Source organism: Orussus abietinus, unplaced genomic scaffold (assembly GCF_000612105.2).
Source record: "Orussus abietinus isolate OABI.00-Male unplaced genomic scaffold, Oabi_2.0 scaffold17, whole genome shotgun sequence".
In the NCBI taxonomy this organism is placed as follows: domain Eukaryota; kingdom Metazoa; phylum Arthropoda; class Insecta; order Hymenoptera; family Orussidae; genus Orussus; species Orussus abietinus.
Window position 1 is genome coordinate 772,427 of NW_019395988.1, and position 140,205 is coordinate 912,631.

At 56.3% G+C, this 140,205-nt stretch overlaps 4 protein-coding genes across 8 annotated transcripts; all 4 read right to left on the bottom strand.

Annotated features, from left to right (window-relative positions):
- Nucleotides 1–9,983: 9,983 nt before the first annotated feature.
- On the bottom strand, nucleotides 9,984–35,529 carry LOC105702447 (homeobox protein prospero). 4 transcript variants are annotated; one of them, XM_012430029.1, is made up of 5 exons: nucleotides 32,862–35,529; nucleotides 31,184–31,654; nucleotides 28,611–28,765; nucleotides 13,991–14,135; nucleotides 9,984–13,400 (listed from the first exon to the last, which is right to left on the bottom strand). In XM_012430029.1, the coding sequence occupies exons 1-5, from the start codon at nucleotides 35,487–35,489 to the stop codon at nucleotides 13,221–13,223; spliced, it is 3,579 nt and encodes a 1,192-aa protein (XP_012285452.1). In that variant the 5' UTR covers nucleotides 35,490–35,529; the 3' UTR covers nucleotides 9,984–13,220. The 4 variants fall into 4 exon arrangements, with proteins under 4 accessions (XP_012285452.1, XP_012285451.1, XP_012285450.1 ...); XM_012430028.1 differs by having other exon boundaries at nucleotides 13,976–14,135; XM_012430027.1 differs by having other exon boundaries at nucleotides 31,184–31,675.
- A 688-nt stretch (nucleotides 35,530–36,217) lies between these two features.
- LOC105702342 lies at nucleotides 36,218–102,988 on the bottom strand. Its single transcript, XM_012429841.1, has 5 exons — nucleotides 102,956–102,988; nucleotides 95,580–95,793; nucleotides 83,666–83,725; nucleotides 69,056–69,093; nucleotides 36,218–36,696 (listed from the first exon to the last, which is right to left on the bottom strand). The coding sequence occupies exons 1-5, from the start codon at nucleotides 102,986–102,988 to the stop codon at nucleotides 36,499–36,501; spliced, it is 543 nt and encodes a 180-aa protein (XP_012285264.1). The 3' UTR covers nucleotides 36,218–36,498.
- An 8,806-nt stretch (nucleotides 102,989–111,794) lies between these two features.
- On the bottom strand, nucleotides 111,795–115,782 carry LOC105702457 (omega-conotoxin-like protein 1). Of its 2 annotated transcripts, none has more exons than XM_012430045.2 (3): nucleotides 115,642–115,782; nucleotides 114,336–114,459; nucleotides 111,795–112,256 (listed from the first exon to the last, which is right to left on the bottom strand). In XM_012430045.2, the coding sequence occupies exons 2-3, from the start codon at nucleotides 114,435–114,437 to the stop codon at nucleotides 112,122–112,124; spliced, it is 237 nt and encodes a 78-aa protein (XP_012285468.1). In that variant the 5' UTR covers nucleotides 114,438–114,459; nucleotides 115,642–115,782; the 3' UTR covers nucleotides 111,795–112,121. The 2 variants fall into 2 exon arrangements, with proteins under 2 accessions (XP_012285468.1, XP_012285467.1); XM_012430044.1 differs by lacking the exon at nucleotides 111,795–112,256 and adding an exon at nucleotides 112,829–113,563.
- A 12,623-nt stretch (nucleotides 115,783–128,405) lies between these two features.
- Nucleotides 128,406–129,896, bottom strand: LOC105702344 (pancreatic triacylglycerol lipase-like). Its single transcript, XM_012429842.1, has 4 exons — nucleotides 129,848–129,896; nucleotides 129,222–129,632; nucleotides 128,910–129,152; nucleotides 128,406–128,821 (listed from the first exon to the last, which is right to left on the bottom strand). The coding sequence occupies exons 1-4, from the start codon at nucleotides 129,894–129,896 to the stop codon at nucleotides 128,406–128,408; spliced, it is 1,119 nt and encodes a 372-aa protein (XP_012285265.1).
- Nucleotides 129,897–140,205: the final 10,309 nt, after the last annotated feature.

Below are 140,205 nucleotides of genomic sequence, written 5' to 3' on the forward strand. Positions count from 1 at the left end.
TCTCTTCTTCGGGATATTTCCGACCCGGAGATCGCGGCGGGCGAATCCTGCCGGTTCCTGCGGGCGCGAAAACGCGCGTTATCGGTGGGACGTTCCAGCGGCGACTCCGCGCGCTGCGACCTCCGGCCGTGGGTAAAAAACGCGTGGAGTCTGCACGAGCGCGTGTGTGTGTGGCGTGTGTTCGTGTGCGGGTTTCCGAGGGTGGGTTCGGGGGTGGGGGTGGGTGGGTTCGAGAATTTCGTCGGAGAGGAAAATATTGCTGGCTAGAGATTGGAAGAACGCGAGAGGCGACGGCGCGTCCCCCAGGAGGCCCGGGGGGCCCCCCTTGGGACGCGCGGCGTCTCCGCAACCGCGCTTCGCGTTCTGCGGCGACTTCCTCCTCGTCTCTCTCGGTTTCGTTCTCACTATCGGATAATACTGCTTTCCCCTGTCGCCTTCACTCGTGGCACGAGCCTTCTCTCCTGTGACGTCCGTCGCGGCGCCCCGGGCCCGACGGACCTCGCGACGCCCGCGCCTCGCACCTTTCGTGTCAACGAGTCAACAGTTGCGATAAAATAGATAAAATAAATCGCGGCGCGCGGGCGTCGCGACGCCCTCCTTGGGGCGGCCACGCGGCGGGGGTTCCGCTGTCGCAATAACCATCAATTATTATCAACTATCGAAGACGGCGAGCTGGGAGCGCGGCTTGCGTCGCGGGATTTACGAAATAATGGCCGCTGGCTAACGAGAAGAAACTTAAACTCGACAATCGAGGGGAGTTCACTCGAGAAAAGTCGAGTCGAGAGACGCCTCCGCACCGCGGTCTCCTGCGGCGATCCGGTACGTTCGACTCTAGGAGTCCCTTGCGCCCTGCATCTCCCGATTCCCCTAGGAGGCTCCGGATTCCCGATCGCGGTCTCTCGACCTCGACGCTACCGAGCTCGCTCGTCGACAAAACAGAGGCAGAGGGTCGGGAGAAATGATCCTTGACCTTCCGGGTGGGGCGGCTTTTTCGGGGGCGGCAGTCGGCGGGGGCCTCGCGCGTGGCGCCGTCCACCGGGGGTCGGCACCGTCCGAGAGCGAGTCGCGCGAACGAACACCCATGGGAGCGACCGAAACGGGCCTCACGGGGTTACCCTGATATGTATGACGGGCCCAAAGGGCCCGGATGCCCCGGCCTCGTCCCCGGGGTCGCCCCCAGGGGGTAGTCTTTGGAAACTGAAAACCGGTCGGTCCCAAAAGTCCTGAACTAGGTGCAAATGGCGTCGGACCTCCTGACGCGACGGGGATGCTACGTATGCATTGCGGCGAGTCCACTCGAAACCAAGGCTGAGTCCCGAAAACGGGGACCGAGGTGGAGGCTCCCTCCGCGAAGGGCCCGCGCGATTTCCGCCCTCCGGAACGCGGCTCCGAATTTGCGGCCAGTGACCGCTGGTCGTCGCGTCGGTGGACGTTCCCGACGTTTGTAGGGTTTCGTTCGATTCGCGGGCGTCGCGACGTCGGGCCCAGGTCGTCGGTCGACCGGGGTCCGGGTAGTCGCGATCGGGGGGCGGGAGGGGCGGGTTTCCGGGTTTCTGGGTAGATCACAAGGGGTGCTCGACGGGCAGCATAGAGTTCCAAACGCTCCGTGGTCTACAGACATCCATTAAACAGATCAATCAACTATGTCGTCGTAATACGTACCGCTAGGATAGTTTCATAGTCTCGTAAGTTTATATCAATAATATAATTAAGTATCGTTAATGCTGCGTGTCCGTTTTCTCCATTAATCCCTTCGTAATCGTAATCGCGCTATAATTAAAAGTCGTTAGTATCTAGCGTATAAATGATGGGTAAGAAACGACCACTTGGTGAGGAGAGTCGGGTCCCCGCGGGTCCGCCGGAAGTCGGTCCCGTCATCCGGACGACACGACACCGACCGGGACCGGCGCGGATCCGTTTCGCCCAGTGGATGGTTTGTTAGCCGCCATGTACCGGTCGCTTTGTGTTTATGTATCACTATCGTTAATCGTAATCGTTATCGTTAATGTATAATTAATCGTTAAGTTTATAATCCAATTAGCGCTATGACTTTATCGTTAGATATTATTGTTAGGTAGCTTAAAGTTTATTAGGTTCCTCTTTTTCTCGCTCGTCCTTTTGCTCCCTGTCTCATTCTCTCTCTCGCGCACTCTTTCTCTCTTTCTCTCTTTCGTTCTCTCCCTCTCTCGGTCTCCCTTTCGCACGCTCTGTCTCACATTTTCTCACGAATAACGCGTCCTATAAACGGATTGGAAGCAAACCTTGCGGGAGGGGGTCGGGGAGTTTCGGGGAGCGGGCGGGGGGATCGACGGAGTCATGCCTCGTTTCCGTACCCGCGGAATCAATGCGGAATAAACCGTCTCCGAGACGTTCCGCGTCGGTCCGCGCGCATGGAAACGAGCCATAGGGGGACGCTCCGCGCGGAAACCGCGGGAGTCCCGAAAAACCGTCGCGGGGGATCGCGAGAAATCGAGATGTCCTCCGGGAACCGCGGCCTTGACGTTGACCCAGGTCGGGGACGCGATCTCGACGTTGACCCAGGTCAGGACGCGGTCCTCGCGGCTTCTCCGGCCTTTCCCTTCTCCTTCCCCCCTGCTTTCTCTCTCTCTCTCTCTCACTCTCTCTATCTCCGTCTCTGCTTCGATCTTGTCGCGATCTATCCTTGATCGGTCAGCCCGAGGTTCGCGTCAACGTCTATCGTTGGCTCATCCCTCCGTGTAGCGTCTCTCCTCCGTCTCGTCGAGTCGGCTCTGCCCATGAGAACCAGCGGCCGTTTCTCGCCGTACTGGGTCCAATCTCATCTCCTAGCTTCTTTTCGTACACGTGCACGCACACTCTCTCCATTTCTCTCTCTCTCTCGCTTCCTTTCTCTCCCTCCCTTTCTCTCGTAATTCTCCCTCGCGGAGGTTCCCACCTCCGGGCGGGCCGCGCCTCCGGCCTGGGCCCCGATTCTCGAGGTTCATCCGGATATCTTTTCCGCATAGATTCCCATGGAAAATTTCCCGTCTTTTGATAAGTCGCTTCGTTGGTCTGCGTATGAAAGTCCTAGACGAGATTGCCAATTTTGCGGGCGAATGTTGATTCAATGTGAACTCGAGAATTGGATCTCGGGATCCTGGAAATTTGGGTCCTTCTTTCATCGCTGCGGGAGGTCCTGGCCGGGTCGCGGGGTCCCCGGAGACTGGGCCGCCGCGGAGGGGACGCTCACTCTTCCCTCTCGACTCACTCGGCGACTGCTTGGATGCGTGCACCTAGGGCTATGTCTAGACGTACTGCACTATTAGACTTATTGCGTAGTGTCCAACGTATTCGGGAGCGATTCGAGACTGTCGGATTAGGCTGTGAGTCGAGGACGGATGCGCGGCGAACGCGCCGTGGTTGAAGCTGCGGGGCGCGGCGAACCGCGTGCGGTCGTACCGCGCCTATATATGTGTTCGTACGGTTAAGGGAACGTATGACCGTCAACGCAAGAGGAACGCAACGAATGGTCAAGGTGGCTGTCTTCCGTACTCTCCTCCTCTCCGATGCCTTTCCATTTATTCCCGGTGGCTCTTGTTCGTCGATCTCTTACGGTGGCCGGGTCGACCCCAAAAAATCGCTATTCCTCGACAATCGATTCCGCACCCTTTGAGGGGACCGGTCGGATTCTGTGAATCCTCCTGTCGGAGATGCATCTCGAATGGTCGGGGATACGTACGAGTTCCTTTTCAAGGAACGGGTCCGAATTACTTGAGGTTTGCTTTTTAGGACGTGATGGGGAATTCGCGCATAAGGGCGGATGGCGGATAGGGAATCTGGAAATGTCCAGGTGCGATGGCTACTCTTCTGGGTACGGAACGTTTGGCGAGAAGTTTGCGAAGCTTTCGGGGCCACGAGGTCGCCGGGGTCTTCGTACGAGGTGGACGCGCTGGCCCAGACGCGCAGACCGCGGCGGGGGCGGACGCCCCCGCCCGTGTCGACGTGCAGGAAGTGTTTTTCTCGATTTTCTTCGGGTGAAAAGAGACATTTCGGCTTCATGGGGCGCTTTCCTCCGTGCTTAGCTTCTCTGGTTCGGGGCTTACGGGATGGGGTAAGGACTTTCGCGGAGGCGTCGGGACCCTGGCGTCTTCCGACCTCGAGGGCGAAGCACGGGCGCTCGTGACCTCGAGGAAGGCGCTCGGCTCCATTTTTTCTTTCTCACGGTTTCGTCTCGAATTTCCCGAAGTCGCCTTCTAGGGTCCACGATCTCCTCGCTTCCACCTCGCGACCGAATGTCGCTCGGCCAGGGTCCTCAGCGACGCCACCGCGCGGGAAAAGTATATACTAAGGCCGATTTTGGTAAGAATACGCTTTTGATCAACTTTTAATTTTAATGTAAGGCGCAAACGTGAAAACTTGTACTTTTTTCCTTGATGTGTCTTTTTGGACTCGGGCCGAAACTGTGTGCTCGTGTGTGTTCTGTGTGTAGCATCGAGTGCCGGGGTGCGTGGTCTTTCCTCTTTTTTTTCCTCTCGTGTAGGTGGATGAACATCCTCCGGTGGATTGGATCTTCCGGACCCTCGATGTCTCCTTTGTCTGTGTCTATCGCGTGTGTCCGGCTTGTGTGTCGGTGTGAACTTTTTTCCTTGAATGCCTAAAACGGAATTTCCTTTTCTGTTTTCGATATCCCTCCCTCGCTCGCTTCATGTCCTCCTCGGAGTGCCGCGAGGGTGTTCGTTCGCGACGCTCGTCCTTCCACGCGTCACCGAGGACTGGTGAAACGAAATCCTGGATGCGTATGCGCGAGTTGCTTAAATCAACGTGAAAACGCCGGAAAATACCCTTGGTAAAGGAAGCCTCTCGTTGAACGATCTAAATGCGCGACTTAAACGTCGCAATGTGTCCGAAAAAAGGCAGGTGGTGCGCTCGGCGCGTCGTCTCCGCGGCCATTTTGGTCCCCCTTGGTCGGTCGCCGGGAAAGATCAGCATAGATCGGACATGGACGAAGGTAAATCCGCGAGTCTGGAAATTTCAGTCCAATTTGAGTCGGGCTAAAGGTCCGTGTTTCGCGCCCGTGCGTATAGTTGGCGCGAAACTCTACCGAGTTCCTTAATTCGCCGACCCGTCCATGGCCGACTTCAGCGGTTCGGATCTATTGCAAAGTAATTCGGCATTACGTGCGCACCTGGTGCGCGTGTACGGTGAATTTTGGCATAAGCGATGGGGTCGCGAAAAATGCGTGGAAACTGATAATGGCGCGACAGGGGGCCAAGGTGATTGCGCGGAGACGATGCGCCTCCGCTAGAAAAGTGTCGCTCCGACAACGGTGTGCCCGATGTCGTCCAAGGTGGCCGACCGGGCGCAGAAAAACAATTCCCACAATCCTGGAAGACGTCTCCAGCCGACCGACCCGAGTCGATCGGTGGCTTCGACGATGTTCTCGACGATGCTCTCCTCGAATTCGGAGGTCTGCGCGATCTCTCGGGTCCTGGGACCGAACGCGTGGCGATCCGGCGAACTATTGTCGTTCCCGAGGGACGTCCCCGGGACGCCCTCGGGACTCGTCGACGGGAATCGGGACGCGTCGACTTTTGCTCGCCGGCAGTTTCGCGAATCGCTCGCCAAGGAACGCGTCCCTACGTCGACGCTGCGCATCCGGCGCCGTTTAACCTTTCCCTTACCTAGTTATCCTTACTTTTTACTCCTACTCCACTAGCTAAGTACAATAACCTACTGGGTGTATGCGCGTGTGTGTTTCTGGGTGGGTGTCACTGTGGGTGGTGTCCGTTGGAACGCATTTCTCTCCCTATCGTTATCATCGACTTTCCGTTGTCATTTCACCTCCGTCTCGCTCCTCTTCGAGGTCCCTCGAGGACGTTATCGGCGACCCGTTATCGCGAATTCACCTAGACGGAAGACTCGAAGGGCCGTTTGCTGAGCCTGAGAAATTTCGAACCTTCCCTCGTAAGGGAAGCATACTTCTCGCGGAATGCATTGGGTGATTATCGATTATTAATTCCGGTGCTTCTTCCCTGAGCCGGATCGACGGACCTCTCTAGACGTCGCTCTCGTTCTCCATTTTCTCAAACACGCGCTGACTCTCTCTCTCTCTCTCCCCCACACTCGTTCTCTATCTCTCACGCAGTCTCTCTCGCATCCTAAACGTGCTCATCCTCCCGAAAGTGTTGCCGAAGTGCCGTGGGTAGAAATGGACTTAACGTAATTTCCTCTCCCTTACACGCCTAAAAGGTCCTATAATATCTCTCCGCGAATCTCCTTAATTTTAATTTGACTAGTCGTCTCATTTCGCGTTTTTCGAACTTTTTCTTTTAATAATATATGCGGACCTCCCGGTAGGCAAGGAGGTCGGCTCTCTCTGTATAATTTCTTCGCCTCTCTCTTCTTCTTTTTTTTTTTCTCCCTATCGCCCGCACTCGCACACACGCACTCGCTCGCTCTCTCTATCTTTCTCTCTCTCCCTTGCACTCGTGACTTCTATCTCTTTCTTTCTCTCTCCTTGCGAATCTACGCAGCACTCCTCCATCTTCCTCGCCCTTCTTCCATTCTCTCCCTCTCTTTCTCTCTTCTAGGATGGGTTTGCGCCGTACGTTTCTCAGCCCGTGGCTCCGAACTCAGTCCGAAATCTTCGGTGTTTCGAGGTCTTCCCTCTCTCTCTCTCTTTCTCTACTTTTTTTTTTTCCATTCCCTAGATCTTGAATGACTTCTGGCGAGATCGCGAGATTTTTGGCTCGAACGCCGGTCGCATCAAGGACACTTGGCTCCTACGCTTCCGCAGCATCCACGTCGTCGATCGCCCTCTTTCTCTCTCTTCCTCTCTCTTTCCGGCACTTCTTTGGGGTCCGAGGTCTCTCTCGGTCCATGGGACGCGTGCGCTCTTCCGCTTATTTTTTTTTTCTCACCGATCCTTCCGGTCGGTTTCTTTTCAAAAGCGTTCAGGGAATCGCGGTGGATAGGTCAGGAATTCTCCGCGAAGTCGATCGTTCCGCCCTGAGATAAGAGATTAGTTGACTGAAGAAATATATATATATATTCGTACATATACACGGAGCATACCGTTACCGCGTGGATACGTTTTACGCGAATGGTAGAATTGGTAGAAAAAAAAAAGCCGCGAAAATTGAGGGAGGAGGGTTTATCGTTGCCTGAATGGTATATAATTGCAAGAAACAATTATTTCGTTTAGATGAAAAATCGTGTACCCATTTAAATAAATTTTCTTTATTCTCCCTGACATTTCTTGGGATCCATTCGATCGCGGGATTTCGTTGGATGCATATCTCCTTGAGTCAACCAAATTTTTTGTCGTTGTCTCAGTGCGCGATCGCGTGTCGGGGCTGCTGCGAAAATGTCCAAAATCCTGCCGAGTGACGACAATCAACGTCGGTGCGAGCTGTACTCCTGAAGAAGGTTGCGAAGTGGCTCCCACGAGAGAGCTGGAGTATCGACAGACTCTCCTCGTCGTCGGAAGTTTTGGGAATTTCGAGGCAAACGGCTCGAGGACAGGAGTAGTCGACTGTCCTCCGGGTATCCTGCGGTAATTTCTCTGGATTTCTCGGTCGAAATTTGCGAGTGCTGGTTGAATGTCGTCATTGGGCTCGGATTTGAGAAATCACGAAACAACGAAACTGCCGATCGATCGCGCCGAGTCCCACTCGGGCTGGTTTGTTAATTATTCCGGTAATTAATAATGGCGTAAGGACCGATGGATGACCTCCTAGTACGGAGAACTTCTTTTAGAAATTAGTCTGGGGTGCCAGTAGTTGGCCACCCGTCTTCGGATTCCTTTTTTACGCCCTTCTTCTTGTCCGCCGAAACTGTTTGCGACTGCCAGACATTTGTTTCCTAATTGTTAGGACATCGTTAGACGTCACGTGGAATTTATTTCGAGGAAGCCGATTTCGGGGCCATCGTCGATCCTTTCATGGAAGGATAATCTGGAGAGATTCCCTGCCGTCCTTGCGTCGCATTTCCCATCGAAATCGTCCGGAGTCCTCGTCCTTGCACGCATACGCACCTCCCTAGCCCCGTCTCTCTCTTTCGCGTACGATCGCGATGCTCCTGACCTCTCTAATAATCGCGAGAATCCCCTAATTTTCTCCCCACCCTTGAATTACCCCCGAAATCGAATTTACACCGGGGCGTCGCTCACCGATCAAACCACACGGCGATAATGGCAATAATCATAAGACTAACATTACTCGATAATTAATCTAGCGGTTAAACTAGGTACCGCACTCGTCCGCCGAGTGGCGCAGCGGTGCTCGAATCATTCCCCGCGCCCGTTTAAACTTACTTTAGAGTAATATTTTTTTACTTCCCTTTAAGTTTAAGCTATGCGAATAAGTAAATACGCGTAAGAAATTTCGCCTCGATTTTTCCATTACCTCCCCCGTTTATCTTCGATTCTCGCCGACGAATTAGGCTTTTTCATTTTTCCCCACTTTCGAAAAAGTTCCTCGAGGATTCTCACCGGTGATTCCTAAATTTCGACAATTTCGGTGGGCTTCGGGGTCGCCTCGCACTTTTTCATCCCTTAAGGTAGCGAGGACAGTGGCAACCCTTGCGAGGGGTGCGAAGGTAGAGGTGCAGTTGGCGAGGTGCCTCGCAATCGCGACTTCCTTCCGAGTTCCCGATCCAGTCGGCTTGGCGCAGCATCCGGCGGCGGTCCATCCGGCGATGGCCGCAATTCCGCCTGCGGACGGTTCTTTCGGCGGCGTCCATCGGCCGCGGCGAACAAAGGGTTTCCTTCGGCCGTGTTTCTCCGTTGGCGCCGATCCATCCTCCTCGCTCCTCCGCCGACGGTTCTCCAAGACCCTCTCTCTCCCTCCCAGGAGTCCCCGGGACCGGAAGTACTCATCTCGATGGACGCTCGCGAGTCCTAAGAACCGCTCTTTTGTCTCCTGTCGATAGAGTCCAGACTACTTGCTAGGAGATAAAGGGAAAACTTGGAGGTCGTTTAAAACAACTCGTGCAGGCCGTATCTTCCCCAAGGGGGGGTCGCCGATCTCTCCCAAAATGGCCGCCGTCTCTTTCGGAAAGACCCGGCAATCCAGTCGCGCCTTTCCCGTCTCTCTCGGTCGATCCGACCTCTCAAAATTTCACGTCTCGCGACGCCTGGATCGACGCGGACTTACCGGAAGGATATTGGGATTCGCGTTTCGAGGGACGTTGCGGATTAATCATGCGATCCCCAGGAGGTCGTATCCTAACCTCCGGTTAAGAGGTGCCGGCGTTGCCGAGGAGGCCCCTGCGCGTATTTTCCCATCCGGAACTTCTGGTCCCCTGGCCCCTGCGAGCCCAGGGGGCCGGAAGTCGCCATCTCGATCTCGGAGTGGAGGCGCCTGGACCAAAGCTACACCTTAGGCCAACCACGGGGAGCAAGTTTCGAGCCTCGCGCATCCTTAGGCCAAGTAGTCGCTCCGAAAACCCTTTTAATTTCCCCTCCACCGATTAACGAGACCCTCCCTCGATTTGCCCTTCGCCTCCGAGGCCACGCGGAACGCTTCCAGTCGACGACGAAATAACTTCTAATAGGAATGATTGCACTTCTCGCACCAGGTACTGAAATGCGTCTCTGGCTCAGAACTCGGAACACACGTCTTATCTATTTTTCTTTTTTGTGCATCTCAACCCGTCACCCTCCCAGCGCCCGAACTCTCAGCGATTCGCGGGGGGTCTCCTCGAGCGAATTTCCAAAAGCAGCGGCCGAATCGAGTATCGATATTCACCCTTTCTCGCCACTTGCCAGCCAGTGCTCCCAGGTGACGACGAGCGTTCTCGGGCCTGCCTCCTGGTAAACCTTCCCCGAGGAACCCTCGCCGGTCCCTCGTGCGAGCACTCGCCGAAAGTCGCAAATCCTCTCCCGCGAAGTTTCCGCAACCATCCCCCCTTCTCGCGGGAAATCGGGAAAATTGGGAAGGACTAGGAAACAGCAAACGAAAATCCGTGCAAAAAGCTCTGGGTAACGCAGAAAGAAACGGGGACGAGCGATCAAACGGAAGCTCTCACTGTCTCCATCCTTTATTGGCGTGAATAATAAATAAAATCATAATCAATAAGGTCGATCGATAATTCAATTAAAAAATACGTGACTCGTGACTAGGTTAAGACTCACCGCTTGCAAAAAGTTTGGTGTGAGTGTACGCGCGTGTGTGTGTCTCTGCGTGTGTGTAAACGTGTGTACGTGCGTGTGTACGTGTTTCCGATACTCGTAATAATGACGACGATCGTCCTAATGATCGTAATCGGAATGATAATAATGATAATAATCATAATAATCATAATAATCATACTAATAGCGGTAATTATATAATAATACAACTAAAATACAGCGAGTTCGCGGGACGCAAGAAAAGTGCGTGGGAGGGGGCGGGATCGAATCGTGCGGGGCTGGGGGGTAAGATACGCCTGGAGCTAAGTGATTGCCATGGATTAAATAATATTAACTAATCCCGAGGTGTTCTCGGGGCGCCGCGCGGTTGCGTTTCCGCCGCGTTTACGGCGGCGATGATTAAAAGTAGGCGCGACAATTGTTAGTCGTTTGGATCGTATTACGCGATGAGCGACAACGAGTGGCGAAGAATTGCGCCGAGCAAACAAACGGGGAATAAACCTCCTAGGATTTACTACCACCCGAATAGTATGTATACATACATATATACGAATTTATATATATGCGCGTGTACTTATGTATATATATATATATATAATATATGTATAGGAATATCTTAGTCGTCCGATGTGCTCTATCTACAGGGCGTTCGTCGCGGACTTGGAGAACACGTCGCCGACGTCATTTCACTTCCGGTGTCGAAACGCGCGTGTCCGTGTGTGGTCTTTTCCTCCTTCCGTGTGTGGGTGTGTGTCGGATTTCGTGTGGATGAATGAGAGTGTGCGGGGGCGGGGAGGGGGTGGAAAGTGTGTTTTTCACGGGCGTACGTTTGTCCGTCTCGCTTTCGCTCTCTCACTTTCTCTCTCTCTCTTTCGCACTCTGGCTCAATCTTTCTCCATCTGACTCTCCCCCTTTCGCTCTTTCTCTCTCTCTCTCTCTCGCTCTCGTTTACTTTTTGTCTCAAATATTTCGCCACTCTTATATTATCGCGCATCGTCGTCGTCTTTTATCCTCTTCTTTTTAATGTATAATATATATATATTTATATATAATCTACTCTATATAATACGTACCCGCGCCTAGTTACCACAACATTATTTGTTTTCTCAATACCCCCCTTATCTGCTTATCTTCACATAGGACGCCGCCAGTACCTCGTCATCTCTCTCTCTCCCTCTCTTTCCCTCCCTCTATTTTTTTTTCTTTATGTACTCTCGTCTCTGCGACTAGCCTAACCCCTTAATTATTTACCAGCTATGTATATAATCGTACATGCGTAATGCGTTCCTCGGCCCACTCTTTCTCTTTCTCTCTATCTCTCTCCCTCTCGTTATCTCGTCCTCCACCTTCTCCCTCTTTAGCGCAACGGCGCGCTTCGGTTCGCGGCCTTCGCGTTCTCGCTCCTCCTTTCCGCGCCGCGTCTTCGGAGGAAGGATCCTCCCTCTTTCCCTCTCCCTCCGACGCGGCTTATAGGAAGGTGTCTCCTTCCGAGTCCTCCCTAACACTGCGGTGACACTCCCGGTCGTGCCTTCGATACGCGTCCTTATCACCCGGGAGGGTGACTCCGTCGCCCCCTCCCGATTTCGCGTCTCCACTATAACCCCCTTTCGTATTTGGCTTAATAGCGTGCGCTGCTTCCTTTGGCGAAGAAGAAAAACAAAATAGATACTCGAATGTGTATATATATATGTATGTATATAATATATACCTATATGTGTGTGTCCACGTATGCATATATTAAAAATATCCGGGCTGAATTCGGTTCCTACTTTGGTGTCGAACTCGCGTTCCTCGAGTCGTGGTCCGCGCGGAAGCGAAACTGCGAGACTGCGAAAGAACTCCTCTCGCCTCGCACTCGACCCATGCACTCGGTATCTCTCTGTCTCGTTCACGCGATGCCAAGCGTTCCGTCTCGCTCTCACCCGGGAGTCCCGGGGAACCGAGACTCCTCCGAGAGCGGTTCAAAGTGCCTAGGGTCCTCCGGGCCTGTCGGCCCAAAGAGGATCGCAACCGACTAGGATTCTTTCTCTCTTTCTCTCTCGCTTTCTCGCTCTCTCTCACTCTCTCTCACTCTCTCTCACTCTCTCTCTAGGTCGCTCTGCCTCTGCCTTCTCGATTTCCTCTTTCGCACGTACCCGCTGGGAACCGCGGGAACCGGGTGGCCGGGAAGTCCGACTTCGGCTCGCCCGGTCGAGGAGCGGGACCGAGACGGCGGCGGTGCCCCTGGAGGCCCCTCGGTCGGGCGGTGCGGAACGGAAGGCGTCGCGATCCGTTCCGCGTCGATCGAGGTCGGCGGTCCGGAAGTCGCTTCCGGTTTTGGCGGACCGCGACTTCCGGACGCTCCGAGGACCGACTCCTGGGCGCGACTCCTGGTGGACGGAGGGTCGCCGGCCGCCCTCTCGGTCCTCCTCTCGGAACTTACGTTGAAGCAAACCTACCCTCTGTAACTTAATTATCTTAAGACGGTAACGAATCGCTGGGCGTATAACGAACGGAGAACTGGGAGCGTTGCGCGGTGCTTTGGGGGCCGGTTCCACGGTCGCTCTCCGACTACCGTCTCACCTTCTGCTCGTCTCGTCCCGGGTTCCGTTCCGTCGCGTTCCTTCTCCCGTTCCGGCTCTGTCTCTTCCCGTGCTTCTCTCTCTTTCTCTCTTTCTCTCCGACTGTCTCGGCGAACCGACGCGGTCCCTCGGTCGGCGGTCCGTCTCCCGACGTCCGGGCTGAAAGCGGTAGCGGATCCCGGCCAGCTTCCTGGCCAGGTCGCTTTCCTCCTACTCGCGCCCTGGGGGCCGGGTTCGTTGAGGACCTCGCCGGAAGCTCATCCTCCCGGCTCCCGGTAGACGGTCCTTCCGCTGGGATGCCCGGCGGTTCCTCTAAGGTCGCTCTCTTCTTCTCTCTTTTGGTCTGGTTTTACCGGTACGATATGTTACTAGGGATACCTGGTGCGTTTCCTCGACTTCCCGCTGGTCGGTCACCCTCTCCTCCTCTTGGTCTCCTCGCGAGCTGGCCGCGAGCGCAGCGGAAAGGACTCACCCTGCGGCGGAGGTTCTTTCGCGCCCCCGTGGTCCACGGCCGACGCGTCCTGGACGGCGGCCTATCAGCTGGACCACGAAGGACGACGTGGTCACGCTCACTCGAGCTGCTCCAGGAAGTTCGGACTCTTGAAGTACTCCGGCACCGGGTCGTCCAGCCTCGAGATCACCTTGTAGATCGCCTTTTTCCAGGACTGCTCCGAGTCCTTGCCTCCCTGGATCGCCTTGAAGAACTCCTTCAGCGTCTGCTCCACCACGTACCTGAAGTTGCCCGGTACCTGAGCAGGGCAAGGCTACGTTAGCGACATCCGTCACTTCCGGGGAGCGGAATTTCACATGGACGGTAGCGTTAGCGAATTAAACGACCAGGGAAGAAGTCGCCGTTACGACGTCTTCCCGGTGAACTTAACGCGGGGGTGTCCTTAACCACGGATTTTAACCGAGGATTAAGTCGATGCGATCCTCTCGTTGGCGCACTTGGGAATAAAAAACACCGGCAACCGATCATTCCAGGTGTTTGATCGATTCGGCTCGCATCGGCCACCTCCTCGGCTGTCCCGAATTAACGAAAGTGCCCGGAGGAAAAAGAGTTCACAGTCTTAACAAGACATTTCAATTGTATCGGCAAGAAAAAACCGATTACTTCTCAGGGGCAAGCAAGTCTACGACTCGGAATAATTGCAATGATTATTGTTATCGGTGCATTCCTGCTAAGAGCAAAACTGTATCGGCAGTGCCGTTAAGACTGCAAATCTCTTTTCCTCCGTGATAAGAAGGCGGCAACGTAACACTCGCGACTCGCCAAAGCAAACGAAAAAGCGAAAGCGCGTGCGGTGTTCGTGTAGTTGCGCACCTGGGGACTCCATACCTCAAGGTGGTTGTTACGGTTGTAATGAAGGTTGAGTACGCGGTAGATCTCGGAGTCGTCGCCGACCCGGAGGTCCTCAGGGTTCTTGACGCCTTCCGAGACGGCCTGCCTGGCGTACTTCTCCATCTGGATGTAGTAGAACTCCCTGAAAAAGGTAAAGAAAAGGTGAGCCCGCGTCAGTCAGCCCTAGGGGGTGCATCATTGACGCAAAGAAACCCGGCAGAGTCTCGCGCCAAATGCGCGTCCGACCGACGCGCGTTCCGCGCGCTTTGAAACGCTTTCGCCGGGAATTCTTTAGGTCGCATAAAAACTCGTCGGAGGTAAAAGAGACCCCCCTCAGAGGGGGGGGGGGACCCTCTTGGGGAAGTCGCGGCGCGGCTTGACCCCGATCGCCGTCGCGCTCTCCGCGGCGCGTTAAGGTCCTCCAATTAATTAAGGATCGTCCCGGGGGGGGTGGGGAGGGGTCGGGGGCGGTCGGAAAAATTGCCTCGCGGGGGGTAGCTCGGCCGTAAACCGGGAAAAGGTGCGACGTCGTTTGAAAGGAACGCCCTGCCCCGGTCGGACACGAGGGTAGTCGCGCGAGAGGCTCTCGCTCGGCAGAGGGGGTGGAAAGGGGAGGGAGACGAAGAGAGGGTGCGACGCCGGGGTAACGAGGCGCGGACTCGCGTATCGCCCAAGACTTCACACAAAAATCGAGGCCGCCGCCGCCGCGGCGGCCGCTGCCGCCAAGTTTACGTTGGCGTTCATTAATTAACGCGGTTAAACAAACATAAGTCGCTAATTGGCGGGTAATTAGTATAGTAATAGTGACCCAGCCCGGGGCTGGGGGGCGGAGGGTGGCGCGGAGGTCGACGCCGAGGTCGACGTCGCGATGGCGGCGGCGGGCGTCGTCGACCGATCCCCCCGAGAGGCGGCTCTCCCCCCGGCTCCTCGGGTGGAGGAACGATTCCGCGGGAAACCGCGGGTAATAAATAAAGCGTCGTTTCCGCAGCGCGAAGGAATTCGCGCGGGACGTCGCGGCGTCCTTCTGCGTCGCCGCCAACAAAGATCGGGAAGGGTTGCGGCGCGCCCCAAGACCCAGACGGCGGGCGTCTCTCTCCGGAGCGCCGATCGGGGGCCGCCGTCTCTCTCCCCTCGGTTTACACGCCGATAAATTCCCATCGAACGAGATATCCCGCGTTTCCCGGCGCTTCCTGGCTGGCCTTTCGACAATACCGTCTCCGGAGGGAGGGCGCGCCGCGGGTGGAGGACGCCGTCGCATTTTCCGTCCCGCGGACGAATAAGTCGAGCGGCGCGGATGCGCGGCTGACTTGGCGCGAGGGCACCGGGAGGAAACGGGCGGGGTAGACGACGGGCGCCGCGGCCTCCTGGCCGATCCGCGGAGGCCGCCTCGGTGGTTCTTTCGACGCGATCGAAAGCCTCCACACTCGCGCCAATTAAGACAATTTCGCGGGAGCTCTTATCGGGCGCGTGCAGTCGGGGCAGAAGGCGCGGTTGCATGCGCGCATCGGTTCGAGAGGAGCGGAGGAGGGATCGAGTGCGCCGGAGGAAGGAAGAGGAGAGAGAGAGAGAGAGAGAGATGCTCGGCCGCCGCGGCGTCGCCGATCGTCTTTCTCGCTCGCGACCCCCTCGGGCCTCCTTTTCCCCCTTCTCTCTCTCTCTCTCTCGTTTTCTCTCGAGCCCCGGTGGTGTGTCACCTGCGCCTATAATCCTTACTCAACCACCCATCAACCGCATTCAGCCCCGGTGGATCGCCGAGTATAGGCGGAATATGCCGGCGTATAGCGCGGGCCGCGAAGTGCCTAATTAAAACAGACACCCGGAGACAGAGACGGGACGAGATGTGCCGCATAATGGCGGGTAAGAGCGCCAGAGGGAGACGGGGCTAGTTCCGTCGGTGACAAAAAGCCCGAGTGCTAGAATTGCCACTCTTCGGCCGCGAAGTGCGAGGAGCGAGAGGGAGCGAGATATCGGCCGCCGAGGAGCGGTGAGAGAGAGAGAGAGGGGGAGAGGGCGCGCCACCGGTCGTTCGTTACAGTATTGTATAATTAGGATAATAATAAGCTCTTCAGGGCCGGGTCTTCTTGCGCCCCGCTGCCACGGGGCGCCGCCGCCGCCGCCGTCGACGTCGACGCGGAGCGCCGACTTCCCGCCGAGGGTGATGATTATTAGCATCTAATTACGGGGCGCTTTGCCGCGAAAATGCGGCCCGAGTGGGGCGGGGGCCCCAGAGAGGCGGGGATGAAAAAATAACGAAGGACCCTCCTGCGCGCGGAGACAATGCCTCGGGATGGGGATTCTTCTGGAGGAGACCGGAAACGGAGCTCCGGAGATGCGCGACCGCCCGGGCGGGCGAAGCGGTCGCACCGCCGAGATCGCCCCCGCGGGTGGGCGGATTTCGGCGGGGGGCGTCGAGAGGGCCTTTTCGCGGTCCGAGAAGGGGGAAGACATTAATTAAAAGGGAGAGGGCGATCTCTTGGCGACACCCTGGTCGAGGGCCGGGGGGAGGAGGAGCGAATCGAGTCCCGGTCGCGGTTTTCGATTTTTTAAGGGCTCGACCTTTTCCTCCCCGAAACGTCGTTTCTAGGGACTCTTCTGAAAGGGACTCGACTTGCACCTTGCGGCCTCCCTGGGGGGCGGAAGGAACCGTTCTCCCCTTTCTTGTATCGGAGACCGTCTCAACGGTCGCGGAGCGTCGTTGCGACGCTCGACGTCGAGGATCCCGGGACTTCTCGACCCGACGGCGGGACCCTTTCTTAAGGACCTTAAGGTCGCGATTTTCTCCCCGGATCGGGTTCACCCTTCCCGGGGGTAGGTTCACCTTTGCCCTCGGCCCCTCCCGTCAACGGCCGCGCCAAGTTACCTGACCTGCGACAATGGCGACGCGTCTCCCCCGGGAGAGACGTCGGCCCTGAAAGTCAGCCCCTCGGTTTACTCCGAGCCGGTGCCGCGCGAGATCCGTTTGAAAACCCGTAAATTGCGTAATCGCGACCGTCGAGGGTGGCGCCGAGTCTGGCAATTCCTGAAAGAAGGCTCCTCGCGGTCCGCGATCCGCGGAGATAAAGCCGCGGGGGTCGGGGCCGGGGGCAAGGCGGCTCGGAAGAACGAGCTCGGAGGAGAGATAGAGAGAGAGGGAGGGAGGTTCGGGAGCGGTGTCTCGCGCGAGGTGTGAAAGTGCGTATAACGAGGAGGCGAAGCGCGCGTGTGCGCGGGCGGATGGGTGGGCGCGTTTGCCCGGCAGGGCGTAAGCGTCCATTCAGAGGGCGCGTTCAAAAAGGTGTCGCGCGGGGTCTTGATGCCGCGCCCCGTGCACCCTTCTTAATTAGTAATTAACACTTTAACGCCATCTACACTCAGACTTGCCCGCGCCCTGGAAAATCATGTAATTAAGGTACAGGTTAACAAGTGATTACGTCGTTCTGTTTACGTCGCCGGCAATTATGACACGGCCGCGACACTTCCTCGCGAGGAGGGTCTGGATGTCCTTTATGCGTTTCGCCCCCTCCGACCCCCGTCCCCCAGGCTCACGATTCGCCGGGAAAACGCGAAGAAGCCACCGGACCCCTGGGGGGTTCACCCCTTCGGGAGGGGCCCGAGTCCCCCGGAGATGCACCTGCGTCCCAAGGTCCGATTTCTTTTCCTTCCCGGGCCCCGCAACCTTGACGTCCCCCTCGGGAGACTTTCGTTCCCTCTTGCCCCGACTCGGGCGCTGGTCTCCCCCGGGATCCGCCCCCCTCGCCGGTCCCCGCCACTTTTTTCTTCCCCAGCTCGGTGCCCTTCTCCGGTGCCCCCTCTCGACGAGCGAGTTTCTAAGCCTCGGACAATCGGCGCGATCGCGCGGCAGATGTGCCCGAACAATGGCGTCGCCAGCCCCGGCATCATAAAGCCTCGACCGAGTTCCAGAAGGGGGGGTTGGGGGGCCCCCTCGGGGGCCGAGGAGCAGCTCGCCGCACGCGCCGATCTTACAATGAGCTCCTCGTGCCCCTCGGTGCCCCGGCCCCCGGCACCTGGCCGCCTCGAGAGTCGTTTCGGCTCTCTTTCCCCGGGCGCTGTCGAAGGGGACGAGGGGAGCGGAAGGAGCCGGAGGGCGGCAGGAGGGGGGTGTGCCATCCGTCCGATCTAAGGGAAAGAGGGGTAGTTTTCAAAGCTATGGAGTAAGAGCGAGCTCCGGGATCGCGGAGGGGGCGACGGAGGGCCGGGGGCAGCTGCTTTGAGCGGTTTTACTCTTCAATGGTCCCGGCCCCCCGCCGCCCCCCCCCTTCTCCTCCGGCGTCCTTCTCCGCCGTGATTCGCGCGTCCTCTCGCGGCGCACTTCGGCATCGGCCGGGCACCGTTTTTTCCTTCTCTCTCTCGCTCGCTCCCCCCCTCCCCCTCGGGTTACTTTTTTTCATTCGATCGATTTGCCCCCCACCGCCCCCGGCCTCTCCTCCGACGCCCTCGCGAGATGCACATCTCGTGTGTGCAGCGCGGACGACGCGAGGGGGCGCGAGGGGGCGGTCGGACGGGCGCTCGGAAAAGTCCGGTCTATGTTTAAACTCTCTTTATGCACTTTGCAAGCTCCAGAGCAGGGGCAGGAGAGAGTCTATTCTCTCCGCGGAGAGCCTCCTCGCGCGGACCCCCCACGGAGCGCGACGTGCACCGCGCCGACGAGGTGCATCGGCCGGTCGAGGGTGGACCGACGAAGGGGCTCAAAGAGGAGGCCTTCTTCCCGAGATCTCGATACCTCGGAGGAGGCTGTTGCCCGCAATTACGCGAATTGCGGTAATTGCCCCCGGGGGCCGGACGGGGGGGAAATCGGGACGCGAGGACGCGACCCGCGGGGGGAAGGAGTCGCTCGCGGTTTTCCCCGCGATCCTAAGCTTGAATTTTGCACATCTGTCGCGGAGCTCTAATGCCTGCTGGGACGACAACGAGGCAGTTAAGTCCTCGCCGCATCGGCTGAGTACACACGGCGCTCCGAGAGCAAAGGAGCGAGGGAGAAGAAGCGCGAGAGAGACCCACCGACCGCTCCGGAACCCGTGAGAGGGAGAGGGAGGATCCGCGCGCGCGTGCGCGACGCACACCCACGGCGACCCACACGCTCCCGTAGGAGAAGGGTTGCCTAGGTTAGGGACTCGGAAAACATCCTTTGTCGAATACCCTACCGGGACCGCTCAGCCGCCCGGCGACTCGTTCAACCCGCTGAGAAAAAATCAATAATTCTTTGTTGTCAAGTTTACCTCCTGTCATGCCACGCTAAACCACGTTACCGCTCCGAGAGGGACGCCCGACGCGGAGATCTCGCGTCCCGTCGACGCCGATTTCCGCGATTTTCGGGAATTCCCGCAGTTTCTCGACTTTCCGCCAGACTCCCCGTCCTGCCAAAGGACCATCTCGCCTCGCCTCTCGGACACGTACACCGCTACCTCCGTACATTCTCTTTGATTTCCTTTAGTTCTATTTCTGTCCTTCCTTCGTTTACGTAATCGACCCATTGTCGTGCCCGCCGAGAAAATAAGAAAAAGTTTCCCGTTGGCGGAAAAAAATCCTGCGATCGAGGAGGTCGAAGGATGTGTCAGGAAATCCGCGGGAATCGTCGCGGCTGCCGATCCGGCCATGGGTAGGAAAAAGCGGAGAGTCGACGGGCTCGATCCCTGGTTCCCTCGGGGGAGCGACCCCTCGGGGGACGAAAATCTTGGGGGACTATTCGGGGGCCCCGACCCCCTCGACGCCTCGCGAGATCGTCCGCCGCGATCGGATCCACCGAAGGCAGTCGTTCGAGTGGGGGTAGACGGGGAGGGAGGGTGAGACGATCGGGCGCCACTGGGGCAGTAGGTTAGCCAGGGATGCTAGTCGCGACCCTCCTAGGGGTAGCGCTCGCTCGTTGGGTAACGGTAAATAGGATTTGGCAGACAACTGTCGACCGGGGTTTCGCCGGCGGGCCGACCGTAAATATTCTCCGGGATTATCTTCCACGACCCGGGGAACGGCGCTTCGATTCCCGCGGTTGGTCGGAACCATGGACGTAAGGATATACGAACGGAGGTCGATACATCCTTACGTCGATATCAGGATTTTGGCTGACCAATATGGCTGCCCTTTTCCCGTTCCCCGGTTCCCTCGTTCCTTCCTCGAGCGCCCTTCCCTCTAGCTTGGATCCTTCCTCGTGACGTATTCATATCACGTATTCTTACGTCCACGGTCGAGTCTTTCGGTCTCGAAGCTCCGAGGCCGCGGTCGGTCCGTCCGCGAGTTCCTCGCGGCCTACTTGTCGCCCGTATAGCCGGCCCGTAAGATAGCGGCCGCGACTCGGCCGCGTCGCCCGCATTACCGGGGCACTTGGAGAGAGAGAAAGAGACAGAGAAAGAGAGACTCGTGTCGCGACTTGGCATATGGGCGATTTGCATGCGTCCCCGTAACGGTGCTCGGGACACTTTAGGGGGCCCGCACGTCGGCGGGGCCTTTCCGTCGATTCCTCGTGCGACGCGCGCGTCGAAGGACCGAGCGACTCTCGAAACCGATGAACCGACTCCCGCGGACAGTTCGACGAGTTTAGAGTAGCTTAAGCAAGCGTCGAAAGAAAAAAAAAAAAAAAATCGAGACCGATCCGCGGAGCCGAAAGATCTCGGAGTGGACGCGCTCCGCTCCACCGGGAAGTCCGTGCGGCGCGGAGGACGGCGGCCTCTCCGCGGCGGCAAAGGACGGATGCAATTTGCCCGGTATCGTTTTACTGACAAAAATATCGAGTGACGTCGCACCGGGCTGGGAAAGCCGGGCTGACACCCGGTGTCCCTCTCTCCTTCTCTCTCTCGCCCTCGTCTTCCGACTCTGGGGGTCTCTCTCCGCTCCCTCGCCCCCGACTCTACCTCAACCCCCCACGCGGCGCGATCCCTGGAGTTTTCAAACGCTCTCCGCGCCGGGTTATTCCGCCGAAACCCATGGATTTTCCGCAATTTTTCCGCGAGCCTCGAGCCCCCCCCCCGTCCTATACGGCCGCCGCCGCTCGACATCGCTCTCCAATTCGTTCGTCGATTTCCCATCCCTCTTCCTCGTTCCATTTCCCTCGTTCCCACGTTTATCCTCTCCCTCTCGCTCTTGCGCCCGGCGCTCTGGCTCCTTCTCTCTCCCTCCTCGAGGTCTTCTTTATATAACCTCTCGATGACGCTTCTACCATGTAACGCGTCCGCGCTGTCAATTTCGCCCCGTCGAAGTGCCGGGGTGATTCTCGCCCCCCTGCGAGCGATAACGCCGATAACGAGCCGGAGGAAATCCGCACGGGGTGCCTTCGCCCCCTTCCCCCGAAGTCCAGGGAATTTTTATCTCGGACGTAACGAGCGTCAAGTAATTTCGGGGAAATTTTTCCCCCCCGCGATCCGTTCGACCACTTCCGCTTTCTCGCCCTTTCGGCTCCGCGGCTGGAAAAGCCTGCTAATTTCACCCCCTTTCCGGGCCGTCCGGGGGGTCCGCCGGACACGCGGGGAACATTCGGCAATTTTTCCGCGTCCCATCCTCCGCCTCGCCCCCGCCGCCGGTCCCTCGCGGGCTACGTCGCTCTTCAATTTGCTCGTCGATCTCGCGTTTTCCTCCCTCTCCCCCGTCCCCCGCCGCCCCTTCGACTACCCTCGTCCCGTCTCTCTCGTCCGCCGCCCCGCGAGCTCGCCTCCTCTCCGTCTTTTCGAGGTCCTCTTCACCTCTCGATGACACTCTTCCGCCATGTTTCCGCTTATCCCCTCGCCTCGTCTCGGCGTTCTTCAAAATTTAATCCCACCCCGCCCCACCTGCCCCCCTCGGCGATCTGTCCGGCCAGGGTGGAGGGTGCACTTTGCGCGATGCACCCCGAGCCGGTTTTCACCGAAACGGACGAGGTTTTAAGGGAAACAGAGAGGAAACGCGAGGGCGCCCCGGCGAGGGTGGACGCGCCGCCGGGAGGGACGGACGCCAAGAGACGCCGGAGGCACGGCCGCACGAGGGAGGGATTTCAAACGAAATCAATTCGGAGTCGCTGTCCGCTCGACCGGACCCCCTCCCGCCCCGGAAGGTCGGGAAACGTTGTCCGAAACAGCGGAATTTCCGATCGGAGGAAGGATGGGGGGCGAAATCGATAGGGATCGAGTCGAATCGAAGCGAACCACCTCGAGTTCCTCGTGGGACCTTACGCTCTTTCGCTTACATCTCGGCATGCATTTCCGCCGTCGATTTCCCCAACCGAAAATGATGCGCCCTCATTTACCCCCAACGATCCTACTCTAAGGGAGAGAAAAGAAAATTCATCGAACCGAAGAAACATTTCTTTAAACCCTACCTCATATTCCTTCGAATCATGAAAATATTTCTCTGGTTGGATAGGATTTTTTTTTTTCCTCGGCGTATCGATGATCGAGAACGTCCCCTCGGTCCGCCGCGAGTTCGGCCCGCGCGAGGGGTCGCGTCGGAGACATCGACACGGCGTCGCGACGCCCCTCGAAGATGGCGGCCGGCGGTCAATTCCATCGCCGGGCGGTCGCGAGACTGCGCGGTAACTTTTTTTGATAAACCGTTTTCCGGGTTTTTCGCCGGTGGACGCAAATTAAATCCCCGCGGCGGGGGTTGGGGGGTTGGGGGNGGGGGGGTGGCGGCTCACTGCAGGCCGCGCCGCCCCCGCCGAGCGCGGGGGATACAAAGCCGATTAGGGCGGGACAGAGGAACATTATCATTTCACATTTTTCGCCGAGTCGGCCGACGATCTCTTGCACCGTCCGCCCCCCCTCGCCCTCGCCCTCCCCCCGCTGCTCGCGCGCGCGCCGTCTCCGTTTCGCGGACGCGCGGCGGCGCCGCGGGGAGTGCGACGCGGCCGCGGCGGCTCGCGCGGAGATCTTCCTAGCGGGCAGAAAAATGGTGGACGTCGGCCGCGGGGGGTAGAGGATTTGCCGGGCGAGCGAGGGTGGTCGGCGGCCCGGGGAGGGGAAATAATGGATTGCATTACTGCCCGTAGTCGCGGCCTTCCCGTCCCCCGCGCGTCCCCGGTCGGCCCTCGGTCGCGCGCGCGTTTTTTATCCGACGTCGTATCCGCTTTATCTCCTCGGCGGCCGGGTCGATTTTTGACCGGCCCTCGGCGGTGGTTTATCTCCTCGCCGGACCTCCGGGTCCGTCGACCCGGTAATTTCGCCAGGGATCGGGCTCGTTAAACTCGCCCCCGGGGAGGGTGCCCCGGGAGGCCGCGGCCCCAACGGGGAGGTCCCCGATTTTCTTTTGCCCCGGAGTGTACCGTACTCGCGCTGCAAGTAGCGGCTCATAGCGCCGGATTAGCCTTGCAGTGGCGATGCTTACATCCCCTATAAAGTCCGCCACCCTCCGGCCCCTCCCTAAACCCGGCCACCCTCCCGGCCCGGCCTCCTCGCGCAACCATCTACGGTTGTTCCTCCCGCGATAGCCCCGCGGCCACCGGCATTGTCTGCCGCCCAGCCAATACCCGTCCCGTTTCCTCGTATCTTGCGCTCATTATCAAAAATTAGAAAAGGCGCCGACGCCCCCGTCCTTGTGCAACGACCCTGCCCCCCTGCCCTGCCGAGGATTGTCCGCGGCCGTTGGCCCCTGCGATGCGCGTTCTCCTCAACTTCGGGAGTTATCAACCGCGGTGCGTATCACCGAGGAAGATGGAAGTCGAGGACCTCCCCGAGTAAATCCGGACTCCTCTCGGACGCGGATAGAGGTCCCTCGCGGGGAAAGAACGCGCCCAAGACGAAGGGCAGAGGGGGTGAAGAGGGTGGCGCGGAGTCGAGGGACGGAGGGCGCCCGGGAGAGAGAGAGAGAGTGAGCCAAGCGCCACTAATTAGTGCCAAGAACGTAATTAAGTAATTTTTAATTAAGTGACTGCCGTTTACGCGCACAACCACTGCGCGGCGGCGAGGGTGAGCGGGGGGGTGGGTCGGGGGAGAGGGAGGGGGCGGACTCGCGAGGTCTACGCAGGGTGCGTCATTCGCGACCGCGACTCCGGGCGTCCTCGGCGCTTTCCTGACCTCCGCCCCCGCTGCGCGTCTTTTCTCGAGTCTCGAGTGAAGACTCGAGTCCTGCCTCTCGAGAGGGAGAGTTCTCGACCGTCCTCGAGGGCCTCGCCGGGAGAAGGCCGCGAGAGGTCGCCCTGGCCCCTTCTGGTTCCCTTAAGGTCAACCCGGTCCTCGAGCTAATTATCTCGCGACCGAGTTCCTCTCGCCCCTCGAGGAGTCCCGGGGGCCGTCGTTTACCGTCCCTCGCCGCGGATTCCCCTCGCGGGATTCTTCGAATGCGTTCCGCAGAGGACGCGGGATCCCGAGATGCGGCACCCTGATCGACGCCGGAAGATCGCGGAGGACTACCTTATGACCAGGTCGGTACTGCAAGTACCTAGTCCAAGAGTTGCCGCTCCATTGTGCCGCGCGGAGAGTTTTTAATTAAGGAGCGAATTTCTGGAGATTCGGCCAGGGGGGCCGGGGTCGCGTGGAGGGGCACTCCGTCTTTTGTGGAGATCGAGGGCCCGCGGTTCCGCGCGTCTTGGTCTCCTCGTCTTCGGGGCGGTACCGCCGCGGTCAAAGAGCGAAGTTCCTTCTTTTCATCAGGGTCCCGCCGCGGAGATGCGCGGCCGGCATCTCGTTCCGCCCCTCGGCGGCCGCGCGGCCACCTCGCGGCGGGCCGGCGGCGCCGCGGACCTCTCAAAGCTTTTGTCTCAAAGGGCTCGTTCTCGAGAGGGGGAGAGGCGCCCCTCTTTCTTTCGGCTCCCCGGCGGACAAGCCGCGTCCGAGCGACCGCGCGGAACCGCGGCGGATAATTGGCCGCGCCGTCTTCCGCGTCGGTCCCGCGACCGAGGAGCCGCTTCCGGGGCCGCCACGCGTGCGCCGCGTATCATCGGAATCCGGGGGACTGCGGAGGGAAAGCAATTACGAGGCTTCCGGTTACGACGCTTCCGGCTCCCGCGACGGAAACTCACGTGCTCGCGGAACGACGTCGAACGAGTAAGTGGCCGCGGCGGGGGGGCCGCGCTAATCTCCATTTTTAATCAGCTCCGGTTTCGGGGGATCCGCGGAGAACCGACTCTTCGACGATTCCGGATGCGGAGGAGGAAACTCGGGCGCGGTCGATCGCGGTCGATTCCGCGATCCTCGCCGTCCGAGCGGCGTCGCGACGGCTTACCTCGGGCTCGAATTTCCTCCTCGGCCCCGTCGAGCCACCTCCCCCTCGAGCTGGCAGCTTATTCCTCGCAATAAGAGAGAACCGGCACTCTCCGGCGGCATGTGTGCACACAAGGGCGGGACGCGGAGGGGCCGCTGCGGAGAGGGCCGCGGAAGGAGAGCGGGAGGCACGCGTGACGCCGGTGCGCCTCGGCGCCGCGTCGTCTAGCCTTTTCGCTAAATGGCCCTCGCCCGTCGTTACGCCGAGCACACAATCTTGTGGGATTAAAAAACACACCGCTCCAGGAGAACGCCAGCCCAGGGGTCGGGCCCGTGTGTGGAGATTGCCTCTCGGCCCGTTTGTAGTCAAGATTTCGGTAAACCGGCGCCAGCTCGCGCTCTAATTGGACGCGTTTCCTTTAGCGTCGACGACGTCGTCGCCGTCGCCGGCCCGAGGGGCCTTCGGCGTCCTCCGTCCTCGGCGCGGCTCCTCGGGACCGCTTTCGAGTCCACCCGGGCGGAACCGTCCGCAATTTTCAGGGAGTCCAAGGATTTCGGGGGAGTTCCCCCCACTCGGGATCGACGCTTTCCGTTTTTTCTATTTAACCCCCTCGGTGCCGGCCGAAGTCGTTGGGTACTTGTAAAACGGCGGTATATCGTCGTTCGGCCCCGAAGGGGTTAAGACAGGCCAGCGAGGGAATCGGCGCGGCAGGAAAAAGGGGGCGCCTCCACCCGGAAGGGCCGCGATAAGGAACGGTCTCGGGCGCGATCGTTGATAAGGGGTGCGGAAGGAAGTTTCTCTTTAGGAAATTACCGCCCTCCGAGGGGACAGGTGAGCCCTGGGCGACGAAGGAGCCGCGAGAAGCACCCTTTCGATCCGACACCCTCCCGAGGGCCGCCTCGATCGATGGAACGACGCCCTTGCGATTGTCATGACTAGGCATGAATTTTAAACGACGGGCTTGACCGTTTCCATTAACGGGGCCCTCGAAACATTCCCTCGCCACGCTTTCCACGCCGCGTTGTAATTATTCCCCAACCTCTCCGTTCTTCGAAATCCGAAATTAAGTCGGCCGGGCTCGAAATCCCGCGATCCGACATTTCGGGTGATAAGAAAGGCGCCGATAAATTCAATGACCGCGAATCAAGTTTTAGAGACGCCTGGAGGCGTCCGCGACGCCCAAGGAATCGTTTCTTTTTTTTTTTCTCTTTCGCAACGTTCCGGCATCGTTCGTCCTTTCGTGCCGGGCGTCGTCTCGCCGAAGGTCCTCGCGAGCTTCCGTGTCGCTTGCGAGTCCGCTGTCCATTATATACGACATAAAATTCCTTCCATCCCCGAGATAGGATCTCGCCGGTCCTAGTCGCGTGTCCTGGCCGTGGGATCTGATAACGAGGTAACCCCGGTCGGCGCCTCTGTCTCTTACTCGCCGCCCCCCGACATCCCCGACGAGCCCGACAGCCCCCGACGACGACCCCAATCAGCCCCCGGCGAGTTTCATCGAACGGGGGTTGTCGATATCGTCTGCGCGACCGGGGATACCGAGCCACGTAACGTACGTATAACCGAATTCATTAATTTCCTCCGTCTGACGTTGCAGCTCGCATTCGGCCCGAAATGAGACCGACTCTCCGAGGCCTTTGATCCCGCTTTGGCCGCGCCCGCTGCATTCCGGACATCCGGATCGATCGACTTTTATCGCCGCTTCCGGTCGCCGCTCGACCAGGCCTCGATCCCGTCGTTTCGCCCCCAGGAGGTAGAGGGAGCCCCAAAATTAAGGTGAGACAAAAGTGACACTTTTCTCCAATATTAAATTTCTCCATAGATATTTTATCTTAATATTTTTGCAAAAATTCAAATAACACGGGTATCGGGACCTTCCTCGCAGTCTTCGCATTTACAATGTGAAGTTAGAAACGATTGGAGGAAAGTTTCACGATTGACGCTTGAGATGCCACTTTTCCATTTTCACGAGGATGAAAAGATCCTCGACCCAGGAGGCGCCCGGGCGAAGGAACCTCTTCTTCGAGGTGGCGGGGTGGCTTCGTGACGCCCAGGCCGCCACTTATGGCGGGGGAAGGAAGGAGGGCAGGTTCTCGTGACAAAAGTACAACGGCGTACGACACGAGGCCGGCTCGGGGGTTGGAGGTACACGGGAGCGTAGAATAATGTAGCGGTGCATTTCCGCATAGGAAGCCGCGCATTAGGCTATCAGATCGAGCACGCGCGACGGACGTCCCTGACGCCCTAACGTCCCAGGAAACCCCTACGAGGAGCTTACGCGTGATTGCTCGAAAAAAGGAAACCGGGGGCCGAGGAGAGCGACTTCGAGGGCGTAATGCACCCGGGAAGTCGTTAGGTGTCCTGGCCAGGTGGGGGGCAACCTCCCCCAGCTCGCTTTTCGGTCTACATTACCCAGTTAGCTATTTCGACCTCTTTGGAAAATGTCTCTTCATATCGAGTATACGCGTCAAAAACAGCTGATTAACGTTTAACGAAGACGTTCCCCCCTCGCTCCGCATTGATCAAAAGTGAAGATGGCGAAACGCTGAGGCAATTAAAATGGTAAAACGTTAAAATGGCCCTCCGAGGTTCGTTAACGTTGTTCGACTGGTATCGATGACGTTTAACTAACGTCATTTAAGTAAGGGCGGTAGGGGAGGATGTTCGAAAAGGACGAGCAGGGTGCCTTTCGCCGCCGAGAAGTGCACGACGAGACCCGGGGTGACGCGTGGATCAAAGGGGTTGCTTTTGACCGAAGGCAAGACCGGGGGCTCTACACGGCGACGAGCGACATTAACGAACCAAACGTCCTCGCTAATTAGCTTTGTGCTCGGTCAAGGAGCCGCGGATGCATTTTCGCTGGTCGTTTTCGACCAGAAATCGACACGGAGACTAATTAGACCTCGGGTGGTGTCCTCGTAGCGAGGCAAAGACGTTCTCGAGGATTGGTCGGAGTGATCGGGCAAGGGGAAGGTATCCCGAAGTCGGAGGTCGAGGATGCATCTTTTCTGGGATGATGAGGGACGATGGATGCAGGGGATGCACCGGGGGCAGTCGGGGGCAGTCGGGGGCTCGGTGGACAAGGGTGGGCAAGAAACGTCGCGGAAGGGGTAACGAATGGCCAAAGTGTCCAGGCCACGACACGGACCTTGGTCCGCCTTGTATCTTGGATCAGCCGGCACACTCAGCCTAATTATAATCAGGCTAATGCCCGGTGGGCAGCGGGCACATCCCGGTGGCCGGCTCCTAACTAATACCTGCGGGATCGCCGAGCGTTACTTATTCCCGCTTTTCAGGGGAATAATTAAGATTCGGACACACCCATCGTGACTCTCGTCTCCTGGGCTCTGACCGTTTCCGCGTAGGGAGTGGCAGGGAGGCTCGTTCCTCGCGGAAGCCTCCTCCTCGTTTGCATAGAACCCGGGGGTGGTCGGCACCGCCTCCTGGTTCGGGGGTGGCTTCCGCCCCCGGTCGCCGGAACACGCTTCCGCGATCTCTAAAGTATGTAAACTGGACTCACCGGAAATTGGAGAACCACTTGACCAGCTGGGCGGTGTTGTTCTTGTTGAACTTAATGTCCGGGAAGTAGACCTTGAGGATCGCCGAAGACGGGTACCGCACCCAGAAGAACATCAGCTTCGCCTTCCGCAGATGCATCGGCGTCAGCGTCGACGAGTTCACCGTGGTTAAGGAAATACTTGTTTGGGGAGGAAACCTAAATCTCGATTCGAAAAAACGACCCTCTTGGTCGCCTTTTCAAGAACTGAGGTCGGGGCGGTTCCTACCGTCCATGTCGCTAAACCTCCACTTCTGGAGGAACCCGACCATCGCTGGGGTATGTCGCAATTCCCTGGATATCTCAAACTTAATCGCGTTTTCCTTCATTTGAAATTGGATTAGAAATCGTACAAAGCTGCGGGAAGTCGCAGCGCGGACGGCGGGGGCGACAGAGGGGATCCGACGTTCCCTCAGGTTGACCTACGATTGGTCGCAGTCTCAGCGGAAGCCTTATTGCCTCCTTAACGGTAATGGGATCTCACCGTGTGGTTTCAGCGTGTTCTTGGTGGGCTGATCCGCCGTCTCCACCCTAGAGTTTCCCAAGTCGGACCTCCCTGGATTCCGCCTAGCGTTGAAATCGCCGACCGCGAGGCGTCGACCGCGAATCGCGACTTCCGAAATCCCCGTAGAAAATTTTTTACCCTCGTCCCACTTATCAAAAAAATACCCGAATCATTGTTTCGGCCCTGATTCACTCTTTTAAGTCTTCATTCGGACGAAGTTCTACTTTAGGCCTACGAAGAGAGGAAATGGAAATACCTGCCATTTTTTTACCCTAAGGATCTTAAACATGCGAAAGCATATCCGATTAGTTTCCTCGCCACAAAGGGCCGCACGAGGCGTGGGACGTTTACGGTATTATCGGGCGGAGAAAATCGGAAAAATCGTGGATTTAAGCGGCAGGAAGGAGCCGAGCGAATCGGTCGTGCAGTTTCACCCCCGGGTGCATTTTTCACGTGGGACCGACGTGCACCGCGACGTAATAAAGACCCCTCTGGCTCCCTGACTCCCTCGGCCGAGCACACTCTTTTGCTCCCCTCTTGCGATCTTCTCTCGCTACGAAGCGCGAGGGCAACTAAATATTTGGCCGCATTAAGCCGTTCAACGCGATAGACAAGGGACGCGGAGAGCACCACGGCGACCTACCCCACGGAAAAGTTGCGCCATTGATTTCACATCAAAGGCCGCCAAAGAGGCCGCAAAAAAAAAATAAAGAACCAGCCGCTCGAGCCGGACCACAGGGATGCACGACCGGTGCAACGTGCTCTCATCTATGCCAGCCGATTCATCGAGGTGGATGGACCAATCTTCGTCCCTCTCCTCGAGACTCGGCCCTCGAATCGCCAGGGTTCGTCCCAGGGCGAGGAAAATCGGCGATCGATCCGTCGACCGAGAACGACTTCAGCGCGGCTTCGACGATGGGGACCGACTCGAGCGCTCCTCCATTCTAGGTGTTTCCACCCAGGTCTAGGGGCCCCGGCTTGATCGGTTATATTGAGAGCAACTATGTGGAAAAGTATGCGTGGCAATAGACCGGAGAGAGACAATCAGCTGTAATCGCGATCGAGGGTCGCGACATTGCGAGCGCCTGATAGGCTATGGGACTCGATTCGAGGCTGGGGGCTGCGAGAGAGGGGCATTCCGAAGGGGTTAATTCTGGAAGACGCGAGAAAGGGGGCTCTCGAGTTCTTCCGGCGAACACGGTAGAGTCGAATGGACGTCGCGGAAGGGCGTTTCGCCCGGTTTGGGGGGGTTAGAAATCCCGCGGACCACTGACCGAGAGGCGGAAAAGCGAGCTGGAGGAGTTCCGAAGAGAACCGGAGGAGAGAAGGCGAATGGGTGGACCCGAAGAAGAGGAGAGCGAATCTAGTCATTAAGGTCCCGGATCGCGAGATTTCTCCGCGACTGCGGCCTCTCCGCAAGTCGGAGTTACGAGGTCGCTTCGAGGCCCCGCAAAGAACTTTCGGCGGCCATTGTTGCCGGAGGAACTACTCGTAGGTGAACGGCCGGCATTAGCCTAACTCGCGGCAAACTAATCTAACATTCGTCGGCCCCCGCATCCACCGCGTCGTGTATCTCCCGTAGACTTTTTCGTCGGTCTTTCCATTCGGCGGAACAAAAAGAGGAAGGACGGCCGCGAAGTTCCGAACTCCTTCACTCTTCCGCGGAACGCTTCTCTAAGCTTCATTGTGTCTGGTCCCTGAGCTCTCTTGGTCGGCACTCGTGTCTCTTTCGACCAGGACGAGCTACCCTCGATTCCTCCGATCCACCTCGATTCTCCTATCTCCGAACTCCAGAAATACGTATTTCCGTGAAGAAGTAAACCGACTCCCACCGAGATCCCCCTCAAGGTCCGATTCTTTTACTCTCCCCCCGTGAGAAAAAATATATATCTTTGCCCGAATAATGTATAATTGCAAGAAAGAATTATCTCGCCGATAGGAGTGATATCGTTGATTTAAATGAATTTTCTTTACTCTTCTTTTCTCGGCGCCCCGGTCGGCAATTATCGGACGTAGCATTAGAAAAGGATATTGTAGGCTGGATCCCGTCGTAGGTGATGTCGGCGGAGTTGCACTCGCTGTTGCGGTCGTTGCTGTCCATCCTGAGGTGGCCGTAGTCGGGGCTGCCGTGCTGAGCCGCGGCCAGGAGCGCAGGGTGCAGCATGGAGGGTGGATGTGGCAGTGGGGGTGAGTCCCTCAGCTCGACGCTGCCCCCGGGCGGGCTGGCCGGGAGGTGGTGAGGCCCGGGAGGTGGGACCTGGCCAGGGTGTCCGGCGTGAGGGTTGAAGAAGGGCGAGTAGGGCGAGAAGACCTGGCTCTCGTGGAGGCTGGGGTTGGGTATCGCCACGCTGGTCGGCAGGGAGACCGGCAGCATCGGGGGTGGTGCGTGGTATGGTCTGGGTGGAGGTGGCGGTGGCGGGCTGTCGTTACCACCCTGGGACCCGCTGCCCTCCTGGGCCAGGATCCTGGAGACGGTCCTGGGGGTGATCCTGGTGTCCGTCACCTGGAAGCAAGGATCGTCATCCTAATCAGGACCGAGCTAGTGCCTATTCCCGTCACCGCTGGACAGGCTTCCGCGTTTGGCGCGACGACGCGTCGATCGGGAACACCCCCGGTCATCCCCCGCCAAGGGCGAGCAGGAACACCCCCCGTGGGAGCGGGAGAGAGAAACCCAAAATGCGCAAACCAGATCAGAGAAATTTGTCATGGTTTCCAATCGAGTTTTGCCCGCGAATGGAACGACGTTCCGGCTCGTTCGCCGACTAAAAGAACGTCACGCCAAAGGGAATGCGATACGAGGAGGCTTAACGAGGCATCGACGCCGCTACATCAAGGGGATATCGTTAACCCTTTCGATACGACCGACTATAGGCACCCATCATCGCGTGCTCTCTGGATCCTATGGGTAACTATAGTTTCTCATCGTAAGATGCTCGCCCTGCCGGTGAAAGTGGTCACCTAATCAAATTTTCAATTTACCTCCACAACTTTTGTCGGACTAAACTTCCAACGTTACGTCTCTCGTTACCGATTACTTTTTCTATTTTGTCTTTCTCCCCGTCATTCCGAGATAATTACGAGGGATTCTCACGGAACAGAGCAAGAGGCTATCAATTTTCATGAATTTTTTCCCATTGACTTTACGTTTCTCCAAACGAGATATAATTATCTGTCACTTCCGGCAGGGGATGTTGGCGCGCAGTGCGGCTAAGAATGTTGAAAGTAAAATATTTTCTATTTGCCCCAGCAGTCGATAAAAAAAAAATTTATAAAACGGCAAACACCTTCCTGTTAAATATGTACCGTGAGTTTCATCCTCGTTTCGAAAATGTCCCCCCTGAATTGGGTTATCATTTTTCTTTTAAATTGAAATTTGCAATTCCTCAAAATTCACAGGCAATTAGTTTATAATTTACAGGAAAGACAAGGAACTACAAATTATTTCGACCAGCTCGTAGGGTTGCCGTACATCGGAAGCGTACCGACGAAACGCACAGTCGTATCGCAAGAGTTCACGTTCCATCTTCCTCTCTCTCTATCTCCCTCGCCTGCTCCCCGGCCGTCTCTCTCCCTCCGCATTTTTCGGACTGATCGACCGGTCGGAAACGGATCTTCTCTCGGGGGCGTTCCGATCTCCCGGCCGGACATCCTGTCCAGCGTGGAACGCGCGCGCGCGCTCTCCCGGACATCTTCGGGGTGGAGGGTCTTACCTTGTGCCTCTTCTTCCTGGGAGTCATGACGAGAGAGAGGGCCTCGTTCTGTTCCGAGTCCCTGTTCTCCCGGTCGTCGGGTCTGAGTCCGCAGTACTGGTCGCGCTGCTGGTGCTCCCGTTGCTGGAGCTCCCTCTGCTGCTGCTGTTGTTGCTGCTGCTGGCCTTGGGCCTGCATGGAGGCCATGGCGTATATCGTGGGTGGCTTGGGGGTCTGAAACATGCCGACGCTGGGCCTAGCGTGAGGCGGCAGTTGGTTCATCTGGTTGAGGTTATTTTCCGTGGGTCCAGAATGCGGCCCGTGGGGGCCCATGGGCCCCATGGGAGGAAAGCCCGTAGGCTGCGGAGGCGGGGGCCCACCGTTGAGGGGCCCCCTTGACCCGTTTGGGCCCCCCGGCGGCTGCGAGGCTCCCCGGTCGACCACTTTCGTCCTCGGGGACTTGCTGTCCAGGATCTGGCTGGCCAGGAGCAGTTCCTTGTTCAGCTGCTCGGCGGCGGCCTGCGCGGCCTCGCTCTGCTTACCGAGGAACCTCCTCTGCTGGAATTTGCTCATTATGCTGTCGATCAGACTGGTCAGGGAGGAAATGATCTCGGCCTTGAGGACGTCCGCGAGGCCCTCGAGATCAGCCCCCGTGATGTGGGCGGTCACGGCCGCGGTGCTGCTGGCGCCCGCCCGGAACACGTTAACCCTCTCCTGGAAGTCCTTGTGCTGGAGCGGAGTGCCGCTCGGCTGCATTTGGGGGGTCTGCGGGGTCGGAGGTCCGGTGCCGGCCTGGCTCTGCTGCTGGCTCTGGCTCGGTGGCTGTGGCGAGTTCTGCCGGTGCAGCTGGGGTTGGTGCTGATGTTGCGGGGGTTGGTGCTGCTGCTGCGGTGGTGGCGGCGGCGGCGGCGGCTGCTGCTGTTGCTGCTGCTGCTGCTGTTGTTGCTGTTGCTGCTGTTGCTGCTGCTGCTGCTGGTGCCTCGCGGCCGCCTCTTGGTGCTGCTTCATGCGCTCGAGAGCCGCGTGCTGCTGCTCCAGATAGAGCTTGTGGCCCATGTGGTACATGGCCGCCGCGGCCGCGTGCGGATGGTCGGGCGGAAGGGGGGCGATCCCGTTGTAGCTGGGTGGATGGGGCCTGGGGGGCCTGGGGGGTGGCTGGGGTTGGTGGGCCGGCGGGCTGACCGGCGCCTCCGCGCTCTCGCCGGCCTCCGTGTCCATCCTGCTCGAGAGCTCGGCGTACTTCTGCTGCATCGCCGCCAGCTGTTCGTGCAGCGACCTCAGCTGGCTCTTCAGGTTGTCCTTCTCCACGCGCTTCTGCCGGATGGCCGCGGGATCCTCCTCCTCCTCGAGGTCCTCCTCGTCGTCCATGCCGACGTCGTTGACGCCGTGCTGCAGCACGTGGTGGACCGTCTGCTGCTGGGGGTGGTAGAGCTTGCGCTTCTTGCAGCCGTTGACGGTGACCGGCTGGAGGGCCGGGCTGCTGCGCATCGTGTTGACGATGTTCTCAACCCGGGCGCGCTTGATCTCGGTCGTCGGCGAGCCGATCTCGGTCTTGGGCAGGATGGGGCAGGGCGAGTGGCTGGGACTGCGCTTGACCGCGAGCCCCGGCTCCTGGAGCTCCTCCTTGACGGAGACGGAGCCGGAACCCGGGCGGGCGGCCGGACTCGGAGGCAGGCTCTGCTCGCAGTCCGAGCCGTCCAGGTTGGCCCCCGGCTCCATGCCCGCCTCGGCGAAGGCCTCCTCCATGGCGCGGGCCGCCGAGGCCGCGTCCTCCGCACTGTCCTCCGCGTCAGCCGGCATCACGGCCTCGCCGCCCGGACCGCCCTGACCCCCCAGGTTCCCGTCGACACTCTCCTCCCCTCCACTCTGCACCGTCGTCCCACTGACCGCGCGCGCACTCTCACCGTTCGACTGCGGGTGTTGCGCCTGTTGCTGCTGATCCTGCTGCTGCGGACTGGGCTGCTGGTGCTGCTGGCTCTTGAGCAGGTCCACGGTGGTGTTGTTGTTGTTGTTGCTGTGGATGCTGTTGTTGTTGTTGGGCTGCTCCTGCACGGAGAGGGCGGTCAGCTTGCGGCCCTGGAGGATGTCCCGGAGCATGTGCTGGGTCAGCTCGGCGGCGGTGGCCGGGTCGTCGCAGTTGACGACGGCGCCGGACTGCAGGTTGGCGGTCGCGGGGTCCATGCCCGCGGCCGTCATCCCGTGACTGGCCTCCGGCGGCGATCCGCCGGCGTCGGTGGCCTGCTTGACCTGGCGGCCGAGGAGCTCGTTGAGCATCTTGGCGGGGCCGAAGCCCGGCGCGCCGAAGAAGCCGAAGGCCGCCGCGTGGCCGGGCGGGTGCTGGGTCGCGCCCGGAGGGCCCGCCGGGCCAGTTCCCGCCGGCGCCAGGTGACCGGCCTGCGTGCCGGCCGCGGCCCCCTGTTGCTGCAGCTGCTGCGGCCCGTTGCTGCTAAAGATCGCCCCGTAGAGCCCGCCGCCGAGGAACGATGGCCGGGAGCTGAAGTTCGGGATGCTCGAGTAGCTGTTGCGCGGCTCGCCGGCGTCCACGCGCTGTCTGGTGCGCTTCTGCTTCTTCAGGAGTTGCTGTTGCTTGCTGTCCGTCGTTGCTCCGTAGAGGGCGAAACAGTCGGTCTCCTCCTCCGATGACATCATCGGCCGTCTGGTTGGTCGGCCCCCCGAAGGCCTCCGCGTCCCCTCCCCGCCAGGGCTCCTTCTCAACCCTCCCCTTCTCGCTCGAATAGCCCCTCGTGGCTCGGCCTGTCGTTCCCGTTCCCGCGCCCCCTCCCGCTCCCTTGGCACGCCGCCCCTACCACCGTCGCCGACGCCGCCGCCGCCGCCGCCGCTGCCGCCGCCGCCGCCGCCGCACCTACCGTCGCCGGCGCTGCCGCAGCGGTCGCCGCCGCCGCTGCTGCCGGCGCTGCTGCTGCCCGCGTCGGAGCCGCCGTCCGCGTCCGCGTCCGTTCCGGCGCCCGCGTGTGCGTCCGTCTACCCTCGGGCGGTACAGCCGCGGCCGCTACCGCTACCTCCTTCCTTCCAAGGGCCGCGCCCCACTCCCGCGCCGCCACCCCTCCGCCTCCTCCTCCGCCACCTCTTCCTCGTCCTCCCCCGCTTCCTTTGCCTTCTCCTGCTCCTTCTCCGCTGACTTCTCCACCACCTTCTCCACGGTCTCTTCCTCCTCCGCCGCCGCCTCCGCCGCCTCCTCCGCCTCCGAGGCCGCCGACGCCGACGACGACGACGACGACGCCGCCGGCACCCCTCCGCTCGCCCCTGCTCCCCGACGCCGCCGCCGCCTCCTTCGCCTCCTTCGCGCCTTCTTCGCCTCCTTCGCCGCTTCCCGCGCCCGCCCCCGCCGCCGCTTGCCTCGTCTCCTTCCTCTCCTTCCTCTCCTTCTCCTTCTCCTGGTTCGCTTCCCTATTCCTCGCCCCACTCTCTCCGTCGGGGGCTGGACGCCAGCGGCTGCGGCTGGACCGAGGAGACTCTCTGTCGGGCGCTCTCCGGCCGCGAATCGGGCCCAGGCACCGTCTCGCTGCTGGTTTCGCTGCTACTCTCGCTGCTGCTCTCGCTGCTGCTCTCGCTGCTGCTCTCGCTGCTGCTGCCGCCGCGGGGGGCCCGCTGCCGGTGGGGCCGATCTTTCTTAGGGTTGCCGTTGCCGCTGCTCTCGCTACTGTCGCCGCTGCCGCTGTCGGCGCTGCTCTCGCTGAGGATGTCGCCGAGGAGGGTCGACCAGGGTGCCGAGGACGGGGGTCTCGCTGGCGGACTTCTCGTGCTCCCGCCTGGGAGCTGCATCCTTCGAGCTCGCCAAAGGGCTAGCTGCCCCTCGCTCCCTCGGCCCGAGTCGCCACGCTTCCGGTCTCTTCGTCTGCAACAGGAAGACCGATCGTCAGCCCTTGTCCTCCTCCTCCTCTTCCTTCGGTCGCAAGAAAATTCCCAGGCCGCGAATACGCGATGCATCGAACGCTTCCGGGACGTCGCGACCCACTCGGGGCCGGTTGAAAAAATAACTCAAGGCGATCGATAGTCGGCGAAAGAAAAAGAAGAAGATGATAACCTGTCCCCGTATGTGCACCCGCCCTGTGCAACTATACCCTTAGATCGGAACGTCGACTCCACCAGGAGACTATATTTACCCCCGAGAGGGTTGCCACTGCGCCGACAACCCCCGGCTATCTATATCCTGCACCACGAGTTCTCGATGCGGATGCACCGCCACCAAGGCGCGTGCATCCTACCTACGTCACCGTTTTCTTATCGAGCTTTTTTTTTTGTTATCCACCCGAGATCCCACCCTTTTTACCTTCCCACGATACCGAGGCGATTGGGAGCGACGTGTATTTTTTTTTAGATTTTTTTCGAGCGGGTGGAATGCAATCTGACTGAATAATTTGTCGAATGACCGCGTTTGCATACTGTATGTCGCGGAAGAATTCGGGTCAAGGTCCGCGGAATGCACGAGGCGGAAGGCGGATATCGTATCTTCGGTCGCGTATCGATGGATCGTCCATATTCACGCTACTTGTCCCGGCGGAGGATCCGCGCCCGTGTGCGTGCCGGGCGTTCACGCACTCACTCGGGCTCGACACGCACGCGTGTGTGCTGCCCACGGTGGGACTCGAAGCAACAGCTGAGCAGCTTAAAGCACCTGCGCTCAATAGCTGTCGCCGTATTCCGCAGCCACGCAGTCCACGCACGCGGAATCGCGCCGTAAACGCACCCAAGCCTCTTCGCCGATCACTCGTCGACGCTCGAAGGCGATCGGGCGAGGAGAATTGCGAGCGAATGCACATTTTTTAGGTGCATGCGTTAGAGAGGAAATTCTAATTTCTCAGGGATTGGAGTACGATTGAAATTCATTTTCGCTTTGCACTTGGTTTAAATTTTATATGTAAAAAAAAATTGTTAGAAAAAATGAAATTTCATAATTTACGCAAGGGACGCGAAACTCAGGATTTCTTCGCGTTTCCGTATAATGCGAGTTTGTCCCCGCGACGCGAATTTTCGCGATAAGGTCGGGGAAGCTTCGAGGGGGTTGGTTCCGAAAATGTCGCATTTGCTTCTCGTGCCCGGCGTAGATAAAAAGAAAAAAGAACATAGGGGGTCGAGGAAGGAGGAATTCGGCAGAAGGTCGGTCGGGGCGACATATGGCAGTGGCGGGCGGTAGTTTCGCGATAAGGTCTCGACTCGTCCACTTCACCTGGGAAGCTTCGAGGGGGGCCCTCCCGCGCAGTGGCCACTTTCAGGAGCACTTCCGTGCGAGGGACAAAAGGTGCCCCCGGCCTGTTCCCGGCCGGAAATGGCTTCAGGAACTTTCCGTCAGACCGCGCTTCCCCTCCTTTAGCCAATCCCCTCCCGCCTTCTGGAATCGGAAGCAGGAAGGTAATTACGGAGGCGCGAGAGACGCGTAACGAAACGGCATCGCCGCCGGCGCGCCGCGACGCCCGCGTCGACGGACATGGAATTGTCCGCCCCGACGGACGTCGGCGGATTCCTATTGTCTTCCGGCCTGTCCCCGGCAAGCCGGAACTCGGACGCATTCCCACCTCGCGGTTCCCCGGGTCGAGTCCGAATTCCCATCGAATTCCCCTAAGACCTCCATCTCGGAAACCGTCCACCAAGGATCTTCCAAATGCTCTTCAAAGCGCCCCCAAACGACGATCGCTCTCCGTTATCGAGCACCCATTGGTCAGATTTTATCGCGCCTACTTGTTGCGTACCGACGACCCCGTTGACGCTCTTGGGCCAAAAGTCATTTCCCAATGACGATTCGTCATCCCTCCACCTTTCCAGATCCTTCCCGGCCAGGGAGGTAATTAACTCCCTCAAAGACGGGGAATTTCGCGAACTTTACACCTTAAACATGGAGACCATAAGGAAGGTCCTTCTTTTCTCTTTACATTTGTTTGTACATATTAAAAAAAAAATTTTCTTAAAAAAGACCCTCCAAACCGTGAAACGATTCGGTAGATCCACTTCGGGGAAAAGTTTTGCAAACGATCGACCACTCGGATACGAGATTCATATCACCTTAAATAAGGCAAGGCGATTTCCTCCCGGGTGGTGTCGGCGTCAGGTGTCGCCGGCCGCATATGTCGAGGGTGCGTCAGGGGTCGTGCGTCGGAATGTCCGTGCCCTACCCCCCATAGGTGTCATGTGGCCGGTGCCAGCTTCGCAGGGGGTGGCGTGTGGGAACCCGTTCGCAGCCAACGAGCCACGTCCTCGGCGTATCGGGTTCGCCGAGTCCTTGGACGGATCGTCTCCGATTGGTTTCCCCTTATCAGGGTGAGCGGTGATTATCCGAGGACATCGGCCACCCTCGATGGTCCGGGATCGATTAAGACGGTTTTCCAGTCGAAAATCGGGGTACCCAAGGGGTAGCCATGCGTCGGAATTTCCCTGGGCTACCCCCCTACGGAGTCACGTGGTCGCGTCGCAGGGGGTGGCGTATGGGAACCCGATCGCAGGCATCGGCCCATGTCCATCGCGGTGGACGCGCGGTGCCGGCACTTCCCCTCGTTAGAAAATTATTGTAACATTCATTTCATTATTACCGCGGCACGCACACGCGCGCGCTCCCCTCCCCCTGCGGCGGACGCATTATCGGCCGACCCCGATGCAACAAGTTGACCGGTGTCAATTGATGCGTCATTAATTGGAGGTTAATTGCGTTAATGCGCTGCGAGCCCCCGCGACCGCCGCTTTTATTATTATTTTGCATTCGAATCGTTTACCGACCCACTGGCACGCACCCAAGCCCGCCGAGCGGCGCGCGGACAGGCGACCCGATTTTCATAATTCACACGCCGTTAAATTTATTGCCATTTTTACCCGGCTTTTCGGCTTTCCGATCCATTAATCTGCCCCCCGACCGCCTCCGCCCCCGAGCGAGCTCTCTCGCTCCCGCCGACACGCAACCCCTTCCCGGTTTATCGGACGCGATTGCGGCCTGTTTTCCATGAGTTTACCTTTTAAAAACAATCGGGTCAGTGGCACGATCGCATTATTAGCGGCACAATTTCCACGACTCTCGACCTCGCCGCCGAGGTTTCGCTTTCGCTTTCGACGGATTCCGCCACGCCGCTCGCGATTTTCGAAACCGCGAGTCGACCCGCGCCGAAAATGAACCGTATATTTGTTCGAGGACTGTCAAATTTTTTTTTTGACAGTTCCTAAAAATTCTTTCACTAACTTAGCAAATATTTTCGCCGTGGGTAGGATTATTTCTGCAGCACTTTGTCCCTTGCTAAAAATGCAAATATCATTTTTTTCCTCCGTCTATGGATTTATGCTTCTTATCTAGGATAGCGACGAGTTAAGGGTCTCGTTCTTGGATTTCCTTGATTAAATCCCTCGATTCTTTTTTTTTTCCCCCGGGCAAAAAAGTCGACGCACCCTTGGCGGAAAAGTGTCAAGGGAGGTGCAGGGTTCTTTAAGGGCGAAGGTTTCGGTTACTCGAAGGCGAGTCCTGGATTTTCGAGGGTCCTACTCTCGCAAGCTGGAAGATTCCCGCTTTGTATCGCATCTTCGGCCGTTAATCTCGCTTTCGAGGAAGCGACGGAGAGACGGAGAGCCAGCGGTGGATCCTGCGGGATAATCGGGAAAGGGGCGCCGCGAGTTTCCGGGACAATGACGGATGAGGTCCTTGGTACCTCGCGAGGTACCCGAGGTATTCGAGGTGCTTTCACCCAGGACATCCAGGTCGGAGAGGGACTTTCCCCAAGGTGGCTCGGGAGCAAATCCGAGGAGATCCTTGCCTGGGAGACCTCTCGTTGGTCCTTCGCCTGCACCTTCCCAGGTCCTGGCGCACCCTCCCGGTTCCCATGACTTCCTGTGGGAAATCCCAACGTCTGATATCGAAGGCAAAAAATCCTTCGTCGCCTTTGGCCCTCCGGAAAGGAAGTAGGCACAACGGTCCTTGCCCCCATTGGCGTAGCCTGCCTTTCCTGGTCCTTTAAATCCACCCCGTCGCCGTCACCATCCCTTCGTTCCCTGTGTTTCTCCCAAATGCTTCCACATGCTCCTCTAGATATTCCCGTCTCCCGCGAAACTAAGGGAAAGGATTGCATTCACGGATACGTTCCCTGGAATTAATAATTTCCCACCGAATAAAAAAAAAAAAGACGTATTTATAGCGTCGACGGGGATAATTAAATGGCGAAAAGCCGACCCTGGGGTAGGCATCCCCGTGACAAAGGGTAGCCTACGTTGCAGGTGTACTCGGAAAGGATTAATAGGTAAACGTAAGGGTGCGAAAAATATTCAAAGCAACTAATTTTGCATTTACCGTCGCACTTGCTCGTTTTCGGTACTCTACGTTAATTATTATAACGCAGGGATGCCGTGTTTGACACGAAGAGATGCCGATGAATCCTCATCCTGATCCAATTCGGAGCGTGGGATCGTTGTGCAGGTCTCGATACTTTCTTCGAGACGGGCCCCTCGAAGTCGATACCTCTGCAAGATCGAGGAGGGCTCCCTTCGTGGTCGGGCCATTCAGGTGGTTTCTACCGGGTGGCGTTCCCCCGATTTAAATGTCCAGGTCTCCAGCTGGGCCTGCTCGAGGTCGAGGTAACTCGGCTGCTCTCGAGGGGCCAAGGCGAAGGCAGGGTGGGGCACCTTGGGCACCTTTGGGCACCTTTGGGCCCCCTTTGGGGTCCCTCCAGACGAAGGAGGAGCCCAAGGAGAAGGCTTTCTTACGAGTCGGGAAGGCGCGCGTGCCAGCTGCCGTTTCGAGGCGTAACCGACGTTTCGGCTTCTCTTCTTGCCATTGTTGTCCCCCTGCGGTGTTTCAACGTCTTGGCGACGGAATCGCTCCTTGCGATTTCCTTCAAGACGCGTGCAGGATTCTCGGCATGTGCCGGGGAGGAGTCCAACGGTCTTTTCCGGTTCCTCGAAGTCACCCCAGGGCGCTCGAAATCTTCGCGATCACCGCGGAAAAAAAAGACATTTGCACCTTCAGCAAAGGACAGGGGTGCTGATTAAATTTTCCTCTTACCGGGGGAATAATCGTATCAACGGCAGAAGTATTTCCAATTGTCTCGAATCTTGACAGATTCCCTTTGGAAAAAATACTTGCTAAGTTAGCGAATGAATTTGCACGGCCAAGCTGCAAGTGAAGTTTCTTATTACGAGGGTGAATTATTTTTCCGCGGGCAGAACGGGGCCACGTCCTGGCACCGAACTCGAATCGGTCCTGCCGGATCGGCCCAGGACGCATAACTCAAAAGTTGACCGGAGTTCCTCCAAAGTGGCTCTCGGCTCGCCCAGGAGAGGTCCCGGAAGTCGGGCGTCGCGACGCCGAACGACGGCCCCGGGCCGGCGGTTTATTGGCCGGGGACGGCACTTTTCGCGGCAGTTCGCGAAGCCCCCGTTGCCGGCATATTGGCAAGCCGAGGGCATGCGAGATTAGGGGTTATCATCGGCCAGAGGACGGAGGTCGAAAGTCTTATGGCAGGCGGCCAAACGGCGCCTCGCCGCCGGTTTTTTGGCGACACTTTGGCCGCCCCGGGACGCCTTAATTAGATTCAATTGGCAAAGTTTGCGGGAACCGCCATGCGGAGTCTCCCAGGACGTCTCCGCGGACGAGCCAGGGCCGAGGAAGAGGGAAAAAGAGGGTCCGGCAGGTGGGGAGACTCGGTGGAAATCGAAAACCCGGGGTGACGGGGAAGATCCTTGGAGGCCCTCTCGAGGGTCCGGGTCCTTCGGGTCGGTCCTGGCCGGCGACGCAGGAGTCGGTCCGCAGCCTCGCTCGCAGCCTCGCGGCGAGCGGTGGTCCGATCGTTTGAGCCAATCACGGCGTGATTGAGTGTAATGGACTTGCGTCTTGTCCCCCATGGCAGGGGCTCTCACGCTGCGGCCCGGAAGGCCGCTCCTCGGACGCGGCCTTGCGGGCCGTGCGGCCGATCCGCGCGGCTCTTGCGTTGGGCACCTCCGAGCGCTCCGTAAGTGACTAGGACACAGGATGAAGGCTGTGCCCGAGCGAGCGAGTGGCCGGTTGGTATGATAATGAGGAAGGTGACTTCCGACGATCCATATACGCCGAGAGAGAGAGAGAGAGAGCGAGAGACGAGGGGCGGCCAAGGAGCGGACACTTCAATCCCCGACACCCTCGTCGATCCTCTGCCGTTCGACGCGCGAGCCTCCGCCATCTCCGCCGGCAATTGACACGAGAGACGAGTGCCGGCCACCGGAAGACGACCAGCGTCCCGACGCCGGAAGGAGCCGGGCCCCGCTTTTCGAGCTCGACGCGGCCACTTCGATTCCGGCTGGAAGAGTCTCGAGACGCCTCCTCGACCTCCGACTTTCCAGCCGACCAATTATCCCCGAACGACGACGCTTCCGGAGGCGCTCGCGAGGCGAAAACCGCGCGGTTCGCCCGCGTCGAGGTGAGTCTCCAATTACGACGCCCCGAGTGCCGGCGATTAGCGCCTAGGAGATGACGTCCGAGCCCCGAGGCGTCGCCAGCGGTTCTCTCGGTGTCGGGGAAACGATATTAATTTGCATGAGAAGCGAAGAGAGGCGGCTCGCATCGCGCGCCGGTTCCCAAGTGTGGACGGAGCCCGGGGCGAGCGGTTAATCCAATTGAGTCAATTCGGGTTAACTTGAAGTCGTCTAAACAGCTCGTTTAGGCGACCTATGATGCATGCGTTACGCCGTATCCGGTCCTCTTCCTTCCTACCGCGGTGAATCCCCTCTCTTCCTCTCTCCGACCTGAGACTTCGTCTTGCTCCTCGAGGCCCTTCCCCGATCGAGGGCACTCCTCCTAACGAGCTTTGCGAATTTTCTCCGCATTATAAATCCACTGGGGGCTTTCATCGAACCTTCCATCAGGATTTTAACGTATCCTCGGTAAATCCAACGATTCGGAAGGAAGGCAAAGGTCTTCGATGGAAACGTTCATCTCGAAGACCGCCCTCGCAATTGGGCGCGATCGGCGCGTACATTGATAAGTGTGACAGGTTTTATTAGGCGAGGAAGAGGAAGACGAGGTCTCGTCTACGAGCTACCGTTTTGCCGTCCCGGCCTCCCCTTGACATCTTAATCCGCGATTAACTCGCTCGTCCGCGATCCACATTGGATCCCCTGTCGCGCCCGATTTATCCGGATCGCCGGTCGTACTCGTCGTCGACACTTGTGACGCATGGGATTGCCTCCGCGGCGTTTCTTTAAACGAAAATCCCCGTATCGAGATTCCTCCTGAATTTATCGTCCTCCAATTTCCAGGGGATCCAGGGTGTCCTCCGTTGACCAACGTCCCCGTTTCCGCAACGTTACCGCGTTCGGGTATATACGGAGAGAAAAGATCAGTCGTCCGAAACAAATGTATATCGTTGTCCAAACCATATACAATAGCGAGAAACAATTATTTCCTCGGGAAGAGACATTATAAGATTGACATTTCTGTGGTCGTACTCGATCGCAGGATTTTTATGTAGCGATGCACATGTCGCTGATTAACTTTTTTTTCCTCCCGGAATTAGGGTTCGAAACGATGGTAACGGGGAAAAAATGGCAACGGAGGAGGAAAGGGGTAGGTCGAAACGCGCCCTTCGGAGTCGCCCCTCGAGGCAGCCTCCACCCTGTCCGAGAAGGGGTTGCATAAGGTCAAGCAATTCGCGAAGGGGAGCCGGGTGCATCGGGCGGCTCGCGGGTGCATCGCGGCTGCACCGCGGGAAGAATCAATGACTATCAGCGGAGGGTGCGTGGAGGCCGAGTCGAGCCGGGTCGGGCCGGGCTGGGTCGGGTCGGGTCGGGCGAAGGGACGGTCCGCTCTTGGTGGCAAGCCGGGGCTAGCTAACCAGTCGTGGATGATGCAGTCATTGGGCTCTATGCTGCTCTAGTGCGGAGCACGCGAGTATTTGCTCGGGGCACACACTAGACTCGCCTCCCCAGCTGACGTTGATTGAAGGAATAAGGGAAACGGCGAGCTCTCTCAAGTACCGCGCCCCCGCGGCCTCCCTCGACGGCCCCCTGCAGCCGCGAGAGGCTCCGCGCGCTGCGCCGCAGCGGGCTGAGCCCCCGGGTTGCCCCGTCTCGGGCCGGGATCGTCGCGGCGCGTCGGTTACATCGGGAATTCCTCTTTTCAGGCCGCGCGTTAATTAGACAGAATTTATGCAGGTATAACGAGTCCTTGGCCCGGGACCGGGATCCGAAATAAAAAGGCGCCGCGTCGGTTTTCACCCCGGAAGGCGAGGGACCGATCGCCCGGACCGAGGGCAGCGGGGGCGATCGACGAGAGGAGAGAGAGGAAACGCGGATCTCGGATCCGGAACCCGCGACAATGCCGCGGAAGGCGATATACCTGGACGATCTTGGATCCCTCGACATGGTATTGGCGCGACCGATCGCCGAGGCCTCCTCGTGGCGCGGACAACTGTTCGCCCGCTCGCGTGGTCACTCGACCTCGTCTCCTGGGAGACGGCGTCGCTTTCATTACCCGCTTCCGAGTCGGCACCCGAGGACCGTGAAACCCGGAACCCGGTCGCCTCTTCCGCGGATGTCGCACCCGCGTCTCTTCCGCCGTTTCGACGGATGCGTTTTGAATTTGCCGGCCCACCGATCGCGGAAGCGACGTCGAGGATCGGAGGAAGGACATTAGTCGCGGCCTCGTCCGCGGGCAAAGTGGCTCGCCGGAAGTCGAGTGACACCTTTCGGCCGAGTGACACCTCGCGCCCCCTTAAATGCCCCGGCGTATAAAGCGACGCCTTCGACGTCGTTAAACTCGCCGTAACCGGGACGAGGCGTCTCTCGTTACTTCCGTGGCGTCGATTCCGCCCGGGCGCCGTCGTTAGCGGGTAAAATGGGGAAAACAAGATGGCGGCAAAAGTCGCCGCGTGCTAATGACGTGCCACCGAAGAATGCGTAGATTTTCTTTTTTTTTTTTTTTTTCGCGCACGCGCTGGTCTTCCGGGGGGTGGTCGGACGAAGAGGCGCCCTGGGAATGGGGGGGCCCACCCAGCTACCCTCTCGCTAATTTTTCCTTTTTTCTAGGGTCCTTTGATCGATAACGATCGATCATCGCGATGCACTCCGATCCCTGCTTTGGTACGATTTAAACTCCGTGATTTCTGCACCGAGGAGGCAATTCCCGATTTAATCGCGGTTTAATCGCGACTTAATCGAGGGAAAAAGAGCGGGCGTCGTCTCTAAGTACCGAGGCGCTCGGTGACGCGTACGTTGCGTACGCGTTACGCGTATCCTGGGGTCGGGTCAGTTCTCAGGGCTATCATTGCCTGCCGACCGGAAGACTCACTTAGTCCCGTCTTGAGTTACCCCTCTCCTCTCTTGGTTACCCAGCTAGTCCTCGGCCACCTCGATTCGAGCTGCACCCTCCGTCCGCCCGTTTCCCCCGCTCCTCGACGGCCTCGACGCCTCCCCCGAAGGAAGCACCGAGTCCCGGGGTCTCGTCCCGAGGAAGAGCCGTCGTCGAGTCGAGCGGTGTCGATTCCTCTTGCGGGGATCCTCTTCCGGAACTCCAATGTCCACCTTCCGGATACTCCATCGAGTTCGCACGATGAAGTTTCAATTTTTTAAAAAATTCCTTCAATGGCGTCTCAACAATTTTTCATGAAAACTTAATTCGGGGAAAGATCTCATGAACGATCCTCTTCCGGATGCTGCAAGTGGTTCGCAGGACCGTTTCTTTATTCTCGTTGCCCTCGGACGATATTTAATTAATAAACTCGATTTACGCCGATAATTCTCACCGCCTTCGCTAACGAATAATTGTATCGCTTCCGTCACCGCCGGCGGAGCCTGGCGTTTTCCTCCCTTTTTCATATTACGCCTCTTCCTTATTTATGTTAAGCGTATGTACGCTTAATTAGCGCGCGACCGAGGAATAATTGGTTTCGGCTCGATTTCCCTGTGTGCGGCATAAATGCGCGGCTTAAACTTGTTGCGGCGCTCGGCGCGAGTAATTGCGCGGCCCGCGCGCGTGTGCGTCGGCCATTGTGCGTTTCCGTCGCGGATACGACTCCTTTTACCCTTTAGTGACTCTCGGAGGCGAGATGCACTGCTAAATACCGCGGTTCTGCCCGAGTACAGTCCGTCCCCAAGTATCGCGAGTGCGCAACCGGGGTGTAACGAGAATTCTTAAATCCAGGAGAGGTCATCTCGAAATTCAACGCGACCTCTCATTAATCCGTCATGAACCCGTTAATCAAATAATTCGACAAACGTAAAATATGACGATCAACGATGAAAGTTTGATAGGTTTCTCGAATAATTCTGTATTAATGGTAATTGTTCGTGTAACGAGAATTCTGAAATCCGGGAGGGGGCCACCTCCGAATTCAACCCCACGTCTCGATTAAATCCCCCGTTAATTCGTCATAAACCTATTAATGTAATTATTCGAGAAACGCGCAGGTTAGGTTCCGCGTATCAAAATCGAATTCGAAGTTTTCCCTGATGTCTCCGCGTGTCGCAAGGGGAGAACAATAAATGCGCGGAGGCGTTACGAGTTCCTGGCTCGCGAAGTCGCGAGTTTTCCCTCAACAATAAAATGCTTTTACAACACTTCGCACCCTCCGGCTCGTTAACGCGACCGCGGCATTACGACTGGCGTTGCCCCCGCTGTCACAATGTTGCTTTACTGCCTTTAAGTTTCGAGTCGGTTCGGTCAGAATTTCACGGTTTTCCGGATCCCACGAACGGAGAGACCTCCTCGTCTTCGAGAATTACCCCGAGGTCGCTAATCGAGGCTCCTTCCCCCGTGAAAAAAAAAAAAGAATCCTCAGAAATCGGGAACGCATTTTCCAGCCTTCGGGAAACGGAGCGGTCGAACCGCGTCGGTGGAAGGGGGATAGAACTCGAAGAAGACGTCAAGGGGGGGGCTCGCCGTCGAGGCTCTCGAAGAGGCTTCGAGTTTGGATCGTTATCGACCCTGAAGTTGGCCGAGGGCCTCCAAAGCCTCGGTCGATCGATCTCTAAATCGTTCCGGAAAGAAGGGACTCAAAGGGTCGCCAAGGCATCGATATTTCCCGAGGGCCGTCGGCGTCCCTCGCCGCTTTCCGCACTTCCGCCGGAAGTCGTTCACAAAGGAACTCACGGGGGGGCTAAGTACGATTCGGTCGGACCGTTCCACGGTACGATTACAAAATGGAGGGGCGATAACTAATTTGTGGAGACCGTCCTAGCGGGAGCAAGACCGGGGTCTTGGGAGCGATAGTCGAAACGCAAAGATATGGGCGGCTATCGGTTATCGCGAAGGGAGGGGTCGTTGAAGGAATCTTCCGTCGGTCTCGATCGATGGGCCCTCGATCGGTCCCCGGTCGAGAACTCGGGGAGGGGAACGAAAGGCCCCGCCGTCTCGGTCCGCCGCGGCGCTTCCCAGATCCGGGGCCGGAAACCGGAACCTGCGTCCACTCGAGCCCGACCTCCGCCTCCTGCAGGGGGCAGGTCACATCCTGGAAGGTACTCGCGTGTACCTGCAGGTCGGCCGCACCGATACCGCGCCTCCACGGATACGTGATCGCAACAAAACAGCGGACGTCCGGACGGCGGACAGTCGCACAGGTATCGAGCGCGCTCCTCGCCGCTCCCACGCGACGGGCCTCTTTCACCGGGCCCGATCGAGATCGGCAAGAGGACGGAACTCGGCGCCGCTTCCTCCGGAAAAGTGGACGCTTCCCCCCAAGGATGCTTGGTCCAGTGGTCACGGACTTCCGGCCCGCTTTCCGGGGCCGAGCGTCGACCGCGGGGCCGCAGGGACTCGCAGGAAGGGCTCGACCGAGGCGCGCCGACTCCCGGAGGCGTCGCCAGAGGTCCCGGAGGAGGAACTCGAACGAGTACTCGGTTCGTCCTCGCGACGCGTCGGGATAACGAGTGGACGTCAACGATCGACCCTCCGAGGGCACTCGAGCGCTCCGGGTCGTCTCGACGCGGGACGCTCCTTTTCTCTCTCTCTCCGTCCCGCTCGCGCCGGAAGAAAGGCGGAAGCCTCGAGACCGGGTCTTCTTCAATTCCTGAAGGCGTCCGCCGCGCGCGCGGCCCGGAGGCGTCTCGCCCCCGCCACCCCCGACGAGTGCGAGCGACTTTGCGCGGCGCGCCTCTGTCGTGGCGGGTACTCGCGCTACTTTTGTCCGCTTTCAGGAGACATTCAGAAGACTCTGCCCGCCCCCGCGGCCCGTTCGTTGGCCGAGGGGGCAGGGCGGGGGTCCGGGGGCTGTTTTCGCGCCATTGTCCGACGCGCATCAAGAACGAGAAAAGCTCTTCCGCTGACAAGCCCCGCGCTCGACGTTACCGGAGTAAAAGTTCCGGCCACCCCGCCGTCGACGGCGCCTCCTTCTCCTATTTACGAGGTAAGTAATGCGAGGCACTCTGCTGATTTCTATAAGTAGCACTCGGGTAATGGGGAACACCGGAGCGCGCTCTTCCGCCCGGGCGCCGCGCCGCCACCTCGGCCCGACCGGTGGACCGATCGAACCCTCGAAGACGAGACGCGCGGCCAGGTCGACGGAGACTTTTCCGCCCTCGACGAGAGAGACGGTTCTCCTCGCTCGACCGAAAGCGTCCCGACGCTCGGTCGGTGCACGCAGTCGAGGCGAGGGCGGCCGCCGGGGCTCTTTCCGCTGCGCGCTCGACGAGGGCGGCCCTCCGCGGCTCCGCGCGCGGCATCTTGTGCTAAAGTGGCGTAAGAATAAGGTTTGCGTCGGGCCGGGGGTCTTCTCTCTCCTTCGGGACGCCGCCGCGGGAGGATGGAGGAGATGACGTCGAGCTGGTAAGCACTCTCGCAAACGATGACTCCACTCGAGGCTCCAACCACCCCGGCCCGTAGGACGCGGAAGAAACGCTCGAGTATCGCCGGTGTATCCACCTTACGGAGGGTTCTCAACCTCCTCCACCTTTTCCGCCCCTTGCTCCCTGGGTCTCGTTTCGCCCCCTCCCGTCCGCGACTCGAGCGCATCGGAGACGAACCTCTCGAAGGGCCGATCGAAGTCTTCGAGATCTCCCGCGTCGACCTTGCCCTTGAATTTTCCCGAGGTCCCCGGCGGAGGCTCGGGCGGAAGGAAAACCGGCGCGGAAGGAGCGAAAGAGTGCGGAAGGAGCGCGCAAAGGGTAGAGGGAAGTGGCGAGGGTGTCAGGGGCGGGGAACGAAAATACGAGGGGAGCTCGACGGGGGGTCGGTGTATCGAGCGGCCGAGTTTTCGGAATCTTCCCCCGGCATTGCTTGAGGAGCCTCGAGAGCGGGGGCGAGGGTGCGTGCATTGTACGGGGCCCATCTTATATGCACCACCCCGCCCGGCGCCCACCCCTGACGCGTTCCGCCTTATACTTGCACTCTTTGTTCTTCCGCGGTCCCCTCGTCCTCGGCGCGCACACGCGCGCACCCCGGCTCGGCGTACGATTTCGCACCCCTCGGGGTGGCGGCCCCCGCCCCCGCCCCCGGCCCTCGCCGAGAGCGCGACGACGGATCCTCGAGGCGGCGGCGAGTCCGAGGGGGGCGCAAGGATGTTTCAAGGAACGCTTTCTGAAGGGTCCTGCCGACCGGGCCGAAGCCAGGGGCAAGGGCGGGACCAAGGGAGCGACCCCTCCGTCCTCGACGGGGCGACACTCGGAGCGTCTGCGTCTCCCGGCGCCCCGACGCCCCGGTCGCGATGCACCGGATGTCTGGAGGCCCTCGAAGGAGGCCGCGGCCGCGATCGACTTCCGATCCGCTCTCCGGGGGCGGTGGGTGGAAATAATGGAGGAGAGAGAGAGAGAGGGGGAGACCGACCTCCCCTCTCGCGACCATCTTGGCCGTCTGCGCGGCCGGAAAATGAAATCTTTGTCCCGGATTTCCGGGCCGAGGTCTGACGAGAAAACGCTGCGGAGGCGGCCCGGCTCGGCTGGCAGTCGCGGAAAGTGGGCGGTGGGTGGGCGGTAATCGGAATAGATAGACTTTCCTAGAGACAGGCCAAGGAGAATGGGCCATTCATGCACGGAAAACCGAGCGACTCGGTGGTAGGGAGGGCCCCGGATTGTAATACGTCTCCGGCTCCGTCGCGGAGATTACGTCCCTGTGTGTCCCGCGGGGCTGCAATATCTTGCACCCCCCGGGCCCCGCCCCGCCACTTCGCCCCGGTTTCCGTCCATCTCACCTCCCCTGGCTCCTCGGGAGCGTCCTCCTCGACGGCGCGCCTCGCGGATGACGGCTCGTCGCGAAAAAACGACGCCGAGCCCCGAGCCACCGCCGACGCGAGCTCGCGAACCCCTTCGGGTCTTAAGAAATCAATTAAACCGGAGGCGGGGGGCGAGTCGGCGCCGCCCGCGGCGGGGGAACCGCGTCGAGTGGACGGAGCGGGGAAAGACGGAAGACGGACGGCGAAAGACGGAACTCGCGGTAATCAGGGGATCTCCCGATCTCTCCCTTCCTTTCTCTCCCTCTCCCTTGCCCTCCCCGCTCTTAATCCACTCACCCCCCGCGAAGGTGATCGGAGACAGTCGAGGTCGATGTCGGAAATTCCGCGGCGGTCGCCGTTCGACTCCTGGCCGACGCGGATTACGCCGATCAAAACCTACCCTCTCAATCGTTGGGTATTTCGATTCCACGTTAAATTACGGTAAAATTACATTTTCCCTGTAATATCGCATTCTGTACCCTGTAATATCCGCGGTGGACCGCGGGTTAGCAAAATCGAACCGAGGATTTCGGACAAAGGGAGCGACCCCTTTCCTCATCCAGGTGAAGGCCCAGGTACCCCCGAGATGCCACCCCCGCAGGTGAAGGTTTCCCTTTCGAGAACACCTTCCCCCGAGGGAGACGGTCCAGGGCGCGAATCGGCCCTCCACCCTCACCTGCCGTCCAGGGGTGCCCTCGACGCTGCGAGTCGCGCAAGGTGGACCGGACGGGAGAGACGGAAGAATCGAAGGAGAGGCCGAGGAGAAACGGAGAGGGAGAGTCAGAAATAACCGAGTGAAATATCGCGAGAGGATCGGAGGGTGGAGGAGCGCGTTCGGAGAGGGTCGGGGTGGGGGCGGCGAGGGTAGCGGGGCGGGGGGCCCCGAGGAAAAGGGATAAAAAGTAAGGGGTTGCCCACCCTATCCAACCGCGTCTAGTAAGAAGCATTGGAATCGATATCATTGCAACGTGGGCTCCTCCACCAGTCTCACCCCCGGCGCGGCCGCTCCCTCTCGGTGGGTCTCTCTCCGGCGCGGCGTCTCGGCGCTCGGCGTCCTCGTCCCTCGCGCTCGCTCGCGCTCGCTCTTCCCAGCCGTCACCGAGCCGACTTAACTCTTTCCTTCTCGTTCCCTCTTACGGTCCCCGATGGGGTCTCGCCCCGCCGGCTCCGCCGAGGTTCCGCTCGGCGACTCCTCCGACCCCTTCCTCGTTTCGAATCAGAGCTCGTTCTCGCTATTAAGAAATTCGCGGGAGAGATTACGCCTCGCGGCTGGCTTAATACTCACTAGATTATCGCGACGAGGGCCGAGGGCCCGAGGGCTGACGGGATTTCAACCCCTTCGTCTCCTCGACGGGAGAAAGAGAGAGAGGCCCGCCCGTTTCGTCGCGAGCCGTTCGTTAGCGGGATTTCGCGACTTCTGACGTCGCCGATTGGCGCCCACCCCCGGGGGGTGCCTTTCGGCGAGCCGAAACGGGAATTGGATCGCGGGAGAAAGAATCGGCCAGAGGGCGGCCGAGGGAAACTTCTTGGACTCGAGTCCGAGCAAAAGGGGTTTCCGCCCGGCAGAGGAAAAAGAGCCACCCCCTGGGGGGAGGGGGAGTTCTCCCAAGAGTTGCTCGTCGGCATCGGGGAAACGTCCGAGTAGTTGCCGCGAGCGAATCGCGAGAGCGAGCCCTCCGGGGGCGAGGGGGTGGTCGGCCTTCCTGACGTCTGGGGCCGGGGGGAAACAGGAGCGACGAGGGGCACGTAATAAATTCCCGACCTCGATCCGGCGGGATTCAAGAAAGCCGATCGCGGCCGATCGCCAAGGTGGACGCGCGGGCGCGGAAAGTTCCGCCCGGGGGTGGCGGAAAAAGTCCAGCTCGGCGGATTTCGTTCCTACCCTGGTGCTTCCCCCCTCCGCGAATTCCCCGAATTTTTCCCCCGGAGTGAGGGGCTCGCGTAATCGCGATTATGATTGAAATCCGGGTCGGGGAGGGGGGAGGTGCAGCGTAAAAAGAGGCGTAAAGCGGCGCGGATGGACGGCGGTTTTTCGAGTGTCCGCGTTACACTCGTCCAGGGGGTGGGGCAGGGTCAAAGGGAACTTTCCTACACGGCAATTTGGCATACCTGTGTAAACGCCCCCGTTGGAGGGCCTTCGAAACTTGCCCCCGCTCCCCCTCCCCCCGGCCGGGAGGAGCCTCCCGCCTCGAGCATAAAATGTAATATGGGCATGTTAAAAACTTATTCCGAGTTAAGCCGCGGTGGCCTAAAAAGCCATATAACTCGGCTGCCGGTTGCAGCGCCCGAGAATAGAGGGGGAGAGAGAAAGAGGGAGGGCAGAGTGCATCGTCTCGCGGAGGACCCCCCGGGAAGGCGTCGCCGGGATCGCCGAAACTCGGGAATAGCCCGTAACGACGGGGCGAGATAATAAAATTCAAATGGAGAAATAAATAAGCAGAAGCCCTCGAGGCTCGCGCCGGTGGGCGCAGCCCTGGGCCCCCTGGAGGGGATCGCCCCCGGGGGTGATTCCTGCCCTCTTCGCCGCGCGCGCCTTACTTGCCCGTTGCAACCCTTATTTCGACCAACGGAGGGGGTGAGCCGACGATATCCCGAGCAAGGAGAGGAACGAGGGTAAGAAGTACAGACGTCGGAAAAAGCTTCGCCTGGACCCCGGATAGAGGGAATCGACGGGGATGGTTTTCCCAGGGAAGTCGCGTCGCGGTCGCCGATACGCGGACGAAGACGCGCGGACCGATAACGATAACGGCGCGGCCGATTCGGGGGCGGAAAGCGGAAGTCGCAGGGTGCAGGGGTGCGCGCGGACGCGTCTTTCATAACGGGCTGCTTATGAAAAGGAGAACCCGGTGAATCGCGCGTTACGTAATATTATGCGAACCGTGAAGGGGGTTTCGACTAGTTCCCGCCGCGTATGTGTTCCGGGAGCTTATCAAAGCTTGCATGTGTTCCGTTCGGGGCTCGCACGCACGCCCACCCCCTAACCACGTGAGCCCACGCTTGGTATATCTTCTTCCACCCCCCCGCGACCCTAACCCGACTCGACTCTACTCGGTTCAATTTAAACTTTGCCTCCGCCCCCGAAAGCCGCATTAAGATTTTTTAAAGTTACGCAAAAATCGATACCCGCCCCGCGACCGACACCGCCACCTTGCCGGCCGCCATTTTTGCACCCCCTGCCCCCGGGGCATCGTCCCCGCCGACCGGCGCCCTCGCTACCGCGGAATCGCGACGGAATCCCGACGATACCTCGGGATATGCAGGGGAGGGAGGGATGTATAGGCGAAATCGACGTAGAATCGAGGCCTCGATTCATTTTTAACGTCCACTCGAATCGAGTTATCAATGGCGGTTCCCACGGCGTCCCCGGTAGCGCGCCTCTTGTTTGATACACCGAAATCCAATTCCAATCTAGGTAATCGATCCGCCTTCCCCGTGTACCGTATGCCCCGCCGTTTGTAATCCGCGCGATACTTGGTCATTACCGTTTATGAGCCGGCCGATACTTCCCGAATCGAGTTCCTCGCATCTCGAGTCGGGTGCGGCCATTTTTTTTTTCACCCTTTTTTCGGCGAGTTTACCTTTCGACAGGGTCCACCGGTGACCGGGGCTCGAAAATAAACACCTATCCGGTTTCGTTCCTGGTAATGGTCGCCATGGCTGGTGGAGGCGCTGAAACGGCATCCCCCATTTTCCGAAAAAGGTTCCGACGAGTCGCCGGACCTCGCCAGCGAATTTCGCCCATATGGCGGGCTGACTCCTGGTCACCCTTCCCGAGGATCTCCCCCGGGGATCTCCTCTCTCGAATCGCAACCCTTTAACCCAACCTACCCCAAACCTATCGGGCGAGGCGAAGTTTCAACTCCAATTTGCCATTTCGTGACTGCAGCGAATCTTGCATTTTTCTTTCCGCAACAAGCGTCTATCATTCTATCACGAAAGGCGAAAGTTTCGGCTCCGCCACCTTCCGCCCTCCCGCCCTCTGGGGCCGTTAACGGGGCGAACTTTACCCTCGGTGCCATCCCGATGACCGTCGACACATTTTTCTTATCCGGAAGTGAGGATCACAGAAGTGTCATACACCGGAAACGAAAAAAATATTGATAATATTTTGACGTTTCGGCATATACGGAATGACGCTTTCGCATCGCCTCAAGGTATGTCCCTCGATTTTCGGAAGAATCGCGGTCTTAATCAACGAGTCGCGACCCCTTGAATTCGTTTCGGGGCGCGATGACCCTCTCGGAGATCAAAAGGCCGGATTTCGAAAAGGCCGGGTCAACGTAACGATGACTCGAAATCGCGCGCGAGCCAAGTCCTGGAGTGGCGCGCAGATGTGCGAAATGAAAAGGCAAAGCGAATCAGCGATTCCGAGGCTATCCCCGTAGAAAGCTCGGAGGGAGAGCGAGCGAGAAAGGGGAAGGGGAGGTTTGCACGTAGGAGAGAGAGGGAGGGAGAAAGGGACGCCCGAGGGGCGCAGGGAGAAAGAGAGAGAGTTGCTATTCGGTCGTTAGCCAGTTGGCTAATTTCCAGGAGAAATCATGAAAGCGTCCCTCCTCGTCGGAGGGCCAGGGGGGGCGAAGGGACCGGTCATTCGATGATCCTCGCCGGGTTCGCTCCCGGCGGGCAGTCATCGGCTTTCACTGATTTTTACTCCTTTTTCCGTCCATTCAATGACCGGAGCCGGAGGCCCGGCCGGGCAAAGCTCCCCCGCAAAGCGGCCGGGCAGAGCTTTTCGATGACTCCGAGTCGAGCCGAGCCGAGCCGAGCGGAGTCGAGCCCTCGATTGGGGTAGGTTAGGCCGGCCCGGCTCGCGAGTTCGCGGGTGGTTAGGGCTCGCCCCCCCGCGAAGCTCCGCGAGATCGATGCGTCTCGGTCGCGATCCGCCGCGCCCTTTCCGCCGATTTCGGACCGCAGCGGCGCGGAGGCGCGTTTCCCGGTCTCTGGTCTTTGCCAGGGGCGAAGTGCGCGTCTTGGCGGCGGGCGCGTCGCGGCGGGGGGCGCCCTTTGAATCGCTCCGAGGTCTCGTCGTCGCTACCTTCCCGGGTATCGAGGAAACCTCGTTTCCCGGGGCTCGGAAAAATCCCAAAGAAGGAGGACTGAATTACGGCGGCGCGCGCGGAAAGCGCGCCGCAAGGAGAAGGACCGCCGGCGACAAAAGAACGAGTCGCGCCGCGGGGGGGAGCGAGAGAGGGCGAGGGGGCCCGAGATCTGGAGCGCGGCCGCGAAGTGAGGAATTTTCACGACTCGCGTTTACCGTTCCTTCAATAGACACGACGAATACCGGAGGGCTCCGGCGGGTGCGGGGGCGGTGGTACTTTGCGGCCCGCCCGGCCAAGTTTTGACGCGCGCCGCGACGTCGCGGCCAGACCGCGCGGCGCCGCCGTCCCGGTCAATTGTTGCCCCGCTGCGCTTAGAAACCCGTACACATTGTAGGGCTTTCTTAATGACGGAAGAAATTCTATCGTACACGCATCCGTTTAGGACGGCTCCGCCGGGGTGCGTTTTGTCCGGGCACCCCAGGGCCAAGGATCGGCTCCGAGGGGATCGTTAACGACGGAGACCCCCGCGAGCCCCGTCGGTGTCATCGGCGAGCGACTCCAAGAGGGGGTTGCCGGGGTCTTAGCTCGAAGGCTGCGTCCTCGTTGCCGATTTCCTCCGAATCGGCGGGCGCACTTTTGAATCTCCTCTCGGCGATCTATCTTTCGAGGAGTCGTTAACGGGAGAGACGGTCGACGGGCTCGTCCGTAACGGAGGAAACGCGGATGCGCTTAAGACACGGCAACGGGCGTTTCATGGGTTTCTTAATGGCGGAAGAAACTTCGTGCGCGCATCCGCTCGGTCGGCCCGGGGGAGGAGCGTTTTGTCTGGGCTCCCGGGGCCAGGGATCGACTCCAGGGGGATCATTAACGGGAGAGGCGCCCGACACTTTGGTGTCATCGGCGTTTAAGCTCTTTCCATTTGTCGGTCGGATCCCGCAAAGGAGCCCGGGGGTGGCGGGACGCGTTGTATATCTTAGCTGCATCCGCCGATCGAGCTCCGGATCCCCCGGGGGTGGATTTCGCGAGCAACGCCGGGGGTGCCGATTTTTATCCCCGGGATGCGAGGACCGAGCGGAACCGTCGCCGTCACCTGCCCCGGCTTTCTTCTTCCGGGCGGAGGTCTCGCCCCCGGGGGGAGAGTCATCCTCGCCGTCATCGATTCTCGGTCGAGGACCCCCGGGGGCAATAATCCGACCGCGATGCTCGGCTCGGCGGGCGTTCGCCCCGTTCGGCCAGTTTCGCCGGTCTCACCCCTTCCGCCGGTTTCGTTCCATCCCCCAGAGGTCATCAAACACCAACGTCAGCCGGGCGGGCGGACGGGGTGGCGGGCGGCCGGGCGGCCGGCGAACCGGCCATTTTTTGTCTGGCCAGTCAGTGAGTCCCAGGGATCAGTGAATGCGCGCGCGGGGGCGGCGGGCTGGATGCTTCCGGGGAGCGGGGCTGAGTGCAGCAACCATCGATCAGCCTCCAGGCTGGACCGCGCAATGATTTTTACCCCTTTGTCCCACCCTTCGCCACCCACCGTTCCACCCGGCTCCCTTCCGCCTCCGCCCCGCCGCCCCCGGTTGCCCCACGGGCCGAGCGCGCGCTATAGTCGCGCGAGCGCATCGACGCACACGCGCTCCCAAGTGCGCGCTCGTGCGCCCGTACTTCCTCCCGCGCGCGCGAGGGACCCGTAGCCTTCCTCCACCCCCTCTGCCCCCCTCTCGCCCTCTCTCTCCCTCGCTCGTTTCGCCCTCCTCCCCGCCGCTCTCGCCGTCTCTCTCGCGCGCGGAGAGCCCGCGAGTCGGCTCCTCTTTCTCTCTTTCTCTCTTTCTCGTTCGAAACCTGCCAGGCACTCTGGCCACGCCTTCCACCCCCGCCCCGGCCCAGACGGGCGGCCAGCGCTTTTTGCATTATCTCGTTTTCGCAAAAATATGCGCGGATGCTAATCCGCCCCGTAATTCGTCCACCCCCGCGATCCGGCCCTAACTCTCCTCGTCCTCGCTCGCTCGCTCGTCCGCCGTCTCTGTACATATGTACCCGGGAGCCTCCATGTGCCAGGCGGAGGCACATAGGGAGGACTACCCTCCTCCCGCCCCCGAGCCTGGGGTTAAGTCGCGCGAGTTGAGACTTACGGCCCCCGGGGGTGGCGGGCAAGGCTGTCGATCGCCGTCCCGTCTTGTCACCCTTTCGATCCATCGGAACTTCGGCTCGGAGGGTGCTCTTCCGGTTGTTGTCTTCGTCGTTTATTCCGTCTTTGTCGCTCTCGCCGTTTCCGCATCGGATCCGTCTCACCCCCGTTCCCCCCCGGCCCGTTCATCGATGTCATTTCGCCGTTTCGACGCGCGGGCTAATCGGCAAATGAATTAATTTTTGCACTTAACGTTAATGACCGTTTAACTGGACCAACGCGCTGGACGGGATTATTGGTCGCATCGCCGCCGGGGGATTCGAGTAAATGAAATCAAGTCCCTTTGTTTATTGCCCCGTCCGGAATCGCCGGGCCGATTATTGCCATCCGCGGGCGGGCCTCCACCCGCGGCGCACTTCCGCTTCTCAAAAACCGACCACCCCCTTTGACATCGTCTTAAACTCACCCCCGGTGGAAATAAACTCCACTCGCCCCGATCGAACCCTCCATTCCGCCCTGTCCTCATACGAAACGACGCGTCCACCCCCTCCACCCTTTTACGTTAGCCGATACAAATTTTGGAAAACTCCGCGAGTCTCTTTTCCCCCCTTTTCGACACAGCCTCCGGGTACGTGGGTACTCGTTCCTGGATTAAAACAAATGAAATCAAGCTGCCTCCCCCCCTCCCCCCGCTGCCCCCTCTGGCTCGCGCATTTCCGCGACGATCGCGGAAACGGATTATTTTCTGCAGGGAGCTCGGTCGGACGCGTTGCTGCATTATGCAGAATCCACCTCGGCATATCCCGGGATTCTGCTTGGACGTGCCCGCTGTGTGACGGGCGGAGGGTGGGTGGAGGTGGGTGGCGGCCGGGGGGCCAAGGGGTGGCCAAGCGGATAAGCGAAAAAGGCACAATCCCCGTACGCACCGCGTATGTGCCGTCACGCGCGAGCGATGAGGAAAAATTAGGGGCGATTCGCTCTAGTCCGACGCGGAATCGCATCCGGTTTCGCGTCCCGGAATTCGAGAGCTTTTTACCCTCCGCCGGAGATTCCGTGGACGAGGTCGGTCGACGTCTCCGGACTCGTAGCGACGCCCAAATCGGCTCGACGGAAGACGTCGCTCGCTCTCCCGAGCCTTGAAAAAGCGACGCGGTTTGGGCGCACTCGGCGTCGGATCATCGAAAAGCTTTTAACGTATTATTTTGTTAGCCGGGTAAATGTGACGCCATGGCGGAGGTCGGTCGATGTAAAAAAAAAAAGGGGGGAAAAAAATGTTTTCCTCCGGCTGGCCGGCGCGTCGGGCCTGGGGCGGGCTTTCGCGAGGGGAAAACGCTTTAAGAAGGACCGATCGGCGGATAATTAACGCGCGGGTGTTCCGCGGGTCCCAGCTGCCGCTGGCTACCTCCCCCCGGGGCCGCGGCGGAAAACGCGATGAATTTCCAAAATTGGACGGACCTCGGCCAGTTCCATCGGGCTTAACTGCGCTTCCGCGGGAGCGGCACTCCACAATGGTCCAATTTGGAAGACGGCAGTTGCTCAACGCCCAATTAAAATCGTAACATTCCGCGGCCGAGGCCGCAACAATTATGGAAACTCGGGTTTTCCTCCTGGTGTGTGTGTGTTTTTTTCCCCCTGGAAGAGGGGGCGGCGATTTTTCCGGCAGGTAACGGAAAGCAATTAGGAAGAGGGAAAATAGAAAGACGCGTCGTCTCGGGGTTGTACGGCCCTCGAGGGCCTCCTCGGGGTCGCCGGAGACGAGCGAGTCAGCCGGCACGCGCGGAAAGGGATGATCGAGAGATCGATCGACAGGGTCCATCCGGCGAAGTCGATCGGGGCCCGATGACTCGGCCCTACCTCGCCGGTAATTGATAATTCGAGGACGGAGGGCCCTTCTCGGCCTCACCTGGGGAATGCGCCAGGGCGCCAACCTGGGGGGCAACTTCGTTAGCCCTGTGCGCCTCGTCGGTCCTGACTCGTTTACCAGGAGCCGATTGTAAGCGGGCGCCGACTCTTCCCCGCAATTACGGCCCTTCCGCGCGGGCGCGACTGCACCGCGGGTATTGCCGAAAAAGAGAAAATTGGAGGCTAATCGAGTTACGCGCGATGGAAACCGCCGGCCGGGTTTTGCGGAGCTGCCGGCACCGGCGAACGCGGCGGACTCGGTCGCGGTGATAAGTGTCGCGGACGGGAACAAAGGCGAGACGCGACTCGCCGGCGAATTGGCCGACGTCGCGACGCCGGGCGGCAAATCCGGCGCTCTCGGTCGCGGTAAGTGCCGAGGATGGGAACAAAGGTGGAACGCGAATCGCCTACGTGATCGCGCGGCGAATTAGCCGGCGTCGCGACGCGGGGTGCCTCTGGCCGGACGGCCAATCGGGGGGCGGCGTCGCGCGGCAGAGTGGAGGAATAAACGCGCTTCGCAAACCGGAAGTTAGCTCGCAGCTACTAAAGCTTCGTATAAAAGTTTACGAGTTGTACACAGGATGGGGTTGAGTGGGTGGCGGCCGGCCGGGCGGCGAGGGGTGGCGGGCGGTGGGTGGCGGCGGGCGGTGGGCGGTGGGAGGCGGTGGGCAGCGGCGGCGCGAGGGGCGGACGGGTCGCTGGGAGGGCGCCACCCGCGGAGGAAGACAGACGCAGGCGAGCTTTGATGTACGAGCTCGCGCCGAGGAGGGAGGGAGCGAGAGGGAACGAGAGAGACAACATTTTCCCCGGCAAAGGGATGAAATACGATTTTATTTGCCGCTGCTCCTGGCTCCCGGGGTTGATGGGTGGCCACCGGGTCGGGGTGGCCGCGCGGGCAGCGGGCCGCGGGGCGGCCGTCGCGGACCCGCCGCTATCGGCCGCGCGGACCGCCGGCCGACGAGATAATGAATAAACTTGCGTCTTGCCGCGGGAGAGAGAAAAACCGAGGGGCCCGGGAAATGGCGAATCGCTTCCCGACTACCCGACTCGATCGGTACTTCGATCCTCCGTCTCGATTCGCAGATCGTTCGACCGGACTTTAACCGTCGATTTGAAAGGTCGTTAACCCCGGATTAAGGTTCGGGTTAAAATCCTTAAGGCAGTCGTACCGCGTGACGGCTACCTTTTTATGCGAATTTCTTCTAACGAACCATGAAAATACCAAATCTTGGATTTTTTACAATATCTTTATTAACATTTATGGGTAGCATTTTAGGGTGGCATTTCGCGAGTCGAGGGTCCCGGGAGTTCGCGAGCTATCTGCAAAGATCGCGACAGGAATCGCGAAACGGTTGCGTTACGCACTCTAGACGGCGGAAAAACGGTAACAAAGCTCGGGGAAACGCGAAGCTCGTGGCTCAGGGGCCCGTTGCACCTCGAGCGTTCGACAAAGTAGGCGCGGGCAATTCCGCCGCGGTTAGTAATTTCCCGACCTGCAATTACGGGAACGATTTGAAAATGAAATCCGACGGATGGCGGCCGAGAAAAACCCGGAGCGGCACTTCCGCTTCTCGCCATTTTGTCACATTTCCCCTTCGCGCTACTCGCTAAACGGATAATTTCTCGCATCTGCTTGCGCGTAAAAAAAAAAAAAACGCTTCCTCGCGGTTCCGAGTGAATAAGAAGGAAAGATCGAAAAAGGAACCATAAGAAGAAAAAGAAAAAGTAGCATATCTTTGAAGGATGGATTTTGTAAAAAAAAAATAAATCTAAGAATCGCAGTCCGAAAAACGCCTCCCGGTTCCGCACGCATTCCGCGTATCCGCGTTCTGCCCGGTGACGCGGACATACGCGGCTCCTCCGCGTGTCCGGTGCGGGGGCGGGCGAAAGAGAGGAGCGAGGGAGAGAAGGAGAGCAGAGGTGGTCGGAGATCGGGAGGTGAAGAGAGAGCGAGAGAGCGCGCGGGAGAGTCTACGAGTGGGAGGGAGAGGCAGAACGAGAGAGAGAGAGAGAGGATTCAACCCGTTCGCGGACGTCGGGCGAGAGTGGAAGAGAAAGAGAGAGCAAAGGTGGTTCGCGGCGGTGGACCGGTCGAGAGGGGGGTGGAGGGCGCGAGAGAGAGAGAGAGGAGAATAAGGGAGGGGACAAGCTGGGCAGCGAGAGGCGGTCGAGAGAGAGGGGGCGCTGGCGGGCGGCGGTGGTGCGACGAGGACGAGACGAGGCTGACCAAAAAAAGGATGGACGCTTCAATTCATTGATCGCCGAGCGGTCCGAGCGGCGGGGAAAATAAAAAAGAGAGAGAGAGAGAAGGCCCGGGGCAGGAGAGCAGGAGAGAGAGAGAGGGTGGGCACGGGGCGTTGCTAAAAATCTGGAGAAAAAAATTCCTCGGCCGGAGAGAAGGAGCGCGGCGAGAGGAAAGAGGGCGCGGAGGGAGGGCGAGAGGGAGAGAGAGAAGAGGCCTCGGACTCGGTCTCTCGGTGACGAACGGCTTTGAACTTTGACTCCGGTTTCCATCTCGCGTCCTGCGAAGCTCGCGTCGCGTCCAAGGAGCGTCCCGGGAGCTGCTTTTGCCCGCGTCCACCTTTGCAGGACGCAGGTGCGCGAAATCCGTGGCCAAGATCTACCTGCCCCCTGGACCGCCCCGATTCGCCCGGGCCGTTCGGAAGAAAGGGGGCGAAAAACGAAAATCGTCTCGAAGAAATCCGAGCCCCTTTCTATGACCGCTCCCACGGATTCCGGTCACCCGCGAAAGGTGTTCCCGGCACCTTTGCCTCCGCATTTTGCGGGAGCCCCTCGAGTCGGGACAAGGGACGGGACGGAGAAGGGTTGCGTCTCCGATTTTCTGCATTTTCCGCAACAGCCGCGTCCCACGGTTGAAAGGAGTCCCGGCTTTCGTCCGGGAATCGAGCTCGGCCCTGCGCATCTGCCCCCGAGGGACCGGCCGATTGAATTCCGTACCCCTTTATGTCGTTAATATTCATCGCGTTTCGAAAAGCGCGTCGCCTTCTTCCGCCTCCCCCCGACCCCCTGGACCGTGGAGATGGACGCGGGTGCGGACCCGGGGGCATTGTGCGTTTTCCGGAATCCCGGCTGAGAGACGCGGTCGATTTTCGCACGCGGGCTCCTTCGAGGGGCGAGGGGCCCCCTGGAAACGCGTCGCCCCCTTCGCGGGTCGAGCCAGTCGCGTGCCCCGGCAGATGCGCGGCCCGGGGCGAGGGGGCGCCCCGACCGAGGGGAGATGGGGCTATTCTTTCGCCGGAGCTTCGAGTTTCGCCTCGATCGCGACTTATTCAAATTCCCGGCCCCCTCCTGGCCGGTCCCCCTCGCGATCGCCAGAAGATGGCAAAATCCGCGCTCGACTCGGACTCCTGACCAAGGGGCTCGTTTTCGTCTGCGCGGAATCGACGCGGAATGAGCTGTCACCAAGACATTCCGCGCCGTTTCCGCGTGTACGGAAACGAGCCCTAACCCGCGTTACCTCCCTTCGACCCACTCTCGCCTGGTCGGGCTATCTCTTTCCCTCTCCCGGGGGTGGAGGTTAAAAAAATAGCACGTCCCGCCTTTCATTAGCATTTCTACTCGAAAGATTAGCACTTTGCCGCGTCCCGCTCTCTCTCTTTCTCGCTCTCTTCTTTTCCGCCCTCTCCGTCCCACTCTCCCGAAAGAGGGATCCCCGCCGCAGCGGGCAGCAGCTTTGAGGATGGACTCGCGGCTTTTGCTCCTTTTCCGAAGACCAGGGTGGGCCGGGAGGATCGGTGCCGAGTTAGCGGGTGAGCCGAGCCAGCGCGAGGTATTTTGGCCCCGAGAGGGAGGATCGCCGACTCGGAGGGTCGAAATCCGATGGGCGCTGGGGAAAGGGGGCACCTTCGGAGGGCTGCGTCCCCCCGTCCCGAAGCGGCGCCCGAGACGTTCGCCGAACTCCACCGTCGAATTTCCGAAACCCAGCGCCGCGAGTCGCGCTCGATTCCCGGTACCATGTCCGTCCCAGGAATCGAACGGATGCCGGCTTCGCGACCGACGATTCTCGCAGTCCTCCGCTCCCTCGCGAATCCGCAGGTGGCCCCCCAAAGATATCGACCACTTTTATAAATTTCCTTTTCACGACGCCGATTCCCTGCATCGATCCGAGACCCCCCCTCGCTCTCCGACCCCCGGCAATTTGCGGCCCCCCTCGTGGATGCGCGCGAAGGACACGCGCTCGCGCCGATAAATCTTGGTTCCTTTTTTCTCCAGGGCACGAGCCAAGTCGTCGCTCTCTCCCTCCCGATCTCCAAAGTCCACGGGGCGAGGGGAGCGACCGGGCCCTACGTCACCGCCGCAGCTGCCGGTACGTCATACGTTGTCTTTGTCTCAAAGGACCCTTCCCTTACGACCGGCTCCCTTGCTCTTTGGGGTTCGAGTCGGGCACGAGTCGGGCCACCGGGCCACGGCGAGGGGCACGAAGGGGGCGCGGGCGCGGCAGATGTTCCGTGACGTGCGCGACGACTCCTCCGGCGCGGCGGAGCCCTTGCGAGGACGCGAGGTGCCCGACGGGCCCGTCGTCCCCTCGAGCTCTCCTCTCGACGAAACGACACATGTCGCCGGCCTCTTCTCGAACAAGATATATTTTTTTTTTTTTCGAAAAATGAAATTTCCTGACGTTCAAGACCTTCGTTAAGACCTCCGTAACTAGCGCGTTGAAGATTGAAATTATTTCCTGAACCCAGGTCGAAGATAAATTGCTCTGACATGAAAACGGTGACGCAGAGACTTCTTCGTATAGATACGGTTCGACGTTGTATCGAGGCGAGTGTCCACGTGTGCGCGCACATGCCACGCAGCCGCGTAAGTGCGTATATCTCCAGAAGACGCCCCCCTGTCCGATAGCGCGGAACGTCGCGATAAAGGTCCGTTTCAACGGTCTTGCTAACGACAACGAAAAACGCCTACCGAGCGATAAAAGGAGGAGAGTCGTCGAAGACTCCGCACGCGACGCGGGAATTTCGGGGCGGACGATTATCCCTCCCCGTAATTTACCACCTACGCGGGTTTCGTTCCCGAGGGGCGTAAGCGGGCCATAAGGCACACCACGTGCTCGATAATACGCCGTTGCCGTTCTTCCGGGCACGGGGCCCGAAACGTCTCGGAGGTTTCCCTCAAAAAATGGAAATGCCCAACGAGGGCGAGAAATCGACGCATCGGTCATTTTTTCACTCCTCCAGTAAACCTCACGGTAAATAACATTGAACGCGCGTGGACGTCATTTTAGCGCAAGAGGTGACTTTGAAGCGACAGAAAAAAAAAAAATAAAAAGAATGACGTACTCCACCTAATTTTGCATGGGGTCGAGCAGAAAGACACGATTTCCTCGAACGTCTTGGGACACCGTACAATTTTTATGAAAATAGAATTAAAAAAAAAAAGAAATAGATTCGAGATGAGTTCGGGGAATAATTTCGCGGCGAAATTGGTAGAACGATCGAAATGGTTGGCAGCCCTGCAACCTGGCACGGGTGGCTCGAAAGACAGACGCTCCTTGGCTTAACGCATCGTCACACCTGACGTCACGCACTCGTTAGGGGGCAGATGGCCCCCCTCTCGAGCGTGACGTTCCGTGGGGTACCTGGGGCACCCCATAAGGTAGGAGGAAATAAAACTCCTGGCAAGGGGGCCCCTCGTCTCACACACGAGCAGCTGTCCAGGTAGCACGAGCTACTTGGACGTTTCGAGTCCGGTGCCCCTGCCCCCCTGGTCCCCTTCTAGGGTCCCCCATTCAGGGGTTCCTCCTGGCTCGCCGTCGACGCCGCAAGAACAAAAAATAACGCGCCTCCGAGGGCCCCTTCATTAAGAAGCGCCCCATCGGTCTCGAGGTTAGGATCACCGCGAGTCACTCATCGGTGAAATTCACCTTTTCGAATACACCTTTTCACGGGGAGAACGCATTAGGACAGTTTACTACGGAAATTGCCAACTTCGAGCTCGAGCACTCGTCGCTGCCCTTAAGGTGACGCGAAAGTGGCATCAAAGTTCTTCTTCGTGAAACTTCCCTCCAAACTGGGCGCACCGTATCGATTCAAACTTTGCACACATAAATGTGGAGGGTATAAGGAAGGCCCTGAAACTTATGAAACTTTCAATTTTTTTTTTTATTTGAAGTACTACGTTTAGAATTAGAGGGCAGAAATTCGTTTCGCGAGGACCGAAATCTTCATTTTCTAGGATCCATGGCCGTTCCAATTGGCACGTGAGGAAAAAGATTTAACCATCGTCTAAGCGACCTTTCCAGGCGTTTTCGAGAAGCCGAGGTGCCGAATAATGGCCAACAGGCCCTTCGGGTCCGGCGGACAAGCCGGACATTTGTAAGCCAGTCTTTCGGGATTGTCGGCGCGCGGAGTCACCGCCATTGTCGGTAATTCACGTCAATTTCCACAGTGGCCATCTTCCCTAGAAGGGACAGGGTCGGTCCTTAAAGGCGTCGATAACGAGGCCATTTGGCCGAGAATAACGCGGAACACGACTCTTAGCCGCTAAATGCTCGCCGATTCTCAGCGTGACACTTCCGGGGCGCACTGCGGGGGCGGTTTGTGTCGGAAACACGCGACTCGGTGGCGGAGGACCGGAAAAGCTTCACTTTTGTAACCGGTCCCAAAAGCTCCGCGCGATTGCCCCGCGATCGACCAAGACACTTTATTCCCACGTCTGGTAATCGGAGAGGTAGGTCTGGCCCTCTGTGTCGCGAAATTTGCATATGAATGTCGGACAAAAAAAAAAAAATAGTAGTCGGCAGGTTACGCGGGTAATAACACCACGGAGGCGTTATTGCGGGCCATTGTTTCCCATTCTGGGGAGGAAAAAGGAAAAGAAAGAAAAATCCCGAATGGAATCTTGTTAAATTTCCATCCCCCGTGGGGATAGAGATTTCGGGGCCCGGAAAAGTCTGCCGAGGGAATTAAGTTAAAACCCGGAGAAAAAAGCCCTCGCTTAGGGTGCCGCGCGTTTTGAAACGATAACATTCAGTGTCGAGAAGAGTAATGAATGGGCAATGGATCGTACATTGGTCCTTTTTTATAATAAAAAAAAAAAACCCACAAATCGTCCCGGTGTATCGTAATTTCCGTTTGCGGGGGACAATAAATCCGGTAGACGATGCATCGGGGCAGCGATTAACCAAACCGGCGGACCCCGGGAATCTTAACGTCGGGCGATTGTTCGGTAGTGCCTTATATCCTTAATAACAAGGCTAAAGAAAAAATTAGAGCAACAGAGCCGTTCTCGAGAGAGTACAGAGCGCCCCGTTCCTGGGCTCGCGTATAGAAAACCGCTCTGGGCCGGAAGAAAGAACCGCGGGAAAATGGTATACGCGAGCGGGAGCATCGCGACTCTTTTCTCCCCGATGTTGCAACATCGTTGCGCCGAAAACCCGGGATACCCGGGATACCCGGGATACCGGAGGTACTTGAACCCCAAGGAAGGAACGGACGAGCCGTGCTCATCGGGGCGAGCCGAGCGGAGGAAATCGTCGCGTTCGGATCGCGGCATATCGCGGCACATCGTGTTTCTCCTTCCCCTCTCCCTTTCTTTCCGCCACCCTCTTCCTCCTCCCCCGGGACTCGACGTCCTCGACCCGAATCCCTAGGAATGGGCCCGATTCCGGCAGGACCTCTCCAGCGGACTCGCCGATGTATACGGGGCCCAGGACGGCAACATATGTCGGCCCGTTTCGTCGAGTCGCATCCGGGCCCGTTATTACGGGGCCCGTTATTATATACCGCGATTCGGCCGTTTGCGCCGTTATGGGAAACCCCATCGGCATGTGCCCGGCACGCTCCGATCCACGGCCGCGTGGGTGGGTCCCATGGGGCCCGAAGCCATCTGGCGGGCCCGATGGTCGGGCCCCGAATCGGAGCACCTTGAGACCTGTTCGCCCGAAAGTGGGCCCTTTAAACCGCCCTCGGGGCCCGAACCCCTTGGCCGCGGTCTCCTCGCCCCGAAGAAGAAAGAAAAAAATAGAAACGTGCGTTGCTACCCCGAGAAAAAAATTTCATCGACCCACGCGGATCCATCCCACGTGGATTTATTTACGCGAGTGAAAATCGCGTAAAAAGAAAAGTCTGAAAAAATGGATCTCCCCGTGACGCGCGATTCCCCGTGTCCCGCGATGCACCGAAACGCCGCGGATCGGCCGCGCCGCGCAGCTTTCCCTTCGAACGTCGCCAAAGGAAGTGACACGTTCCATTCCGATAAGATTGCCCCGCTCTCCTCTGCGGGACGATAAGCGTCAGTTCTCCCGATGGACCCATCCATCGGGGGGCACGGGCGTTCCGGGGCGGAAACCGCACCGGTCAGGCTCGGTCGGCGGTTTCCGCGTCGCGTCGATCGAAGACGCTCCGACGGGAGAGGGGGTTTAATAAAATCCAAGGAGCGCGCTCGCGGGGATGATTGGACGCCCGGAGAAGGGGTGAGTCTTGCGGTTCATCGGCGAATTGAAAAAAACTGCAACTCCAGATGCATCGCGAAGCATTTCTGACCCGTATACCCCCTCCCCCTGGTAATTCTCGGCCCTCTTTGTCTTATCCCCGCGCGGCGGGTGCATCGCTCTCGCTGCAGGCATGCACTTTTGTCTCTGTCACACGTGCATCGGTGTACACGTCGCGGGCGAGGGGGTGCTCGGCGAGGGGTGCTCGGTGACAGTGAGACTTTTATTAGGGAAGGAATCAGCAAGCATGATTATGTACCTTAGAGCGTCTCCACCTCCGTTCAGCCCCTAACCCTTCCACTACCCCTGGCACTGCTCGTCCTCCACCTCCACCCTTGGCACGCTGCATTGTCAACCCTTGCATGCATGCATTGGCGTAGCGCTCTGAGAAATTGCCGGGAAGAGACAATGGCGGATCGTTTTTCACAATTTTCCCCGGGGTCGAAAAGTATGAGGCCGCCCCCCGCTACGCGACTTTCCCGCCCCGGAAACGTCTCCGAGACGTGCCGCCTCGAATTTCCGCGATATCTTCATCCCCTCCTCTCTTCCCCCTCAAATCCGACCCCGCGAATCCTCCCGATCCGCGATTACCATTACTGCTTATCACTCACCTTGAATGTTTCCGTGGCGAAGCGAAAGTTGCCGTCCCCTGGAAAAAAAAAAAAATTCAAACGTCATTGTAATCGACAAACTCCTTGATAAAACTTATCAAACCATTTGCAACGATCATATGTCATCCAATCGATCAGATTCAGATATCCTCTCAGCCGTAAATACATCCAGTGAACAAATTACGTAAATAATCGCGTTAACGGGAATTTCCCTCGAAAGATGAGAAAAACCGTGCGAAATCCGGAAGTATCGGCTCGTAGCGAGATTTCCGCGACGTCGCGAAAACTGCATAGCGGAACCCCCGGGGGGAGGGGGCGCGAATGGGGGACAGGGGGAGTCGTCGTCCTTACGGCGAGGGCTGCGAAAGGGTGCACGAAATTTGCACCCGGGATTCGCCAATGTTGCCCAAGGCGATATCCTCGTCACAATGAAGCCACCCCCTCACCATCGGAGGGATGGGGGGGTGTCCCCACATGTCATCCTACGCACACGCGTGCACGGAGGAACGCGAAGCACGCCCGTCACGCGGCCAACTTCGCGGCGATACCGTGATAAGGGACTTCTGTTATCGCATCAAAGATGGATCGATCTCGCGGTGTGGCAAACTTTTCCACCCTCCGCCTTTCGCGGCCCCCCCCCGGTGGTAGTTTTCGGAAATTCCGCCGCGGAATTCCGTAGCCCCGAAGTCCGTCGAGCACGCGTTAAGACCGCAGGAGAGGGTGGGTTACCCTGGAGAATATTTCACGGAAGGGGATGCCCGCGACGAAACTTCGAAAGTCTGGAGCATCCGCGATGGGAGGACGGAAGGGGGAGGGGATTGATTAATTAATCGCGATCGCTTCCATGTCGCGATAAGGTGTAACAGGTATCGAGGGAATTGGAAAGGAACGCGAAGAGTACCGGAGGTACGCGCAAAAAAAAAATCATTCGGTTAAATCGATTTAATCTTTTGTTTAACCATGGTTAAATATGGTTGTCACATGGGCGACCAGGTTGACACGGCTTAACCCTTCGGATTTTAATTTCTTTAATTGGAACCTCTCGGCCGATCGATGCAAACGAATTTGATCGAGGGAACGAAGATCCGGTTTATTGGATCGGAACCGGAAGTCAAGCGAATACAGTCGATCAAACGAATTCGTTAAGTAATCGAGATCTTTTCTTTTTCATGCGATCACGAGCCGTCCGGGTGTCTCGGGAGAGAGGAGGTATAAACGAGGAAATCCGTTGAGAGGGTGCCGGGGATTCGAGCCCGAAGGAAGGGAGGGAAGACTCCTCGGAGGGGTTTCCAGAACGCGGTTCGACGTTAGGATCCCAGGCAGTTTCGGCGGGCGAGACTTAACAAATAGGCAAAGTTTCCCGTCGCGGAGGGGGCGTCGGGACGCCGGCGGATTCGCCGGTGCAGCCCACGACATCCTCCTCTTTGTCCCAAGTTTGTGATGTATTAGCTATTCCGCGCTCGGGATACGCGCAGGGTCGACCGGTTTACGCGGCAGGTTTAAGATACCGGCTTAACCGGCGGACTCCTTCGCCAGCGTGAAGAGGATTAACGAGAAGACACGCCTGGAAAACGTCTCGGAATACTCGCACCCTCGGAGCGGAAATTCTAACCCCTTCGACGACTCCTCCAGGCGACGAGTGGTCTACGCCTGCGTTAGACAAAAATAGTAAAACGCGTTTAATATGAAAATTCACCAGGGTAGTTCGATACTATCAGCTTCTCGAGACTTGGTGCGCAATCGGGATAATTGGAACCCTAATGGTCCCTTAAATCCGATCCCGTTAAACCATCTTTCGGTGGGCCCAGCGGAAACGGCGCCCCTAACCCCCAAGAATCGCGACTTCCGTGGGGTCTGTAAATTTCATGGACCATCCGTGATCGGAGGAGAACCGACTAGAAGACGTCCCTCGAACAGCTCCGGCCGAGTTATCTCGAACTAGTTGGACTTGTTCGAGATTGCTGGGCGTCGCGACGATTCGATTTCCGAGCCCCTTCCGCTTCTTCGGGGCGCCCCTCGGCCGGAGGCAAATCGAGGCCCCGTCTTCGGGCTTTTCCACCCCCGAGGGGTCGCCGTTCCAATTGGACAGCGTTTCGCGGAGGCCATTCGGTTAGAGGAACGGCGACTCTTTGTCCGGCTCGCCATCTGTCGCCCCGGCGACCCTCGTCGCGGTCGCCGGTCGCGCGACGTTAATCCTTCCCGCGACTCGCCGGATAGGATCCCGAGCGAGATAGTGCCGCGAGTATAAGCGGCATAAACGGGCCTCTGGGATGTGTATCGAGTATTGATTTTCCACCCCGCGACTTTCCGACGGGGGGTAAAAGGTTCGGCCGGCAAAGCAAACGCACCGGTGCACCGGTGCACCGATACACCCGGGCGCCGGCCGCGAGCTCTCGGGTTTTTTCTCTTTTCCTCTCTTTTTTTTTTTCTCTGTCCGCCCGGCGTGCCCGGAAGGGGCGCTCTTCCCTCTTAAGGTCGTCCCAGGGATCGCTCCCGATTTTCGCCCAGAAACTCCAGACGTATCGAGCGCGCCGCATTCCCGGACGAGCGCGTCGCCGACGTCGGGAAAAAGTCACCGAGGGAATCTTCGAAAAGGCGAGAGAAAGGAGGAAAAGGTTACCCCTCGATCCCGGGGAGGTTCGTTCCTCTCGTCTCCCGAAGAGACTCCTCGATCCAGAGATTCGGAGCCCCTTCGTTCCCTCCTCGTCGATTTTCGGAAGGGCGATCCCGGAATCTCCCCCGGGGTGGGATCCCTTCTACCTATCGATAAGCCGTGGCGATTTTTCGCAAGGGCGCTCCCCGGGTTCTCACCCTAAGCCTCGCGTCTTATATCCGACGCGCCATTAGTGTGCTCGCCTAGCACGTGGCCGCGTGACAGGCGCGCCCGGCGTCGCGGCGCACAATGGGCCACGTGGCAGAATCTAATCAACGGGGCCCAAGTCGGGGAGTTTGTATTTTTTAAGCCGCCCTTTCAGCCCCGCCGACTCCCTTAGAAATCGCCACTCGACGCCGAGGGGCGGATATATCTCGGCCGAGTTCGCGCGTGTCCTTGTTTTCGATTCGAACCCGAGGCGAAGATCTCGCGTGAAATTTTCCACCCCCTGAGCGAGCCATTTCTCGGATCGCACTTAGCCCAGCGATATATTGTAATCTTCCCAATCCATCCATGCGATGTGTTTCAGTCGCACGAAGAGCGACTCGCGCGAGGGACGCGACCGACGCGACCGACGCGTCGCCGTCCATCGAGCTACTCCTCTCGCATCTACAACCGCCACTCGATACCTCGTCAACCGTTCGATCGGTCTTCTATCTCGACGGGGGCGTTTGCGTCTGGAGCCGCGACGCATTCGATTACGCACGCGGCCGCCGAGAGACGCCCCTTCTACCCTGAGAAAAAAAAAAGTTGATCGGCCCAAAGAAATGCACATTGCTATAACAAAATTCTGAGATGAAACGCGTCCAATAAAATGTCAGTCCAAGTGGACACAATTCGATTAAACGAGCAATTAATTTAACTCGACGTCAATTCCCAACGAAACAATTGTTCCCTGAAAATATATTCTTCGGTATTCAGAGAAATATATCTTAGGTTGAATGAATTTTTTTTTCTCGTCCACCAAGTCCGGAAGACGTCCGTAACCTGGACGGGTCGCAAGGACGAGGGCGCCCTTCCAGGGTCGTCCTTTCGCAACGAGGTCAGGCCGACGCCGGGCGTCGGAAGGAGGGCGCAACAAGTGGCTTCTTACCTCGGACAATCTTAGTCGTGGCTCAACAAGTGTGCCCTCGAGTGGTTCCTCCTCCTTGGTGCCTCCTGCCGCTTCCCGACGCCTCCCGTCGTTTCCTCGACGCCCCTTCCCCCGGGACTCCGGAAAGGCGTTTTCCCTCGTCTGGGGAGTCCTGGGAGGAGAAAAGCTCCTTCTTCGGGAGTTCGCGACGACCTCGTTACGACTCGACGGCCGTTGAACTCAACCGGGTCGCCCCTCGTCGCTTTAATTGTGCCCCCGCCTCAAGGGGGGGGGGGAAGGGGGGCAGGGACGCGGTTTCCGCGTAGCGGCGCGTTAAGGGAAAAACGCGGCGTTAACCTCGCCACGGTCTGAGGCCCGTCTTTGCGCCGGCTCCTCCTTCCTTTCAAGAAACTTAATAGCCACGACACTCGGCGCTCTCTTTAAGGGTTAGTTATACACCCCCGGGGCATTCATGCCCCCGGGGGCGTGCGCCACTTTTCAGAGCGGCACGACGCCACCTCGTCGCCCCCGCGAGTAAAGTACTCCCGACAATCGAGGCCCCCCGAGCTTTTCAGAACGTGGACGATCTTCGAGGGACCTCGTCGAGGAAGGTGAAGAGTCCACTTCGAGGAGTGCCGGTCAAATTGGCCGAAGGAGCCTCCCGGGGGAGAAACCCCCGTCGAGCCCTAAGGGGTAAGGTCGCGGAAACGTCGTAAATTGCGTGCTACTTGCGAGAGCTTGCGGGAAAAGAAAGGAAATAAAACTAAGAGAAGGAAATGGAGGAGCGGAGCCCGGAAAAGCGCGATCGCGCCGGAGCCAGGGTCGGTGACTTCTCGTTGGAGCGAGTCGCGCGCGGCCCTTCCGCCGCGGATAATTACGGGAAATAATGAAACGCGAAACGTCGAGGGTTTATTAACGGGGGCGAATGTAGCCCAATTAGAGGTGGCCGTTATTTTCAATTTGCTCCCCGAGTCGCGCGGTAATCGCCTCCGCGCGGTGTCCCCAGATTTAATTTGCGCTCAAGAAGGAACCTGGTTCCGATCCCTCTGGGTGGGGGGTCCTTCCCCGGGTTCCGAGGTTCCGGTTCCGCCGCGTTTCCGCGACGGGGTGGCCGCGTAACGAGGCGAAACGGAGGCATCACCCGGGCAGGATCCTCGGAGCAACAAGTTGACGTCTTATTCCCCCGAGGGGGTGAAGACGAGCCGTCGTAAGAAAACAACCCCAACCCCCCCGGCTCAACAGGTCCCCCCGTCCTCTCCTTTTCCGTGACTTACGGCCCGGAAAATCTTGGGGTAAATCTTGGCTGGGAAAACCCACCCTCGCCGGAGGTGGCTCGGATAAGGGTGGCCGCCGCGTCGAGGGGGATGAAGATGCGGTCCCGGGGCGGAAAGAGCGGTGTCTTATAACCTGTTGAGGCTTTCCCGCACCCTCGAGGGGCGAAGATAAAGTGCTTTCTTAGCCGCGACAACCTCGGGGCTCGGGGATTCTTGGGGTGGAGTCTGTCGAGTTTCAAGATCTTCCGGGCGGGAAAGCGACGAAGGGTTCTTTGAAGGAGCGACACCTTTGTTTTCCCAGAGGGAGGCTCGACCCGAGACCCCCGAGGGTGATCGCGGGAGGAAATTGGCCTTCGGCAGGAAATTAAGAACCCCTCCGGCCCCGAGGAACTCGACGGAGGAAGACGGCGTCCTCCAAGGAGACGTCGCCAGGAACGGATCATCCTTATCGATGGCGCCGCCTCGACTCGGATTGGAAATCGCTAGAAATCGCCATAACTTTGAGGCCGACCGTCACTTGTCACCAAATCGCATTGTCGTTCGTCATTTGAAATCAAAGGCAATCGATTCCCAAGGAAGGAAATCGTTTTACCTGAATAGCTCCTCGGGTGTTATTATATTATATATAATAACCCCGGTCCCTTCGGAAGGACCGGAAGCGTCGGGGACCTCCATCGCGTCCTCGCCGCATTTCTGTTGGCACACAATGCGAAAGGTGCGCCGCGAAGGTGTATTCCGGGCGCATCTCGGATGCACTTTGGGTGCATGCAAAGCGAGTTTTCGGAAGGCGAGTCACGGGTCGGTGTGTGCCGACAAAAGAGGAGGCGGCCCCCCCGCGGTTTTCGCGGGTCCAACTCGCGGGGGCGACCTCGTCCGACCTCGTTCGGTCCCTTCCGGGATGGAGGCACGCTCGCTCTTCCGTGGATGATCTTTCCAAGGATTATCGACGAGGGGTCTTCCGGGGCACCGGCAGGGGCGAAACCCGAGATCGCGGTCTAGACGCTCCTTTCCAGCTGGCGCGGTCAAACCCCCGCCCCCGCCCCCGGGGGACAGATGTCGAAAATCGGAGCATCCTAAAGAAACGACGCTGGGGGTAATGGGATTAATTCCCGCAACCCGAAACGCTCGGCATCTGGGGGGTGCCCTCCTCCGGGAGTCCCTCCTCGGCTCGAGGAAATCGATATCTATCGCGAGGCTCGCGACCGCGTTCTTGGGTCGATCGGGGAGATTAACGACTGATTAATAATTAATAATCGGCGGCATCGATTCCAAAGCTCGTCGGATTGAAAATCGAAATCTGCGATCGAGACTTCCCGATCGAAAGATTCAAGACTCGCGATCGAAATTCGAGCAAAACGGCGCCGACCCGCTCGCGGAGCGAAGTCTCCCGGAAAAGGAGCCACGCAGCGGAGAAAACGCTCGGCCGAGTCCGCGAGCTCGACACGTATCCCCCAGGCGAGGGCGAATTTCGCGGGGGGGTAATTCCCCCTGACCCAGAATACGGAAAGAAAGGCGAGAGGGAGGTCAGGGGGCGAGGAGTTCCTCCGTTCCTCCCTCGCGGCCCCGATTTTTTCTTTCTTTTTGCCCCCTCCCGCGGTTGCGGTCGCGTAAGAAAGAGAAGGCGAGCCGGGGGGGTGGGTGGGATGGGGGAGCGAGAGGGAGGGACCCCCCCGGTCTTCCTCCCCCTCTCGCGGCCGCCGCGTGTTTTTCTCCCTTTGTCCCGAAGCACGGAAATTAAGAGACTTCTCTCTCCCGCGAAGGACACGCACGCGCCGCGGGGGCGCGCGCCCCCTCGCCCCCGGACCTCCCCCCCCGCGTCATTGTCCGCGGACACCTGTGGACTTATGTGCCGTGTACGATGTAGCCACTTACTTGAGAGCCCTGCAAAAAAGAGTGCTCTCTCTCTTCCTCCCCGCCTGCGTGCTTTCTCTTGCGCTTTTCTCGCCGGCTTCTCGCCCCGGTCCGTCCTCCTCGCTCCCTCGCGCCTCCGAGTGTCTCTCGCCCCCCCCGTTCCCCCCGTTACCGCCTCCGCAACGTTTCTCCCGCGTTTCCCTTATTTCCCGCCCGTCCTCGCGCGACGACGTTTAAGGCAATTGCCTCGCCCGTGTTTACACGGTTTCCCTCTCGGCGTCCCTGCGGATTAGAGGCCGAGAGTCTTTGACGAGGATGGCTCGCGGGGGATCGCGAGCCCAGGGGGTGAGGATCGGCGAGGGACGCTGCGTTTCCTTTACGAGGCGGAAAACGCTTCCTCGACGATCGGGTTTAAAAAAAGAAGAAAAATCGCGATTTAAAAATATTCTCCGATTTTTTATCCTTTCGAATCATGATTTTTATCAATCCTGGTCTGACGGGCGAGAGGGAAAATCATCGAATTATTTCTAGTCGGAATAGCGAAATAAAAAGAAAATGAGGAAAATTCGATGTGGAGCGCGCGAATCGGAGGCAGTCGCGAGGGCACCCCTGCGATCGCGCGTTTCCTGCAGGGAGGAGATAATTTCCCCCTAATGCCCTCCTCCTGTGACCCATCTCCGGGCCAGGTGCCATCCGGGACGTCGAAACCGGGAATGGGTGACATTCCCCCCGGAGACCCGGTCGGGGCAGCTCCTCGGTGTCAGGGGTGGCTCGCGCCAGATCTCGGGGTAGCTTCGCCTACCCTCCGGACAGGGGAGTCTACTTATTGGCACGAGGGGTGAGCCTCGACATCTGCCGAGGCATACCTGTAAACGAGGGGCACACCTGGACCGCATTGTCGCCGCCGCGACGTCGAAGCCTCCCCCTCGCCGATCCCGAAGACGCCTCCACCCCTGACCTACGCGCATGGCGCGTGGCCCTACGGGGAGGATATACATAATTTTTTATCCGCCCTCCCCCCCAAAAAAAAATAGAAAATATGTAATCCGATTTCAAACCGACGATTTCCCGCGACCTGTCGAATCCTCCCTTTCCAAAATTTCCCCCCTAGAAAATTTCCCCGGGATTTTCTTCGCCGTGGATCGTGGATCGTTCGATCGGGTCTCTCCACGATTTAAAATAGGCGATTCATGGAAACGCATTGCTTGGGAAAATTCGATGGGTCTACCAGCGAGGGTGAAAATTCACCAGGTTTTCGGGGGGGTGTCCGACGAGGTCTGCGTTATTTCCAAGGCAGGGCCCAATCGGCACGGACAGCGAGACCGGCGCTCTTTGCGAAATGAACGAGCCTCGTCGTAACTCCCGGTCCAGCCATGCCGGGGCTGCGAGCCAATCGACGGTTTGACAGTTTTATTCACTGTTAATTATTTTTATTCGCCGACCAGCTCCCCGTTGCCCCGGAACCTGCACCCTGGGCCGTGCCCCGACGTGCGCCCCCCACTCCAGCTTCATCAAATTTTCACGTTCGCTCGTTTACCGCGAGCAATCGGATAAAAAACCCATCTTCGTCGCGAATTCATGTTTACACGCGCCCACGTGTTCCGCCCCCCTCGGGGGGGGAGGGCATCATCCCTTATTCATGTAGAGGGTGCGTAATTCCTTTCCTCCTTGTCGGCACATTTTTTTCTCTTTCCCTCTTCTCCCCGCCGTTCTCCGCTTTCTAATTATCCCCCGTTGTTAATTTAATCGAGTTCTCCTCGATGGAGCCAGGAGGGGTAAGTTGGGAGGGGGATCGAGCCGCAAAGCGTGGACATTTTGTCTTTTGTTCTTTACGTCACGGTTCCACGGTCAGTGCGTTGCAAGGGGGGAGGGTACGAGGAGGAAAATTACGCCGAGAGGCGGAGGGGGTCCGGTGACCCGTTTTGCCGTAAAAAATGGATTCGAGGGGGGGTGAGAGTTCCCCGACGCGGTGTCCGAGAAAAAGGGGGACGACCCCGCGGAATGCAAATCGCCCCTCCCTCCCCCCGTTAAACCCGCTCGATAGTTTAATTAATTCGGAAATAGTTCCCCCGGGAGGAGGGGGTGGGGAAGGAGTACTTTCGGCGTAGCCGGTGAAAATTAACCGTCCGTGCTCCTCCGCTCCGTTTCCGCCGCCCTCGCGACGCGGTCAGGAGAGTCAAACATCCGCAAGAAACAAATTACCCTGCGGACCGACCAAGAATGCGTCCCCTCCTTCGCGGGGGGTCGAAGGCGTTCCCGGGGCCCGATCAACCACCCCTCGATAGAACTGACCCCTAACCACCTGCGATCGGATTCCTCCACACGATTACTCTTGAGGTCGAAATTAACGCACTCGATACGCACAAACGACGTAGCCACGCGCCCATTGGCTTACCCCACGGACAGCGAGGATGCAAACGCGAGAGGACTTATCGATCCGCGCTTAAAATCCATAAAACTCCGAATAAAAAACTCGCCACTCGAGCGCGCTTTTACTTTCCCCGTGGACCGACTATTTTTTACATTGACAACTTCAGAGGGGGCCGATTTAATTTATTATATCCAAAAGGGGAGAAGAAGAGGACTCGAAGGGAAAGCACCTCCCTCGCCGATCTTAACGCTGTCTCGTCCCCGACTTGGGTGAAAAAATCCCAGAAAAAAAAAGAAAAAAAAAATATTAAACCGTAGGAAAGAAAGCCCGGAGTCGGAAAGCCAAAGGGGGTGTCGATTCTCGAGGCGAGGGCGAACGCGAGTCGGAATTTCCCGACTTTACCGCCGGGGCTCATGTCGGATGCATCGCGTCCGTCCGCGATACTTCGATGCTCCGGTTCCGAGTTGGCCGTCCAGGTGGAGGGCGGAGGGCGCCGTGGAGTACAGACGCCGAAGCGGCGCTTTCAAAGTGAGTTTCTGGTCGGGCCTCCCTTTTCTCATCCGTGCAGACGCCGTGTCTACAAGCCCCCCCCCCGATTGCATCGGGGCCGCGTCGTTTAATAAAGGCGCGCCGGTACACAAGACGCGTGCAAGCTCGCAAGCTCGCGAGCCGGTCGGAGCTTTGGCCGCGCGACAAGTAGCGTGCAACTTGCGCCTCGAGCCTCTGCGATAGGGTGGGGGGAAGCTCAAGTTCCCCAGGGGGGGGGGAAGGGGCAGGAGCTTTCGCTTGGCTTTTAAGCCTGACGTTGCCCATTGGAAAGACCCGAGGTAACGGGAACAGAGACGGACCGTGATAATTATCGGCGAGCGAGGGAGGCCGAGATGGAGGGCGAGGGAGGGAGGGAGGGAGAGAGAGAAAGAAGGAGAGCGGGGAGGGAGAGGGGGCAGGGTGAAGGGGGAGGATTGGGAGGGACCGATGGAAAGTTTGACCGGACGCTGCGAGCACAATGCATCCGCGGTCCACCCTCCACCCCCACCGGCCACCCATAATCCACCCTCATTGTACGACCAATCAATATTGTTTTATACCGCGAGTCGTGAGACGAGCGTCCCCGGCGCCCTTGCAACCCGCGACCCCCGACCGAGCTGCATCCTGAGGGATGCTGCCCTCTCCCTCCCTACTTTCTCTGTTTCTTCATTTTTCAAGACCCCTTCTTTCGTGGATTACCCCTTTCGGAGGGGTCCACCGCGACACGGACACGGATTGAATCCAGTGGTTATGCGAGGATACGAGGAGACGAGAGGAGCGTCCAGGAGGTCGGAGGTCACTTTTATCCCGGGTCAACGTTAATTTCTCGGGTACCGCAGTTTGGGACGCGTTTATGTTTCGATCGTTCGGTGAAGACCGCTTTACGTCGCAAGAGCTCGAGGAACGGAGGCGTAACGCGCTCTCGATCCGCGGGGTCCTTGGGAGCCCCGGAAGGCGTCGTCACCGTCAACGGCGGCGCGACGCGACGCGACGACGCGAGGAACAATGTGCGTCCGGTCCATCGATCGGCGCGCGTCCTGCGCTCCCGATGACGAATCATTCAGAAGCCCTCCCCGCTTTAATTATCCGCCCCCCCTTCCCTCCGGCCTCCACGGCGTCTCTTTTTAGCGCGAGACGCCGAGAGGACGGCGGGACCCGCGGAAGGTCCTGGGGCGCTCGATAACGCGGACATTATCTCCGGAGCCACGCGCTCCTTTTGCCGGCCGGCAGGAACCGGAAATCGCGAGGCGATACCGCCGCCTTATCGCCGGCAAGAACCGCTTCGTCGAAGACGGGAAGTCCGTTCCAGACGGCGGGCTTTATCGGACCCAGACTCCGGTGCGACACCTACGGGATCGCTCGGACGCCCACGCGTCCTCTCCGCGTGCGTTGCGCGACCAAGACCATCCCCGTAGCTTCCAGATTCACGTTGTAAATTTGGAATCGATAGCGATGGACGATTTCCCGAAGATTCATTATCGCATCGGGTTTCGACTTACGAGAATGAACTCGTGGTAAGATTCCGGAAATATCGTCCCCGAAGGAAAGATCCCGCAACGGGCGACCTTGCCGCCGAAATCGTTCCCACGATAGTCCCCAACGGAGAGTACCGCTCGTTAATCGCAGTAATTATACCCGTTACGGGGCGGCTACGCCTACAACAGCGAACGTCCATTCAATCAGCTGTTTCCAGAAAGCTCCGGTGCAACGCTTAATTTTTAAAGCCGTCGCGTGTGCGACTGTCACGCGCCGCGTTAACCGCAATCGATTTGCACCGATCGACTCGTTACATTTACCCGGGCCGGAGTAAATGAGAGTTAAAATCGAAATCGTAAATATGCCGGGCCGCGTGGATGGCGGTGGGCATTAAACCGGACATTGGCCGGCGCAAGTATCCCCTCCTCTATGCGAGTCATCTGAACCTCGATAATAAAATCGTCAGAAGCGACGTCGACTCCGCAGACCCTAAGTAAGTCGAATAAACGTATCCCGTGAAGTCGTCGGTCCTGAAAAAAAAAAATCGCCTCCCCCCCATCGTTCTCATCCAGGCGTCGGGAGGCTCGATTGGTCGGCCCCCTTATCAGGGGGCCGGTTGCCGACGCCGAGCTCGGCCACCGAAGATCCGGCGTCGCTCATCCTCCGTGACGTCGGAGCGAGTCTCGATCTCTCGTAAAGGACGCGCCGATTCGTCGGCCCCCGGGCGAGACCGCCCCCGCCCCCGGGTTCTTTATCCCGGGATCGACGCTAACCTCGCCTAACGCGTCACGGTTCCGCGACTGCATCGACGTCCTCCTCCACCTCCGCGCCCCACGCCCCACCGCCCTTCGATCGGATGAAAGAGCGACATAGCCGGGAAAGGGGGGGGGGAGATTAATTAGGTACGACGGCGACAGGATGCTGCCAAGGTTCCCACCTCGCTGTCGAGGCCGCCGGGCGTTGCGTCACGGATGCAAGATGCATTCAAGTTGCGCCGCGCGAGGAGGCGCCTCTCTTTCGACGTCGGCGCGTAATGGCGGACTCGAGGCGTCGAAGGAACGGCGTCGCCCAGACATATTCGACTTTACCCCCAGAGCGACAGGGCCCCCCGCAGCATCCATCTCGGATCGATGTCCCCACGGAGAAAAGTACGCCCCCCGTGGGGTACATCACCCCCTTAATCCTCGGGAAATTACCGCAAACGAGAGATCCGTCTTCGACGACCCTCCACCCCCGAGTCACGGAGAGATCCCCCGGAACTTCCGTTCAACTTCCGAGATATCCGGCGAAGGGCTGTCGGCCCGCGAAAAGTCTCCACCGGGGGGGAGATTCCCCCCGGCTAACGAGAGTTGGAGGGAACGTCGCAGCCGGGACCGCGTCGGAGGTTAATCGGGTCGTCATTTCGGTCAGCTGTCGATCGGACGTCTCTAACTTCTCGCATTAGAATCCGTTCTCGCCCCCTCGGCAGGCCGGTCGTCGATTGATCGCCCCCCTCCCCCGGGGTCGATATCGTCGCGGCGAAGATCCTCCGGCGAGTCCTTCTTATCAAGGGGGTCCGGGGGTCGGGATGGGGCGTTCTTCCGCGCGGTTTTCTCCTTTCGGCAGGTGATCGCGCCGGGTTACGGGGGTTGGGAGGGGGAGGGAGAGGGAAAACGATTAAGCGAAAGAGAGGGCGGCCGCCTTGCATGATAATGCGTTGTAACCTCCGCCGCGGGAGAGAGCGATACGGCAAAGGAGGCCCGGGACCGTGGGGGCGGGCGGGGGTGGTCGCCCCCGCCCGGGCGGCGGAGCGGCGCTCGCGCGAGCTCGCGGCCGCGGGGGTGGTTCTTACTTTGCATTCCTTTGTGCGTCCTCCTGAGCCCTCCATTCCGCCCGCCCTCCGGGCCCTCTTCAAGCTTGAACTAACGCCCGAGGTTTTAATGCACTTGTCTACTCCAGATGCGTTCATAAAGACATATATGCCGTCTGTCGAACGAGTGGGCAAGAGAGTCGCCGCGAGAGAGCGCCCCGGTGAGAGAGAGAGAGAGAGGGAAAGAAGAACCGCAGGAGGGAGGGAGGGAGGGACCGAGCCAGAGGGGGGCAGAGTCGTAACGAGATGAAATGCATTTTAAATTCTAAGTATTCGACCGCCGCGCGGAAAGACCTCGACTCTTTGCTTGCATAATCCTGAGGATGGTGTATTAAAAAGAGACTCCGCCAAGTCTGGAGGAGTGGCTCCTACCTCCCTTCCCCCTGGAGGGGTGGTTTTAGGGTCAGGGGCATGATGGACCCGTAGACCGGAAGTTCGGAAACTGACCGCGAGCGATGGTGCTCTCGAGTGTCGGAAACGAGTCATTTTACCCCTGGTCGCGTCCCGGAACCGATGCGAACCGTACCCTCCTTTGGAAACCAGGGAGGGGGGTGACGAAGGGAGGGTTGGCCTCAAGAATTCTCGTGGGGAGGACGCACGAGAGAGGGGCAGGCTCCTACTTCGGAGTGCACTTTGTGGGTCAGCGATATGGCCGAGAGGGGTCTAATTTTCGCGGGCTAATTAACGGGGGACAGAAAGACTTTCCGTGTGCGGACAACTATTTCAAATTAAAATATCGGGGGATTTCTATTGAATTCCTTATTCGCGGAGGAAATGTTATACCCTAGATCTCGGGGAAAAAAAAAATCAACTCGCGAGGGGACCGCGGAAACGAACGGCGACTCCACTCGTAAGCGTTCCCGGGAAGCACCCGTGGTTCCGGTGTGCGCAAAGGTGCATCCGCCGACGCGGCTGCACCTTTGCTGCACTTTGTGGGTCAGGGATATGGCCAACCCCACGAGAGCCAGATTTAACTTTTGCGGGCCGATTAACGGGGGTAGCAAAGACTTTTCGCGTGCGAGATTTGTTTCCACTCGACTTTTGCCTCTGGGTAGAGGTCCTGGTCCTTTTTTATCGATGGCCCTTAAAACTCCCGGCCGCGGACGAAAGAGGAGCGATTCGATCGATCGATCGATCGGCAGGTCGAACTGACTCCCAGGCCCGCGGAAAGGGGGGCTCGAGTGTCGGCTCGAAAGGCGTCGACATAAATAATGCCGGCGTCGGTTATTTTAATTTTAATCATACGTCGAAATCGGGATGACTATTCGAGTGCGCTACTTTAATTTCATTTAAACATTTACCGCGGCCTGTCGATTGTGTTTTCGAGCATTACGTGACGTAGATGGGCGTTTCACCGGACGAGATATCATCGAAACGAGAAAACCAACCCCCCAAAACGATCGACGTTCGACTCGTCCGACGCCCTTAAGGGGATGTTAAAGTGGCATACAAGAGGTCATCTTGGAAAAATGTTTGCCCGCGAATCTCGATCGATTTGCTTTTACGTATAAATAAAAAATAACATCATCGACTTACCTCTTTCGTCCCAGTTTCCGCGGCCCAGCCGGCTCTCCGTTACGGCATCGTTCGTGCGACCTGGAAGACAAACGACAGAGGGGGTCGGTAAGACGTCATCGATGCTCGGCTGAGATCGTCTCACGGTCGGTCGCGAGATAGAGGGAAAGAGAGAGAGAGAAAGAGAGGCCAGACGGGAGGTCGCGAGGGCGAGAAAGAGATCGATCGATCGGCCGGGACGCGGGTTCGGGAAACGTATCCGCGGCGCCCGTAATTCCGCACTTTTCAGGATGACTGCCTCCATGGAAACACATCCCGATGATCCGCGCCTCTTTACCTTCGGCGCGGCTCCACGCAATTATCGTCATTGCCGTCATCCTCGGGATGACGCGCACCTCTCTGCGCCTCCACCCCGGCGAGATCGTCTAAGAGGACGCGGAGGGCAAGACGAGTCGGGCCCACCCCTTGAGGCAATTTAATTGGTAACAATAATTGCGAAAAAGGAAACGAGCCCCCCCTACAGGGGGTCGGGGTGGAGCGCGAACGAGCACTTCGTTCAGTCCCCTCGGCAGGGGGGGCGGGCCACCACCCCCCGCAAAGTTCTTCGAGATGTAATTAGCATGTCTTTACACGCGACGCGAGACAATGCCTCGCATAATTAGTATGGGCCTCGCATGCCCTCCGCCCTATCATGGGTGGAGGAAGACGCGAGTCGACGCCACCCCCTCGCCTTGAGATAATGTCTTCCCCCCGCCCCACCTCCACCTACGGGGTACAGCTCCCGCACTCGAGGTAATGCCCTCGCGCGTTACGGAAGCCACGTGCGTGAATTACCGGGCGTGAGGGTGTACCCCAAGGTGGGGGGCGCGCTTTATTGATATCGCCGTCACGATGGATGACTCTTGGCCCCTCGGCTTTTTATCCACCGTTTTTCATTAATTATGAGCAATTATGTGCAGCCTCTCGCGCCTCAATTCCTCAATAGCTGGCGAGATCTTCCCAACGCCGATCGCCCAAACGCCTCGCAATTACCGTGTAATCGTTTTTCGATTTTTTTTTTCTTCGGGCGGTTAAGTCATTAAAGTCCCTCGATTATGGAATTTATAGTTAAGGGTCGTAGTTCCGGGATCTTCCGGGATTTTTCCCTGGCGATGTTTTGCCTCGTCGGCCGATCCGATGTGGGTCAATGCCGCGTAAACTGCCGTTAACGAAAATGCATTTTTCCGGCGGCGATTCGATCGAAACCGCCCGGCGAAATTTGCATAATGAGCCCCCGTGCCGGTCGATATGCTTGCGCTTCGCGCGCCATTCTCGTACGCGAGGGCAAACGGGAATATTTTCATTTGATTGCGTTAATTACACTCGCGCGGCCGCCATTGTGCTTTGAAGTTCACCCGTGTCATACGCGGCAGTACGCCGGCGTCCCGGCGCCCGCGCGAGCGCCAATTACCGTGTCATTAATCGCGACGACCGACGCCGATTCGCCCGCGACGCCTCTTACTTCTTTAAGACGGGGATTAGGGTTTTTAGAAAAAAAAAAAAATATATGTACCCGCGTCGAACCAATTTTTCTAGTATATTAAATATCGACTTCGTAGGTACGCGGAAGGCGCCTAATTAAACATTTCAAGATTCAACTTCACCCATGAATAATTGTGCGGTATGAATAATTGTACAGATATTATGCGGATTAAATGGAGCGGTTCAGCTCGGAATTAAGAGAGGCTTTTTCGGAATCGAGTCCATTAAAGAATTCCCTTTGAGGCGACCGCGGGAATGTCAAGTGCGAAGTCGTCATTACGAAGGTCCGAGCACATCCGAGCCATTACGTGTCTTACTCCGGGCAGGGACTTCAAAGGTCCCCCGTCTTTAATTCTTCTCCGCTTAAGTTTCCTCGCTCGTTCCGCATGAGGAAAAAAAAAAAAGAGAGAAAGAAACGAAATCCGGGGCGGGAGGGAGGATCGAAAGACGCGATAAAGTGCGTTTCACTCGGCCACGACGTTCGAAACGCCTTTGAGTTCCTGAAGGGTGCCACTTGTACTCGATTTCTGCGCTTTCCTCCCCTCGGCCCCTCGACTTCTGCCCCGGAAATCCACCCCACTCGTGGGGGCGAAATCCCGAGGCCGCGGTTGCGAGCGAGCATGCAAATGAGTCGCGAGGCGAGTTTCGACTACATTCGTCTCGCGCCTTCTCGGAGTCCTCGGGAAGATGAATAAATGGTGCCCGTCTGTAAGAACGGTCCCTAGAAGAAGGGGCCTCGGACCTTCCTCGCGTTCCCGATGCCGGATTTCCTTCCCTTGCGGACGCATAAATTAATCCCGTCTCTTGGCCGAATATTAAATAATAACCCGTTTTCCTCCAAGAGGGACGACTACGGATACTCCAGGAACTGCCTCCGCAATACTTGGCGAATGCGGCAATTAATTGGAATTGCGCGATGGTCCGACCTTCTTTTTAAGGCGATCTGAAAGGGTCATCCTGCATATATAAAACGTCGAAACGCTTATGAAAGCTTTTCTTTCAATACTGGATGCATTTTCGCGTCGATCTCTTCATTTGTCGCGATCTGGAGGAATTTCCGCGTTTAACGCGTTCCTTCCCGGGTGACATTTTTCCGAGGACTTCCACTCGCGGGAAAGGCGGCTCCCTGCGTTACCGAGGTCGAGGGCTTCTCAAGGGGCGTTCACTGGCGATAAAACTTTAATGCCGAATTCAGCCGCGGACAAATTCGCTTAAGACGTCACGGGGTGGGAAACTTGTCCCGGGGAATACAGGGGACAATTCCGCGCCCGTCTTGCCAAGATCGTAATCCTTAACTAGGGAGTGCCTAACGTGTCCCGACCTCGTTTGGACCGGAGCCCGACGATGCTCTCTCTCTCTGCTCCGAAATGGACCCCGACAATGTTCGCGATATTAACAACGAAATTCCCCCGCTCGATAAAACTCGCGTCGGTAAAACCATCGCATAGCCTCTTTCCTAGGCCAATAACTCCCCCAGGAATTACTCCCCTCCTCAAAGTAACGTAAAAAGTACACAATCCTCATTTCCGGATAAAATCACTTAATTACTGAATTAATCAAGTAATCCCCCACGTTTTTATTTATTTATATTAGGGTAGAACCAAGAATACGTATATTTTTTTTTTTAATGGTGTGTCATGAGCATCGCGTTATTCTTGAGGGCCTCCATAATCACGTGCTGAAGTTCCTAATCATTCGGTGAAGTATTCCCTGAGATGTCGAGGCGAGTCGCAAAATCTTGCGCTAGTCGACGCCACCGCTCCCTGGCGGTATTACGAGGCAACTTCAACGGGCGACACTTCGAGGCGTTTCGCAAGGAATTAGGGAAGTTCTTCTCGAAGGATCCCCTCTTGACAAGGGGAGTTTGCCGGAGAAGGTGGCGTTGTTTGGTTCAAAGGAACCTCGGGATTCGGGCTCGCCCTCGGGAATTCACAATCGCGGGATCCGCGAGCCCATTAAGGCGGGCTCGGAGCTGCCTTGTCGCGAGAGGTTAAGCTCGGCTCGGGACGAGTCAAGTTTTCTAATTGTGTCAGCGCGGTCTTAACCGTGATTGAATTACTTGGAGGGAATTAATCGGGAGTCGAAGACGGCCCGAGAGTCGCGGAAAAGGGCGCTCCCGATAATCCGGCATTCGAATTAGGGGATAAAAAGTTTCGGAGGGAAGTTCCCTTAAATACGATTTCGCGTAATCTCGTACGTTTGGGGTATTTAAATTAGCAGTTCCGAAGGGTTTAACGTTCCTTAGCTGGGCCTTTGGCTCGACTTCTTTAAGGCGCCCTTTCAATTCTTATTTCGCGCTTTGGAGGTTAGGGATTAATTCGGGGGGTCTTCCTGTTTTGGAAGCGTCGTTCGAGGGAAATGAGTCGCGGCCAAGGAAGAGGTCCCCGAGGAAGGGACGAGACGGGAGTTAAGAGCGGCCTTAATGGAAAGGAGGACTTTAATTCCGAGCGATCACCCAGTTAAGGCCTTCTAAGCCATTGACCCGTTGCTTCGGGTCTTCCCGGTTACTCGCTTAACTTTTCCGCCCCGGAAAGCCGCGGAGCTCGGCGGGAGGGCGCTCAAGTGCTCCGCTATTTATATTTACAAGGACCATGGATAAAGATCTAGAAGAGTCGGATGGTGGAGGAGGACGCGACAGGGACCCGAGGGGGGGTTTTCATTTCTCTAAAGTTCTACTTCCGCCGTTTGTAGGACCTTCGACTCGAGCTTTATCCTACCCTCAAGCCGCGGATCTTACGTGAGGATTATTAGTCAAGGGCCGTGACGTGCGAGGAGGGAAATCTCGTTTCCGAGGAAATGTCGGGTGCAAGAATCTTTTCCAAATCTCTGGGGGTCCTCGTCCTCGTCGCTGGGAATTTCTCTCGGATCGACGAAGTTCCCTCGGCGGTTTCTCCGGTCTTATCAGGTCGGGCCTTATCACGAATCAGGGCTGCCTCGCGAATCGCTCGCACAGGGTGGACGGAAAGCGACCGGGCGGGGATGTTTTTTAGCCCTCTGTCTCCTGGTCGTGATCCGGACGAGTAGGCTACTCGCGTTTTTCGATAAAAGTCACTCGATCCCCTTTCTCCGGGGACAAATATTGGAAGGAGTCCACGATAAGCCCGGGCTGAATTTCAACTGTCGTCGATTACACGCCTCGCTCTACGAGCAGATGTTGACAGCGGATGACAACAAGAGCCAGAGAGGGACGGACTATCGTCGAAGGACGCGGAGCGAGGGGGAGGGAAGAGGAGGACAGTGACAGCTGCCCCCGTATTGTTCGCCGCGCTTTGCCGATTAGAGGGCAAAGGCCTCTTACGGGAACTCGTCCCGGAATTTTTCACGCAGGGCCCTCGAGATCTCCCGCGGAACTCCGTTTTGTTTATATTTTTTTCTTCCAATCGCCCGTCTCCTTTTTTCCCATTTTCCTTGGCCGCCGCCGAAGGGACTCGCTTAATACAAGGGATCGATTCCCGATTTATTCCTCGAGTCCAGGTCGTTTTCGAATTCCTAGGGAAATTTAGTCGATTTAAAATAAATATTCTTTTTTTTTTGGTCCTCGTCCGAGATAACATTTACTGATTATCACCTTACTACATTTAAGGTACTGATTATTCGATGCACTGGAGATTGGTTTTATGATTGCATGCATCGGAGATTTGTTTTATAATTGTTTGGACTTTTTTATACATGTATGGCACTTTAGTAACGTCTTAAGGCCGTGGCCCGGGGCCGCGGTGGCGCCAACTGGTGACTCGAGTACGCTCCACTCGGATACTCGAGTATCGAGTATCGGGCTTCGAGCATTGCGCCAGTTGTCTCCTCGAGTGCGGACCTCTGCCCGACTTAGTAACTATTATTGCTTTTCCAGTAGCACTCGCGCTATCGGCCCGGCTCCGTCGGCAGACGGTCGCGGAGGGAACGCGCGGCCGATACCGATAACCGTTGATAAGACGGCAGCGTTGACGACGAATCGACCCGATGCACTAAAAAACGAGATATTACCGAGAAGCCCGACGGTAGATTAGCCGAAAAACCGAGAACTCGATGGGCCACTTGATATTTACGTAACACGTGTTATCTGAATTAATTGATAATTAATAGGGACTCCGAAGGGGTTTAGTAATTACACGATTAAGGTTACCGAATGTTTAAGTCTCGTTGCATTTATACAGCCCGGAAATATGTTCGTCGACTCGATTTCGGATTTTCAAGCCGTTGTACTCGCTTCGGATGAATAAAACGTGACGTTTGCGTTGATAAACTTTTGGTACCACGTGTCAACCGGTGGCGCTAATAAGCGGAGGGATGTTTTGCAATTATTCCCGATTGTAAATAAGGTGCGAGTTTAATATTTGGAAATTCGAAAAATTACCGGCGCGCCGAGGTGGATTTTATGGTCATTAGGATGGATTTAAAAATTAGTTCCGCCGTTTATACGAGATTTCGGGCGAATCCGACGGAGAGGCCGAATTATGTTTCCGCGTCGGAAAATCGTTTACGGTACTTTTTCTTTTAGGTATGGATATTATTAAAATTCATTTTGGATTTTTCAACATTTGTTCGGTTTTCATCACTCGCACTTTAGCACTGTTTCTATAGCACCTCACAAGACGTTAGGATAAACCGACACATTCGGGATGATAAGGTGTATCGCAGATCGTCGCAGTTCACAGTTTCTATTTTTTTTTTTAATAACGAAAAGAAAGGATTTGGTCAAAATTGGACCCCACGATTTTTGGGTCGCGAACCGAAGAACCTTTAACTCATTTTCATTCGTATACTTCATCGCGATTTTTTCTTTTGGAAAACAGCCACCATTTTCTAAGGGCTCTCTTAACCGTCATAGAGAAAAGCAAAATATTCTCGGATTCGGATTTTCCGAAAAGGGTTAAAATTCGAAAAAGGGAAAACGTCACACAGGGATGAAACGCTAAGAAGGATTCCGGAAAACGGGAAACGGTTGGACGGGAAAAATCGTATCGAAAAAATCCTTGGATCGCGAACGTTTCCCGAAGGAGAGGACGAGCACCTTAGGTCGGAAAAACTGTCAGCGGGAAACCATGGAAAAACGGTAAAATAAAAAGGCAGACCAATAACGCACAAACTATATTTTCTCTCTCCCTCCGCGTCATAATCACGAGATTAAAAACTAGCTTACGCAAATCTCCGGCACGAGATCATCGAGTACGTCGAAAACGAAACAAAAATACGGAGAAAGTAAAACCTCGAAGCTTAAACAATACCCAAATTAAACGAAACGTGAAAAAAAAAAAAAGTCGCGAGTCCTCCGCGTCCGGCTGCCAGGGGGTCGGTGGGCTGCGAGGGTATCCCAAAATCGGCGGATGGGCACTCCCGAAAAACCCGGGAGGTCTCTCCGAACTCAAAAACCTGTAAAATGAAGAAACGTAAAATAAGGACCGGTCGCGCCGGGTCGCGTCACACTTCGGGCCGGGAGCCGGATCGGGAGGACTCGGGCCGGTAGCGTTCCTCCTCGGCGAGGAGGTCCCCGCGGGTTACCTTGTCCGGGTGGCGGCCGCAAGGTGCGTTATCCTTGACAGCGATCGAGCACGTGACACTTAGGGGTTGACAGGTGCGCGCGTCGGTCGCCTCCGCCGGTCCGACCGTGCGACCGGCGAGGCTCGTGTAGGCGAGCGGTCGCGAGTCGCGGTCGCGAGTCGCGAGTCGCGGAGGCCGGCCTCGCCGGGACGGGACCGGCGCGCGTCCGCCCAGAGCCGAGGCCGTGCGTGCGAGGGTGCGTGTGCGCGCGCACACGCGTGCGAGTGGCGGCACGCGGCGGCTCTCTCCTGCGGGGGCTCCGCTCGCGTCTTAAGTGATCGCACGGCCTAGCCGGTCAGCCAGCAGCTCCGTATGACGAGGCCGCCGCTTTGCTACTGACGGACCTAAAGACCACCCTAACCCTGGCTCGGGCGGCCACCCCTTTCCCGCCACCCTTTTCCCGCCACCCCTTTCGCGCCACCTCCGCCACCCACCGCCGCCGCTGCCTCCCACCTCCCACCTCCCTCCTCACCGGGGAAGCAACCCTTAGCACGATGCCACCTCCACGGCGGCGGCGCAAACGCACTCTGCCTCCGAGGGTAGTCTTATCCCCACCGCCGCCCCCTACGCATCTCCTGGAGGAGCACCCCCTCCCGGTTCGTCTTTCTCCCTCCTCTCGTTCCGTTCTCTCCCTCTTCGCGGCCCGCTCCCTCTTCCTCGATGACCCCCACCGACCTCGCGACCCCCTTACGCGGCTTCTTAAGATAAAAACACGAACAATCGGGTTTTACGGTTAACCCACTGGTAATCCCCCCTCCAACCCCTACCCCCCGGAGATCGAACGCCCCTGTATCGCCGTATCGCCTCCGCGGAATACACGCTCGAGTGTACATCACTCAGCTGGCGACCCGACTTTCGGTCCTTTTGGACAACCTTCAATTTTTTACCCTGTATCGCCCGAGTTATCTATCCCCACCCCGATTGCTGTGTTATATTCCCCCCTGCCGGAGTGGGGTGCGCCACCCCCCGCACCCGGCTCTACCGCGATTCCTGATCGGAAACCCGTCTTTTAGGGGGTTTTATTTTCATAGGGTGATGTGTGGTCGCCGATTTGCGGCGGATTTACGAACTGCTCTTTAAACGTCGGATCTTCCTCGCTCGGGACGGACCTCTTTCTGACGGATCTCTCCGTGCCGTTTGCAATCGTCATGGGATCTTTGGAGGAACTTTAAGGGGAGTTTTGGACGAAACGTGCCGAGGGATTACGCTTTCTTATTTTTGGGATTTTGCTTGGCTCGGCGATTACGGCACTTCAGAATTTTACAACGCCCTGTCGAGGGCTCAGGAATTCTCGTGGAAGGAATCAATGTTTTAAGTTTTCTTTTCTTTTTTTATTGGTGATAAACGACGGGACGAGTTCTAGTCGCCGAAGGAAGGAAATGTTTGGGTCGCGGGCGGGACTTTGTTAATTTTCCGCCTGATCGATACGGTCGCGAGTAAGTTTAATTCCAATGTTTCCTCTAATGGCGGATAATTAACGATGACTACTATTTCGAGCTCGGTTCGTCTGGCCGCCACTGTAACCATACGCGTTTTCCGAACCGAAACGCTTGGCACCCCTTAACGCAAAGCTCTTTCCGTGATTTTGCAGAATCAGGCACTTCACCTCGGCGGTGAAATTAAATATCCCGCAATCACCCCTTTACATCTACCCCGTGGCGGGTTATCCCGCTGGAACCTACCCCAATAAATTTCCCAACCGGCCTAGTCGAGTCAATCGAACCAAACTAAATCGATCGACGACCCGATCGATCGTCGAAATCGAAAGGAAATCCTGCCGCGAATCCTTCCGAGGACTTTTCGATAAAACGTCGAATATTCTTCGCAAAAAAATGGATTCGGTCCTAAAATCCCGACAGTGTTCGGTGGTTTCGGATGAGTCTCCAGTTATCGCGATATCCAGCTGATAACGAGCGTTAAAATCCGCGATTCCCCGAGTGAACCCCCCTCGTGGACAATTCAAGGGTCGAAATCAGGTCGCATCGAATCCGAAAGACCCTCTCGGTGTCCGCCGACGTCGGAGGGTTGATCGACCGGGAGGGAGCCGGCATCTCCGAAGACGTCGCCCTCTCGAGAACTGTCCGTTTCAATAAGTCGAGCGGGAGGTGATATCGAAAGTCGCTCCCCTTGAAAAGGCCGCGCCGCTAGGGGAGACTTCCGGCTCTTCGGAGCTTTGTAAGTTGAAGTTCGCGGTGGATTCACCGAAGGTCGTTGCCACTCCCCGCAACGGATCGAGGCCCCCGCGCGTTTTCACGCGGTGCAAGCTTTTTCCGCGCTTTTCAAAGCACCCATCTCCCCCGCGCGCCCCACGTCCCCCCGGTATCCGCCACCCCCACCGATCGACACTCATTTAGACTTTTCCCACCCCCTCCCCACCCTCTGCGCCCCACCTCGCGGCGCCCGTTCACCCCACTCGTAGCCGCGATTGTTTATGACACGATTCGTTTCATTATTAGCTGTTTATACCCGCCGACCATCGACCGACCACGCGGCTGACCGGCCGCCGGATTGACCAACGCGTTTTACCGAATTCCTTTTTTTTCTTCCGCCGTTTTTCCCCCCGTGACCCGGAAGGTCGACTCTATTGCCGAATGGACAACCGGACGAACCGGCCCCGGACCCATTTGGAAGGGCCCTGGGACCCTCAGTTCGCCCTGGGACGCGGATTCCTCGACGTCGACTATGGAAGCGAGGCCTTTGGGACTTTCGACGATCCGAAGGAGTGGCAGACTCCATGAAGAATTTTTTTTTTTCTCGTTCTGATTATGTGATTGGGTTTTTTGTATCGCTTCCAAGGAGTACACGTGGCAAGGGTTTCGAACCAGGAAGGGTGATTTCGAATCGTGGTACTTCGGAGTGACGGTCGAGGACGTCAGTGATCGCGGAGATGTCAGTTCTTTGAGACTTGGATTGGGATTCTTTTTTTGAAATTCTGGTTCTTTGGGGAGGATTCGGGTTTGGTTAGAGGGGGGTCCAGAGGGGTCTTCTGTTTTTGGGGTTTATTAGGATATCGATGGTGGTCGACGCGCGTCTCGGGCTCGCCGTCGGACCGCGCGTCTGACGAGTATGCGGCCGTCACTACTTCCGAATAGTTCTTTTAAAATTCACAGATTATTTTTTTCCTCCGAGTTTCTTCGGACGATCGGCTTTTCTTTCACGACTCGGGGCCAGGTTAAGGATTGGGCGAAACTAGGAATTCTTTTTAATCGAGTTGCAGAGGGGTTATCCACGTTTTCCCGGTACCCGTTCTTCAACTCCACTGTTTTCTCAAAAGAGAAAACACGGCTTCTGGTAGAAATCCGTATCGTAATTTATCCGGCTGTTCGTTGTTAAATTTAGGCGCATTGTACGCAACGACTGCGCGATTCCTTCTTCTGAATTAATTATTCGGCGAATTAATTATATTAAATCATCGGAGGTCATAGCTTTTAGTAGATGGAGAACGTTTTATATTATTAAATTAATCGTTCGTCGAGCACCGATTAAAGTCAAGTCCGAGAACGCGACCCTGTGAAGAGATGAAAAATAAAAAATGAAGTCCCGCAAATGTCCACAATAATCCCACTGGAATGCCACTGGTCGATAAATTAAAATACCGTGTTACCACTGTGCCAAGTATTCACACGGACGTTTGTCAATTAGTTGTCATCGCGCGTCGACAATTACCGACTGATTAATCGAATATCATCGGCAGCTATGCTTATCGGCCGATCGCGTGATTTTTGGCGCGGTTTAATTTTTGTTCTTCCCCCATTTCCCGATTTTTGGATAATTCGCTTTGAGCCTTCCGAGGTCACGAGATGTCCGATCGTCACTCAATACCGTCGATCACCAAGGTTTATGCGATTATTTATCTCGTACCTTTTCTCGACATTTTCTATCTCCTCGTGTTACTTCACTTTCCTCGAAATCAATTAATTTTATTCCGTATAATTTTCTCACCGTCCCTTAAACGAGCGGTTCGTTACGTACTCATCCCCTCGTTCGAGTTCTCGATCGGATCGAATTTTGGAGCGCGGTTTCGCGCTTCGTTAAACGCCAGGAGGAATCTACACTCCTCCTTCCTCGATGAATCACACGTACTCCAATTACGAATTACCGTTTGACGTCAGCAGCGGACGCGTTTCCCTTCGTCTCGACGGTCTCCTTAATCGTGCCGCGTCATTACATCACCGACCGAGTACAAAGCGCAGTCCAAGTGCCGTAATCGAGATTCCTCTGTACAGAGTCTTCCACTTTGTCCTCCGCCCAAACTCGGTTTTCACTGTATCCTTTTCACTGTATTATCTCTCATACGTGCTCATTAGTCGCGCCCGACGTCAGACCGACGTCGCACTGTGCCGCGTCGTTGCGTCCCGCGTGTCGACATTTCCAGCAATCGAGTCGCCGGCTGGTCGTCCGATCCACCGAGCCTCATTTCGCCAAGGAACCCACATCCTGGACATATCCCCACCGTCCCGAAGTTCCTCCGGATCGCGACGATACCCCTCATCCGCGCGTTTTAAACGTCGGCTGGAAATCATTGCGCCCTTGAATTAATTCGACGGTTTACATCACCAAGACGGAGGGAGGTTATCGTCGTTTATGTATCTTAAATTGAGTTCACCATCATCACCAGCACCACGGTCACCAGGTCGCGGGAAAGCTCGTCCTCGAAGCTCCACTTTCATGGTGCGCCCCCCTGATCTGGGAAATTACAGGGGACGGAGACCATCGCGCGGAACATGATCGACGACGAAGAGAGGGAAAAAAAATCGGGGGGGGTTAAGAAAATCCTCCGAAATGAAACCGAGAAGGTAGAAGGAGAGAGAGCGAGAAAATAAGTAGGGGGTGGGCGTCCGGTCGGTCCTTGTCACCTTTGAAAATGTTTGCTCACCTGTTCCCGTGTCTCCTAAATCCGGGGAACTCGGAAAACCGGTCGCGGACACGTAGTATCCCGGTGTCCCTGGTCGAGGAGCCGGCCGTGGGAGCGCTCGAAGCTCCCTGGACCGGGCGGGCCCGTGCTTTCCCTCGTGTGGCTCGTGTCGCGAACTTGCGGGCTTGCGGACGCACTGCTCGGCCAGTCGCGTAGGCGGAGAAGATCGCGGATGCTGTAGCGGGCCACGCGCCAGCCGCCAGCCGGTGGCCTCTGGCCCGTCCAGTGGCGCCCCTGGAGGCCGGCGTCGCAAGCTCGCAAGTCGCGGGTGCCGGCGGCCGAGGGTGGGGGAAGCTTGCGACGGAGCGGGCGGCCGAGAGGGGGGGACCGACGGAGAGGGAGCGACCGATGGTCGACGGGTCGGAGAGAGAGAGACGACGAGGAGGGTGGGAGGAGATCGCGGGAGACGAAGAAAGCGCGCCGCGAGAGGGGAGCTTCCGCGGGAGGAGGGGGGACGAGACGGAGCGAGGGGAAACGAGATGGAGCGAGCGGGAACGTGACGCTACGAGGGGGAGAGAGACGCCACCAGGCGCCGCGGATGGGAGCGAGGGAGACGGAGGAGGCCCTCGGTGGGCGCGCTCCTCGGGCTTCGCGAGTCGCGGCGGCGTCGTCGCACCGGAGAGAGAGAGGGTAGTCGGGGACGCCGCGGTTGAGGGAGCGAGACGGACGGACCGACCTCGGGGAGGGGAGGCTCCGTCGAAAGCTCGCGCTCGCGAGACGGGGGATTCGGGAGATCTCGACGGAGGGAGGTGAGCTTACTTTCGCGCGTCCCGAGGCTCGCCGACCGCGTGCGTGTGGGCCCAGAACGAGACGGCAGATCCGGAGACCCGGTGGGGGCGACGTGGGTGACGTAGGTGTGAGCTCCCGCGGGAGCTTGCGGCGAAGACGCGCCGGAAGACGGACCTGCGCGATCTAGGCGGCCCCGGACACGGGAGAACTCCAGCCCGTGGGAACGCCTCGCTCGAGGCTCGGTTTTACCCCGGCTTCGACTCGCGTCTTTTTTCTATCCGACTGCTGACTCGATAAAAAAGTCGATCGATGAATGATTTTTCAGGAGGAAAAAATTCAGGGGTGGGGGAGGATCCTCCTGGAAGATCGTCGACCCCTCGGGACCCCTTCCCATCCTCTGGGAGCGAGTTTGGAGCGAGTTTTTTCGGCCCTTTCATCCGAACGGGAGAGCGCCGAGAAAGTTTGCGAAAGAAAATAGACGAGGGAGACTCTTAAACGGAGCTTTCGGTTTCTTCCGGCCGCCGGAATAGGGGAGACGCGTGCGTGGGACGGAGAGGGACGCCTGGACGCTCTGATCATGCGCGAGTCCGACGGAGAGCGTCGCTACCCCTTTAATGGGGTGGTAGAGGACGGCGCTACGCGTCGTGGTGTGCGACGCCGAGCGGGACGGACGACCCCGCGAGCTTGTGGGCGTGCGGCCAGACCGGTGTGTGGGTGCCCTAAAGAAAAATTACCCCTTGCTCGTGGGAGTGCGTCCGTGTGGGCTAAGGGGTCGAGGAACGCTCGTGTGGGTGAAAGGGTTGCTGGACAGTGGCGAGCTCTTGCTTAGGCGGCCGATATCGGAACTAACCCCGAGGAGCGGCCACTCCGGCCCGGAGCCTTCCTTTTGCCGCATAGAAAACCACCCCTTTTGTCGATTCCTTTCGAAGGAACTCTTTAATCAAATTTTTTCCCCCTTCCCCGAGTCCTCCGAAGCCTTCGGAAAAATCCCCCGTCCTCGGGAAACGTCGAATATTTATGGTTTGCAATATCAATTTCGATCCAAACGAGCGTTTCCGGATTTCGGAACCACCCTCGACGTCCCCGACCGTCGTTTTCGGTCATACGAGAATTATTTCCAGGTATTTGCATAATTTGCCAGTTTTATTTTCCTAGTCTCTCTTCGCCGCCTTTTTTTCTGCGGCCTCGAGAATCTCGTCTAGAGTTACCGATCGACGTCGATAAACGACGGTCGATAGGCGATGGCCCGTCGTAGGCGAGCGAGCCCACCCCCGTCACGAGCCACCCCGCGTGGCCGATCTCACCCCTTGCGAGCCAACCCTGAAGCCCGCTTACCCAATCACCCCTTCCCACCCTCCGCAGCGGCGCGCGAAACTCTCGATCAGCCGTCGGTATTTTTATCCCGCACTTTTTAAGGTCACTTGTTGCTTTTTAATACCCCGCCCCGCGAGAAGACTCCCGAACCGACGGGACCCGGCTCCCACGGGGTCGTCCAGGCGAAGGGAAAGGGATCCCGGGGACCCTTTTGTTAAGAAAAAAAAAATTAAGAACCCCGAAATATCCCGCCCCTAACTGTCGACATCGGTCGACGACTCTCGGCTAGGCGAGTCGATCGGCAATTATCGAGCCGCGGTCACTAATTATCGCTAACGAGCTCCGTTCCACGTGGTCGGTGCACCCTCCGCGACTCCTGCCGAAAAACCCGGAAGAGGTACGGGAACGGGTCGAATCGATTAAATCGATCGACCGGCGGCGTCTCCGCACAAAGGCGCGCCCCTTGGCCGCGCGGAATGGACGGCCGGCTGCGGGGCGATAGTCGATCAGTGGCCGGTATTTTTATTCGCAGATTTTAAGGTCACTTGTTGCTTGTTTAGTTATGTTGGCGAACACGGGAACACACGCGGCGCGGCGGGACACATGCGCGGCCGGTCCTCGGCGGAACCCACGCACACGGGGCACCCACACCGAGGGGGGATCTCACCCACGTGCCACCGGCCGATAGGTGGACGCCCTGTCGATTTCGTTCCCCCTTCCACGGGCGTCGCTCCATTTTTCCGCTTTTTTTGCTCCCCCTCTTCCCGTCTCGCTCCTCCCTTTCGCTCCCTCTCGCTCCCTCTCGCTCTTTCCGCCAAGCGTTGCGGGTTATTTTTTTTTCGACGCGGCTTTCGCCGCTCTCCGCTTAACGCGCGGCCGATCGATCTTTGATCTTTCCGTGTAAACGATCCTAATCGCTCATTAGGGACAGCTCGCGGGTAAAGGTGTAATTTACACGGGAAAAAGTCCGCCACTAATCGAGCCATCCGACGTGTCTCGCCGATTGACCACTTTGCGCGAGAATCGCCGAAATGGAAAATAAAGAGGGGAAAAAGAAAATGAGTGTCTGGGGGTACTTTTCTGGATTGGGATGTGCGAGGGGGATGGAACGTTTTGAAGGAGGCATTTCGGTGGAAGTATCGCGAGTTGACTTCGAGATGTCGATCTGAGATCCCTAGGTGGGTGGACGATTTTTGGGGGTTGGTTCGGGGGTACCTCCCGAAAGGGGTGGAAGGATGGACCCGGACGAGTCTAGCCGGTCGCTAGAGCGGGCGTAAGGGGTGCACGCCATTCCCGACGCCCCCGAGCACCCCTCGATCGCGGGCCAAAGGGGTAGGCGAGTGCAGAGGTGGGCGGGCGGTTGATTTGCGAGCGTCCAGCTTCCATAGATCGACCCGGTCGATGGCATCGACTCCCCAGAGCCAGTCCTTTCTACCTTGCCTTCCTACCCCCATCAGCCAGGACGTATGTGGTCTACGAACACGCGCCCTGCCCGGCGACGCGTGTAACCCAATTCCGATGCACCCCCGACCTTCCGCTTACATGATCGCGCGATGCAACCCCCGGAAAGGACCTCTTTTCGCCCTCTTTTCGGCCTCTCTCGACCTTCCCTCGATTCGTCCTCGAAATCGCACCCTGAAGATCCTAATTGCGTTCGCACGAGGAGAAACTGGGCATACGTTTCCACTACTGTTGTAAAGTAGGCGCCAGTCTTTTATTCTAATTGCACTCTCTCTTTCTATAGTTGCATATTGTATCCCTTGGAGGGATTGGCGTATATTTCATAATTATATGTTTTACAGTGCGCTAAGTGAAACCGAAGGAATTCCTGTCGAGACCGTAAACGACTAGACACCAGCCGAGGTAGAAATAGAAAATGGCCAAGTTCTGGTGGAAGTGACCGATCGATAGGAGCTCCCGAGGCGTCCGTCGATTTCCGCGATAATGGAGAAGGTTAATTAGACTACCCACCCCGTGGGTCCCGCCGCGAACGTTACGTCTGGTTCATCCGGAGGATCGATGGGGTCTGACAATAAGTACGGTCCAAGGGGGTGTATCGGATACGCCATCGGCCTCACGACCCGGAGGAGGTTCCGTGGCGGAACGTCCTGGCAAAGGGAGAGATCCGTCAAGCTCCGTCCCGGGTGACGCTCCTGGAGAACGCGGTCGTCGCGGAATGGCCGGACAAGTTGTCGGAAAAGTCCAAACTAGGTTGTCGGATCGGGGAGTGCCGGTGACAGGCCGGGGTATTAGCAATCCTACTCCGTACTCGTAACTTTCGTGCCGAGGTGCGCGATTACGTTGGTACGATCCGCGTGTGCGGTCTTTGGTCCAGGCTGTAATAATTCTCCGGCGTGGGTCCCACGCGTGGCTGCCTACACACTCGCAAGCCCACCCCGACGTCGGTAGGGAGGCACCGAACTAACCAGGCCGTATCTTGCGTCCTTCTCTCTCCCCCGGGATCAGGCGACGGTTCTTTCCTCCTTCCTCTCCGTCACTTGTCCCATTCGCGCCGGTAACGCGTATCTGCCTCTCTTTCTCGCCTCCGTGCGCCCCGATAGCGCGGTCCTCCTCGCGCTCCTCCTCGCGCGGCCTCGGACGGCGGACAAACGCGCGCCGTTTCCACTCCACCTTTGACTGGTCGAATTAAACCTTTTAACTGTCGCATTGTTTTTGATGGCTCATTTTCCACCGCGGAATTGTTATTTAAATTCGTTTGGCCGTGCATCCTCCGTCGCCCTCCACCCTTCACCGCGTGGACGCGCCCTTATTTTTTCTTATTTCCCGGCTACCTTCAAACGGATCCTTCCTCCTTTTTCTCTCCCTTTTTTTTCTTTCTTTCTTTCTTTCCATGTCGAGTCCCAGAAACGGCGGATTAACTCGCGTCGGAATCCCTGGGGATGCCGGAAATTTGGGTCAAGCGTTTATTATGCGATAAGGAGATGAATTTGTTATCAGTGATTGAGACGGGGCGAGTCTCTCGCTGGACCGGATGTTGCGTTTCGAGGTTTCTCGAGTGTTATGAGATTTCCCATGGTTTTCATTTCGGCTATCTCGCGATTTGCGTCTTTTATTCCGTTACTTCCTCCCCGGTGTCGTCTGACGGGGAAATTGCGCTCGCGTCGTAATTTCGGAATGGCCTCCTCGGCGATTCCTTCCAGTCGGAGAACTAAATCGAAGGGAATTGCGAGCGGCACGGAAGCTTTCAGCGCCCGGCACACATGGTTTGCCGTATTAGGTCGTAGTTGGATTTTAGTTTAATGATTTCCGGGGCACAACGACTGCCAGTAATGGCGTCCGAGTCCCGTCCTGCGGTCCTTCCGCGTCCCTACGCTCCTTTCGCTCTGTCTTCGCCTCTCCCGACCCCGCCACCCATTGGTTTCTCTCGTGGTCAATTTTCCCCCAACCGCCCAATTTCCACCTCCGACACCGACTGCCGATTCTCGAACCTCCGCTCTCCTCTAAGTTTATCGGTGAAACGAAAAGGAACTACTCTATCCTGATCGACATGAGCGGCAGGATATAGAGGACCTCCAGAAGGAGTCCGTTAAGAGACGTTAATTCGGCCGGAGGTTAAAGGGAATGTCTCGTTGCTTGGCCCTTGGTCGCATCCGGCCCTTTAAAGACCCCAACGTCTTCGTCACGGCGGATGGACACCCTGGAGGAACCAAGTTCCGTCCAGGTGGGCCCCCTACAGGTGCACCGGTTAGACTCCAACGACGAATTTCCCTTCCTGGGGACGGCCGACTTCTTTGACGCCTGGCTGCGTTTTCTTAACGAACTTGCAAGGTCCCTCGTTATGTGCACCATCCGACCGTTTCGTTTCCGTATATCTCGCAGGAGGTCTAACGTCTCTTAACGGCCACCGACCAGAGATCCGAGATACGGATTAACGAACATCGAGGGATATTTCCTACCTCGGAACTCCGTTGACGGAGACCGCGTTCAAGATCTCTGCCCGGAAGGGAACTTATGGATTTTTCGCCGGACGGTCATCGTTGCTCCCCTTTACCTTGCGTCGGTTTTAAATCCACGGGGGGTATGTATGCGCGTTTTTCGATGGGTTTTCTTTCCCTCCCCCGAGGATCCTCCCCTTGGACAACGAGTCGGTTAGAAGCGTTAATCCGCGAGCTCACAAGGCGGGCGCGTTTAATGCTCGTGTCACACTCCGCGAGCAAAACTAAGTAGATCCACGCGTGTGTATCTTAGCTAGCTCGGCGCGCCCTTTAATTAACTCGCCGACCATTACGTCATTACTTCCACACACAATTACTTAGCATTTCCAACCCCTTCTGCCGCCCCTTTCCCTCCGCGCCCCGGCAGCCCTTCGTTTACCGGCGACCGCCGTGGAAAAGTAGGTTCACCGCGACGCGTGCGGCGATAAAAAACCGCGAAGAGACCCTCCTGTCTTATCCCTCGTGGACAAAGTAACACCCCTTCACACCCTGGTGGAGCCTTTCGAGGCACCCTTCGTTTAAGAGTCGACTAAAGCCTCCAATACCAGGAGCCTGCTAATTGTACCCGCGAACCCGTCACCCCGAGGATCGCTCCTTTTTCACAAATTTAAAGAAAAACCACCCTCCCATTTTTTTTTCTTCTTCGTATGAAACTATCTACGTGGGATTTTTCGAGATAGGCAGGGGAAAAAAGGACGTCGTCGGGTTTGGCTCGATCTTCCCAGTGCCGATCGATTCAGACGGCCGCTAATCGCCGGTGCTAACCTACCCCCGGCCGGCTCGAATTCGGAGCCCCGGACCAAGGGGTGATTAGTACCTGTCCGGTGCCTCTTTTTAAGGGAGGCCTCGCGACGTGAAGTGGAGGCTCTCGAAACGGGAAAAAAGGATAGGAAAAAGGGGAAACGATGAACCGTGGCCCTCGTCGCGCCACATGGCGCACGCGGCCGTTCCGGCACGTGGGGCCGGAACCAATTTCCTACTTCCCGGAGGCATTCCTCTCGGAGCTCCGGGAATTTTCGAGGATCATTAACGACCGTTTTGTCGGCCACTCGATGCCTCGTTTTCCTTTCCGTATAGTCGCGCCGTTACGTCTCGTCGCCACCTCGAGGTCTGGTCGCGACTTTGAGATGGCTTTGGGAACTTGACGGACGGATCATCATCCGAAATTCGATTTTTGCGATCGTCCAAAAAATATTACGCCTCGAATTTGGCAGAATGGACGGTTGGGAATGTCCAGAGCCTAGGGAGATATGGTTGGGCATATCGCATGACGCCTTGCAGGGTGCAAGACGGTCGTTGAAGAAATGCAGCCGAGCGTTGATGCGCACCTTGGCTTACCTTCCCTGTTGGTTGCACCTGATGGAGGGTCATCGGAAGAGGGCCCACGTGCTTTTATCTTTCACCGGTGGCCACAGCTGTCCGCGTATCTCTTATCGGCCCTGCTTACCTAGTCTCTCGGTGACTTTAGAGAAGAAGGAACGCGTCTCCCAGACCACGAGGGGAGGGTTGCTCGAATTCGGAATCGCGTCTCGGGTCCCGGTCGTCGAGATAGGGCCAATGGAGTCTTCGGCCAGCCGATGGTGTATTTACGGGACCGCGGGGGTGTAAAGGGGTCTTGGCTGGGTCTGAGATCCCAATCAAGATACGTTACTGGCCGGGCAACTGCGGTATCTTAGTGGCACCCTATCGGGGGGATCATCTTTATCCCCAATAACCCGGCAGACGATCGCGACGGTCTTGGCCCTAGGAAGTTCCGGCCCTCCGTCGTGAGTTCTCGCGGTTCGGCTGCGGATTCAATCCGGAATTGCATTAACCCTTTCCGGCCCTGCGGCGAGGATCGCGACCCCTTTTTGCGCCTAGACGCGAACTGCATCGAAAACCGTCCCCGGGGTGCGTTCTCGTCAGAGGGCCGGAAAGAGTCGAAAGTTCTTCAAATTACCGGAACATTCCACTTAACTATAAAATAATTGATAAAAATATTGGTATACCTCCTTATGATAGACTATCGAGCCTGGGAATAATTTTGTATTTTTGCGGAATATCGAGATGTCAAAAGGAACCTCAAATCGATTATTTACAACCGACCACGCAATGAATGACGCTTTAATGACCGAACGAATTGATTTATTCGCGATTCGGCCAGTTAGTGGTTTTCAGGTCGGTGTAAAAGTGACTGCAGAGGGTTTTGCGGAAAGATCGGGAAAATACGAATCGAGGGTCTCCTCGGTGGAAAAGTCGTTTCCTTTTCGGTCGCGGGTGGGAAAAATAACGAAACGCCACCGCGGAACGAGCCGCGGGCCGCACGCGGATGCGTTTTCCGCGCGCGGTGGCACTTTAATCCTTGCGGGGCGGCTCGGTGGGGGTGCTCGAGGGGGGAGGGAAAAAAAAGCCGGAGAAAATAAATCGATGGAAAAGCCCCGGACCATACACCGGGAAAAGTGTCGGCGACACGCGAGCGCACAATGAGATATTAATATCCCCATTCGGTTTCGATTTCCTGGAAAAACGGTTGATGGAGATAAAATTACCGGCGACAATGGAACGCCGTCACAATAAATCAAGCCCCGTGTACACGCGTCCTGCCTCCGATGCGCGTGAACTCCCTCATTTTCGACATTTCACTCTCAGAAGATTTCGTCCCGAAGTTCCTCGATGATGCGACTCCACCTAAACGTTTATACGTTTCCTCCCCCCTGGCTCGATTTATGGATATCACTGAAAGGGGTCCCCGTAAATCGGTTCGCCCCCCTTGTCTTAAATGACCGTCCCCTCCCCGACGACCCCCCAGCCCCGAAAAACGTCCCGCCCAGTCGGTTGCCCGTTTAAACCGAGGTGCCTTAATCGCGCGAAACGATTCGGAATAACCAGGAATAATTTCGCATCAGGTGGCGTGAAATTCACGGTCGCGCTAATTATCCGCCGGACCAGGGCGAATTCCGCCTCGTCGCGCCGTTTAAAAATAACCCCGGTATCAATGCGAATCGCGGCCCAATTATGAATAATTCATGCGCGATGGATTTTCCAATTTTATCGCCTGTTGCACATCCGCCCGGCGGCCGGGCCGCGTCGCTTGTCCGCGGCGTCGCGACGCCCCTGGCGAGTGGGCCGATAAAGACTCGCGCGACTTATCCGCCGTCCGAGGCCTCGCGGCCGATCCGCCCGGCGGGGCGGAAAGAAAGAAAGAAAAAAATGAAAACTCGATATAGGGAGATCCTCGATCGCCCGATCGACCGATCGATCCAGATAATTATCCCCGCGCATTTATCCGGCTTAACGGGCCGGGGTGCGCCACCCGCGATCCCGTGTTTATTTCCACAGTCAGAGGAGTCATAATGCTATTATCGGGGCATTGGCCAATGCCATCGCTCGCCCGTTTGCCCGCGACCCCTCGACATGACCGGACGTTACACTGACCCCGATCGGCGCGCTTCGACACTCGTCGGCGATGAACCCCTGTCGGAACTTCGATCCTCAAGGTAGCCGCGGCGCGACGTTGGGACCGTTCCACCTGTCGCAAAAACTCGGAATCGATGATCGAACTCGCGGCTCGAGAAGGGGGAATCTAAGGGTGGGTGGGTCGCAGGTGGAGGGATCGAACGGGAGGCGCAACAGGCGACTGATTTCGCGGACGGCGCAGGGGTGAGTCGGGGGTGGTCGGGTGCGGCGCGTGCCGCAGAATCTTCGGCATTTGATCGGTATTGACGGTGACCGATACGCCCGTATCGGCACCCCTCCCCCAACTGGGGTGGTCGATCGAGATAGGGTGGTCCACGCGAGAATGCCCGAGCTGGGGGTAAGTGGTGGGCAACGGGGTCAGGGTGCCACCGGTGCGACGGGCCTCGGTCATCGGCCCCTCCTCCTCCCCGCAGCGGACACCCTCTGATAATGGCGTTATCGCTCGTCCGATTGCCCGGGGGTGGATCGGCCCGATCGAAAGAATCGCGATGGAACCGCCCAATCGTCCCTGTGGCCGCCGCCGCGGTTGATTCATAGTCGCCGCCGATTGATTCGCTTTTGTTTTTTTTTTCCCCCTCGCCCCGCGCGGGCCTTTTTCGAGACGCGACCTATCGATTCCGGAGATCCCGGCTAAAAAAATCCCTTGCTCGATGGGGCCTCCCCGATTATCCGCAATCTTTAGCCTGGCGCATCAAACTGGACAATGTCCTTTTCAGAACCTCTTGAGTGAGTCAACTTTAATCAGGCCATCGAGATTCGACTAATTTTCCGCGTTTTTCCGGCTACGAGCGAGGCCTCCTCGTATGTCCAATAAAGAAACGGGCAATTTTAATTATCTGATTTTTCGATCCCGCGGAGTATATTGAAATCTTGCATTTGATTCTCAGGGTATCGGCGTCCAAGTATGGAGTTTCTTGCGGATCGTATCGGAATCGGATACGAGGAATGATTTCGGAAAGCTCTCAGGGCGGAAAGTGGTCGTCAAAGGGGTTGGCTCAATTTTTCAGCGCGACACTTTCCCGACCTGCGGCCGTTACACCGATCTCTAACCGGGTGGAATCGTTTCTAAAACCGTCGGTGCGTTAATTCTTCCAAGAAAGCAGCCCTAGCTACCCACCCCCGTGGGTTTAACACACCCCGCCGGCTCTCGGAGGGTGTCTCTAGTCGGAGCCTCGTGCTTCGCTCGCAAAGTCGAGCTTCTCGCGTGACCGTAGAGGGGTGCGGCCGTCGTCCGTACGGTCGTTGAGCACACATTAAGACTTCAACCCCTCCTGGAGGTGGTTCCGAAAGGAGGTGGTTTGTCACGAGAGTTGCACGCTTCATTTGCTAAGTGACAACCGCACCGTCGCCCGATTAACTCCGCAAGAGTGCGCGCGTTGTCGCGGTAATTAACCTGCGAACGCCGACCAAACTAGATTCCCGAGAAAATTCATATTTCACCTGCCGCCGACGGTTAACGAGCCGAGATAGATTATCTCAGAAGTGAGGGAGGAGTACTACGCGTACACCCCGAGAAAAAGAAAAACCACTGAACCGAAGAAATATTTCCTTAATTCGAGGAATAATTATCTCCCTCGATTGAACTCGAATAAATTGGATGCGACCTTAATTCGGAATCATGAGAGTTCACTTGATTTTAATTATTATTCTTGGAACTGGAACAATTGTTTCTCGCAAACAAAACTTTAAACTTTTTTTTTCTCAGGGCAGCAATCGCACCGGCTCGGTTAACTGACGCATAATCTAAACCGTAGGATGACTTAAACGATTTAATCGATGAATCGATAAAAAAAGAGCGGTGAAACGTGTTATCGCCACCTTGTACCTCGATATACGAGCTTTAGCGTGTAATAACGCTTATAGTTTACGACGAAAGGTTGCGTTCGGGGAAACTACCCTCTCCCCTTAAGAAACACCAGGCGGGGGGGTGAAACGTCTCGGAAAATCGGTTTTCTGGCCTTCATTGACCTCGTTTTCCCTTCTGATCGATCGAATCACGGCATGAAGCCGCGTATACAAGAGAAACCTTTCTCTCGACGAGTGGCCCTGGTGACATCTCAACCCCCAGCGCCCTTCGTCGCCGAAATATATTCCTATCCCGTTCATGACCGATGCCGATAAAATCCACATTGATAAATCGGCATCTCCCACCCCCTGGGAACATGAAAAAAAAAATTCTAATCCCAGATCCTGATCGTCCGAAAATCTACCCCGTCATGGGAATGCTGAATTTTCCCCTTGAAAGTCCGTTTCCGCATCGTGAGTGGGATTTTTTCCAGTTCCGGTATAAGTAGCGTACACGTACACGCGTGTGCAAGTGCACGAGTGCATTGTCGATAATTTCCGTGGATTATCAAAGGGAAATGTCTTGGCCAACTCACGGGGGGTCGCGGTGACCCGAAAGGGGGGTGAGGAATAGATTAGCGTGGGGTACGAGGACGAGGTTGCGGGGGTTGCGGGGGGGGTTGGAAGAGACAATTCACAGGCTTAGCCGCGTAATAAGAGACCAGTGTTTTTGGCTCTGCTGGGCACGGGACAGTGTTGTCCGGTCGCTGGATCACCGTCGGGGTGGGGGCGGGGGCGGGATGGAACGGGTTGAAAGCGCCGAGGCAAGGGTGGGGCCGGGGGGTGTCCAGTGTGTCGGTGGGTCGCCATGGCAACCGACTGCACCATCTCACTCCCCCTTTTGCATCCGTCTAGCTGCAGTTCGAGTTCGCGAGAGGGAAACTGCATTCTGCCCAGGGGGGCTCCGGGGGTGGGAGGGCCCCGAAATTCGGCGGACGAGCGAAGGGGTTGCCGAACCTGCGAGGGGACGCGGAAGTCACCCCTTATGGGAAAAAGGAGCGTCTAATCGAAGCCGCGGGGACCCGTCCTGATAACGTCGCGATAACCCCGCTCGACGAATCCGTCGTTAAGGGGATGTTAAAGTGGCTTCCGAGAGGTCAATCGTTCACGAAACTTTTCCCCGATCTGGGTTTACCGAATAGATTCGAACCTTACAGCGTGAACATCGAAACGATAAGGAAGGTCCTGGCCCTCGTGAAATTCCATAAAAAAAAAAAAAAAAATGAAGAATTGCGGAATAATCTGTAAATAAATTCTTGAAAAAAGAAAAGAAATGAAATTCTATGGGAGTTACGACGATTCATTCGAGAGAGATCATTGTTTCTCGAATAAAGAATATATTTCTTTGGCGCGATGAAATCCTTTTATCGGTGCACGTGCGTGTACCTTTATCGGAGGGGTGGACGTGGACGCGTCGCGTGAATTTCTTGGCGAGACCGGAGGAAATAGTCGCCTTGAAACGACAGACGACTGGGTGGTATCCATTATTAATCCTATTTATCGGAGGTTTGCGCCATTTTCTGATCCGATTACCCGATTGCCGTCACGTACGGCTCGCGCGGCGTCACACAAGGTGGCGTGCCAGAAAATTATTATATGCCTTACTTTGCCGTCTGTCCGCCGAGTGAATATTTTATTAATCCCATAAAGCGCGGGGAACGCGCGTTATACGGACTTGCCTTCCATTTCGCGCGGCCATTCCGCGCGGCGGATAATCGCGCCAAAGCCGGACAATGAGAACGCGCTGCCGTCTTTAAAGATGCTCGGATAGTAACCGGACTCTAGGTGGCAAAGAGATTCCCTGAATTATTCCCTCTTTCATTTTGTTACTCCAGATTTGGCACCCGCAAGGATCCTTCAGGACACGCGTTCCCCTCGATAACTATCCGAGAGCCGAATAAAAATGGCTGATTAGGGATTTTTCACCGTGATAAGAATTACAGATTGAAATGTGTTTGAGCAAACGACCGTAAAGGGTAATCGATGACGGCCCCTGGATGGCACGACAAGGTTTACCGTATGTGACGGTGCAAAACAGAAGTTCAGGGGTTTCGTTAGCGATTTCGAGCGACTCCAATCGCGATCAAAGTCAACCCTGGATCCCGGGAGAGCGACAAGGAAATCCAGAGTCGGCTAATCCGCCACCCGAGGAAACTTTCTGGGTCCGGTCACTTAGGTCGAGGGCTTCTCGACTCGTTCTTAGGTAGGCTTAAGCCTGGACTGTATGGGCATGAATTAATGCAAATCGAGATAAGACCTCCTCCACTTCTCCCCGGCCTTTGCCAACCCCGGTTATCGAGGTGGGATTGCGGGAAACTTGCGAGTCCAAAACTGCCCCCGAACTTAACCGACCGTTAACCCGCGTATGAATACCAGCGGGAGCGGTTAGATCCCGAGATCCCGAAGGGCCCCAAGAGTGGGAAACATTAACGACTTAAGAAATGAATAAATAATGTCCTGCCGGATATCGGCGCCGGGGCGCCCATTTCCTCGCCACCCCCCGAGGGGTGACGCCGAAGGCGTCGCGCTATCGGCTCGGTCTCAGGGAAATAACGAATGCAAGAAATCAATTCCACCCTCTGGAGGTCCGAGAGGGTGGAATCCACCCGCTCGTACGTACATTCCCGTGGCGGGGCAGGGGCTGAGAGATAAGATCGGTCGCGTGAGCGAGCTAGGGGTGGTCTACCCCGAACGGGCCGTCCCATTTCGCTCTTCTCCAAGTAGTTCGAGGCTTGCACAGTCAGACCTGCACCCTCCATTCGTCCAGGGTCTCGAATCGGCCATCGATCGATCGATCGATCTAGCCCCCAAATTTCGACTCGATCTCGCGCGTAAGGAGTTCATATCATCCTCAAGGTGCGATCTTCTCGACTAGTCTCGTCGTTCCCCCGGGATCATCCTCGGCCCCAGGAGTCCCGAACCTTTCCAGACCTGGTGGCGAATTCCCGGCTCTATTTTCGGGTGGCCCCGCCGTTCGAGTTGGGCTTTGCCCGCGCTCCTTTTTTCATAGGAGCTTTCGAGCTAGGCCGCCAAGTGCGAGCAAACAACACGCCGGTCCTGACGTCCTGACGAAGCACCGGCAGGCATCACCGCCAGCAAAGCTCGGCACATTGCTGTGTACGCCGCGGCTTAAGGCCGACAATGTTTTCATATTGTGCCCGCCCGTTTACCTCGCATTGTATCTTGCCATCCCGCGAGCCCTGCCTACGTCAACTGGAGGCTCCTTGCAGTCGGCGCCCGCGACGACTCATCCCCCGGAGGACCACCCCCGCCGGGAGACCACCCGGAGACCGGAGAGTCACTCGACACGAGAGTTCTCTTTCCTCGGGTTTAGCGCTTTGCCGCTTCCGCTTCTTTCGGCCTTAACGCCTCGATCGACTCTTCCGCGACACGTCGACCTTCCGCCTGGCGTGCCGCACAAAAGAGGCCGCCTCCGGGACCGTCGGTTTTCCCGGTGGCCCCCCTTTCCCCGCTTCTCCTCCTCCTAAGTACTCCTCCGATTCGAGCGCGCTGCTTTTTCCCTCCACCTCGCAGGTGGCCCGATCTTGGCTCGATCGATCGCCGGATCGGCAAAGAGCGATCCCGACGCCAAGACAAATTGACACAGGAGTGTCTAAAACGTGGGAGGCGCTGTGGGAATCCGCCATGTGGCCGCTAAGCTGCGCCAAGATAAAGCTCGCGTTGACAAACATTTACACGTGACGCCTTTGCTCGGAAGACCGGATACGCGCCACTCTGCCGTACGTGTCGGGGTTCGTGATAGGACCTCGTTAATATTCATCGTATCTCGCACGCGGCTCGTCCAGGTAGATTCGTACCTGGATGTCGAGTCGCCAGGACGGGAACCCCCGAGTCCACTCGCCGGACGATCGGACAAAGACTGGGGAAAAGAGCCGGGACGCTTAACTTTAAGTCTCCGCTAATGAGACGTAAAAACGACAAGAGTACCGGCCTTAAGCCTCCGTAACGAGCCGAGAGAGAGAGAGAGAAAGAGCTTCCGCCTCTTCTCCTCGAATTGCACCTACTTTACGACTTTTCTCCGGCAGGACTCTTGGTCAACGCCGCTCGCCTCCGTCTCGCCTTTGACCGCGATACTTGGCTTTCGTTTACTCCCGTCCACGTCTTTACGCTTAATTGGAGGGAAGAGTCATTTATACGCCGTGGATGTATTTTAGTACCCCGAGGAGGAGAAAAAAAACAAAGGAATCGATTCCTTCGAATAGCGCACAATTTGGATAGGAGGAAACACGGAGTGATCCCTAAGTAATGTTTACTTTTCGTTCAAAGAAATGATCTCGTTAGAAATTAAAGCGGGTTCAATTGCAACGAATAAAATTATTTCATCGATAGGAGGTAATGAAATGGAACGTGTGATCGCGACTTCTTACTGTGTTATCTTTTTTTTATCTTATGATTTGACACGCGAGATCGATGCTACGCATCCGAATAAAATATTAGGCACTTTTCGTTGAAGATTTGGATAATCGTATGGAAATGGAGCGAGGGTGGATTGTCTTGGCGTGAACTCGCTTCGTGGGACGATATCTCGATCGTTGACCGCTCGATCGAACGAACAGGCGGAGGAAGCTTCGATCGCGACATATGGCCGAAGATGTAACGCGGCTTTATCAACGATAAGACTGTAATGAAGCCACTTTCCTCGCACACGCGAGTGTTCCAAAGTAGCAGGCCCTTATCGCGAGTGAGGATCGCGAGCGTGTCACGCGTGCACCCACGCTCGGCCGCCATTTTTTAATGATCGATCCGCCAGGCGACTCGCCCTTCGGGTACCTCCGATAAGCACTGATAACCCGAAAGACTCTTCCCCAAGCTTTGTACACAAGGACGGTAAATATATCCGGGAAAAATAAAAATCCCTGCCGTCAATTTTTTTTTTCTGACAGAAAATTACAATCGCGTAATTTCGACATCGATACCTGAGGAATACAATTGGATCTCGAAGTACCTTCGTTCACCTTAATCCCTTAATTTTTATTAATGTTGTTAAATTTTAGAAATTCTGCAAGGTGATAAGACTGTGTTAATTGAATCAGGGTACATCGAAAGGATGAGACTTGCACAAGGGGTGACATTTTCGGATGCGCGTAATGACAAGCTAACGTTAAAGGGCGACTTGTATCTGATTACTTGAATTTTCTTCGTTTCTCGATTCAAGATATACTTCATTAACAATGCTTTAGGATTAATAGGCCTTGCCCTTGCGGCCCAGAATTTTTTCACGCTGAGCGAGTAGTTCTTCTTGCGTTATTACCACTTGACATCTGTTTGCGTATCTGTGACACTTGATGTTACCGCAGCACTCCCTGTCCGACACGCACTGAAACAGAAAACAACGGTATGATCGCTAATAATCGAAAGTACATAAATTCACTCGCAAGTATCATTAGCTGTCACCAATGGTTTAACGATTCCTGAAGATAAGAAACGTAGAAAACATATCGCGACAAATAGATTCGAGGCCAAGTCGATAACTGTATCTTCGGCGGATTAAGATAATCATTGCCAAGATTTCGGAAATTCGGGAATTCCTGCCGAGATATGAATCATCGAGTGGTTCGACGTTATCGTCGCTCGGGGAGATTAGGAATCCTCCTACGACTATCGATGACTTCTTTTTTCTCCCTCTTTGTTCGCGGGGGGGCGTCAACAAGGCTTTATCTAATAACGCGATAACGGCGCGATTGTTAAACCCATCTCCTCGTGTTTGCTGAGAAAACACGATTATAAAAAAGCATAGATTCGATCTCGTTCAGGAATCATTTTCGCACAAGTTCAACAAAAGACAAAAAAGAGTCATTCTGCCCGAATTCTTATATTGGGATAGGTCTAGGTTTACAGGATACATCACATATAACGATAAGAAGGATTAAGCCCGACAAAAGGAAGGTGTTAATAGACATCGGTAATCTCATGCTTTATTGATACATGCGAAAGTCAGAGTTTGTTAATACAAAAGAAATCACGCCGGCGTATCGGTGATAACGAGCACCATGGTTAATCGGTTAAGGAGTGAAACCCGATGACCCCTCGCAAATCGATGTCCCCTCGATATTCCAATTAGTAAGTACGTTATTAACCCACACAACTACCCAAAGATCCGCATTGTCCATAACTTCTCGACCTGAGATTTCGCAATCTCGACGTCGTGCCTCCGCGAGTTAGAGGCCTAAGTGGCCCATGTCGGTAAGTTCCCCGATGAAAAAAATCGCCTCCAAAGCGCGGCGAGGTCTTCTTCGGGGGGTTTTTGTCGGGCTCGTCAGCGAAATTGCGAGTTTGCGAATGATAGGGCGAGAATGGCGGCGATTCGGTCGAAATTCGAGCCCGCCGTGGGACGAGCGCGACACGCGGCGGAACATGCTTCGTAAGCGGATCACGATTATGCGGATAGAGCGTATGTTATTCGGGGTTACATTATGGCGTGCGAGGGAGATATACGCCGGCATGTCGGGGGGAAAAATAGGGGGAGGATGCATCCAGAGTCTAGTTAATCTTTTGGCCCTCTTCTTGGATCGCCTCGGCCTGGGGAACCATCGGTGGTCGGTTCGGTCCGCCTGGCTTGCTCACGCAACGGTGTGCGTAGAAGTGACACCACAAGTACGAGCAGCACTCCTCGCTAGTGTTGCACTGGATTCAGAAGGATTAAGTTCGTCTTCCCTATAGATCCATGTTAGAAAAGATAGAGATCCCTCCCCAGCGAAGACTTTTCCCAGGGAATTTCGACACGTTTTAGGGATTTTGCCCTCATCAGAGGAGATGGCGTCGAGGAGCTATCGAGTTCGTTTCCATTCGGAACCATCGACTGGGTAAACTCTTCGCTGGGGCACATTTGCAGAATTACGATTAGCAAGCGATTACAAATGGCTCCACGGTCTCCCCTCCTCGAGCTGCCGACAGAGGAGGATCCGTGGAACGCTTTCGACGCGCTTCGCTTCCAGCCCGCAAAACTAAAGAAACAAAGCGGCAAATCGCTTATCACCCCGTCCTATTATTACGACTGCGTGTAACGCGTCTCTTGGCAACGTCAACAAGTACATCGCGGCTGTCCAAAGTGATTGCACAAGAGGAAACATCTCCCTCGATACTGGGAGTTTAAAGTGCGTCCTCCAAATGGGAGATGTGTTCACTTTTTCTGCTCAGACCGCTAAATTTTACGTCTCGATACAGCCGCGAGCTGAAAGGTAGCACCGCGCCGGTTTTGATAAAGAAACCTCGACCTCGAGTTTAATTAATTCGGTAGATAGGCTCGACGTGGAATGGCGTTCTATTTTGCGATTAGGATTCAACGATTAGCGCCTCGAGTTAGAAGTATTAGTCATTTGATGTGCGGGTTAAAAGAGATGCATTTATACGCGACGTGTCGAGGTAGCGAATGTCTGAAATTCTGAATATTACTAACAGGGTCACCATGGCGACCGCAGGTGGCGTCGTCCTTCTGGGCAGGAGTGCCGACCACCATGGTGGCGAACACCACGACGCACAGGACCAGGACCAACTTCATGTTGAACGGTGTTTCGGGTAACCTAAAACAGAAAGTCCACTTAATTTGTTGCATTATCCTATCACTTTTTTAAAAATCAACTACCCATTCAATTTTTTTTTTCCCCCACGTTTTACATATTCGCAATTTATTTCCCCGCAAGGAGAGCGATCTCTCAGACGAATTCGAATTATTTGAGTATTTGCCGGCACTTGTGCTCGTTGTTTTCAGCCTCGCAATGCGTAGCGTCAAATCGATACGACCGGAGGGCAATAAAATCCATTATGTAATTTTTATGCGGCATGTCTCCTAGCGGCGGATTTTTTTATTACCCGATTCCCGGTCAATAAAGGGTCAAAGAGGAGAGTATGGAATGAATTTCACGGCGCTCCACTTTGCTCGCCACTGATCCACTCGAACCGTCGTTTCCCCTCTTTTGTGCTCCCGGTCCCTCTCTAAGATCAAACTCGGGCTTGACTTCCAGAAATTGATGTCAACTCGTGCCGTGCGAGTCACCTACTGTCGATAAGTAACCGAGGACCGATTCGAGTGCTCCTTACACTTCCCAGGGTCCATAGACACATTTAGAAGCGATATTCAAGTACTCTTTGATTTAAACGACTCGGACAAACATGACATTCACACCGACGAACACTGTTATCGGCACTTAAGGAGTTACGAAAGAGTCCAGCTGTACGTATGAAAACATAGAAATATTTATGAAACATTTCCGGATGCAGCGAATAATGTGAGAAATTCTCTTGTCCGGGATAATTACATTTTCTTTCCTCGAAAATGAAATCTCCTCAGGTTCAAGACGTTTATCAGGACCATCACGTATCGAAGTTTGAGATTTTTCGGCGCACCCGATTTGGAGAAAAGTTTCATAAATATCTCGACACTTAGATGTGTATGTAGAATGACTTCATACACCTTTAAGCGCCTTTGAGAGACCAATTATAGAGAGTGATTCATTGCTGGACCGTGCCCTTGGTCTTCACGCATGACTTGAATGTACCAAGGAAAATAGCTAAGCCGTTAGCCATCAGGGAATATTTCTTCTACTTTCAGAACAATGAAGAGTGTTAAGAGGATGGATCGAGGGCTGAGGCGGAAACTGCGAAAAGGAAAGAAATTAATATACGAAGCGTCTTGGAATATGGAGGCGATATGGAAATATATGGATGGCGTCGATTCGAAAGGTCAGCGAGAACGTCGGACTTACGGTCGACTTCTTCAATGTTGACTTCTCGACGTCTCGGCTTGGACTGACTCGAGGAGCTGGATCTTGACCCACTTATAAGACCGCCCAGTCCACACTCGAGTTACTCCTGATTGGACGTGGACAACAACGCGCACACGAAAGGAATCGTCGGTGTTTGATTGGATACAGAGACGTTCGTCTATGGGTGTACACGTACTCTCTTCGTTTCGATCATCTACTTGTAAAGTCGACTCGGCAAACATTCGATCGCCGGGCACGAGTCTTCGTCTAAAGAACCGATGACAAATACCTACAACAAACAAACACTCGACCAACAGTCGAAACGAGAAAACACTCGGTGGCCGTAATCGGACGTGTTGATTCGACCGTCGGGGAGAAAACTTGGCTGCGTCACCGACTTTTCCACGTGGCTATTTTGCTACCACCTGCAGCGAATAAATAAAGGCTATCGCGCTCGATCGTTGTGAAAAAAAAAAAAAAAATACGAGTGGCTATCCGAGAGGCGCCCACGTAAAGTGGCATTAGAGCGATTTTTGAACGAATCGCGACATTCGATGCAATTGCGTACTATTCCTTTTTTTTTTCTACCTCTTTCGCCGCGGTACTTTGGAGGAATGGAGGAGGATTTGGCGAAACGTCGTCGAGGCCGTTCAAGGGAGGAAACTATCGCGTGAGGGTGCAACCTGCTTTCAGGGATCATATCGCGAAGGGTGACGAGTGAATTAGCGTTGACCCGACTGCCTTGCTCCACGATTCGCGTGTCTAGCTCCGTTTTCTTAGGGCTCCGGTTACTTCCGCACGCACTTCCGAGCTAACCGACCACTTCCGGAACACGCTAGTCCGCGGTCCGCTAATGTTTCCGGTGCCAAGCCGCGTTAAGGTAGACGCCTCGAGACGAGGGAGAATCCTTCACTCCGAGGAAGTTGTACAGCTGCCGATTGGCATCCTGACAATCTGCACATCGATGATTAATAACTACGCCGAGTGCAGCCGTACCGAGACTTTGACTCCACGTGGATGCTGTTTAATCGATCGTTTATGGTTCGGATCATACCGAAGACACTCGGTTAATTTTTTTACAAATTGAGACAGCTGGTGCCTCGAACTCGGATTGATTTCGCAACGGATCGATATAGCGATCGATACCTCCTTAAGGGGAATTTAAGTCCGCGATCCAGTTTCCAGGATTCTCTTTCCGGGGTTTTCCTTATCTAAAGTTTGTTATCCGGTCCACCCTTCGCCTAGGGAGTTTCGCGTCTCGCGCTAAGTGATAAATCTTTGGACCAGTGTCGGCCTGTCTTGCGCGGTTTTGCCCCCTAGAATCTATTGCAGGTCGCATTCGGTACAGTTGGCCACCCTGGCGCGTTCTTCGTTCGACTAGGCAGGACCGAGGCCGGACAATTTGATAATTGGATCCGTGGCATCGTGATTTACCGACGCGGGAAGGGATCCTAGGGACAGCTCGTGGAGTTGACCGCTTAATGCTGCCAACTGCCACCGTGGTCCGGTCTAGGGACCCTAGGAGACTCGACGAGATTCCCAGTCGCGAATTAGCTAATACCTGATATGCCTGCCCGACTAGACGTTGTTTTACCGCCAAATCGAATCGCAATTGCGGCCTCGGGACGACACTTGGTTGTCGAGTTGCCAACCTTCGAGGTCTAGGGAAGTCTTCGAAATGTTCCACGGGGGTGGAGGCCCTAGGGAAAATAGCAATACCCATCGTGGTCGAGTCTCGGAGTGGTCTTTGGAAAATTCTCGGCCTCGAGGAATCATCCAATGTGTACTTTCTGGGCATGGAATAATACGTCGATCGGTCGATATCGATCGGACGATCGGTTATCGATGCTGGGGGGGGTAACTTCGCGGGAACGCGACGAGGGGGGGGCACAGTTGTTTCTTTCCAGGGCTGAAATAAAAGATGCCGAGAGTTGGAGGACGTAACTCGCGCCCCGAAGATTGGCACGCTTGATGGCGGCTTGTCGGATGGCCTCTCAAGTTGAATCGGATTCCCGTCGAAGGAGCGGGAGATCGTAAAGAGAGGCGCAGACCCTCGTAAAGACCTCGCCACAAAGTATGTCGCGCGAATTCCGAATCGTAAAAGAGAGGAAAACCTCCGGCAGGAACTTACAAGTCAAACACCGACTCGCTACGCTCGCGGGGGTGCCCGGTTTGCCTCGGCCAAAGGAAAAAAAGCGGACGAGCGTGTTCGGAACTTGCGAGCAAACGGTTTTTCGGAGCGCCGGCGATATTTGCATTTGAATTAAAAAATACACGTTGGTTAAAGCGAGGGGAAGGAAAAAAGATACGTAAGAGTCCCGGCGAAGCTGACCCCAGAAGGGAGGAATCTCATCGAAACATACGTTTGGAGGTTAGAATGGGGCGATAATACGTAATTTGACTGTCGATACTTGATTGAGGTGTTATTTTTTTTTTATGTTGTCCTTTTTTTCTGCGGGTTTCATTCGGGGTAGAAGCAAGGGTCTCGAGGTGTCTCTCGATCGGGTGAATGGGTCGTCGCTTCCCCAAAGGTGGAGGCGCGAGACTCGCACTCGAGACCGACGCGCGAGTTCCTCCGCGCGAGGACATTTAAGAATCCCGTCGCAGCACCCCCGAACTTTATTTCAAAGGAATAAAGTGCGGGGCTTTTTAGTGGCGATGCTCCCAGGACGACCGGGAAGAGAGGGAGAGGCGCCTTTAACGACGCGCATCCGCCGAGGAAAAGCGGCTGAGAGGCACGAGTGTCGCAGGGGCGCGTTGCTTTGGGGTGCTCCCGGGATGCTTTGGGGGCTTCGAGGGCCACCGCTGGAAACAAAAGTTTACTCGCGGTTTTATTTCTTACGGGACGCTCCTTGCATTTAGCCGCGACTCCTGGAAAGTTGGAATTACGAGGCGGAGGTTTTACATTCTACGGGGATGACGGGGTGGAGGCGCCCCCGAGGAGCCCGGAGAAACTCGCAAGAGGAGGCATCCTGCGGGAGAGGGCGCGAGGGGACCCAGGGATCTCGGGAAAGGGAAAAGAGGGAATTCCTACCGCGGGGGGGAAACGCGAAAAACCGAGGAAATTTCACGCCCTGCCGCGGTGCTCTTTAAACGACCGCCCTCCGCTCGCTTCCTCGATTGGACTCTCCTCTTTGCTCGCGATTACTCGGCTTCGAGGTTCAATTTCTCCGGAGCTTGAATTCGCTTCCTTCATTCGATAAGCCTTCTCCCTCTTCTAGAAATCCTAACGCGGCTCGAAGGATCTCACGGTAACCTTTTCGCGGGTTTTGATGGAAAACGTAAAGCAGGGCTCGTTTATGGTCGACGTACCGTTCGCACCGGAGTTCCTCCTGCGGCATTCCGCCACGCGGAATAAGAGATGGGCCCCTCTCTCTCTGTCCGGGGAATCGGAAGCTTCGCCGGCAGTAACGTTTAGTAACGATAAAAGGAGTCGGCCTTACGACAAAACGACAGGGCGAAACGGGGAATACGTTGCGGGACGGCCGCTCGGCTCGCGGCGTTACCTCGGACGCGTAATCTCGGCTTTACTGTCTTACGTAAAACCCGTGACGTTGGGTGGATACAAGTCGTAGAAAGTTGCAGGGAGGTCGTCTTCGTTGATTGTCACCCCGGTCGGGATCGAGTTTCATCCCGGAAAAGTCTACGCCGAGAAACGGGGGCGCGGTCTACGCGATGTCGCTACTAAAACGCTACTCTTTGCGGGAGATATCCTCGCACCTACATGAAAACCTGGCCATAAGTATTTCTTTACCTTTTACGACATTTAAACGATATCAATTGTCACTCTATGTAATTTAATAATTTAATATGATTTTCCCTGCGCGCGCTGGGATTAAAAGTCACTATTCACCGTCCGACGTGTATTCCACTCCTGTGTAAAGAGAAATCACTTATGGCCGTGTTTTTATAGATAATGGTCTTGTACGCCTCGTGTCGTTCGATGCAATTTTCCTCTCCATGGAAATGGATTCCCTTGTCAATTTCTTCGAACGCGTAAAGTCGGGATTAAGAGCGATCCTTGGGGCCGCGACTTTTTGCCGAATACACGGGCGTAATTACCGGAAACTCGTAAACCGTGTAATCTTGGGGGTACTCGAAGTGAGTACTCATCGATGGGTGTGTCCAGGCAGCCTCGAGTCGTTAACGTAGTTCCCGATCGTCATCGCCTGGTTTATCGGACTATTTATAACGTCGACCGACCGATAAATAATTATCACCGCTGGGGACCGTTCATTGTGCTCGAGATAATCCCGACCCGGATTCGAAATCTTCACCTGGGCAGGAGTCATCCTCTATCGGGCTTATTAGGCGTCTAGAAACTCCACGAGATGCGGAGAGGGCAAGATCGATCTCTCTCCCGACCGTCGAGTGATAACGAGGTGATCGATCGATTACGAGAGGATCTTCGTTCGAAGTGCATCGATATGAGATATCGGGAATTTCCTCCGCCTTTTGCGAGGTGGGATTCAGGATGTATATTTTTACACCTTAGGATTAATTAGCACGATTCCAAAGAATCACCTTTAGGTTCCTCTTTGGGGCGCAGGGCGCGAAGGGAGGGGCGAGGTCGCGTCCAGGGTAGGGCGTCGTTGGAGGCCATTTCCTGGCAATTTCCTGAGGCTGTTTTTCACGCGAACTTTTGAACCCGCCTTAACGCGGCCCTCTAAAATATCCGCTAAGTAGTCGCCGGCCAGCCGGACGAGTTATAAATGGGCGGGCGCAAATACGCGCCGCTTTGTGTCCAGATGCGTCCTTAATGCGTCCTGGACGCTGGACACTGGTCACTGTCAACGCCGTCGACCTACCCGGTTAAAGAAACGTGTCACGCTTAGAGCTGGACGTGTCCTGCACGTCCAGGAAATGAGAGCCCGCGGACGATATTCTCGACTGAAAAGTTAGGGGACATTTCCTTTCTTGCCAGCCAAGGGAACGTTAGGATCAAGGAGCCACAAGATCGAGGGATTTTTTTTTTTAACGCGCAAGGCCAATTTTTCCCTTATCAGCCAAGGGAACGTTGGGACCAGGGAGGCACAAGATCGAAGGATTTTTTTTTAACGCGCAAGGGCAATTTTTCTCTTATCAGCCAAGGGAACGTTGGGATGAGGGAGGCACAAGATCGAGAGATTTTTTTTTAACGCGCATAGGCGACCTCGGTGGCCAATTTTCTTCTTTCTCTATCGGCAAGTTTCGGCTCATCCCTGTGCGGTTATCACTTATTAATTTCCGATAATCGGGAGATCCGGTTAATTGCCGGACTTTGGCGTTGAATCGCGAGGGGCTGGTGACGTCTCGGGGTGTACGAGTGGCCGATCGATTCGGCTAAATCGAGGGGTTGAACCTATTAGGGAGTAACGACGACGTAAAGCATGGTCAGTCTTATGCGTGTCGAGTGCGTCCACGCACTCACACGCACCCGGGATGGCGTGGAGGAATCCATTGATTCTACCGAGGGTCCCGCGGGAAAGGGTAAAGACACAGGTCGATAAACTTGCGAGTGGGATCGCGAATTCTTACGTTTCCGGGATTTAAATATTATTGTTAATTAATTAAAAAAAAAAAAAAATAATGAGAAACGCGAGGAACAATTCTTTGCATTAACCAAATATTTCCTCGGTGGTGTTCAAGGATACGTTTCACCGGTTCGATGAAATTTTGTTCTCCGGGCAATTTGGAGCAGAGTTTCCGGTATCTGTCGCGAGTTAAGTGCGAAGGACCGGAAGCTCCCCGAGTTCGCTTAATCCCCGAGGGTCGCTTTCATCCCTTGGAAGCGTTTCCAGCGGGGTTGAAAAATGTTTCGTTTCAAGTCTCTCTGACCACCCTGGATGACTTAGGGCGGTCGGACGTTTCGGTATCTTAACTTTTTTCAAGACGCAAGATAGCCTCGAAGGGTTATAGGAATTCCCTTCATTTTTCCAATGGATGTTCCACCGCGCGGAGAAACGGCGGCGTAAACGTCGTTAACGTCGTTCGCCCGTATTCGGGCCGTCTGAAAACGACGTTAACTTCGTCCCCGCTGGCGAGGCTGCGCCGGAAAACCGGACGCGCCATTACTTCTGCCACGGGACTTGGGCCAATTTGCAAACTGGAAACGGACGAAACATACTCGGCCTATTTAGCGAGCGCCTCGCGCCATCTGTGAGCGCGCGCCGGAACTGCCGGCGGCGCCTGCGCGCGCACGACGCCCCAAAAGACGCGAAACGAGTCGGTACGAACGATCCCTACTCTTCCGCATCGATTCCCGCGAAGCGCGTTCCCTCCTGCGCGAAAGGAACGCGAAAAAAGGGAACGACTGCAAAGGAAAAGTGGGGAAAAAAAAAAATATATGTAAAAGTTTGAGAGTGGGTGAAAAAAAAAAGCGTAAAAAGCCGCTTTTCGGGGAGTTTAATTCCTCCTTTTTTTTTTTTATTTCCCACGTTCGTCAAACGAGGCATCGGAAGGGACGTCGAGCCGTGACTCGGGTGTGCCTGTCGTGCCGCAGTGCACGGCGGGTTGCGCGGCGGCAGGGGCCAATATGCAATTGCACTTTCCGCTTCGTAAACGTCAGTTATGGGAGGGTTCCAATTACACGGAGACTGCCAAATCGTAGATTCACTCGACGTAGACGTCTTGGGACAACGTTTAATTTTCATCCCTGGTTCTATTCTTTCGTTATTTAACCCTTCGGGGGCTGAGCTTGGGACGTATGGGCGAAATTCGTTTACGCGCCCCCGCCATAATGAGCCAAATGGTAGCCGCGGAGATGGGTCCATGGCATCTAAGGGGTTTGATACGGAGAGCGATGGTAAATGGGACGTCGGGCGCCGTATCGATGGCGTCTAAGGGGATGATTCTCTCGAGGTAGATGCGATATCCGGATGAAAAATTAGTCGACGTCGAGTTCGGATACGGCGGGGGGCCAGATGATACCAGGACCGCTCCTAATCGGCGGTCATCGAATGTCGAGGCCCCGGGGCGAGTCGCGATTAAATATCGAGCTGCGGCGAGAACGGCGGCCAATTCGAACGGGCTCTAAGCGCCGGCAGTTTAATATCTTCGGCTCGGCTAGGCTCATAAAAGTCGCCGGTTCCCGGCGGGCTCGGCGACGTAGGAATAGCCGAGCAAAGTGCGAGCCCCGGGTGACCATTGGTCGGCGCGCTCGCTCGTCCAATCGATCGAGCTGAAAATTTCCGACACTTAATTAAGATCGCCCGCGTCCTCTCTCTCTCTCCCCCGTTCTCCCCGGAGGGGGTGGGGCCACTTGAGTTTTTCAATTAAAAAAGGAAGCGATTTTTCATCCGCGCGCCGATCTCCTACGTCGAGAGCATTAAACGCAATTTCGGGGCCCGTCTTCGCCAAGTGGCCGTCTCTCGCGCGTTTTCCCTACTTCCGGTCCCCGCGGCCTTTGTGCCCCCTCGCGAAATTACTCGTTATCGGGTCGCGTCCTGCCNCCGCCGCGCGGATAACGCCATCTCGATATGAAGCCTCGAGGACCCGTTTCATAAATTGCCGGAGGACTCGCCACTCGCTGAATATGAAACGTTTCGCCGTTTCGCTCTGTTCCCGGGCCCTGACCGAGGGAAGACCTCTCGCCCTCTCTACCCCCGCCATCTTTTCCTATTCACTCGGATATCAGGGAAGAAGGTTTCCTTCGTTTCCTTTTGGGGCCCTTTATCGACAGTCGGGCACGAGTCGTTTATAAAAAAATAATCCCCTCGCCGCAAAACCCGGCCGCACTTACGCGCGCACGTTGCCGCCCGATCGAAGGGCGCGTATGTGGGTGCATACGAATGCATACGAGTGCATACAAATGCGTACGAGTGCGTACAAATGCATACGCGCGCCCGGGTTGGAAAGGGTTGGATTTTTGGCGCGTCCAGGCTGGCGCTATCGGGCTGCGCCACCCCTTCGGCGGCGATTCCAATTTTTACACACGCACCGCTCACGCACACGCACGCCGCACGCCGCCCGCCCGAGCGGCCGATAATACTGCACGATGACCATGGGACATGGGCTGATTGGGGTGCACGCAACCTATGCAGTTTAATTTATGTTGCATCACCAGCCAGTCGTACGGACAGTCCTACGGGCCGCGTTTAGACCCGTCGCGAGTGCGTTCGGGTTCCCCGTTTCGGCGGCCGCCATCTTGTCGAGAATATCCACGACGTTTCCTGGACCGAACCGGAGTGCTCTTCGCGGCGGTTAAATGTACATCTCTTATGAATCATAACGATCCCAGCGTGCGTCCTAGGTTTTCGTAAAATGTCCACCGAAATCGCGTGCACGCCTTTCCCTGGTGCCGCCATGTTGGTGAGTGGATTCGGGGTGACCCGGCCGCCATTTTGGTGAGTGGATTCGCGATGATCCGGCGGCCATTTTGCCGACTCCAGTCGGCGCACTTTTTCAACCTCCGTTAAACCTGCACCTGTAATGAGAACATTGTTGCAGCAATATATATTTCTTTGGGTGCTCACTATTTTTTTTTTCTCGCGGAATATATCGCTGTACAGGTTTGGTACTCGAAACGAGTACACGCGTAATATCATGCGGATTAAATTCCCCGGACTGCATGGATACCGATGGACAGGTATTTATATTGAAAATGTAAACTAGGGCCCTTGGGGGAGCGAGCCGACTTTGGGCCGATTGAGGTTAGGTTTCTGATATCGCGGTACCGGGCGCCGTCGAAGTCACTTTTGACGTTTAATCGAAGACGGGCGAGGATCGATCCTGACGGGAAGGATTAAGCACGCGATTAACGGGGTAACCAGGATCGGTCCAACATGGCGACCTCGTGGAGACGCGGGGTGGCAAAGAGCAGCGAAGAAAGCTAATTAGAGCGGATCGTAGCTTCGCTTGATAAATGGACGGTCAATATTTGAATTAAGGATATCCATCCCCCGTCTCCTCCTACGTATCCTCCTCATTTTTCCTGCAGGGGGAGGGCGCACCTCACTCGTCCACGAAAGACCGCGAGAGGGTGGCGGGGGAGGTGACGAAGGAGGACGGGGGGAGGGGGCGTATGTGACGACGTATGTACCCCCGGGTACATACGGCGTACACGTTTAAGTAAATATCTCCATAGTATTTACACGCTGGCCCAGCCCCAGATAGCCGATGATTAATGGCCCTTCTTCAGGGTTTATTAACGACGCACCCGTCTGCTGAGGTGTACGTGTCGCCTCTAAAGCCGCCGCCATTGCTACCCTCCAAAATCTGATGGTCCTCCGAACCACCCCCTTTTGGGGGAGGATTCCCCCCCTACGATTCGCTTTGCCACAATTTAGCTAAAAGTCTGACTTTGCATGCTCGAATCGCGACGGGTTGACAGGTGGGAGGGTCGCGATAACGCTAAATACGAGGTGATAACGAAATGTGAAATTCCTTATCGGCGATATATCCCGCCTCCTGGTTGGTCGTTGTTTCGGAGACACGGAAGAATCACGCCTGTTGCCTGGTTTTCTTTTTTTTTTATTTCCTTCTTTCTTTTAGGGGGTTCCTTATATATTTTGGTAATTGGAGGCGACGAAGGAGGAATTTCATCGAGGGCGGGTACTTTCGGATTAGCCGGTATTCTAATTGAACAAAACCACCTACCTATAATACTCTGTTAGTCTTGGGAATCTAATGGTACACACACTTTACTCGCTCACCCGAAATCGCAAACCGACCATTTCGAGAGTAGATTCTCCAATTTGCTGTACTCGAATTTCTAGGAAAACCGGGACCGCGGGTTCTAGTTTCCGACGAGGTATCTCGTGAGAATTCCCTAGGCTCTGTTTGATTCCCTTCTGTGGAAATGCCAATGAAATTAAGGAGATTAATGGGAAATCGCGGAATTCCGGGCTAATCATTTTTCAACCCGGTCGTTGATGCCGCGACGTAGGGGATGAATTTCGCAATTGCCGTTTAATCGAGTGGTAGTATTTTCTGTACCTTCTGTATTTTCTATATTTTCCATACTTCGATTTTGTATTCCCTTGTCCTAGAAGTGAAGGGACGAGAATTTTGAATTTAATTGACGAACGACTCGGAGACGTTTCTAACGATCGAAATTATTCCCTGTGACTCCTGTAGAGGCGAGCCGCCATAAGGTAACGGGTAAATATGGTAACACGACACGGTAATAGACATGCGATCAATTAAGACGACCGTCATAAGAACCAATTAAGGCTAAGTGATGACCAGTGGGGCTCGGGTTGCGTATTTACGAGGTGAAATGACGCCTTTTCGAAAACCACCCCTGGAGACGTCGTCCCTTCTTCGGACCCTTAGAACTGAAATTTCAAACGTACCGCTCCCCCGGGATGAAATTTTCAAGCTAACCCCTTCCCTTTTATCTCCCGACAATGCGAATATTTAAATGAATCCGTAATTATCCGTTATTTCTCTTCTCCAAACGCTAATCTCCCTGGCGATCGTTAAATGCACGAAGAGATAATAGAAGCCCGAAATAATTATCCTCATTGTGCCGAATTCTGCAGTCACTTTTTAACGGCACGACCTATATTTTGTTATTTGTTTTCGTTTAATTGGGCTGCAATCGTGCCTTTTCAACGAATATATCGAGTGACGTTCCTTTCCCACGGTTAGATCGATGAATCGGTATATTAAAAGATTGCTATAATTTTTCGGAAAAGGGAGGAAAAAGAGGAAAATCGCCTCGACGAGGACTTTACTACGCACGATTCCCTCTTATCCGCGCGGGCAATTATCGTTCTATCCCCTGGCGTTGTCGAGACGGTTTTTCGTTGTACCGAGGAAGAATAAATAGGAGGAAATTACGTTTCCCGTCCGTTAAGTATCGTTTATCCGGCCGGGAGTTCCAACCTGGGAAATTAGTCAACGCCTCGAACGAGGACGTCGAACTTTTCCGCCTCTCTCCACGGGTCGCTTTGCTTTGATGCCATTTTCAATCCGACATATTCCGTACTCTCTCCGTCTCTCTCCTTCTCTCTCGGCAGATGCGGAGCCGCTCAAGTCGAAATAAATTGGACGACTCCTCGTTCGGCATCAATTCTCTCAGAAAAATACATTGCGCGCGGAATAGTCGGACCGGGGAAGTATTGTCCAGCCGGCGGGTGTGGCTCTGCAGGTCGGAGTGGACGATACTTCTTCCGGTCCTCGACCCGCGGAAGCCATTCCCAGATATATGGACCGGTCGCGGCTTGATAGATACTAGGAAACTTTACAAGTTTCATTTCTCCCTCCACCGTGAGGACGGATTTTAATCCTGGCTCCTCTCGGCTACGAAACGGTCACCTGGAGATTCGTGGGTCGAGCCCCCAAAAAAAGTCGATACCGAAAATCGCGATGCGACTTTTCGCACCAAAGTGACTTCTACCGATCCCACATAATTTCATGCACCATTTGTTCATTTTTCGGTAAACGAGCCGGGTAAAATTCTGGAGGCATTTTTTTTTTTATTCACTTTAGTATCCTTTCACGCCGATTACGAGAGGTTTGGCGACCTCGTCTTATCGTCCTTCAATCCTCTGTCAGATTTTTCCTCGCGGTCACCAATCGACATCCTGAACGTGACTCGACTGACAACGCACCGTCACGTGTACACGCGTGCGAAAACGACACGAGGGGAATTTCCGACAAGCTGTCGGAGTTTCGCAATTTTTTATGTTTTTTTTTTATTTTATCGTACCTTTTTTAATCAACCAAGTTGAGATGGATCGCGCCACTTCTGCCGACCAATCTAGGAATCTTATTTTAACTATCCGAATGGCCAGATAAGGCCCGATCTCCGTCGCGGGCCTGTATCGGGGACTTAATTAAGTATTTATTGAACACTCGACGTGGATCGATCACCACGATGGATTCGACAGGTGAAAAATCCCGATCGCTAGTTCCACCCTTTTCGCGGGATTTCTCACCGCCTCCTGCGAGAACTCTGCTGGAGTTATTCATTTCCACGGACAATGGACAATCGATACTTTGTTAAGAAATTAATTTCCTGTACAAGTGGGTCGCCCGTTCAGGAAAAAGAGACGTCACGTTCTCGAAGGGATCGGCAACTTCCGGTCGCGGACGCGTTTCCGGTTTCTAAGTCCGCGGGAGAAGAATGGAGCGCTGGAAATCGATTCCATTCGACCGATTATCGTTTGACCCGATTATTTAGGGATTCCCTATAGGGTCATGCAGGGAGATCGAGATCGATAGGGATAATTAATCTTTCCTCTTAGAAAATGCTCGCGCGCTTTTGATTATCGGGAAGAACGCAACTCTCGTTGGGTGATTTATCATTCGGCTCCGATAACACTGGCGATGCTTCTGATTAGTGTGATTTGTTGTTTTTGAGTAAGGAAGTCGGAAGCCGATAATCGGGGACATGCATCGAATCGGATTTGGAGAATGAAATGATTCTGCTGTTCTTAGTGGTCCTCTTGAAACCTGTTAAAAGGGTCTCAAGGAACAAAAAAAAAGAACAGACGATTCAACATGCATTGTAACAATTTATGTGTATGCGTAATATAAAGGTGCTACGTACGAAGCAATCTAACAACAATCAAGTATTGATCAAAAAATATCACGCGCGACCAGTGAGGGATGACTCCGTCGAGATTTTACGGAACTTCATGTCCCCTCGACTCCCATCATCTGATGTCGGATGATCAATTAACAACAAATCAAGCGAAAAACACTTGCAAAAGCTCGTCCCGTGCGGGGACCGAGCCCGAGTGTTTCATCTTTTCGTTTCAAATAGGGGTGAGACCCGATCCAGAGAAGTGTCCGAAATAGTAACATATTATTCCGTCATCCTGGGGTCGAAGGACTCATTTTCCCACGGCGTAGGGGAATTTGATCCTGGTGTTCAAGAAGTACGTCCCGGCGGACTTCAGGGAGTGTAACCAACGATGGCCACCCATCAGACCCAAGCCCTTCCGGTTGCAAAGACCCAACTTGAACCTCACGTAGCTCTTGCACTCCCTGCCGTAGAATCCCGTGTGGGAGTTGATGGATTCCGCGAAGAACCAGTAGGACCTCGAGTGGGAACAGGAACCGCCGATGTCGATGATGCATCCTCGTTGTTTGGACCCTCCGTTGGGGTAGAAGTCCACGTCTCCGATGGGAGACAGGTACCCCAGGAGTCCAGCATTGGTGTGGATGATCTCCACGAATCTCGCGTCTCCCTTGGATATCCGAGACCCTGGACCAGCGAAGGTGAAGAGAGGAAGGGCTGGGTCCAAACCTGCGGAGAACGGTTCCTTTGTCTTCGCGAGGATCCCTCATATTTGCGCAATCGATGCGCCCAATTGCGCTCACTTTGGATGTCTTACCGACTACGTAGTCGACTCTGCTCTTGGCGTAGTGTCCAGCCAGACCCATTACGTGGGCTCCTAGCGAATGCCCAACCAGGGTGGTCGTGGACGGATCCATTCCGTTTCTCTCGAGGAAGTCGATCATCTTCGAGACGAAGATGCCGACCATCTTGACTCGCCTGCTGGCGAAGACGTAGGGCCTGATCGTAATTCTGCTCCAGTCCACCACGATCACGTTGTAGTGCCCGTTCGTCAGGTAGGCTGCAAGGAGATGGTGTCAGGGAACGTGGCCTTCTTTCGAGGGGATTCTGTATGTCCCAAGATAGTTACCGTCACGGACTAGAGTACACGCCTCGCTTCTCCTGGAGTTCATCCATCCGTGGGTGATGAACCGGGTTGGCTTGCTCGGATCGAAGTTGCTCTTCCTCAGGGCCTCTTTATCTCCGATGTAGAGTTTGTGGGGATCTCTGGTGTTTCCTTTTGCGTACATGTAGAAGATCACCCTGGTGGCCAGGTCTCGTTCGGTCTGGTCCGGAGTCTCGTCTTCGTGGTCGTCGTCGAGGCTGGCTTCCACTGGGTTTCCATCGTCGTCCAGGAACCACAGTCCATCAGTGTTGGACCCGACGGATATCTCGACTTCGTCGTCGAAGTCGTCGTAGAAGTCGTCGTCGAATCCTTCAATGTCGTTTTCGATCTTGTCCTCTTCGTTTCCCTTGGCGGAGTCGATCGCCGCGGGATGAGCTGAAATCGTAACGATTTATTAATTTCTCGTTATTCTGCTACGAATTATAATTTTTTTTTTTTTTTCATGAATCGACCCTTTCAAGGTTTTGCCGCGTACTTAGGAGATTATATTATCTCTTTGGATAATGATTTCCCGGAGGAAAATTGTGTTATCGAGTTGAGTTAATTAGGAAATGCATTTTGAATGCACTTTTGTGTTGGAAAAAAATTACCGAGGGCAACAATAAAAAGCAGGAAACCAGCCAGTACGAGGACCTTCATGTTTATTGGTAGACTGACATTTTGGCAAGAATGGCCCGCTTTTAAAGCATCTAACTGTCATCGTAACAATGATTGGTCGATAAGATAGAATCCTTGTCTTTCTGAACATCTATTGGCTCTCGGTTACCAATGGCATGCAGATCGAAAGTACTTGATTGATTGCAATTGCCAAATCGAGATTATAATCGGGAGCCTTTCCTTTTTTTTTTATTGATTGTTCTCGAGAAATCGGCAACTGATCGACGATATCGCCTGCATATTTCCAGGCGGGGGAATGACAATTGGCAATTCATGGAGAATCCGGACATTGTAGCAATTGCGATCTACATTTCAAAACGTTTAGAGATTTAGTGGGATCTGGTAAATTGGAGGCAAATTGTTTATACGTTATCCAGAAAAATTGTTCCTTTTTATCCTGTACTATCCGAATGATGTTCGCATTTCAAGAACATTCCTCACACATTCGTCAATTATCTCGCATACAAAAGGAAACGAATGCGTTCGATAAGATCGTCATTACACGTACCCGCGAGAAATATCCGCAATCTTATCACCTCGATTATTGAGATGCGAGAAGGGAAGATTTCAACGGCTTATCAATTTTTACCGGTTAATAAATATTTACATAGCAACGCATTTATCCCATTTGCCTTCTTTGACTAAACGAAGCAAAACGTTCCGTTCCGTTGCAGCGTCCGTTCTATCATCCCTTATCAAAGACAATGCAATTCGCCTCCACATTTTATCGCTTGCCCAAAAACGTGAGGAATAAAAATCCACCCTTCTCGGCATATCTAAAGGATGCTCATGCCCTGTGTAAAAATCCCAGAAGCGACAGGGTGCGGTTCGATTCCGCAGATCCTGGAGGGCGTTTAAACGCGGCCGGAACGCGAGCTAGGCGGAGCCGGGCATTTTAGGCGGCAAAAAACGGGCAGATAGGGCGCCGATGTCAATCGGAATTAGATTCGCAGCGGACCGTGGGCTTTATCGGGCGCACTCGGATAAGGAGTAAAAAAATGCAAATCAAATCTGCGGATCGATCCCGGTCACGGTAACGTCACGCACTTGTTGCCGCTCCGCTCGCGGATTCTTTCGGCGTCCTCGGAGGATCTTCCTTTCTTTCTTCCCTCTTCTTCGCCCTCCTTTTTATCCTTTTTATTTTTTTTCCCCTCCGTTTTTTTCCCGTGTCATTTCTTTTTTTTTTCTCTCCCCCGCAAGTTGTCGGACTTTTTCGCATTTTCTTTGTCTTTTTTTCCCCCCTTTTCTTTTTATCCCAGGGCGGGGGAGAAAAATGTCACGGCACACCTCGAGGCCGCGCGGAAATCACGCAGGTGGCTAAGACCGCGAGCGGAGGGTGCGGGCGCTTGCGTGAAGCTCGAAAATGAGGGTAGGGCGCCGGGCCGAGTTTGGGGGTGCGGAGAGGGGCGACTGCACTGACTAGCCTCCATCGATTTACCGCCGCCATCTTGCCACCCTACGCTTGGGGGTTGACCACCCCCCCGGAGGCGGTAGACATTTTGAAAAATGATTCCGAAGTCATCGACCCTCGGCAAGCTCGAGCGGCCGCACTCGTTCCCCACGCGTTTTCCGCGTTTTTCGGGAATTACCGCCGCGGAACCGCGCCTGCGACGGCAGGCTCCCCCCCGTCGGAATCGGAAGGGACGTTTCGGCTCCCCGTTAATATTTCTCCACCCAAGAGCGAAAGGGTTGATATTTCGATCGCGCCAATGTATCCCCGACAAAACTATAGAATTTGAAATGTTTTCGATATTCCGGACACTCTGGATTTATTTCGGACACTTCAAAGGGAGAAATAAATGATACCACACATTTCGGTAATAGAGAGGATAATGATCTTATTAGATGCTACGTTTCTTTGAAATTGCGACAAGTTACACGAGTTTCATATACGTGTCGCGGTGTTCCTAAGAATTGCAACATTCTCGGTGACTAAGTCTCTTTATAAAGCCTCTTTATGAAGATATCCGAAGACCGTCAGTGGCTACGTCGCGGCGTCTCGAAGTCGGGGATTTCTCAACCTGGGTGGATTTCCCAATTTTCCGTGCCGGTCCCAGAAGCTCTCCTCTCCGGTCGTCCCCCGTCGATAAGTGACGCATCCGGGGTGTCGCAAAAGTGATTCCACCTATCTGTAATTGAATTCGGGCGAGGATAATGGAGCCGCGACAAATACCGCCCCCGCGTGCGGATCGCTTTCGCGTGGCTCGGGCATTCAGCCAGGGCGGGATGGATCCTTGATGGCTAGATTTAAAAAACCACCCCGACCCTGTACGCCGCGAGGGCGGGGGTGTAGTCGGCAATCTCTATAACTGATGGTGCTTCTGAGTGTCAGGGCCAGGCGAGCGGGCGCGGTCCGCGTGCGGGCCGCGCGCGGACCGATCGCCGCCGGAGGGGGCGCGGAATCGAGGAAGCTGCGCATTGTCCTGGACCAATTTCGCCGGAGGTCGCCGGGAAATCGAGAGACTCGCGGAAATCCCAAGAGAGAGGGGGAGGGAGGAAGAAGAGAATCCGTCGATTCGCGGGATTTCGGCGGCCTTGGGAATTCCGCAGCGGGGAGACGGCATCCCCAGGGACTGATCGGCAGGGATCGATCGATCGATCCGTCGAATTTGGCCCGCGAGAAAAATTGCAGAAATCGCGAATCCTCGGGAATTGGGGAAAGGGGCAGCCGAGGGGGGGCGACCTCCACTCGGAAAAGCTGGAAAACGTTCGGCCGCACCTCCTCCGCACCCCTGACAACACGGAACGTCCATCGGGGCCACTCCGCGAGTCCATTAAGCCGGCGTCGCGGATACGCGGACAGGCCACGTGGTCCTGGGAAGGAAAAATCCAGGAAAGGAAGCGGAAAAAGGAACCCTGGAAAAAACGAAAAGATATGCGAGATACCTCCGGAAGGATCGATCGATCGATCGAGCGAGCTCGATCGCAGGGTTGCATCCTCGAATGCGCTTCCGCACTTAGACCGCACGTCTACGTCTTTGCGCACGCGTGAGCGATATCTCGAATATTCCGAGATGACGCGAGGGAACCTTCTTTTCTAGATCCAATCGATAATCGATATCGGGCCGATCGAGACCACCTTGGCCTGGCTTTGGCGTTGCGCCGTTCGCGCCGCTGCGTGGATTTCCCATGCGGAGCCGAATTAATGAATGAAAATTAAACGAAAGCGAAAGTCGTTTGATTAACGCCCCCGCGAATCGACCAGTTCACGCCTTGCCGGTAAATGAATGATACAGCGATTTTTGGCCCGCTCTTTTAGCCGCGCTCAATGGCGTAGATTCCGTGCGGAAATTCGGGGCCGCGCGACGGATCGGCGTATAGATTAGGAATGCGCGTGCCGATATCACCCACGCGTGCCTTTCGTAGATTAACTTCGGTATTTGCGCACCTGCCTCGATATTACGTCCGGCCAATAGCTTATCTCGAGATCCAAACTAATTTCGAGATCTAGATCGATCTACTCGTCTCAGACGTAGCGCTGATCCGATCGCTCGGAAAGAAGCATATATATGTGTGCGATGTGTAGATCGATTGCATAGGTTGCTTCCGTGTTTACCTTTATGCAAAAAAAAAAGACAATGTCAATTGACTCAAAGAAATATACAGCAACGAGATCCTGCGATCGAGTACGTCGAAAAGAAATGTCGGGAGGAGTAAAGAAAATTCCATTAAATCGAAGATTTATTATGTTCGAGATTAATCTTTTTTTCCCTCGTATTTTAAGAGGGTAATCGTTGTACTCGCACACCTCGGTACTCGCTATCGGTCAATCTGGTAAATTCGGGTATGCAAAGTGTCACCTGCAATGCTGATTAGAATCGCGATCGATTGAGCGATAATAAACGGATAATGCACCGGTGACTGCAAGAATCTTGCGGCGATAGGATCTAGTAAACACGATCGATCATTTCTTACGTAGTGAAAAATCTGTTTTGGAGCCGATTTATCGTCCACGGATCAAGAATCGTTCCAAGAGGCGTTATCGAGAACGAATGCGTAATTATTGAGCTCGCAGTAGATTATGCGTTTGCATAGGTTTCCTGGAAAATGGCCACCACGTGGAACGTATGTAGAAAAAATGTATAACGTACGTATCTCGTACTTCGCGTACCGAGAGGTGCAACTTTCGACTTTCGAGAGAGAATCGCCACGTGGAGGTTTTCGAGGTCTCGCGAACCGTTTCAAATATTTTCCTTTCGTTCTATTTATTTTCTTCTGCTCTTTTTGTTTTTTTTTTTACCGCGACAACCCGTACTCGGTGCGGTCGGCCATGGGGCTTTTCGTTTCTTTTTCCGTTTCATCCCTCTTTTCCGGGGCTCGCTACCCTCCGGGTCCATTCTTCGAAGGGATTTCTATTTATGCGAGGAGACTGACGAACTTTACCCCTTCCCCCGGGAGCTCTATTAGTGCTTCGAATAATGATGAGTTCAAACATGGCGGCCTGCAGCTTTAACGGGAAGATGGCGCTCGCGGATTAAGCTCTCGGCGTCGAAGGGGTGATTAAATCCTGATTAAACGCCGAGTGAATTTCAGTCAAAACTGGGGGGGCCCTCCTTAAATTTCTTCGGGGTTTAATCCGCGATCCCGAGTCCTGGGGAACATACGGACGTATGTTCATCCCTTTGCGAGGTAAGGACGAGGAACGGCAAAGCCTACTTTGCATTTAGGCCTTTATGGAGAGCCGGTGTCGTTTCGAGAGTTCCGAATTACCGGGCCGACCCTTAGAGTTTAGGGCCACCCTTGCGCAACCCTCCAGCTTTGCGGACCTCTATAAATTCCCTCAGGATTTTTCTTTCCTCCACTTGCCTTAATTAAAGCCGTCCCTTACTGCCCCCTTACGACTGCGCCTGAGGGACGCACCCCGTCGACCTTGTCCCATGCACCCTTCCGGCCAGCCGACTCCATTTTACCAGCACCCTCCCACCTCCCTTCCCTAATTCCGACAAAGATCCGAAATTCGATTTCCTGCATAGAAACGCTTCCCGATGCCTTTTCCGCCCATCTCACCCCCCGGGGGGGTGTACTCTCCACCTGACTCCTGAACCGAAGTCAAACGTTTCCGCCCAGGAGAACAATAACTCTGCCCGGTATCATAATTTACGGGTACCGCGGGCAAACCCGAGTTCTCCGTCAGGACGATAAACGAGGGGTCGTAAGAAACCGGTCGCACCCCTGCGCGGGAAGGTAACTCCCCGGAGGCTCGCTGGGGCGCTCGCGTCGCTCCCCACCCTCTACCACCTGGCGGGACTTTTCGAAAGTTTCCCGCGCAAAAACGCGGACCTTTTCGCAGTTTTACGGTCGAGGGTGGCGGGGGATGCCGGGGGTGGGGGCTGGTCCACTGGACGCAGAGGTGGGAGCGAGAGCGTCGTCGAAAGAGCGACGCAGAGGGGGCGGCGCGCAGTGGGGATGGAAGGGGATGGGAACGTTAGCATCCTCGAAAGCTTTTGCAAGCCGGAGTCGAACTTGTCGCGCGTGGTGGGGTGGTCGGTCGATGCGCTCGGTCGGTGCCGTTGCAGGGGCTGTTTTTGCGGGTGTGGCTTAGCGCACCCCTGCCGTCGTGCAGCCCCGTGCCCGCCCCCGCCGACGCCGACGCCGACGCCGCCACCTTGCCCCAGGAACCGGCCACCCCCGCTGCCGAGGCGGCCCGACAAAATTACCAACCTACCCCCAGCTCTCCGTCTCCCTCTCTCTCTCTATACATCCGCACCTATATATCCGGCTATCGCTGGCGCAATAAGCTCGACCTCGATGCCCGAACCCCGCGGATCTCCGCCGACCTTAGACGCTACCTGGACCGGATTTACGAAGCCAGGTAAACGGAAAGACTTGTCGACGATTCTGCGACAGCAGGGGACGCAAATGACGACCCAAGGTGCAAGTCGCGGGGACATTTTTTCACCCCATTCGGCACTCCACGGTTTTATGTGGGTCAATTCTCGTGATAATATACGGGGAAACTGATATTTTTGATAACGCATTTGGGAATTTTTACTCGGGCTGTAGGTAACTTTAAGGTAGAATTTCATTTTTTATCGCCGGAGGGGCAAAGTGTTTTATTTGGGGTTGATCATTTCTTTAATGAGTTCTTCTCGATCGGGAATGGCCTTAGACTCCATATTGCGTGGGTCGGGATATTCGTCCATTAATGGCATATGGATAAACGGTCGTATTAGCGCCCTGCGATGCGAATGCATGCATAAGCAGGAATATAGCATAATCTCCGACCTCGATATCGGAAACCTTCCAGTCCACGGTAATTTCTCTGCCGAGCTTAGAAATATCTCTTTATAGAGTTTTTATGCGATAGTCGGGGCGCTTCGATATTACGAAAGTATGGATAAATCCACTCACGGTGGAGTTGTCAAATTAATTAACAAATTGAGGAAATATCATACGCGGTCTCAGTAGCAACGAGAGATCGGATTAAAAACAAGGAAATCTAGTCACGTAAATATTGGAGATATCGATGCCGAGGATTGAAGACATCGGATTACTCGGGCGATTCTCACAGTGATCGGGAAGAAAGTGGCGATAACCGATATCCGATCGCGACTACAATGACAACCACACCTCGGGATTATAATGACATCCGGAGGATTTTCTATCCTACGACGAAAACGGATATGATAAGTCAGAAAATCCTGGACGCGAGCCTCCTCCGGTATCGGGGGAAACGCCAAAAGATCTCGATAACTCGACGATAGGAGATATAACGGAAGGTCGGTGCGAGAGATAAGGTAAGGCGAGTGTACGATATCAGGGCGATAAGATTTTTCAGTCTTTCCTGAAGTTTCTGGCCAAACATGCCGGGAGAAATAAATCATCTTCGCGCAGTTTCGGGAACGTTCGATCGATCTATCGATCGGTCGTCGCTCTCGATCTCGTTAAGCAGACGCGAAAGTGGCATCGATCGTTCACTTTTCTCCGAACTGGGTGAACCGAATAATTACAAGCTTTGCAACGTGAATATGAAGACTAGGAGGAAGGTCTCGACACCCATGAAATATCGATTGTCATTAAAAAATGTTGAATACGTCTGTGAAGGAATAGAAAAGAAAATGGTAACCGACCCTTGAAACCGTCAGGGGAAGTCCTTTGGATCGGGAGCGATCGATCGGTGACGTCACGTCACGTCGACCGACATCGTGGAGGGAGATCGAACTGTATCGGCCGACACGGTTTTTATCGAGGGAGGCGGCTGGGGGGTGGAAGTGGTCCAGAGGGGAAGGGGTGGAACAGCTGTTCGTTCCTTGGTGGACGTGCGCAAACGCAATTCAAATTCACTCTTTTCAACCCTCGGCCGTCCCACCCCTCGCGCCTCCCCGTAAACCTCCGTCGCCACGTGGTTCTTTCCGCGTCGCAACAATTCCTTTTTCCTTTTTCCGCCACCCCCGCGGCCCTCGACGTTTCCCCGGCACGTCAAAGGGCGGCGCAACTTGGGAAAATCTCTGTCGGAAATTGTTACCGCCGTCCACGTGGCTATCGATGTTTCCCCGATGCTTCGAAGTGGGATTCTATTTACTGTACAGGGATATTCCGCCCTCGGGAATGAGTTTGAGATATCCCGAGGAAATCGGAACAGGCCCCGAAAGTGCGACGGGGACCAGGGCGGCGGGGAAGGCCCTCGTCCCCTGAAACGGGGGATGATCAAGAGGTGGACTAATTAGAAAAAAGCGCGGCAGCACTCAGGAGGGCAAACATAATTAGAAAGGCGGAAGCCCCGGTAGCGAGGCCAAAAGAAAAAGCGCCGATTGTTTGAGGACACACGATCCGCCCGGGCGGCCGCTCGGAGCCGCCCTGGGCGGCCGATGACCGAACGGTCATCACTAATGGCGCCCGTAAAAAAGTGTTTGCCCGCCTCGGGCGCACCGGTGCTCGAGACACCGAAACTTGCACTCCGAGCCCACGTGCGGAAAGGTGCGGTCGTGCAGGACGGCCAACTTCGAGCCACCCGGAACACCTGTCACCGACGCCTAATCTTGAATGTCATAATTAAAATGACGATCCGATGAAATATGCCTGTCGTTTTATAAACCCACCAAGTGGGACCGGCCAAGACCGCTTGTGCGCTCCGAGCGATACGTGGACAATCGCTAACCTATTAGCGAACTATTACGATATCGATAGTGGCCGATGGGTCGACGGAGATACGACCGGGTGTCAGCTGTTGCGCACCGATCGAATAGCACCGATAGGCCCGGCATAGTTTCGCGATAACGGGCCGCTCCAAAATAGCGAGCTCCGACCCCCCGTCTTTGACATTCGAGATCGATCGGCTTCGATCGAGTATCCATCTCTAAGGACCGTCGACTGGTACAAACTGGAAGGTAGAACGCCAGAAGGAGGCGAAAAACTCGGTCGCGAGAGGGAAATCTCGCGATAACTCAGGGTCATGCCGCACCTGTGTAGCCGACTGACACGACCGAGTCGTGCCATTTTTATTGTCCCGTTACAGTCGGCGGGTTGTAAAAAGGAAAGGGGGGGTGGGGGGAATATACATATAGAACCGTGTATATGCATAAATGTAACCCCGACCTAGGGGAAACCGCGGTGGGGGCGGGGGGCGAGATCCGCCAGAGGCGGCGAGGCCGCCATTCAAAATCGATTTCGCAACACAACGTTACTTCGATGAACGAGCGAGCTCGCCTCGGAAAATATGAATGAAAAACGGCTCTGCGTGGTTCTTCGGGAAAGCGAGCGGAAAAAAAAAAATGGGGGGGCGATCGATCGCCCCCACGTGCTCGGCACCTGTTCGACGCGCGCGAGTCGCGAGTCGGACACGTGCTCGCCGTGTCGATTTTTTTTTCTCCCTCCCCCGGCAAATCGGCAGCCGGCATTTTTTCCCACCTAGGCTCCTTCGGATTCTACCCCCCAGATTTAGTGGAGTCGCGGGAAATCGCTCGCGATATCCGGAGTGGATGAGTCCGGGTACTTCCGCGGAGGGTCCAGGGTGGAGTACCGGGTAACGGTCGAGCCCGGATGGGACGAAAATGAGAAAATGTACACCCATGTACGGGGGCGCATATTTACGCGAGTACCTAGGTGTACAGGGGGAGGCCCCCCGCCACCCTCGGTGCGCGTAAGCACCGAGCGACCTAGGTGCGCCGTGGCCGAAAGCTAGGATCAAGCGGGCCTTTGTGTTCGGAGTTACTATTGGTAGGGGTGGTTTTTGGCCGGGGGCCCCAAGCGGGCGGGGGTGGCGGCGGGTGGCCGCAGGGGTGGACCTAAGCGAGGATAAAGGAGAAGGAGAGTCGGCCCGGGTGGCGCCGGGAGGGCGGAGGACGATCAATAAGGAGCATCGCTCTGGTGGGGGTCTTACCAGGACCCGAAGCCACCCCCCTGCTGCTTAGGGCGAGGGACCGCAAGAAAGAACCGAGAAAATATTCTGAGAGGGGTTGCGCGAGGGAGGGTGCGCCCAGCCCCCGATCTCTCCCACTCGCCGGCCGGGAGGAGACTGCCACGTGAGGAGACGCGCGTCCACGTGTGTTCGGGGCTGTTCGACGGGGTTCGCAAGTGTTCGTCCGTGTTCCTCCCCGAACACGCGACTGCCCGAACACAACCCCCTGGCGGGAACGAAGAAATGGAGGGGATGCGTTTTTATCCCGCCTCGAATTTTCTTAAACACTTTCCGTTTCGGTTCTCCTCTCGCTAAACCTTTCCACGGACTTTTCGCCGAGCTTTTCGCGCTTTCTCCCCTCGCGTGGAAATTGGAACGAAGTCTCGCGGCGTGGCATGGTTGCGGCAATAATTAATGTAATCGTAAAAGTGACGCTTCGGACGTCATTCCGACGGTCCTCGGATTTTCTGCCTCGAGCTCCGACTTCGTTCGAATTGCACCCCTTGATGACAATTGGATATTCGGCGACTCTTGGATGCACCGCCCGCGGAGGAAAGTGCATTTTGACGCGATTTTTCGAGAAGCTGGACGAAAGCTTGAATTCTTAAACGGGGTCGAGATTCGAGCGGCGAATTTCTCGACGTTTGAAGCCCTCGAAACAGTTTTGGGTGTTAATGAGCGCCAGAAAAGCGTTCCTGCGCTTTTCCGGATACGTGGAGCGCGAGGGAGAGAGAGGGAGAGAAAAAAGCGACGAGGGGTTGAAAAGTTTGACAGGTGAGTCCGCGGGGGGTGGCGAATGGGATATTTAAGCGCAGGCGGCGAGAGAGACGGGCGGCGGAACCAGAGAATGGCGGAAGCGTCTAATCCATCGGAGGGCATTGTTGTCAGACATATTGGGGTTTGTTCTTGAGGTGAAGGGGAGTCGGGGGGGTGGTGAGTCCGAGGGGGTGGTTA

What these genes read in the sequence shown, in the direction of transcription:
- LOC105702447 (XM_012430026.1), bottom strand. Translation starts at nt 35,489, where the DNA reads ATGATGTCATCGGAGGAGGAGACCGACTGTTTCGCCCTCTACGGAGCA. An exon ending in CCAGGAAGAAGAGGCACAAG is followed by an intron (nt 31,676 to 32,861) that starts GTAAGACCCTCC and finishes GGTCCTGATTAG; the next exon opens with GATGACGATCCTTGCTTCCA. An exon ending in TTGAGGTATGGAGTCCCCAG is followed by an intron (nt 13,401 to 13,975) that starts GTGCGCAACTAC and finishes TGCCCTGCTCAG; the next exon opens with GTACCGGGCAACTTCAGGTA.
- LOC105702342 (XM_012429841.1), bottom strand. Translation starts at nt 102,988, where the DNA reads ATGACCCTCCATCAGGTGCAACCAACAGGGAAG. An exon ending in AGGTGCAACCAACAGGGAAG is followed by an intron (nt 95,794 to 102,955) that starts GTAAGCCAAGGT and finishes GGCCCGCTACAG; the next exon opens with CATCCGCGATCTTCTCCGCC. An exon ending in TCGCCACGGAAACATTCAAG is followed by an intron (nt 36,697 to 69,055) that starts GTGAGTGATAAG and finishes TTCCTGTTGCAG; the next exon opens with ACGAAGAGACCGGAAGCGTG.
- LOC105702457 (XM_012430044.1), bottom strand. Translation starts at nt 114,437, where the DNA reads ATGAAGTTGGTCCTGGTCCTGTGCGTCGTGGTGTTCGCCACCATGGTG. An exon ending in GCGGTCGCCATGGTGACCCT is followed by an intron (nt 113,564 to 114,335) that starts GTTAGTAATATT and finishes TTCTGAATCCAG; the next exon opens with TGCAACACTAGCGAGGAGTG.
- LOC105702344 (XM_012429842.1), bottom strand. Translation starts at nt 129,896, where the DNA reads ATGAAGGTCCTCGTACTGGCTGGTTTCCTGCTTTTTATTGTTGCCCTC. An exon ending in GTGTACTCTAGTCCGTGACG is followed by an intron (nt 129,153 to 129,221) that starts GTAACTATCTTG and finishes ATCTCCTTGCAG; the next exon opens with CCTACCTGACGAACGGGCAC. An exon ending in CAGAGTCGACTACGTAGTCG is followed by an intron (nt 128,822 to 128,909) that starts GTAAGACATCCA and finishes CGTTCTCCGCAG; the next exon opens with GTTTGGACCCAGCCCTTCCT.